Here is a 137,104-nt window from a genome sequence, read left to right as displayed (position 1 = left end):
CCGTTGACGATGCCCTTGCAGAGGGAGGCCTCAGTGTCGTCTCCCACGCTCACCCTGCGTTTGCTCTCTCCGAATCTGCCAGCGTCCGGGATAAAAAAACGTAAAGAGGGTGTTGGGACCAACGACGATATTTTCGCTTCGTTGGAGCGGCGGAGAGGCTTTTGGAGCCATCAGAGGCGATCGTAGCTCCTATCTTCCTGCACCAGAAGTCCAGAACTTAGGCTTAGGGTGGCTAGTTCATAGGGACAACCCGTCGGAATTACCTCCTTGCCGGGTGGAGGTTGATGTTGGTAAAAGAAAGGGGGGAGGTTTTCAGAAATGTGTTGATGTGTTACCGGACCGACGAGAGGCCGGAGCCATTTCGAGGAGGGATTCTTGCTGATGAAATTGGATTGGCAAAAACACCGATGTTGATCTCGTTGAGCGCAACGAACAGGCATGGAACAGCAGTTTGTGGGTGGCGAACGAAATGGAAAAGTGGACAAGAAAATCGTTACTTCGGGTAGGAAACGGAAATCTCGAAGCACAGCTTTGGGAAGTAAGGAAAAATTGGACGACCAAGTTCCCGGAGCGGGAGGCAATGATTTGAGTAATGGTGCACCGAAATTTCCACCGACTGTAAAAAGTCGCAGAATATTGATGGACCAAAGAGCATGCTGGTGGTATGCCCTCAAACTGTCATTTCGTCGTGGATAACACAGTGGGAAGAGCACACTAAGACTGGTAGTTTGAAGGTTTATTTGTATCATGGACAAAGAGCGAAGGCAGCAGAAAAGCTAAGGAAATTCGACGTCGTGTTCCCGACTTACACTGCGGAGTGCGGAGTTTGATAATCCAATGTCCCCAGTAAAGCAGATGGAGTAGTTGCGTCACTTGCGTGTAATTTTGGACGAGGCATGTCATAAGGAATGTGAATGCGAAGAAAACGAAGGCAGTGATGCTTTGAATTCTAAGAGAAGCGGGGCAGTAGTTCTATTGATTTGCATGCGTTCATGGCGTTCCATTTCAATCAAGAGCTACTGGAAAAGCCTCATACACAACCCGCGGGTTCAGAACTTCAGGGGAACAAGAGCGGTTTCATGCGCCCGCAGGTACTTCCGGATTATTATTATCATTTTGTCACCCATTTATAGTGCTTTTTAATCTGTATGACTTCTCTTTCAGTTTGTAAAACCAGTCTCAACATTTCTTTTCAAGTCTGGGGGCTTCTTGTTCGTCGCCTCACTCTTCTTCACGAAATCCCATTAACATTGGTTACTTGCCGAACCACCGCATATGAAAATGGGTGGGGAATATTTATTTAAACTGATTCTACTATTATTGATGCAATGCCAGCTACTTGACAAGCCCGTTACGTGTGGCGATCTTGATATCATAGGTTAGTTTGCATTTTTCCTATGGGCAGTCGATGTGTCGTTTTCATAACAATTATGTAGCAAGATAAAAAAAGCTCTGCATTTTGCAGATTATTGTTTCTCAATTCTTCAACAATATCCTTAATGCTCTTAATTATATTACTAGATCTCCGAGATAACCTAAATTTAAAGTTAAAACGAGGACTTCCAGAGATGTGACTGGATTCTACATTGCACACCTGCATAGTTCACGTCGTTAATGCGTGTTTAGCATGAAATACGAACATACAACACAGCTGTGAGAGTTCCCACAAGCACCATTGCCACTACAGATCAATTAACACCTAATCTTTCCCTGCACAACTCAACCTGCTGGACTTCCTGGGTTATCATCTCTCTCTCTCTCTCTCTGACAAATAATAAGCATGCAAATCTGGTCTCTGAGAACTTTGTGAGCCGACAATGCCAGCAACATCACATTCACTAGCAACTGTGATCGCTTCTCAATTAGTGACAATTGTGAGTTGGGTTCACAACACCGACCAAGCAAATGCTTCTCAATTTCTTCCCGGCAGAAGCTGGAACTAATAGATTACTCCCTTGGACGAGCTAGCCACAACGAACTGAGGGCACGTAGCCGCGAAAAATAATCACTGATGGCAAGCAGGGCGCGTGCAGATTGACGGGTCGTCAATATCCGGTGCATCTGCTGCAAGGTCTGCTGCCGGAGATGATCGGCCTGCAAATGAGTCAAAATGGTATCCCGTGAGTACCAAATGAACAACCTGATTTACTCAGGTGGGAAAATGAGAGCTAACAAGATCCAAGGTTTGCATTTTCCATGTTCGAGGTTTGCATTTTCCATGTTCGTGCTCACAAAATATTAAGGTCGTGTTTCTTTAGACATAGATGTCAGATCTGTGGATTTAAGGTCGAAACCACCTCCACAACAATCCAACCTTAAATCCACTGTTTTTAAATCTACATTACAGAGATCCTCGGTTCTAAAACACACCTTTTTAATGGCTATCAAATGCAACATAAAAGAAAAAAAAAGGAAAAGGTTGACAAAATATAAATATCAGGGCGCGAAAAAGAAGGTATTTCTGCAAAATATTCATGATACCTTCCGATAAAAGCATTTTTTCCTGATTCAATAAACAAAAGATTTGGATGTACTTCAAAGTTCAAAGTATTTATTATGATATTCTAGAATAAAAACAGGTTAGATAGAAGTACAGGACATGGAAACGTGAGCAATATCTTCAATTTAATGATTATGCATACCTGCCGGAGGAAATTCTCAAGCGTCCCGAGTTTACCCATGGCTGCAGCCATTTGGCCCATGTAGTTAGCAACATTGCCAGATGATGACGCAGGAGGGCCAAGAGACCCTGCAAGGGTCTCTGCAAGTGACTGTTGCAGAGCTTCCATCCCTTGGGATAGTGCATCCTCTGCTTGTTGTGATGATTGCTGTAGGTTGCAAATACCCACCAGTTGCTGTTCCGTTAGAGGCTCCAGGTGTGTCAAGAGTAGCTGCATAAACAAGTGCTATTTCACCAGGAAGTTGAAAAGTTCTTTTAAGCTTCTTCTGAAAACTAATTTTCGTACAAGTCTTAAAAAGAACCAGGAAGCTTAATGCTCACCTTGAGAAGTTCAGATGAACGAAATCCACCAAGCCACAAGAAACACCTTTCTGCTGGAGTCTTCCACATGCCTGATAGCACATGAAAGACATCAGCCTTAGCGGCGATGCCCTTGAGCCTGAAAATCTCATCGTAATGGGCCATGATGCCATCAACAATGCCTCGAAGATCATTATCACTCGCATGGGTATTTACAGCACCCCTTAGTTCGTTAATTTGGCGATTATGTTCGTCCAGCCATCGCGCATATTCGATGTCAAAGGCCAAGGCACCTGTATGATGTAGAATTCATAAATATATGGACAAATTTTTAGAAACATTTGCAGAAAAAAGAAAGGTCAAGCCCAATCTTTCTAGCCTGTATACAGAGAGGTTCTTCTGAATAAATCAAAAGGCAAACTATGCAGACAATACTGTAGCAACTTCCATAACAGCATCACATGTATGACAAAGTTCCGCTGTCACTGGTCTTTCCATCAAAAACACAGGCAAACAGTTACATTTTACCTTTGAAATTCTTTTCCACATGCACACACATACACACACACACACGCACGCACCATACAACAGCCAAAACAGGACGACCAGCTAACTGTAAGGGATCTTGTACCACGAATGCATAAAAAGCCTAAAACGCCAATATCAAAAAATTCCTCCAATGCCTAGTTTAAAAGAGAATCAGCACATAGTGTGATAGTGGTACCATTTCCACTCATCGAATGACTTTGATCGCCTGAGCTCGAAATGAATATCCCCTACAAAGTAGAATAAGAATTTCTCAGATGACAGGATTAGGAAGACAAAAATGAAAAGTCCATCTAATAAGAAAGTTAAAAACAATGATTAGGAAGACAAAAATGAAAAAGCCATCCAATAAGAAAGTTGACAACAATGTACTCAGCGAGGTGCAAAAAGCTCAATATCCACATTAAACTGTTTGAGATGAATACCATTTACTAATATAGTTTGGTCCAACACATTTCATTGACAAATTACGTATGGAGAATCCCAGGAAATAAACCTACCTGTTGACGAGCCTTTTGGAGCTCCTGCTCAAGCTGTGTGAGCTTCAGCCTGCTACTTTCCAGTTGTTGAACATATGCCTTCACGGCACAAAAAGGACAGTCATCAGCAAACCAACTACCTAAAATTCTGTTGCACTTGCTGAATTCATGCATTCACAGGATAAAAGGTAATTATTAGTAACCTAACTATCTAAAATTCTATAAACCCAGACTAGGAAGTCATGCAGCATTCTGGTTCCAATACTATCTACAACAGGGACAAACAAATGACACAAATAAAATGGAAGGGTCCAAAGTGAGATGGAAAAGGAAATGAACAGCTCCAAAGAAAACTTCACCAACAATGGAAAATGACCTTATCAAATGATTCAAGTCCCTATCTCTCCTTCACTTTCCAGATGAGAAAATGCCCATTAAAAATTTCTAAACCTTCTAGTTGTTCATTAAAAAATTACTGCATCTGAAGTGAAATAAACAACCTGTCCTAGTGTAAAATTTCAAATTTCAATCTACAAAAAATATGACAGACTTCGTAGGAGGTTCACACTTAACATGATTGGATTCAAATGAGTGGAACGTTAGCGTCCCAGAATATGCTTGCCAACGGATATTAATTTGTCTCTGTCAAATACTGAAACGGAAAAGGTAAGCCCCTCTCGTCGCCTCGCAACTCATGATGACTCGGGATATTTGTCCTACAACAATGTTCCATCACAATTCTGCTATGTCAAGAAAAAACTGCCCAGTCGGTCAAAGTTAGGCAGATCCTAACTCAAGAGATATTTTGGTGGCTACCAATGTAAACATTACTACGTGAATCCCTCAAAGTGATCAAGTATCCACAGTTCCAAAAGGTTTCAACAGTCAACCAACAGGAAGCACATCCCCCGGGATAGTCATTGCCATGAAGAGTATAAAATCAATAGCCCAGATACTGCTGATATAATGGGGACTGATAACCAACTATAGATTCACCTTTTTTCTTAACCGGCTTTTTCTTGCAGCTTCACGATTTTGAGCAAGTCTTCGAAGCGTCTGCAAAACTAATGCGGAATGTAAAACTTCAACAAAGTGAAAGGCAAAAAATATCCAACTGATGACATTGTAAAGTGAATCATGACCTTTTGATCCATTGATTTCTCCTTGGACCTATCACTGGAATCAGATGGCCCAGCAGCCCCCAATTGGCCACCATCAATCTGTTCCAAGACAAAGTTAATCAGCAACAAGCAAGTTTAAACACAAAGATGAGAAAAAGGAAAAGGGGAGAAAATATTTTGAAAACCTAGTTCATGCTACAGCACGCATGCAAATACTCCCTTTAAAATGCACAAACTAATTTGAGAGAGGATAGTAATGCACGTCCTGACTGCAAGGACAAGAATGCAAGCCATCTTATCTAGCTACTGCTCCTAAGAAATCTAACTTATAGCATAAAAAGGAAACCATTTATTATAGCATGAAGTATAATGTGCATATAACAAGATATAGTGATGTTGTTGTAGGTAGCATTTGGATGACACTATAAAAAAAATTGGTTTTATGAAAGCAAATTTTATAAATGTTTGGGTAATAGGACCAGAACACATCTTTTCGAGGTGACAGGTTATTCACTCCCTTTTGGAAAAACAGGTTTCACTAAAAATGAGTTTTGGCAAAAAAAAACTCATATTTTTGTATCACCAAACGAGCCTGAAACGGAGCAAAACCTTTTTTTACCTCCAAAATTAGTTTTGGGATGTCATCCAAAATGGCCCCGTGGTTTTTCCAATTTACAGGACCAGTTCTATCATTTGGCAGGCACAATGGTATGTGTCTTAATAGGCTACCTTTGTCAGAGGTAATGTAATCTTCAAGAAGATGTTTGAAAAAGTAAAACCGATGTTGTAAGAGACATAAAATGGTAGGGTCCAAAGCTAGATACATAATGTAACATAAAAAATCACAGATTATTTTTTAATATTAAAAAAACATAAAAATAAAAAAGTACAAAAAATGCACAATAATAAGAAAATAGGAAAATGTCTCTTCAAGAGAAAACATAAATTGCATAAACATAAAAAAAAAGTGACAAATATACAAACCCTACCCCATGCACGCTTTCAGAAAATGATCGAAATTGAGCACTTAAAGTTGATATTTAATGGGTATAAAAAAATAGGTTTTTATTATGTACGCCACTTACTCGATAGAGTTTTTAAACAACTTAATAGTCATAAGAACTCAAAATTTTTTATTTTGTATGAAAGACACAAGCTCTTATCCAAGAACGTGAAAATGCCAATTTTATTGAATAAAATCGTTCATAAAATATACCTTTTTCTTACTTCAAATGTGTAATAATGCGTTTCATAATGAACTTACTATTCAGCCTTAAGAAATTTATATAACCTTAAATCACAAAAGAACTTTTTTGGTGACCATTATATGTTTTCAATTTTTCATGTTAAAACCTCGTATTGCACCATAACATATGTAATGAGACCTATACCATAAACCATAGTAAAAAATAACGTCTCGGAGATTTAAACAGCCAAGTTTTTCTCGGGTATAAAATGGCGAGCCTGAAAAAAACAAGAAAAATTTAAAATACAGTAAATTTTTAAAAATTTAAAAAACTAAAAATAAGGAAAAAATAAAATAAGTGAAACTAATGACACAAACATCAAAAGATAAATAGATTTGCAGCAAATAAAAAATAGAAAATGAAAAAACTGAAAAAATTGCGTTAAAAACACGTTTTTTGTTTTTAACATTTAAAAAAAAACGCCTTTTTTTTTAGTTTTAAACGGCTAGTTTTTTGTGTTTTTTTTGGGTTTTTTTCGAAAAAAAAGCGTTGGCTGTGACTAGGCGGCATAAACTCAACCTAATACAGTATATTAAATGATAAAATATGCGACATAAAACACATTGTAAAACTACATAAGAGCAATATAGACAAGTACTCTCCTCCGTTGTTTCTCCTCCTATCATGATGTCCTTGTGGACAAGGTAAGAGGAACGACTAGCCTTAGGCATTCACAAAACTTCTCCAAACAGGATTATTTAATTACTAATCTTTTAAATCAGCCCTATATTTAGTAACTTAAATTTCTCCATTAGAACTTTGTGAGAATGTGGTTATAAACTTATAAGATAGAATAGTATTCCCCTCCATGACTAATGAGTCTCTTATACAAAATCACAGTTAAACAACCTGAAGTTTTCCAAGCTCCTAACTATTTTCACAGGCCATGAAACTAGGGTTCCTCGTGAAAGTGCATATTTTGACCTACCCATACCACTAAAAGAATGTAATTTTTTAACCAGAAAAGCTAAATAACCATAACCATAGCAAGAACAAGAAAGAAGAGGGAAAATTTTCACAAAGAAATTGATAAGAGCCTACAGCGTACACTTTGTAAATTCAGTTTGAGAAGTGAACAATTGCTAGAAGACATTTATTACATCATCAGCAAAATTATAAAGCATATATGGTCAAGATACAGATCAAGAAAACATCTTAATTTTTTTCCAGGTTGTGCAACCAGCTACTGATATTTTATATGAACAAAAAATCATTACTCCAATGTTTACGGAACTAGATAGAAGATACTAATCCCTTGTATGAAGAATTATGACCATGAAACCTGATTATATAGGACAAAAAGAACTTGTCAATGACAAGAAAAAGAAATACAAGAAACATCTTAACAGTGACACCAGACAAACTGAATGTAGCAACATCACCCGTTGATTCTTCTCATCAGGATCAATATCAGTTGACGTATCAGTGCGAGGACTGGTATCTGCCATTGTGGATTCTCCCCAACTGTCCAATTGTGCACTGGAGCTAGAACCAAGACTAGCCTGTCGTCCTCTTTGTGCAGATAAACAATGAGACCCAATGGCAGCTGTAGAAGGAGTGTTGCTTGAAGGAGATGTCTGATTGGTCAACATATCAAATTCAATAATGATACTCAAAAAATGTAAAAATAAATACACTTTTTTAATGCTTAAATGGACGACTCTGCACACCTTATTCGAACTTCCGAATTGATAAGAATCAGAGGTGATGCTAGGGCTCCCTGACTTTGGATTATAATAAGGGTCTGCAAAAGTGAAATTGGGGAATTAACAACAAAGAAACCAGATTCTATAAGTACTGCTCTCTGCCTTCTTTGGGCCACTAACTCCTACAAGTATTGGAGAAGATGGAACTCCAATTCTAGCCTGATTTCTGAATGATGTCTTCACAAAGGCCATTAACTGCTTCCATTTCCGTCACTTGCCCACATACTTATTCAAAGCACTTGCATGCACAAATGTGTAGAAAGAAAACACAAAATAACTTGATTTTTTGTGCTTCTTCCATGACACTTATTCTTTCCAAATATACATCTCAAAAAGATATTCGAGAAAATACAGTGAATGTAAAAACCAGAAAATGGCTTGAAGTGCGTACAAGCTACATCCTCTGAACGAAATCCATCTGGTTGCTCGAGAATCACAACATCAGCAGCTCGAGAATGGCCACGGTTCCCCTCTGCGCCACTGAGGAATGCAAATAAGATAAGCAAGCCAGCAAAAGGGGATCAAAGATGAAATTGACAGATGGAAGTGAGTAACTGACAGTAAACCTCTAAACTCTATGCAACGGGCAGTTGAAGCATATGAATCAAGACTTTTGGGAAAAATCAGTTGAATTAAGTCTGCATGAACTCTGCTGAAATGTTCTCTTAGATTAATCAAAACATGTATTACCGATGTATGATCATAACATGAAGTACCACAGATTCAGAACAAGACAAAAGTCGAAAACAGAAGAGGTGACTAGGAATTCAGCTTCGGATAGAAGTAGAAACGAGAAAAGATACAACAGCATTAAAAAAAATGGCAAAAGGAGCACAGAAGGTGGCAGGCTACGAAGGCTCTTGGTATGAAATACATAGAATTCGAGCATGACAAAAGAGGAGATGAGGGAGAAAAGCTCCATTTTACACGATTCTTTGCAAGCTCTTCTTCTGAGGCTACCATTACCCACAATGCAACAAGATGAAAAATTCTTAAAAAACTAATCATAGGCCAGTATGAGACAAGGTACCATTCCTCTTCAAAAAGAAACGAAAACTGAAAACTAAGAAGGTTGGTGGGAATGAAAAATTACAGAGAATATGCCGCCCCCAGAGAAGGAATGAAGCTCTGCATTCCGAATGCGTCCGTTTTACCATCTTCAACGCACACTACTACCCATCGGTCAATCCGCCACCATTATCATCTCACAACCACATACAACCCCAAAGAACACAGCCCCCAAAGCAAAACCCGACCAAAATTCACCAACAGAGAAAGAGCAAATGAAGGACGAAGTCCACAGACGACAAGCAGAAAACCCACCAACAAATCAATCAAAGCCTAATCTTTATTAGGCTAAACTCTCCAAGGAGGACCTCAAGGAAAAAGAGAAGCTCAATAAGATCTCAGCTCTCACCAAGACCCGAAGAACCCCAATACTCGTAAGGTAAATCTGACCGCATTAAATCCACCATCAGCAGCAGCATACTAAGCCCAAGCAATCATGCTGCCCAGAAAACTAAAAATCATGCTGCCCAGAAAACTAAAAAACAAGGATTCCACTACCACCAAAACACAAACTCCATCTCCCTCACACTAACACAAACAAAAAAAAAAAGAGAGAACTACTTCAGTACAGAACGGCCAAATCCACCTTCTGCTGCAGGAACAAGAGCCAAAGACGACCCAATTTCCCTACAGACAGAACCCTACCATCTAGAGGCTTCCAAAAACCCTGACAACGCCCCCAAAAGAAAAACCTCGCCTTTCCCCTACCACCACTGATACACATCCGATGAGAAAGAGAGAGAAACAAAGGAGCGCCTTTGACTCGTCCCCAAAAATTTTCCTTTTTCATTTTCCCGTTTATTATTTTATTTGCCTCCCCTCTCCGCAACATCATTTTCAAACTAAACCCAAATTTATTTATTTATCGAAATAAAAAATGAATATATTATTATACCGGGTGACGTATGGAGCCTTCCAACCTCTCTCATTGTTCTTTATTTGAACTCAATTATCATAACACCCTTGCACGTTGTCTTCTATTACAGCAATACCTTTTCGAACGCGGTGAGGAATGGATCGGATCCACTAAACTGGACCCGATACTCCGAACTTGTTTTTTCCCAGCTCGGACGCTGCTCATTGGGAAAGTTGGGTGGAGTCTGGTGTTGTGAGAAGTTAAAGTTTGGATTGGTTTCGGGTCGATCCGACCCGTTTCTGAAGTATTATTGGCCTTTTTCCTCTGTTTGACCATGACCGGAGAAGCGGTTTCTTCCAAAAATGTGGCGTTGATCGCTTTGCTCTTCAAACGCATTTCTTTAAATGGGACTTAATGGCAAGATGATTGAACACATAACCTCTCACTAAGTTGAGTAAAATCCCACTCTTTCGGGCAACGTGCAAACACATCTGAGACTCTTTTTCCCGCTATCAAGATGGGGAGGAACTGAAAGTAAATGATAGAAATGAAATGGGAAAAAACAAAGGAAAATGTGGGAAAATCATGAAGAGAAAATAAATGAAAAGCTTGTTTTAATTAGCAAGGAATCAAAATGAAAACATTTATTAAATATCATGTTTTTTCAATTATGTAAAGCAAATGAAAGTAAATATATTTTTCTCTCATCTAAAAGTAGCGCAACTGGTTGAGTTGAATTGGGTAGTGTGTTATAGTTAGGTTATTAGTTCAAATCTCGGATACTGCTATGCTATGTTGATCGTGGTGAGGATTGTTGAGTTTGAGATTAAATGTGTCATTATAGAAGCTAAGTTATATATATATATATATATATATATATATATATAAAAAAGAGAGAGTTGATGGAAAAATAATTTATGTTTTTTATAACATGTATTTATTACTTGTTGAAACACAAAAAAAAATCGAAATAGAAAAATTACCGAAGGCACGGCAGGACAAAGGAATGCAGGCTCAGCAATTTTGTTGAAGTGATTAATGAGTGTGACCAGGTTGATGGGATCTTGAAATTTTATAAGAATCACTGCCGCTGTTTAGGCGTATGCTATGTTGGGAAGATGCATGAACGGCAGTTATTGCTCGCTGTAACAAATTCAAAAAAAAAAAAAAAAAGGAAACTTGAATACAGGACATGGGAATATAAACGTTTGCTTTCAATCAGACCCCAAAAAGATCTTTTTTTTTTATGTTAAAAAAAGTTTTCCACAACCAAACAAATGGAAAATATTAAAATATAACTTCAAGATAAGAACGGAGTATCGGAAGGGGCTTTCTTATTGCAGTTGTTGCTTGGCCTTGTCTAGGCTCAGTGAGACGTCAAGAATCAAGCAAACCTCAAATTCAAAGCCACCTATATATATATTAAAAATTTTTAATTGGTTTTTATTTTATCCTAAAAATCTCATATTTGTTACTCTAAGTTATATATATATATATATATATATATATATATATATATATATATATATATAGTAATTCAACTTCGTGCTTTCGTATTGGAACTTTGCTACCCGTATCCTCTTTTTCGTATTAAACATGTGGAGTATACTTAAAGGCTAAAAATGACAAGTATCAAATGTTCCCCAAACTAAGCAAAGCAACCTGCCTTATAAGTACCATATGGAGTATTAGAAATGCGCATCACATTACACAAATAACTAAATCATTATCAAGAGACATAATTTTCATCTAGGTTTTGAATAAGTAGCTTACCATGCGTTCGGATATAATGTATTCAATATCCACATCGTACCAATTGAAATATTTGGATTTATTAACAATATTCACATCCGACAATTATCGGATGCACACGGATCTCGTATATGCCTTTTCTTTGAGCAAATCCAAAAGATATTTGATTTTAGGCTTTGACTGCGTCTAAAAATTAAGATACAATACAACCTGTATATTTGGTTACTTGAATCTGAATCAGAACCCATTTTTTTGGTCAAATTAAGCAACTGCAGAGCTGACGTATATGGTAATAGTTATATCTTAACTGTAAATTCAGAAACATATGAATATTAATGGTGAAATCAGACGTAAAACTTGTGAATAAATCATACGTGAAACTGAATATTTCTGTAAACGTATATATTAATTGCTTGTTGCAGATTTGCGTGTGTCTGACCCACTTGCTCCCCTGACCTTGTGCTTGAATCAACCAAAAATTCATTGAAAACTGAAATGGTTCTAAACAAATTACATGTTCCGGTTTGTCCTCCGGCCGTCCCGGCCGCTACCGGCCTACCCCAGACGCCCACCCCATGGAAACCGCCTCCCTCCGCCATTAATCAATTCCAGAATCGCTTAAATGTTTTTTTATTTTATTAAATATTAGATATTGCTAAGGTCTTCCTTATTTTAATGATTATTCTTTTTACACGGATCTCTGTTTTTTTATTAATTTTTTTAACAGATTCATAACGGATACAATGTATATTGGGGATTCGAGTATAATTCTTCTCAACTTTATTTCTAAAAGTTAAGAACGTCTCTATTTTTTCGCAAAACGTCGTCAGATTTATTCGGAATAACACCGAAATTTGCCGTCCTTGTTGCATTTTTATCAGTCATATTGCGTATGGGCATCTCTTCTTCTTGCAATTCTCAATGCGTTCTACTATCCATGTTGTTTTCTGTATTTGGTAATCTTGATTTACTTATTCCTGGTGTTGATCCGGTTGCGGTGGTCTCCTTGTAACCCTTTCTTTTCTTGAATTGACAAGATGTGAAGAAAAGAGATTATATATACATGAAACTACATCTGAGACTCCCGCACTGTTACCAAATTGCCCGTTTACATCCTTTCCTCTTTCCCCGTCATCGTCCTCTGTAGAATCACCCGTTCCACACAATTTCATCTGCCACGAAACTTGGTGTTCGATTGATCATCTGGAAGGCAGAGCAAGCCCTGATGATTGGACTTGTGCGCTCATTTCTTATCCATTCTGAGCATACCCATTGCCTTTGACCAGTCTGCCATGATGATGCCCTGACAAAGAAACTCCAGGAATCTCGAAGAAATCTCTGATCTTGATCTTCATGGCACTTATCGGAAGTCGTGGCGGCGCTTCTTAGGGGCTGTTTCTGGGTTTCCTTTCCTCATCATAGCCACAAATTCGTCATAATTGATCCTTCCATCCTGTTCCAAATTAAACAATATATCAACGCTATTGAGGCTCGCAGAAATCATGTTCCTCCTTGTTGGAGTTTTCTTTTCTTGTTGATCTCTTGTGAAACCTTGAGATGTTAACATGCTCGAGAGATGAGGAAATTAAAAGAGAACGTAGAAGGCAAAACAATATTGGGGAAGCCTCAATCTCATAATTTTTTTTTTTTTTTGGGTCTGAAGTTTTTGACAGTGGAAGTGAAGGGACTACATACAAACTATAAGCAAGTAAAAAAACTGTAATTGCAAATTTTGTCATACATTCACTTACATTATCATTATCAACTTCTGCTATGATGTCCTTGATGTCCCTCCCATCATGCATGTCGTACTCTTTTAGAGCTTGCTCCAACTCTTCTTTGGTGATGTATCTGTGAATAAAGATGCAAAATATGAGATTTCACAACATCCTATGACCCTCGTTATAAACCTTTTTCCCTCACAAAAAAAGTGCATTCATTCCCTACTGAATATTGGCTGCATACCCGCTGTTATCTTTGTCAAAGTATTGGAATGCTGTATATAGATGCTCTTCCCTGTCCATTCTGTTCATGTGCATCGTGGCTGTGATAAACTCTTCATAATCAATGGTTCCGTTGCCATCAGCATCTGCCTGTAATTGTTTGAATAGCACCATCAGTAGGACAGTTTCTAACAAGAATGAGTTGCCCATGCGAACCAGGCCCCGAAGAGTTCATGGTAAAGTATTTGATGATAGTAATATACTTACCGCTTCTATCAGTTGTTGGACTTCAATCTCTGAAAGCCTTGCACCTTGTTTGGCTAGACCCCGCCTCAATTCTTCTAAAGTGATGGTGCCACTGTTATCAGAATCCATGTTCTTGAACATCTCCTTCAACCCCATGATTTCCTCTTCCGATAAGCACCCAGCTATCACCTGAACTCAACGTAAGCCATTCCTTAGAGATACGTAGCTTCATTAATGACCTTGTTTGGAAGAAAAACTATTAATTTAGGTTTTCTTGTGTAAAAAATTTCCCCTAGTCTACATAATAGAAAAGGATCAAAACAATCAAATGGCCAGAACATGCTTGTTTGGGTCAAAAAAGAAAAGATGCGTCTTCATTTTTTTCACAATTACTGTAGCTAAAGGACATGAGAGTTCATTTCGTTGGCAACTTGTGGGGTATCATCCAATGAAGAACATCCTAACATGCTTCTGCATTTCATTATACCAGTCTCAGCAGGCAACATAGAATGAGAATCCATACAATAGAATTTGATACTGTAATAATAGTATTAGGAGATGCAAAAGAGAATACATGAGATTTGTTCACGTTTTACCTTGAGAGCAACTCTTTTGAACTTGTTCATTGCCATGAATTGCTTGAGTCTATTGAGTACTACATTGTCCAATGGCGTATTTGGCGCATTACCGTCCTCTTTTATCCATGGGTGATCTGTAAATGCATGAACTCTAAAATCAACCACCGAAAATTTTCTGCTCACCCTCCTAATGCTTTGCATTTATCTGATCCCTGCCCAAGAATATGTTTATCTGCTGTGAGATACTTACTAAGGACCTGGAATGCTGTAACTCTCTGTCTTGGATCAACATTTAGCATCTTGCTGACTAAGTCCTTCGCACCAGGTGATATTGATGGCCATGGCTTGCTTGTGAAGTCGATATGCCCTTTCAGAATCGCATTGAAAATCCCATGTTCTGTTTCTGCGTTGCCATTCACAATGTTGTCCTTTTCTCAGTCTTGTTTGAATGCACACCGCGCATGATAAACAAACATTTTGTCTATAAAAAAAAAACAGTTCTAAATATTGCATTCGAAAATACATTTCTAATCATTTCTTCTTGCTCAAATGCAAAAGAGATGAAGGTAAAAAAGTCATAACCATCGAACTTTCTTGATGACCAGCATATGCTGGTTTGACATCTTTAATCTATGTTGCGCATTCCACATGGATGAAAAGAATGATGATAAAAAGAGGCACTCTGTTTCAATTTTGGTTGAAGTTTACAAGTGCTGAGTACATTTTTATATTCAGACATGCATTTTTACGTATGTAATTTCACATTCTACAAAGATGAGGTAGACTGAATGAAATTTACTGCATTTATGTATAAAACTACCTGCGTGAAATGGAGGGGACCCGCTTAGAAGGATGAATAACATTACTCCGATGCTCCAAATATCGGCTTCGGGACCGTATCGCCGTCTTAAGACCTCCGGTGCTATGTAGTATGCAGTTCCTACAATGTCCTTGAAAATATCTCCTGTTCGAAAAAGCAACTGAGCACCATAAGGAACAGGTAGCAGTTCTTTTTTCCGTTTTCTTGTTCAGAGAAAACCAACTGCTCACCTTGCTTGAAGAAAACAGAGAGACCAAAGTCGGTAGCCTTGAGAGGTGCACGTTCATCCTTGCTCAACAACAAGAAGTTCTCAGGCTTTAGATCTCGATGCATGACCCCCATGGAGTGGCAAGTATGAACAATCTGCACAATGGTCCGGAGGAGGGCCGCTGCCGCTCTCTCCGTGTAGTGCCCTCGTGCAATTATCCGATCGAAGAGCTCGCCGCCGGCGCAAAGTTCCATCACCAAGTTAACGGAATGCTTATCTTCATAGGCGCCCTTCAATTCAACAACATTGGGCTGCCCGCTGAGGTGATGCATGATCTGAACTTCCCGGCGGACATCCTCGATGTCTTCCTTATTGACGAGCCTCCGCTTAGCGATCACCTTGCAGGCAAATTTCTGGCCTGTAACCTTGTGGGTGCACAAATGGGTCACACCAAATTGGCCTCGTCCCAGCTCCTTCCCGATCGTGTAGGTGTCACGGACATCTTCCATGGGCCGACCGAGAACGGGGCCTATAGGTCCCGGATTTGGAGGAGATGGCGCTGCATTTGGGGGTGAATTTGCAGGAGCAGAAGTTTCTGGGGGTGAAACGGCATCATCGACGTTGTCGACAGCCTTGCAGCCATCGGCGTCAGCATCTTGGGCGGATGCCGGAGGATTCTGGGCCTGCTTTCCATGGGAGAAACAACTCCCCATGGAGAAGAAGGGGGTGAATGTTGCAGAAGTCTTGGCGTGGAAAACGGGGGGAAATGTGAGACATGTATAAGAAACATGAATGAAGGGAAAGAAAAGAGTGTCTACAGAGTGGATTTGGAAGGAAAAAACTAAGAAGGGAAGAAGAGAGTGGCAGATAGGTTTTGAGGGGACGGAAGAGTTCGAAAAGTTGGTGGTTGAATCGACTCAAGGCAAGGAGGAAACATAGGTGGGTGTCCCTAAATTTGCGCGGCAACCAACGGCTAATGTTTAAAGTTTTAATAACGGCTCAATACGCCATATTTCACCTCCCACGGCATGTTGTTCCCGACACATGGAAGACCCTGTGTCGGCTTTGGGTCACAGAAGCTCACCGCCGGCCTTTCCCTAAATAAACGTTCCTCCAAAGATAATGTTGCGCCATCGCTCTCTTAGCTCCGTCTTTGAGGCAGACATTTCGTTGGGTCGACGAAGTCTGAATCATAGAGGAGACGCGCAGCAGCGATGTCCTCTCACTGAGAGGGAGAGGGGAGGGAGGGGGAGAGGGAGATTTATATCTTTTTATCTTTGAAGACCTTTTTGCGCTCAACCCTGCTGCCCTCGCGATTCACCATGGAGGAGAACCAGCCGCTCACCTTCCCCCTATCGTTCATTCATAAACTAAAATGGAGTTAACCATACGGGGACTTCAATTTCTACTAAGCAGCTCCTGTCCGTTTGTGCTGGGGAATGGCATCGGGAAGGCTCTCTATCATTGATAGTGAATGAGTTATTCAACATTGAAGACTAAACCCTAAAGCACAGGGCGGCTTTGAAGATGGATGATCGGTTTGCTTTAAGGTAAGCACGACTCTTTTTACAGTTTATTTGAGGTATTGTCTCGGTTGTACTTATGTAGGTTATGTGGTGAGGATTCGGCTGAAGGACAAAGAGTTGTTTACAGCTACTGGAGAACTTAAGCATGAAACCGACAAGATACGGTGTAGGGTAGCTATGGAATAGGCATATGTAGCACGATATGTATAACTTGGTTGATAAAACAGATGCATTCTCTACATTTGCATATGTTCATATTGTCATAGTATACGTGATGTTGACTATGTCATGCATGTTTCATGGCATCACTAGGTAATTCAAACATGTTCATGATAGACTCAGGCTGGATGGTCCTTCTTGTAATTTTGGCCTTGTAATCAATTGGAGGCCTGCAAATGTGCAGTCTGTTATAGGGGAGGAAAAAAAAATCATGCCACTTTTGTTCACCGTGCGATGCAACTCCATTTGAGATAGTTATGTTCTCCCCTTAAGGATGGGAAAGGATTTTTCTCTTATTTGTTGAACTCTAAACTTCAGTGGAATTTTTTATACTTAATCTCTTCTGAGATACCCAGATGGAGACCACCCAGATATGAGTTTCTATTATTAAAATTATAATTTTTTGCCTGCCAAATCTGGTTTCACTTTCATATGCAGTTCAACATTCAAAAGATACCATTTCAAGTTGGTCATGCAGTTGAAACTCTTGAGGAAGCCAAGGCTGCTCTTCAGTAATTGTTGGATAGGGCTGTGGATTGGATTTAATTTTACTGAAGCTAACTATTATTTTGATTCATAGACTGGTATAGTAGTTGCTTCAAAAATTAAATTGTTGGACAGTATTGTATTATTTGTTGGACATATACTTCATGCTGCATTGAACTCTTGTATTTAAAAATCATGCTTGCTGTTTAGTGAAACACCACCATCATATCCATTTTGAGGGTGAAAAGACATTTGTCACCATCAAAAAGCATGGAACATGAATGGGAAATTTGGTGGCCATCATTGTATAAAATCAAGTAGCCACTTCCACTACGAAGATGGGAGGTTCTCAAGAAACAGCAATTGAAATCCACCTGAATGAGAATTATAATGCAAGTAGTTTCTTTAGCTTTTGTCCTTCTCATATTTTGGTTTCTTTTACTCTGGTGCACATGTTCTTTTTATGCCTTTTTTTTTTCTTGGGGTCAGCTTCTTCACTTAATACTGATATTTATATGCCATTTTATAGAGTTGCAAATGGGCCAGATTTAGTACAATGGTTGTCACTTTTGGCTGCATCAAATTCAATTTGATATACTTGTGTGTCCTGGATTCCACATGTTTGCAGATCTAGTGTCCACCAATTTTGGCTAATGCATTGACATGATCAAACCCGATTCCTGTCTCCGGGGTCCTACTTTCGAATCTTTCAGGTGTTCCACCTACTGTTACAAATGGATTGGATATAGATCCCACTAAACATATAAAAAGCCAGAAGTCAATTGAAAGTAAGTAGGTTTATCTAGATACAAACTGTATTTTCTTGGACTTCTTTCATGCTGGCATTTCATTGAACTGGATACTTTCTTTCAATGTCTATGCAGGTCAAAGTTTTGTTCGAGAGAATCACCTTGTAATTGGGTTCAGATATTCGTTTATTTTGTGTATTGTGAGCTGTTATGGAGATTGCTTAGAATCGCTATTGATGGTCCAAAATGGTGGTTTTGTTAGATAAATTTCTGATGTTCGGGCAGACTGTTCTGATTAATTCCTGAATATAGAACTCACTAGCTTCAATCCATTTCCCGAAATATTATCTAATTTGGTATGTCTCTGAACTTCCTGTGTTACTGTTGTCCTTATCTCAGGAATGTGGGGGCAAAAAGATATATTTTTTTGGATTAAGTACTAAACCTTTTACCATTTTGTTCACCAATTAGTTTTGTTAAGATTTATGACAGGAAATCAAGATTTATACTTTTCGCCATTCAAACCTTACAGGTGTCCCACCTACTGTTGCAAATATATTGGATATAGATCAGCAAAACATATAAAGAATCAGAATTCAGTTGATTGTAAGTAAGTTTATTTAGATACAAAGTATATTTTCTGTTTATTTGGCTTTATTGGTACACTGCTTTTGTTGCACCTGCTGATATTCATTTAATCACTCTTGTGGAAGAAGGAGTTGTCAGCTCCATGTCAGGGTAAAACAGTCAACAGTAGAAGACGCTAATATTCTACATATCTCACTTGTTTCTTATAGCTAAAACGATGTCTCATGATTTTTTTTTTTAGTTGGTATCAACTAATGATCTATCAGAGGCATTATTGGATTATGCAACACAAATTTACCTGTATTGCTATCTTTCAGGTGCTAAAATACCATTGAAATTTCTTGCAGACTGCTAGAAAGAAAGCTTTAGCTTCCTTGATGTAAATGTCAAGTGGTATCGTGCTATATACTGATGTCAATCAAAGTGGGGTTTATTGAGGAATCTTCATTCTGTGCTTAAGCAGATGGAGAAAGCTATGGTCCATGGTGTCTCGTCACTCGTCAGCATATCGGACTTAGAGGTATCCTCTACAAACTTCTCTTAGTTTCAACACTTTTACATAAGTTCTAATAGCAACTGACAATATTGAGAAATGGTGGCTTTGGAAATGTCTACAACGGCTACTTGCAAGATGACATACTGGTGGCTATCAAAAGACTAAAAGATTGTGGTGTTATTGATTAGATTCAGTTGTTGCTTTTTTTTTTTATAGTTTTTTGATGTAGAAATGTCTTGTATAATTAGTAATGGAAAGATTGTGGTAGCATAGATCAGAGATTGCGTTATTTTCTTCTCTATAGATTTTTTTGATGTATAAATATGTGTATAATGAATCCAAATTTGGAAAACATTTTCTCTCTGATTTATAGATAGTATGTTCTGCAACAGGTGTGTATACGTATGGAGCAATACGTGTGAACTTTTCTTTTACCCTTTGCCGGCATTATAAAGTGCTGGCCATCGGCCCTCTGGTGCGGACGGATATCCCCACACAGGCAAGCCGAGCGTTGACTAAACGCCAGGAGCGACTTCTGCCGGCTTTGTCAAGTTTCACAGGAAAGGCCATTTCTGGTGAATGATCCCGGATCACCGAAAGCAACAAAATTTTTTGCTAGCCTCCACCTGGTACATGTCTCTTGGTGCGCTGTAAACGAAAAAGATGAAGGTTGGGTGCGGTGAATACGTCTATTTCAGAAGAATGTGCCCCTTATATCAAACACTAGGTTTATGTATTGTCAGACAATTTTTTTATGAATTTAATGAGAGGAAGGGTGGGGGGGGGCTGGTGAGTCATAAAGGAGGAGTCATTTATGGGAGACGGACCTCTCCCATTTCCTCCGTCAACTTGGGGGCGGGGGGCTGGCCCTCCACTCTGAATAAGGACAGATAGGGGACTGTACGGCTAGTCCGCTACGTAATCTCAAAGCTTCGAACTTCACATAACGGCGGGGGTGTAGCTCATATGGTAGAGCGCTCGCTTCGCATGCGAGAGGCACGGGGTTCGATTCCCCGCACCTCCATGTCACCTTCTCAGTTGACCGTATTTTTTCCCCCAAAATGCCGGGATTGTTAAGTACCTTGGATTATTGTTTTAGATTAAATTCTGTCTCCATCTTTTTCTCATTTTTGTCCCCAGCTCTTTTAATGAGAATTCTTCGGCTGTGGCTGTTGCAATATCTACACATTATTTAGCTAATTAAGTGCAAACAAAGGCGCCTGTACATGCAAGTTGAAACGTAGTTTACCGAAAGTAGGCCCTAAATGAGGGATTTAATGGGAATTTTGGCTCTCTTTTGAATGGTAAAATACTATTTCTACTCATTTAATTTGAGATCCAAATGGAATGCAAGTATTAGAAGGCAGGCAGTTTGGCCAGATGAAATTCGATACAAAACTAGATTTGTAGATATCAGAATCACGTATCCCCAAGAAGATGGGGACAGAATTCATCAACAAAAGCGCATGGCCTTAATAACCAAGACCCTTTTTTGCAATTAGCAATCGGTAGATCTCTTTCCTTCGCAATCTTAGCGCCATATTGCTAGCTTCTTGGAGAAAAAGATCTACTAACGATAAAGGCCTTAGGAACAGCTCTCTCTCTCTCTTTTTATTGAGATCAACTAAGTTACGATCAATTCATCTGAAGGAGGAACTCCCCTCAAATAACAAGGATTAAGAGGGAGCTTAGATCTCTTTAAAAAGCAAGCAAATCGTCGCTCTTTAATGAGATGGAAAGCAGACAATCAATTCATGAGGTATCAAGGAAGAGGAGCAGTAACTCTCCTTGAAAAAAGATTATGATAGGAGCAAGTCAGGGTACCAAACAATGACGGCGGATCTAGAAATTTGTGGCTTAGAGGCACTCCTACTTCAAGTTATCTTCAACTCTTAGTTTTGAGGGGCGCCAATATATGATAAAAGTAAATTATGTGAAGGAATGGGCATGTAAACAAAATAAATTATGTGGGTCAATGTAGGCAACTGCCTGCAGCTACTAGCACTAAGTGAACAATAAATAGACAAGAAATATGACCTTACTTAAAGGTCTGTTACAGCTGGGTTTTGTATTCCTCGACTTATGCCAAGGTTGAGCTCAGCTCTTAGAAAAGGCCAAAAGAGCCATAAGCCAAACCCTGGCTGCCTTATTTAGCTAAATTCCATTCTTCTTTTATTAAAACATGGGAGGTTTTCATTTTGGTTGCGTTTGATTCTCCACAGATCTAAGATTCCAGGGAATCTCAAATCCATGATAGATGAAATCCGTAGTGTTTCAAATTGCGGATTTCAGCATCTACCTCTAAATCCACACCTTCATGTAAAAAACATGGATTTGAAATCGGGGGTGGGGGCATCTCGGATCTACGGTCATCAAACACAACCTTAGGCTTCTTGCCGGGATTATCTTAGTTTAGCTAAATTTGGGAACAACATCCATGTGAAAATCTACCAGTTTGTTCTAAGTCAAAAACATACCTAAACTATTATATGGATGTAAATCACATGTTTATACTGGAGTACTGTGTCACTTTTATTCCAAGCAAGCGAATATAACCAGATCTAAAGAAAATAAATAAACTAGTTTGGTGGGTCATGGACCGGTAGAACAATTTAAGTCCAGCCCGACACAATCTGCCAGACAATATGTGGCAATGGAAAGACAGCCAGTCAGGATTGCTCAAAAATAATGGAAGACCTTGTTGGCACATTTTGAACCATATAAGAAACAACAATGAATGAAGTCACATTGAAAGCAACTGAGCAACGTCCGTATTAAGCACGTTGATGTGCCCTCAACTTGGGAACCCTGCAATATGAACCTTTCTACTCAAGTGAAAGTAGTGAAAGTAAGATGGAGATCGAAATATAACCGTTATGCCGCCGATCACTCGCAATCCGGTCGGATTGTCACATGAGGCTGCCTGGGCTCAACTTTTCTTTTTCTTTATTTAAGGGTGAGCGGTTCATTATACCACCTTTAAGAGAGGTCATTTGCCCCTTGTGTCCACCTCCTTAGGTTTTTACAGATCATGTTTTGGGATTTTTTACGGTCTAGAGGTAGAGTTTACTAGAACGTGATAGTGACCACTCCAAGGCTTGAACCTAAATACTTAAAAGAGTCGGACCACCTTGTGGCCCAGTACGCTACCACCCCTTAGGGAACTTGGGCTCAACTTGCTCATGACTATCAAAGTGAAAAAGGCTCTTACACCGGCTTGGGCTTTTTTTTTTTTTTTTTTGGTGCATCATGAGAAAAAGATGTCGCTATTGCTTCCCCAAGCATTTGCTTTCTCCATCCCCACCCATATTAATTTGAGCATGTTCAACATTGCTCAACTTGCAACTACTAACCTTTTTCCATATCCAATTGTTGGTTCTAGCTAGTAGTACATCCATTGCCAAATGAACCTATCTATAGGGTTTCATGTGGGTGAGGCAAACAAAGACCATTTATACGGCAAGTTGCGCCGCCTGGCTCATCTGCGGCTCCGCCACTAGGGCCGTCAAATTGGTTATGCATTTAATCAGCTGAAGATTAAGCTGGTAAACTAAGCCGGGACTAATCGCACCATCTGGAAAACTTTAAAAGTACTCAAAGTAATAAAAACAGTTAAAATCAACATCTCTAGGGAGTGAGAGGCTTACTATCTACCCCACCCGGAAAAGAGACTGAAAGCTCCGCCATGGAGGTTGTCAGAAGTTCTCTAGATGGAGGAGATGATGGTTGGGCTTAGAAAAGGGAATCATCCAATGGGAAAACAGAAGTCCACAGAAGTCCAGTTCTCCAAGACTTGAGATTCAAGCTTTTTCTTGTTCACACTGTCAAACAAACAAGGTGTGTGCTTGTCTGTAGCGAGGACAATCAAAGTCTTAATTGTACACCTAACCCAAGACCAGACTCTTTTTTTTTTTTTCTATCATAAGGATTGGTTATTTCAAGGGATGGAGTTTCCATCCAAGAAAGCCTTGGGAATGATTATGATGGAATTGACAGCCAAGATAAGCATTTTCCCGAAAAAATGCTTTTCATTGGTGGATTTGTAAGCAGTCATGTCAATGTTCTCAAGAAGGAAGTTCAAGGGTCGCTTTACTCTCCAAATGTTTTGAAATTTTCCATTATTACTATTTGTCTCGTGAGCTCAATAAATATTTTTCGGCCAAAGTTTTCACTCCACCCTTGTTCTCTTTTGGTGCTTCATAATGTCATTCCTGCCACACTTTAACTTACACATCAGTGTCTTCCTATTTACATTAAAAACGAATTTAACATCTCAAGTATTCAAAACGAAAACCGATTGACGACCAACCTCCATTAGGATTATGACCTGCCCTTATTACCATTTGAGACCACTAAAACATGAAAGGTTCATGGTTAAAGGGAAATAAATATTTAAAAAAATGATTATTATTAAGAGCGCCTTATTATGATTACCATTGTTGTTGCTGTAATTATTATTATTTACTGAAAATATGATTAAGGGCTCCTTGAAATTTGGGGGAAAAAAAAAAATCAACCGCAAAAGACGCGTTTGAAGGGACCATTTTATGGTGGAAAAGTAACACGCATAAATATTTGGGGGCCGTTTCCACAGGGAAATGGAAAAGACCGGGACGGGAACGGCCCCCACAAGATCGGGACGGAAGAGAACAAGGATGGACAACATATCTCAATCAAAAGAAGGGTGGAGCCGTCGAGGAAAGGGCTTGACCAAAGTGCGCTAGAAAGGGAATGAAATGTCCCAATGCATTGTTAGTAAACAATTGTCACGCCACAAACACTGACGAGAGAGAGAGAGAGAGAGAGTGAATGCGCAAGTGGGAGAAAGAAACCATAAAAAAGAGATGGATCCAAGCAGTCGATTGTCTGCAGATAAGCCAAGTAGCAAGACTTTGTCTGATTGATCAGCTTGACTTTATTAAATGTGCCTCCATTTTGTTCACCTAGTAAACTATATATATAATTGCATTGTTCTCAAATTAACACTATATATATATATATATATATATATATATATACATGCACGCGCGTGCATACACACACATATAAAAGTGCCGTCTCGACCTGATCTAAAGTTCCTAAAAGTGTTCCCCTCCTCTCCTAATTCTTCGGTATGGACACTGCCATTTATCGAAGCTGGTTATATGTTCCACCTCTTGCATGTTCGGGTGGTAGAACACCCTTAAAAGATGAATTAAAAGGAGATCATCCAACGGAGACAAAATCCGGAAAACTATATGAAGATATTTTTTGTACAACTGCAACCTAATCTTGTTGGTTAAGAGTGAATTTGTTCACATTTAAATGCATTTTCAACAGTATGAAAAAAATTAACGGCTCTTATGATATTAAAATTTCGATGGTAGGAAGTTAATGTTTTTCATGAATACACCTTTAACTTCAAAGCTTGTTCCATACTCATCTTTATCGGCAGGGGCGGTTGTTTTTTTTCCCAAAAAAAAAAAAATTGAAAGATTGCCTACCGTTTAATTTTGTTCATATAAAAATTTTAAAAAATATATAATGGGTCCCCACGATCATTTTTTAAAAGAGGTTTTAAAAATTTTGAAAAAAGAAATCCCGGACCGGTTGGCCTCTTAAAAAAATGTCGGCTCCACTTATACAAACAGATATAAATATGGAAAAGGATCTCCAGAATATTGGGTCTTCATCAACTTTTGCGACTTTTTTTCAAATTTTTGGAGATTTCAACTGTATGGTCTATCACTCAGACGGGGTACCGGTAGGTAAACATTGACTATTACCAACCTCTTATCATGTCGGTAATAATCTACTATTTCCAACATGTTAGTGGTCGTCTGTTATTATTTCCGACATGTTAGTGGTCGTCTGTAAAAACTTTACTGGCAGCGAGGCATGTCGTCGGTAAAATTTTTATCCATAAATAATTGGACATCGGTAAAATTTTAACTGACGTTTGACTTAATGCCGCTATTACTCTTTATCGACGCATATTTATGCCTCGGTGATAGCTTTTCAATCTTTTTTCTATCTTATGACATAATTTTTTCGAAATCAGAAATATATATACAACATACCTGCTTATATTTTTCATCTATCAAATAAAACAAAAAAAATAATTACATGTTCATGAACCAAACATATAGATACAACAAATGTTTGAACTTATATTACAATACAACTGATTCACTATAGTTAAATGTTACAAAACAGTTTTGAGGTGGAAATCGTATGAAGTTTAGTGTGTCTACAATGAACATTAAGAAAACATATTAGTTCTATGAGAAATGTTAACAATATAACTCGTTAGTCATTACAACAAATGAATTGGTACGAAACCTAGGTTCGTATCACCAACCTGTTGTGTCATAAACCTAGTAACTTAAGCTTAAAATTGAAGAAACTGAGGCTCAAGAGAAGAAACTTTATCATTCAATAAAGCATTTTGTTCCCATAGAATAAGCTAATATTACTAGAAAGTGTCAAGAGTTCGATGAAAAAATTCAAATTTATACCCTACAAGCATGTTTTAACTACAAATCATATTAAATTAAAAAAGGATAGAGAGAAGAGATTGACCAACCAACCTTTTCAAACTTCAAGCAGTCCAAAAACATGATGAAGAAAAAGAGTAACTTAAGCTTAAAATTGAAGAAACTGAGGCTCAATCAAGCGAAGAAACTTTATCATTCAATAAAGCATTTTCTTCCCACAGAATAAGTATTTCGCTCGATTTAAAGGATGAACCAAATTAAGAAGGACTAACATCAAGTCCTATCATCTGCATTCTACCATGTCTCTCTTGTCGCATCACTTTGGAGTAGACGTCCCATCACAATATAACATAATAAGCAATTGATAATGACACATGAATCCAAGAAGTTTAAGAAAAATATAACTTTTCACTTGTTTAAACAATTAGTCGAACACTTAGTGGGTATATAAAAATGCTAGGAACTAGAAACATTCAAACATCAAAAAAAAGAGTTCAAATGACACCAAATCAAAATAATGTTATGTGAATATATGTATGTGTACTTGAATTAGACATGGTCCAAATTTGATGCTGAAATTCTATCACAATGAGTCGGAATCCTGTGATGACAAAAACTAAGGTCATATTTAGGGTTTTGTGATTGTGTGAACATTTTATGTAATTAACATATCAAATCGACCTTATTAAGGTCAACTAATACTACTAGAAAGTGTCAAGCTTTCGATGAAAAAATTCAAATTTATACCCTACAAGCATGTTTTAACTACAAATCATATTAAATTAAAAAAGGAGAGAGAGAAGAGATTGACCAACCAACCTTCAAGCAGTCCAAAAACATGATGAAGAAAAAGAGTTTGCCAGAAAAATTGCCAGTGGAAAGAAAGCTGGAAGAAAAAATAAAAGAGGAAAGAAGGAGATGGGTTTGACTGGAAGAAATAAGTCGGGAAAGCTTTTACCAATGCATAGAAAACATCGGTAATGTTAATGCGGTAAACATTACCGACGCCGTCTATGAGAAGGCCATTGTGCGCAATATTCAGCAATGCAGAGAAATTCAAATGTCGATGATAATAAGTTTACATGTCGATGATAATAAGTTTTTATCGACGGGCAAAATTGGACGTCGCTAATAGTCAACATTGAAAGTTTCATCGATGCAAGAACCGTAATGCATCGGTAATATGAACAGGCTTTTCTTTTTTTTACTTTTACTGACGTCTTATGGTGAATGTGGATGAATTGAACTTCAACGACACAATAGCTCTACGCGTCGTGATGGTTAATAATTTTATCGACGTCCAACTATGGACATCACTAACTAACACTTACCAATGTTATATTTTCAACAAGTCGGTAAAGCCTTTTTCTTTTGTAGTAAAGGTTTCACCATTAATATTACCCCCACAGAATCTCAAGAACAACTTGTCTCCTTTGGTGATAAATGAAAATTAAAGAAGATTTAAGTCGTTATACTTAACTTTGAATAACCCATGAATCTATCAAAGAATATCTAAAACATAGGACGGCAACTTGAAAAAGGAGAAAATATGTGACTGCTCTTGCTTTTTTACCATAACCAGGTAAAATTGGAACGTTTTTCAAATATTTTTGTATTTTCCTTTTATTGGTGCATGCTCTCAGTTTAGCAGATCTTAAGACTTCAACCTAAAGAAGGTTGAGAATCAAGATAACCGATCACTTACATAATCCCTTTATAAATATATGTTCGGCTGTTACGTGTAGAGGGCTTTGTCTTTCTTTTTTCTTGCAGCATTTGTGTAATTTTGTGCGCTTAAATGCATGGAGCCCAAGCCTATAGCCAGCTTTTCGGGTGAGTGAGAGGATCATCCCACCGCCCGACGCGAGGCCAGAAGGCCCCCCATTCCTCCTGTCTTCGGGGTCCTGAGCTGTGTCGGTGACAGTGATAGGACGGTGCACCTTTCAACTTGGATGTCGCGCGCTACCACCTTAAGACATAAGAGCATATATCCACGGGAATCAAACTAGAGATCTGCTTTATACAGGCCCTTAAGTCGACCAACTACGCTGTGTCCCTTGAGGCAGACCTATAGCCAGCTTGATTTGAAGATCTTATGATTTACATTTTTTGTTCTTTTATTTGAGTTTTTGAAGCATCATTTGTTAAACCATGAGGTCCAACAAAATGAAGATTTCAGATATGAGATTCGATGGGAAACTGAGAAGACCTTGAAAATATCGTGAGAGAAAGAGAAAGAGAGGACACGAGCAGAAGCAAATACTATAAGCTCTTCTATGTTATGTATTGATTGGAATACAGCAAATATATAGAGTACATATGATGGGAGGTTACAACACAATATGGCAAGATATAAAATCTATCAGATCCACAATTATAGGGGATTGACGTTGCCAATTAGATCCACAATTATAGGCTCGTCAATCATTATCCAAAACCTTCCTTAACAGTCTCCCGCAATCTGAACGGCGGTTCTATGACGTTGAGATTGTTTCTAAAAGTCGTGAACGTTGTTCCTCCAAGAGCCTTTGTCATCCTATATGCTAGTTGCTCTTTGGTTCGAATGAAGTTCACTTGTATATCTCCCTTATTGATATGATCTCTAACGAAGTGAAAATCAATTTCAACATGTTTGGTACGAGCATGAAAGATTGGATTTGCTGCTAGGTATAAAGCACCTATATTATCGCACCATAGGACTGGTGTATCTTGTGAGGAGATCTTCAATTCCTTGAGAAGAGATTTTAACCATAATATTTCTGCAGAGGCACAGGCTAGAGATTTGTATTCAGCTTCAGTGCTGGATCGAGCTACAGTCCTTTGTTTTCTGGAGGCCCATGAGATGACATTATTTCCTAAGAGAGCAACAAAACCACCAGTCGACTTTCGGTCTTCCGGACTTCCAGCCCAGTCCGCGTCTGCATAGATGCTTAATTGCAATGAAGGCGATTGAGTCAAGCGAAGAACATAATGACTGGTGCCTTTTAAATACCGAAGTATTCTTTTAACCATTGTCCAATGAGCCACTTTGGGAGAGTGCATGAATTGATATGCACGATTTACTGCAAAAGTAATATCAGGTCGTGTCAGTGTAACATACTGTAATGCACCTATCACACTCCTATATAGTGTGGGATCCGAAAAGGAGGATTCTTCAACAACTGTGACATTTTTGGTAGTCACCATGGGAGACGTTGTGGGTTTGGCATTGTCCATCTTAGCTTTGCGAAGAATGTTATTAATGTAATTTTCTTGGCACAGGTATATCTCCCCGGGTTGTCGCTTGACTTCAATGCCTAGAAAATACGTGAGAGGGCCAAGATCTTTAACCGAAAATGTGGAACCAAGCTGGGTAATGATACGAGAAATGAGAGCTGGTGCTGATCCGGTAATGATCAAATCATCAACGTAAACAAGCAGATAAAGTTGATGCCCATCACAAGAGTAAATAAATAGGGATGCATCAGATTGAGACACAACAAAACCAAGATCAGTAAGAAAGCAACTCAGGCGATGATACCATGCGCGTGGAGCTTGCTTGAGCCCATAGAGTGCTTTATCTAATTTGCAGACATAATGAGGAAAGGTGCTATCTTGAAATCCCTCAGGTTGAGCCATATAGACATCTTCAGAAAGATACCCATTAAGAAATGCATTGTCAAAATCAAGTTGTCGTAAAGACCAACCAAAGTGGGCAGCAAGAGAGAGTAACACTCTGATAGTGGTGGGTTTGATAGTCGGACTAAAAGTTTCTTGATAGTCAATGCCAGCCGTTTGAAGAAAACCCCGAGCGACAAGTCGAGCTTTATGTCGTGCAATGGAACCATCAGGGTGACGTTTGATCTTGTAAACCCATTTGGAACTAATGACATGGAGATTCGGCTGTGGGGGTACAAGATGCCAGGTTTTGTTTTTCTGCAATGCTGAGAACTCATTTTGCATAACATTAAGCCAACACGATGATTGAATAGCTTCTTTAAAATTCCCTGGTTCCTCTTGTGCTGTGATGGCTGAAAAAACTTTTGGTTTTGAAGAACCTGTCATAGAACGGGTTAGCATTTGATGAGATCGAGTGGGAGGATCAAGACTGGTGGTGGCAGCAACAATAGCCAAATCGGACGTAGTTGGTGTATCCAGAACAGATGGTGTCTCTGATGTAGGACTTTCAGTCTCATTGAGCGATAGACCGAGTTGTTCACGAGGTGAAGTCGTGGCTGAGGCTGTAGCCATAGGAAGAGGTAACACAGTATAGGTGGAGGCTGGCGTGGACTGTATTGGATCACACATTGGATCAACTGGACTAGAAGGAGAGCCGTCGGTCATATTTGGCAGCCAACGAGAAACAAGTTCTTCTGTGAAATTCGCAGAAGAGTCAGATCCATCTGTTTGAGTTTCATCAAAGACAACATGTCGAGATATAAGAATGCGATGATGTCTCTTGTCATAGCATAAATATCCTTTATGATGACTAGCATAACCCAAGAAAATGCATGAAGTAGTCTTGGGCTGAAATTTGGAATCATTCATAGGCGTCAATAGTGGATAGCATGTGGCTCCAAAAACCTTCAAATGTGCATATTCTGGATCCTTGTGAAACAACATATACAAGGGCGATTTGCGCTGCAACTTCAAAGTTGGTAGACGATTGATAATATATATGGCAGTGCGAAAAGCGTCAACCCAGAAACTATATGATAATCCAGCATCATAAAGCATACTTAATCCTGTTTCGACGGTATGACGATTTTTTCGTTCAACAATTCCATTTTGTTCCGGATGTAAGGGCAAGAAAATTGATGCATAATTCCATGTTCATCACAGAATGCAGCTAAGATAGAGTTCACGAATTCTTTTCCATTGTCAGAATGAATGGAGCATATATGTGCATTTAACTGCTTTTCAATCAAGATCTTAAAATTCTTGAAACAAGGAACAACTTCAGACTTAGTTTTCAGAGGAAACAACCGTGAAAATCTAGAATAATCATCAACGATGAGTAGAAAAAACCTGAATCCCTCTCGAGAGGTGATCGGGGCAGGTCCCCATACATCCATGTGAAGCATTTCAAGAGGCCGTGAGGCTTGAAAATCAGAAGTTGGAAAAGGTTGCTTATGTGCCTTTCCCAAAAGACAAGACTGACATACTCCTTTTGGAATAGGAGAATTTATTGATATGAATCTACTGGAATTTAAAAAACCAATGATCTTCTTGTTGGCATGACCAAGACGCCGATGCCATAGTTCGAATGGTGCTGAAATTTTATTGACGCCTGCTGGAAACCAACAACTAAACGCTGCTCCCTTGGTTGAAGATGACTCCATGTTTGACTTCATCGCCTTAATGGGATAGAGCCCATTACGCATCTTTGGTCCTTGAAGTAGAACCTTGCCCGTCTGTCGATCCTTAATAACAAAATTATGTGGTGAGAATTGAAAAATACAATCATTTTCAGATGTAAATTTTCCCACTGATAAAAGATTGTGAGCCATTGTGGGCACATGCAAGGCATTGTTAAGATGAAACGAAGATCCTGAAGTATTAAGTAATAAATTCCCTATATGCTTAATAGAGAGACTTGAACCATTACCAATCATGATATTGTCCGATCCATCATATGTCGTCTTGTTGTGCATCATCTCATCATTGTTGACAATATGATTGGTTGCTCCCGAGTCGGGATACCAATATTCACCAGTGGATTCTTGTAGACTCATAGCAGAGAATGCACGCGGAATATCATAACATGTCCTTGCCGAGTGACCTTTCCGTCCACAATATTGACATGTGATGATGGTGCGAGGATGACTTCCATTTCCCGTATTGTTGTTGGAGTCTCCGTTTTGTGGTGGTTGAGTTTGAATATGTGGTCGATTTCCTCTTCCTTGGAATCGACCTCCTTGCCGACCTCTGAAGCCACCTCGTCCTCTTCCGCGCCCTCGAAAAGTGTTGAAAGCAATCTGGTTTTCAACCTGTGGCAATGCTTGGATAGATTTGTGAGGATCGACCCTAGCTGATTTGAACATAGTAAGTCTCTTCTCTTGAGTGAGCAGAAGATCAAACAATTCAGAAAACGTAATTGAGGCATTTGACGAATTAGCACTAATGAGAGTCACAAAACTTTCATATTCAATAGGCAAACCATTCATTGTGATCTGTACAAGATCGCCATCTGTTGTATCTAATCCGGCCGCGGATAGTGTATCAGCAAGAAATTTGATTCGCTCCAAGTAAGTTTGCATATCCATATTGCCTTTTTGAATGAAATGTAATTCCTTTCGCAGCAGCATTATTCTCAAAGGTGATTGAGAACTAAACGACTTTTTCAGCGTATTCCATGCCTCAAACGCTGATTTACTAGTCACGATTTGTCTAAGAACTGGTTCGGAGACGGTGGCCTTGATCCTTGCTCGACCCCAACCGTCGCTGGAGCTGATAACGCCGATGACCTGAAGTTGAGGCGGAACTCTGTTTAAACTCTAGAATATAGGATTCCGTCAGAACAGAGGCGGCCGGAAAAACGTTGATTCCGGTCGACGCCGTCGTCCGTTCCGGTTGAGCACCGGTCCGATGGAAGCGTAACTTCCAGACGAGGCTTCCTGTGCTACCTCAGATCGATTGAACGTCTGTGAAGATAGCGCCTGATTTTTGAAAACGGAAGACTGGTGGTGGGTCGGTTTGCCTCTTTCACTGAAGAAGAGGGAAAAACTTAGTTCTTCACCACCAAGTCACACTGGGTGACTTGTGTGTGAAAAACAAAGACACCAAGATATTTAGACTGGAAAAGAGGAGACGGCAAATAGAAACACATCAAGTGCAACTTGCTGGGTTGACAGACGATAACAGAGACCGGCTCTGATACCATGAGAAGACCTTGAGAATATCGTGAGAGAAAGAGAAAGAGAGGACACGAGCAGAAGCAAATACTATAAGCTCTTCTATGTTATGTATTGATTGGAATACAGCAAATATATAAAGTATATATGATGGGAGGTTACAACACAATATGGCAAGATATGAAATCTATCAGATCCACAATTATAGGGGATTGACGGAGCCAATTAGATCCACAATTATAGGCTCGTCAATCATTATCCAAAACCTTCCTTAACAGAAACAAACACAACCTAAGTTGAGGTAAAAAAAAAAAACGAAAAACTTGTTTTTGCGTCAAAATTGGTGAATATTCTATGCTATATTCTAGATCATTGAATCCATTCATGAACGTATTAAATGAGGAGTACGGAAAGGTTCTTTTTTTTTTTAGCGTTTATGATGAAGGTGAGTCTCAACCACCAAACTTGTGGAAGTAATATCGTGATAGCTCAAGCCACATGGTCAACTCCACCTTATGAGGTTGAGAATTTGATCATGCGTCGAATTTATAGAAACTTGTAAGTGAAGCACTTGTTCTTGAAAAAAAAAAGAATATTGCTAGCTTGGCCCTAGGTTGCTCTTCAAAAAGGAAAAAAGAAAAAAGAACACATTACCTATGAAATTAAAAAGAATATTAGGTTAATTAATTTCAATTATCTGGTTTAATGAGTGCCTCTAAATTATTAACCTAATGAACTAAAAGGCACCCAAAATTTTCTCAATTCAAAAAAATTGCCTTCGATGAGCTTCACCACCCAATCACGTCATTGAGTGATCGCTTTCGAAGACTTGACAAATTATTTATTACCTTCCCACTTGGATTTTATGGGAAGCCTCCAAACAAAGTTGTAGTTATCGGAATTTTTAATTTGAATGAATTTAAGTTCTTCTTTTTCTTCCATGAATTTCAATGATTTTAAGTTTTTTCTTCTCCCATGTGCATTTTCTCGAGTAGAGAGTCCTTTAAAGTTGAGGTAAAAAGCAATACACTTATCAATTAGAGTATGTCATTATCGACCACTTCCATCTTCCATGAGCAGTGCTTATAATAGACTTTTATTGGTCCATCAATTCAACCAGCTATACTACACAACTAAAAAGAATACAATTAAATATATGATAAATGTATAAATGATGAAAGCAGACTATGTGTTGACTAATGGGTGAAAATTTCTCCCTGTATAGGGGAGGTGTGATGGCATCCCTTCTGGGTGACACTTCCTCTGTTGCGTGTTGGTAGGGGGAACGAGCTTTTACACGTCCTTATGGGTGCATATACCTTTGTACACTACTACTTGTGTCATTTGATGTATTTACAACTTAAAAGTCTGAAAAGTACAAGTAACAGCTTTTATGAATGAAAAATATTAAAAATATACTTAGAAAAAATAATTTTTACTTACAATAAGTTGTTCAAAAAATAAAAAAAATAAAAACCATGTTTCCCACTCGCCCTCCTAGTATGTTTTTCCACTTTTACCCTTAAAGTAAAAGAATTTTTTCAAATAATTATTACGAACAAAATTTCCACAATTTCACATCTCTCTTTCGCACTCTTTCTTGCCTTTTTTCCGCGCAATGAAGAGACTAACAAAGAATTATGAATGGAAAACTCTTTTTAGACCTCAAATCTATTTGAATGTATTAATTTCTATTCATAAAGCGTGTACTTGTGAAACTTTTATAAAATCAAGCAGTTATTTATAGTTTCTCTGATATTGGTAAGTCATTTAGTACCTCAAAAGTTGAGCAGTTATCATATTTCTTATTTTCTATAAGCAACGTGAGTTAGCTAGGGCCACATGCTTGACTTTATATATATATATATATATATATATCTTGGTCGATGTCATACCCGTAGGTTACACGCAGCTAAGTGAATAGTGACATACATCTTTAAAATATCAACAAATGTCTTTTGGTATAAAATTAAAGTTAAGTTCACGTTGGTCGAACCGTTGTCAAAATTTTCAACGCTAGCATTTCTAGAAACCAATCTTCCCATGTTTCAAAAAAAGATTCCGGCGACAGCGACGGCGATAACGATGACAGAACGGCGGAACTTGGCCGGGTTTTTTTTTTTTTTTTTTTAACCTTAATCCATTCATTTTTATCCATCCATGACAAAGCGAACACCAAAATATCCCTCCTACCGTTCCCCCAGTCCATACGGTATGTCACAACTCTTACATCATCCTAGATATGTCATCCATGGGTACGAGCCACGTGTCGTCCTCTGAACGAATGGGGGCCCACACCATTAACTTTGATCCCCTATCCCACTCAAATAATGAAGCCCCTGCCCTCCCGCTTCATATTATAAAGGGAAGGGCAGCAAGATCCTCATCCAGGCAATATTGAATCTCCCTCACAGTTGCGCCTCAATCCAAGGAAGTCAATACCAGTTACAGGATCGAGGAGATGGGTCGGGCGGGAGTCCAGGACAAGACCACCATGAAAAGGGTGAGCCCCAAGCGCAGGGATCCCGTCAAGGTCGTCTACATAGGCGACCCCAAGATGTTTCAGGCAAGCGCCTCCGATTTCAGGGCGCTGGTGCAGTCGCTCACCGGCCGGAATGAGGCCTCCATGCCGCTCAGGCCGGAGCCCTTGGACTTGCCGTACCTCGACGACTCCCCCAAGGCTCATGTCGAAGCTCAGGATCCGGCCACTGTACCGCCCGATCACCTTGCAACTCCCGAGATGCAGACTAGCCCCGATCACGACCACTTTTTCATGGAGTACTCCGACTTCTCGTTCGAGTCGTTCAACGAGTGGATCTTGCAGCGGATGCTGGACGCCGCTTCCCCTGGCCTTGAGAGTTCCAGTGATTTGTATGGTCTCGGTTCTGAAACATGTTCTCCATGATTGTTTGTGGGGATCGCCTGTTTAATCTTTGCATTTCCCTTGGAAGCAAGTAAATATTAGTGCTTCAGACTGCTATATATGTATGTATATATCTCTGTATATATAAATATATGTATTATATATATATATATATACAGATTGACAGAGAGAGGGAGATATCCGGGGGAGATCGCGATAGGTATGTAGCCAGTTGACAATGAAATAAGAGCAAAAATGGAGGTTGGTTTGTAGCAGGAGTGCCGGGCTGCAGGCACCGGGAAAGGACAGTGATACAGCAACGATAAGGGAAAGTGTGTGAGGACAGAGAAGAACTTAAGGACTTGCATTTATCATGTTATGTGCGGTTGTGTAACACAGGTCCCAAAAGCCTCGACGTTATCGTGTGGTCCGTGGCAAATAATTCAGGACCGATTAGAACCGAATGGTTCGACATCAAAAGGAGGGATAAGTTGCCCTCCAACAAGGAACACGCCAAATTAACTTTGCATCAATCTTTAAATGGTTGAATCGGGATATACTTTTACGTTGCTACGGAAGAAGAATATTAAGAGAGCAAGAGAGGACAAGGTCACCTTTCTGCAATGAAAACTATTTATTTGGCTGTGAGCTACCAATATATCGACAGCAACAATGTCACAAGATGTTATTATAATATATATATGTATTCCATTATTCCAACCAATTATCTGAAACAGCTTGCTGATCTGATGAATCTTTTCTTCGTTTTTTTTTTTTTGGGTTCGGTTGGAGGATAAGTCTGGATTGGTGGCAATGACGGAGCACTGGTGTGTGGGCAACTGTCTTTTATTATTATTATTATTATTATTTTACCTATTTTTGAGACAGAAAGAAAAGAGTACTAATTTGCTCCAAGTCGGACGTATTAAGAGAAAAATGATAATTTTCTTATAAGAAAAAAGAAAACTCCATTTCCAAGAGATATTATATATATATTAGACATCTCCGTAGATATATATATCTGATAAGATAAGCAGGCAAAGTGCTAGTATGGCCACAAAAAATCGCCCTTTTCCAGAATGACGTTATCTAAATTATATAATAACCAATATAATGACGTCACCGACTGTGAGCTCTGTCATGGCTGTGGGGGAGAGATGGAAACGCAGGCCCCATAATGGTCCTGCACCGGATCTTGCGCACCTAAAGTCATAAACTTCTACCCACCCGTTTGGAAAAAGAGTCTCATACATTTTATATATATATATATGTATAGTATATTGTGGGTATCAGACCACTTAAGTAAAGAATAAAAACCATGCCTTATACTACCAAAATTTGATGTTATAAGAGCGGTTCACTTGTTTACTTTTAAAAAAAAATTATTTAAGTATTAGCTTAATATATGTTTCTCATCAAATCACTCTTAAAGATCATATATATATATATATATATATATATATATATATATATATATATATATATATATATATATATATAGAGAGAGAGAGAGAGAGAGAGAGATTAGATCCTAATAGCACATTATTAGGACACAATTTTCTGCTGTCCTTGATATTCAACATTTAACATGAAGAGAAATAAAAGAGTTGCATGGTTCGGAATCCTTGGGATAAGTCCCGAATAGCGTATTTAGCCAAATGGAAGCCAGGGAGCAAATTAAGACCTCTTGGATTTCCCGAACTTTGCGGAATACGTTGTATTGAAAAAAAAAAAGAAAACCTTCCTATTCACTTAAAATTTGTAAAAAACTTGATTAGGTTCTTCCTAAAGTTTGTGACACATGTAAATGTGCCTTCCATCAAACGCCCTCTGTGCATATTTATATTTATATAAATGTGGAAGATCCAAACCCTTACGGTTAATGATCTGGCCCTTGGTTTTGTCTACATTGACCTTGGAAAGAAAACGGATAAAAAATGTAGATTAATTCTAGGTGACTAAAATGCCTCCTCTGTTTTTTTTTTTCTTTAATTCAATAATCAATCGATTTTTCGTTCATATCCAATCTTCAAGAGAGAGAGAGAGAGAAGTCAAGATTAGGACTCAACTTTTCCAGGAGGCACTTGAAAATCAAATGCTAAGCTTTTGATTATATATATTAGATAGTGGGTGGTCAGCCTTATATATGCTTATGATGAGGAATCTCAAATAACGCGATCTTAGCGAACCAAAGAGGGACCAATATTAATTCTCGATGGGGGGTGAGGGCCACCTTATTTTATATCATATCAAGATGGGCTTCTGTTTTGGAGTGCAGAGATAAGAATATGCCAGAGAGAATATATATATATATATATATATATAAAAGAGAAGTTAAGCTTTCAAGTAGTCAGGGAACAAATTTTTTTTATAACATGCTCTCCTTGTGCCTTTTCTATGGTTGGATATCTTCGAATCTCATACCATAAGTTTGACTTGAGAAGATTACGATCTTGTCTTATTTAAACATTCAACTTGAAGATGGTCAATAAATGCAAATTCAAATATTCCCGTAAAGTTTGCCAAATATTTGACCTTGCTTGCCAATTAAAATTTATTGAACTGCTTGGCCTTTGCTGAAAGCGGGTCTCGTATCTTATTTTTTGTGCTGCAAAAGCAAGACCACCGACTTGGAACTTGAAACGTCGCTAGGTCTCATTGTTTCCGCTCATTTTTTCCTTTCCCAACAAGATGGTTTGATATCTATTTCAGTAAATAATAGCAAAGTTTCAATTATCTTCTTTGAACCAATGTATGCCCAAAATTCACTGTTTGTTTTTGTATCAGTCCAATATACCTAATTCACTGTTTGTCTCTTCAGCGAGTCATAAAGAGTGTGGATTTCTTGCCAGTCAGTCTACAGTGCCCAAAATTCAAACAGTAGTCTCACCGAGCGTGGCCTTCATGTCAGCTTCGAATCTGAAACCCAAAACTACCAAACATACACTTTTGATGACCGAGAAATTAAGATTTAATTTAAGCTATGTCGCACAGGTACGGGATGCAGATGCAAGTAGCGCATTTTATAAAAGAACATGGGTGCAGAGGAGCCGAAAATGACTTGGGTGCCGCAACCTTTTTGAGGAAGAGTCTATATTTATCAGGATTTAAGATTTTAGTCTCAAAGTCTCACATCCTAGATTTCTAATAAAGATATGAAATTTTAATGTGCGGGAAACACAATAAAATTTGTAATTTGTAGATTTTGAAGTTCATATTAGTCTTTCACCTAACGTTCGCGAATTTGGTACAAGTGAAAGATTTTAAATTCGTGGTTCTAAGTTAGAACTACGATTTTTTTTCTCAGATTAAAATCCGGATCTGGGAGTTTTTTATGCGAGCAGACCTTATCTAATTTGAATCACTCGCTTACTTCCTTCAGTTCGGACCCGGAGCGGCTCACGACTAGAAACGCATCCCTCCCTGAATCCGATCCATGGACCGACGAGGGGTATTTTGTAATTATGTGGCAGAGAAACAGATATATAAGTATTTGCTCGTCTTCCACACGCGACCAAGCGCACTGTAGGAGCAGCAGACCAGAAGGCCCGAATCCCGATGGCGGAGTAACGACAACGAAGCGGAGAGTCGGAGATTCCTTTAAAGTTAGAGTACGAGTTCTTGCAGGTCAACGATCTTTGCTCCTTTGATTTCTTCCTTTCCTTTCTAGCGACTCTGTTTCCTTCAGTCTTCCTCCTGGGCGCCCCCTCCTTCCACCGTCTTCGGCGCGTGAATGCCTTCTCCCATACAATTCTTAGGCTTGGGTTAGGGTTTTGATGTTGGAGGAACGATGTTTAGTCTGAGTGGGTTGCTTATCCTGGAAGGAGCTGAAGGAGGGATTGATGCCGAAAGTCGCTGTGTTTCGCCAGATACGCAGGTGGCCGGTGTCTAGAGCTGAGCGCTTTTTGGGGTAATTCTTGATCTGCGTTGCGTTTCTCTGATGTGAGATCCCGAATTGTGATTTTTCGCTTGTTCGATTTTGTGAATTCGCATTAAGTAGGTTTATGAGTAAACGAGGTCATAACTAGTCGGTTTTATTGGTTCTGGACAATTGGCGGCTTTGATTCTCTTTTCTTTGGTAGTCGTCACCTATTAGGTAACGGCTAGGGCATGCGTGAGCTAGTGTATGGGGCTTTATGTGTAACAGCTGAGAAAGGTAACTCTCATATGGGCTATGGCCGTAGACTTTGATTCTGAAGGCGAGGCCTGAGGCCTCTGTACTTTACATATGGACTTGAAGTCTGGAAAATTAAGGATTACGAGAAAAATGTTTTAACGTTTCGTAGCCAGAGAGAAACTATATAAGAAAATATTTATAGCTAAGATGTCAGACTCTGCAGTTCAACAGTGCGAGAAGTTTTGGCGCGTACTTTCTGTTATAGGCTCGCTATTGTATAAATGATGTTATGGTAAGCTAGTGTTTTTTTTAACTCCATGAATGATGTCACGATGAGTAACAAGCATTTTTTTTTAATGAAACAGCCGGAGAACTCTTGTATGTTACGCTCATTCCAGGGCAAAGGAGGAGTGGACATACCTAGTGTGTACATGTTTTAAGCGTGTATGTTGAGGTAGCTCTATGGAATCATAAAGAATAAAACCAAACAAGTGCATTAAGTTGTTCAGAAATGTTAGCTAAAAACAAAAAACATCCACAATTTTGCTTAGTTCATTGTGCAAGCAAATCAATGGTAAATGTAAGGTGGGATATTTGGAGCCGATATTGCAAATGAAAAGTATCAGACCTACTTGACTAAGGGCACATATTAGGTCCAAAAGATAAGGGTTAGAGAACGATGAGTCAGTAAGTCAAGTCCTATAGATAGGATAAACCGAGAAAGTATTTGCTATCTTGGCAAGGGAAAGCCTTGGGACCTCAGAGACATCTTGGTTAGTTTCAGTGGATTTTTGACAGTTAGAGAAAACAAATATCAAACAAAAAAAAATGGATTTTTTAGAATATATTTTTAAAATATAAAGAACTTACTAGAAGAAGAAAACTGTTTCTGAAGTTCAAAAGTTATACAAAGGAAAACTTAATCTTATTCCTGATATGCAGTAGAACTTCTAAGTGTTCTATGTTTTTTTTTTTTTATTGAAGGTTATCTGCCATTTACAACATTATTTTTATTTTTTCTTGTTACCCATTGTTTATGCGGCTGTGCTCATATGAAGCTTTCATAGGTTAAAAATGAGGAACAAGAGATTTTTGTTGCACGAAGTATTTGTTCTTGTATATTAGAAAGGGGCAGTTGTGTTTCTCATGATTTGGGTCTTCTGAAATCTGATGGGAGTTTAAGAAGATATTTCTTTATTTCCTTTTATTATTATTATTTTTTTGAATAAGACTTTGTTCCTTATCTTGCAGTACACTCAGCGAATGCACCACACAAGGAGGTTTCCAATCATGGGTTTGGTGCCCCATAAGCCTCAAGGAGCAGAGCCACTTGCCAGTATCGGAATTCTTGGAGAACCTACAGTAAATAATTCAGCCACCCAAGAAGAAGGTGCCAAGCAGAGATTAAGATGGACTTCAGATCTTCATGAACGTTTTGTTAATGCCATTACACAACTTGGTGGACCAGACAGTGGGTATTTTCTGTGCTAGTTTTATTTTCTTTGCTAGCCGTGCCTCGTATTTTAGATGTTTTTAAGTGGTTTACGCTTTTCATTTTGTTGGTCAAAAATGTCCTAAGAAACTGCAATGTTCTTTTCATCTTAAATTTTTTGCCCAATTGATCAGTAAATGTCAAAAACAATCTTTACATCCATGGGTAGCTTGTGGCTGCAGCTTCCGACTCTGGACGTGATAATTCTAGATGTAAGCTTTCCATGGTTCCCTCACTGTTATTTTTTGTATATTTCTTAATGATGATTTCAGGAGCAACACCAAAAGGTGTCTTGACAATGATGGGTGTGCCTGGGCTTACCATCTATCATGTCAAAAGTCATCTGCAGGTAATTCTTTGTTTCTTTGGTATTGGGATTGGCTAATCTGTACATGATAGTTTAAGTTGGTATATCTGATAGTTTTGGTTTTTCTTCTCTTTTCGTTGATTGCATAGAAGTATCGACTTGCAAAGTTTCTCCCAGAATCTTCAGCAGATGGTAATTATCTTCAATTGATTATTTTGTCTTCATTGACTCCTACATGTGCTTATCTTGGTCTTTGATTTTATTCTGGTAAACTTTATGTCTTGAATGGCTTCTAATTCTTTTGCTTAGACCTTAAAGTTAGATGCATGCACAAGTTTCAGGGTCAAAGGATGAAAAGGAAGGTTCTGCTGGTTCCATGTCTAATATGGAAAATTTACCGTAAGTGAATTCAGATTTCTACCCCTCCTTTCTTGGCAGTATTGTGGAAAATCTTTATTCTCTTCTAGTGAGGCATCTGAATCTCTGCAATTATGCTTTGCTGTTGCTGAAGTTCACAGATCAATGAGGCATTCAGAATCCAGATGGAGGTGCAAAAGAGACTGCAAGAACAACTTGAGGTATGTTATTCCCTGTGGAAAAGGAAATTGTTTTTTTGTGGGAACCTAAAAACATGTGGAACCGCATGTTTTTGCTGCTAGACTTAGCTGAAAACTTGAATTCCAGCAAAGTTAGCTGCCAAGCTTGTTGTAGCAGGCACCAGAAGCTTCTGGAAACTATTTTGCAATTGGCGAAGGGGTAGAGTCAGTTCCCTTCTAGATGCTTCTTCTTTAGATGACACGTCTTCTTCGACAACATGCCAAGCAATAAATGTACTGCAATGGACAAACTAGAGGAGTTGAGTTGTGGATCCTCTTTGGCTTAAAAGTGCTTGTATGGACTATCAGTGTTCCTTGTGTTTCACCAGCAAACATGGACCAAGACCGGTGGGGTGGAGATCCTCATCAGTCATCACTCTTAGCAAAAGGGCATGACCGCCTGAGACTGTCCTCAAGAGAAGCTATGAAGCAGAAGGTGAAAGGCACTGTGAAACCGTATTATATCTATTTGCTTGGCGTCGATCATCAATAATCCTATGAAATCTACCATGTCGAGTCCAAAGTCTTTTTGTCCTAATACTTGCCTTCTTGCCACCTTTGTCCTTGTCTGCAATTGAAGGAATATTTATCTGGTTAATGCACGTAGAAAAAAAAAGAAAAAAGAAAAAAAGAACACTTACTGGACACCTCTTTCTGAAAAGTAAGCCCAAGAAACTGTGACCCATTATGTAGCCAAATCCTCTAAAATTCTTCAGTAATTCGATCGCTTTCAGACAAATTTCATATTTCAACTGTTTGGGTATTCCTCAGGCCAACCAGTTGGTTTGATTTTGAGTGATCTGCGTTAAGTTGCAGTTGTGGTTACTGCCTTTGCTTTTCTTGCGGTGAATCTGTTGTGGAGTAATTATGTTCAGTTTTAATTTATTTCATGGTGAGAGAGAGAAAGAGAGAGAGCTTCATAAGTCTGTGATATATTAAAAGGACATTATGAAGCATTACCTGTTTGAGAAGGAAATGGGAAGGGGGCCTTCCTACCACCTCGAGGGCACACCTGAAAATGGAAAGCAGGAACAGGCTAAAAAAGGATGAACGTATTGTAGAGTAACAATATGAGCTAACATATGCTTACAACACAAAATTTAATAGCTTTGATACTTAATATGGCCTTTATCAGCTCATAAAATAAATAAAAAAATAAGTTTCATAAAGTAGTAAAACCAAAAGCGTAAAATATGTAGAAGAGTGACATAGGAATTTCTAAATAATTATCAGCCACGAGGAAACGAAAGAACTTCACGACAGAAGAATTAAATTACAAAGTACCTATTTAAACTAAAAAAGTTATGATTTATTATCGGTGAGTCTGTTTTCCCTGGGGACAGCCCTCCTAGGCGTCTGGATTGATGGTTCACAATCTGTTTTATGTTCATTGATATTTGATGTGCGGACGTGACAGCAACCGAGATACTAAGCTGAACTCTTATTATTAGTTGATTGTTGATTACTCTTATGACAGAATAGAGATATAATAAATACCTCTCAGTACATTATCATTGTAGCCTTTGCCAATTGGCAGTTGCATCTGCAACCTGGTATGGTCCGGAACGTTTCAAGTAGGGTTTGAGTTTAGGAGTTGGAGGGAACAATTGCATTTGCAACATGGTAAAATTCTAAAACACAGAATGTTTGACGTGGGGGGACCATGGCTTTTATCGACCTTTCAAGTTCCTTGCTGCATGTCATGTAACGCAGCCTTCTACGTTATTTTTTCTGTTTCTCGAGGCCCATGGTTTCATCATTTGGCTTCTGTTGCAGGTGCAGAGGCAATTGCAGTTGAGAATTGAAGCACAAGGAAAGTACCTGCAGAAAATCATTGAGGAGCAGCAGAAGCTTGGGGGGTCGCATAAAGGAAGCGAGTCTTTCGAATCACCTCCACCTAACAACTCTGCTCCACAATTTTTGGTCTCTTCTTCAGATTCAACTAAGAGACGTAGGGTGGAGTCCTCGTCAGATTTACCAGCCGAATTGGCTGGCAAGAAGATTAATTCCGACTCTTTTCCCGAATAATTTGTCTATCAAATGGATTAAAACACTTGTGCAGAAGTCATGAAGCAGCCAATTGCAACTTAGCAACAGATTCAGCGCAGAACAGGGGTTCTACTTCTACCTCACCATTGTTGTTTCTGTCCAGGTTGGTGTGAATAGATGATGAAGTCGACAAGCTGGCCTCCAGTTTCACCAGAAGCCGGGCATGTAAACACAGTGTACGGGTGGTTACATTCCATATACATGTTTTATGTAATGTTACGAATCAGCTGAAATTGAGGTTTCTTGTTTATGTTCCTTGCTCCTGGTTCTTGTTCATGTGTTTCCTTGTGTGAGGAAAAATCGACGTGTATGAATTAGACGACTCGGAGAATGCATGAGAGCTCATATGCGTAAACAAATGGAGCAACTTTGAGAGTAAGAAACTTTTTTGTGAAATTTTTACCAAAAAACGCGTTCACGCGTACGTCATTATGCAGTGTTGGTAGTGTATTCGTGAGTTTACACGTGCCTTGGCAAAGGTCACAGGGACGCGCCGCACAAGACGCCCTCCCCGCTTGTGGCCTAACCGCTTACGCCCGACGCCCCTAACATGTTATGCTATATATATATATATATATATAATATTATATTCCAATCGGTTGGAAGCCCTTTTGATCTTCTTGGAAAATGTCAGAGCATTAGCGGCTAAAAATAAGATGCTAATTAAAACAAAGGAAAAGGAAAGTTTCCTAAGTATTCAAGCCGATCTTGAACGCAATACAGAATATAGGGGGGATGTTGGAAACTCTGAGTTCTTCCGGGGGAATTTTCAGTATATCCGATATGGGTCTCGGCGGCTTGTTACTGGACCCGATCCAGTCCATGTGTCTCTCTTCCTCTTCCTCTCTCTCGCTCTCCCCGCTCTCTGTCTGGGAGGCGAGCGGAGAGCAGACCTCATACCCTTTGCTCTCGGCTTTCGCCTCTTTCTGCTCCCCTGCAAGACCCCTTTAAGGAGGCGGTGACGCTGACCTTCTGTAACGAAAAGAGGTTACAGAAAAGAGAACTCACAGAAGACAGAGAGAGAAAGAGATTTGGAGGAGAGCCCTAGAAGAAGAAAGGAAAGGCAATGGTGGATCTGTGGTGGGTGGTGGTAGGGGCAGCGGTACCTGCGCTAGCAGCTGCGCAGGCGGCGAGGATGAGGAAGAAGAAGGCGGACGAGGAGCAGATGATCAAGAAAAAGAGCTCCGATGACATCTTTGTGTGCGAGAGGGTCTGCACTTCTAAGCGGATGCTGAAGAAGGTTGGTTCCTTCTCCAAGGAGCCAACGCCGGACACATGCGTTACCGTCTGCGGCGTCTCCCAGATTGACGCCTGCGCCGATGCCTGCGCCCGCACTGTCTGCGTCCTTCCGCACCATGTCCCCAATTGGAACGACGTGTGCCTCCGCAGGTGCCAGAGCGAGTGCCTCAAGCTCTCTTCTTCCCGATACTGATGATTTGTTAATTCTGCTCCTTCTAGGTAGTTGATGTTTCTTCGCTATCTTTGGCTTTAGAGAAGGCATCGCAGTTTTATTATTGTTGGCGGTTCAGATTTTTATGTTCGATGGGGCATCTTGTACGTTCTTTAAAGTAGAGTAGGACTGAAGATGAACATTCCAGTTTGGATTACTTCACTTCCCTTTTTTTTTCTCCCCAGTTATGTGAAAATGGTAGATGTCATATGTTCTCCTGTGATTTTTCACAGTGACGATAGGTGAAGGTGAGTGTGTCCGATGTCAATAATCGTGATACAGTTGGTCGAATTGTTAGTCATTTTTGGGATTTCCCTTTCTATAGAAAAAAGGTTGGTGCTTTTGCGTTTCATTGGAGTGTTTCATATTTTTTTGAGGAACCAATGTGCTCTGTTGCGTTATTTTACTTTGGACCTGGTTAGATGGCCGGCTCCTTTGTTTCCTTGAGGAACCAATTTCTCGAAGATTCGAATGCTTCATTAGTTAACAGAGATGCCTTTTACCGTTCGTATGAATATTGTTCTCGTACTTCTGCAGCAACCAACAATGGCTTCACGAAGAGAATCTTACCCTTCCACCAGAACCAGGTCTGACATCAATTTACTAAAATTGTTCTCCAGGCAGGTGGACAGAAATTGAGATGGGGTTTGACACAATGCCCCGTCCTGTTAACTGTTGTTTGAGAGGTTTGAGATTTCTGATGTCTGAGCAATTTTCCTCCGTAGAGTTGTGACATACTTCCGATCCTCATTTTCAAAGGGCAGAAATTTACTCTTCAATTGATGTCTGCTTCTACTAATCATGTGATTCATTGTACTGATGCTTCAGTACCTGTATAATTGGTTCCTAGCTTTAGTTTCATTTGGTATGTAGCCATTCCCTGTGCATATGAGATCCTGGGATGAGATGTTGCTGTTTGAGGGTACTGAATACATTTAATGAGCACAACGAGGAACACTCTGCTCAATCTACAGAAAGACCACCAGCCTTGGTTTAGTGTCATTATTTTATCTATGTCCTATTCAAGCTCTCCAAATAGATCCTAGGTTTGATTTCTGCACCTGGGAGAGAGAAAATAGAGAGAGAGTCAGAGACGCTTCCTGTCTCTGTTAATGCAACCCGTTGCCTGCAAAACCATGAACGCTCCGGTTAATGTCTAGCGCGTAGAATTGGGCATGAGTGGTAAGCACAGACGCCAAAGCATATGCACAATTTTAATGCTTTGTTTTCTCGATGAGTTGAAAAAAATATCTAGTCCCGTGCTCTTGGGAGCGGTGTTAAGCTTCTTGAACAGTTGGTCCTATTCTGTTGACTTCAGCAGGCAAACCTACTTCAGTTTATGCGTTGAGCAATTCCCATGTGATCTGAACCTTGACTCCGATCAGACCGCCACAACCTATCCCACTGTACCCACCTCTTCTAGTCTATTGATTTATTACTGCCCGTTTCTTCAAAGGTTTGGATTGCCTATGTGTATCATCCTACTGGAGCTGAAAGAGGCTGCTTATGATAGTTATCCATTGCATTGGCTCCCCTCTGGCTATGCTATGCTAGAGCTATTGAATTTTCTTTTCCCTCTATTGCGCAGAACCCAGAGAGGTCCATGACATTCAGGATCCTCCCAGTCCCCCTCATTCTTTGCAGAGCACAGTTATTTGCTGTCCTCTATACATCCATTTGCATGCCTTGTGCATAGATCACTGTCCAGGATATTTCCTCCGTCTTTTCAGGTCCTTACAGATCAACAGAAGAAGCTGCTGCTTCTCTGCACATTCTGAAAGCAAGCTTGGAGAGTTGCAGGTTTGTTACCCAAAGGCTGCATTGGACGTGCGCCTCAAGCAAAGCTGCATCCCTCATTGTGCCATCATCAAACTGCTTGTGCAAACCGAACCGCCGAAAGCAGAGCACACAGCGGACACAGCTAGCTATTAGGGATCAGAGATGTGGAGATACAAGCAGCTGGGGATCCAGGACAGCTAAACCCATTGGAAGCCAGATAAGAGAATCTTCAGCCAGAATCCAACCCCTTTTGCAAGCCTAAGGAGCTATGACAAATAATGGGGGATGTGCGGCAGAGGAGATGTCGAACAATGGGATTTGCAGCAGTTGGGGAGATGCCCCTGTGAGGCCTTTGGACCTTACACTAGTACTCCATACTGCAGGACCTTTGAATGAGCCACAGGTAGCTGATGCCGAAACGTGAACCCCATGAAACTGTCCGCTCTGACCCTCAGTATCCCATCACCCTAGGGTCTAGCCAGTTGGGCAGAAATGCGTTGTAATATTTTGTTGGGAATTAAAGAGTTGGTTCCAATGAAATGGTCTATGGGAGGTCTCATGAGCGCATTCCCAGAGAGGATTCTAGGCCACTCAGTCCACAAAAGGTAGGAGCGCAGTGAGTGATCTTGGTAGGAAACACTGAAAAGGCATGTCTTACAGGTGGACCTAGTGGAGGCGGCTGCCCACACAGACATAGTCAGTTACAACAGTTGAGCGAATCCAAGCATATAGGGTCCTTCTTGGACCTAGCCAAAGTCTCTTATAACTGCCCGTCGGCTAAAAATCTGGCTTCGTTATCTTCATGGTCATTATTGGCAACCTGGCTATGGTTTCCGAGGGAGGATTGAAAACTTTGAGGACAAATCCAATAGTCAGTCACCTAATTTTCTGGCTTTGCAGCAGCAGCAGCAGCTGGCCCCAGGCTCAAAGCTTGATCCTTTACCATTGCACCAAAGCGACTGGCCACCTATAAAGATCAGCAGTCATCCATCTTAGGTTTATGATAGAAGTCTTTCTTTTTTCTGTAACTGCAACACCACCCTCCTGGCCCTGCTAATTTAGCCTGTTGTACTTCATGTTACCTCTCCAAGAATGTACAACTCCAAAGTAAAGACTCCAATTAACCCTATGTACAACTATCACTTGAAAAGAGCGATGAGTAGATGCAGAATGAAATCTTCCTTCCATTTTTACATGGCAAAAACACAAGTTGGGTTGACAGACATCGCCGCTGTTTGGCTTAGGTGCTTACATCCACATGGTTGCTGCCTCTGTCTGCAGGATAATAACCTGCTTTGGCTTATGCAGGGGTGAGAATCGATGGTGTTTTCGAACTTTTGACCACCCACTTGCAGGTTGTAGCCTGCCCAACTTTGTTGCAACCCCTAGGGGCCAATCAGGTTACATATATTTACTTTTCTTTTTTAAGGGCTAAGCTGAAGTTATAACTACTTAAACAGGGATCTGATATTGAAACCCTAGGCGCTGTTTGGCTACAAGAATCAGTTACTGTTCTATGAACCTACCCAAAAATTGGATCTGATTTAAAACACTTTGTTGCAATGTTTCATGGATCTGTTGCAATTTTTAGGCACGTTCATAAAACTGCAACAACTTGTTACTCATGTCAAGCAGACACTTAGGTTGTATGGTTGTGTTTTTTTTTTTTTTGTGTTGAATGACGCCCTTCAAAAGATTTGCTCTGTAAAAACATTGTGTATTTGAATAAAAAGACCAGAACAATGCTTTTTCCCGTGAAAATTTTTATATGGAGAGGCACCAGGAGGGATGGGATATTCACACCTTTTTGAAAATGTCATTTTCTCCCAGCCAGGTTTTTCACAAAACCAATCTCGATCATCACCTTCACACGCCTTAAATGCCGTTTTGGAGCCAAAACTAGATTTGGACTCCAAGGCAGCATTTAAGGCCATCACGAAAGTTTGGACGGAGATATTCACCTATATAGACACGTTGAAGGAAGAATATAGAAAATGGCTGAATGAGAAGATCACTCTTTTCCTTCATATGAATCATGTTGATGCAGGATCTCTAACTCGACAGCCTCAAGTCACACGATAGTTGTCACCTTTAACCATCTTCATGCGAGTTTCTACTTTATTACCAGGCCTCCACTTTAGTATGAGGGCCTCTTAAGACAGCGTCTTTTATTGTTGTTGTCATTTAAAGTGGTCTTTTCATATGAAACCCGAACCAATAGACATAAATTGGATGGATAGAGAGGGAGAGAGAGGGAGTTGATACCTTTAATTTTCTCTACATTCCATAGACTACCAAACTTGCTTTTGGTGCTTTACGATGACGTGCTTGTACTGTTTTAACTTGCATATTGGTGTTTTTTTCTTCTGTTAACTCTACATGAGCTCAAAACAGAAACTCCCCTGCTTACTAGCTCTCATCCCATCTGTTGTGCCTACCCATTGGAGACACAATCTACAAAATAAGATAAAAAGAAAGAAATGGACAAGAACCAGCCCATTTGTCTTCCATAATGGTACCATTGATCTTAAGATCAAAACTCCTTAATACCATAAGGTATCACTTTTCTTGATTGACAGAGAGCCGATAAAATGAGAATATATAACGAAATTTGGGAACAAGATAGCAAAATTTAGGAACAAGAAGTCCCCTAAATAAAAGAACAAATCGCAGAAAGAGAGAAAGAAAGAGAGAGAGATTTTCATTTGTTTAAAACAAAGTACCCAATAAAAAAGAAGAGAAGGCAGCAATATATGGATAATAGCGAAAGTGAGCGTAATGGTCAGAAGACCGATGCTGCACTTAATGCTCTGCTTTTATCATCCTCTTTTATTTTTCTCGTAGGCCGTTGAGAGCCTTCCATTAATGAATGGAATCGGTAAAAATCCAGCTGCCTCCACTCCGCAGATGGTCAACGAAACTACACCTTTAATATGAGAATATTAATTGGGCATCTTTATTTATTTCTTTAATATAAGAATATTAACTGGGCATCTTTATTTATTTCTCATGTGGTTCTGCTGCTTTTAGCTAGTTCTGGGGAACCCCATGAATCTGAATCGCATTTCGAGATCTTTCCGGAACTTGGAAAATCAAGAACTTGGCCCTGACATTGCTTTCTCCGTCCCTGAGAAAACCAAACAACACCAATGATAACAATAATGAGGAAGAGATGATGCACCTGACAGGCGCGGGCCACATCAACAAAACTCAGTTGACCCTTTAAGAAAAAAGTAAAGAAGATAAGCCAAAAGGGCAGTTGCAAATCCACGACTGCTAGCGTTTGTTTCGGAATCTATCTATCTTCTTCTTCTTCCACTCTGAATACCAGGCGCAATAGAGTTGACAGGCCTTGGCAATTGAGTTGGTATTCAATTTGATAGATAATAAGTCATGGTTCGAGTTTTATGGTACTCAATTTCCTACAAGAAATTTTACAACCATCGAACAACTAAATCTCTCGATTTAAGTGCAGTTGTTTTAAATAAATCAAAAAAAGAAATGAAACAACAACACGAGTCAATGAAAGTTTCCAAACTAATTACAAAAAAAAAAAGGTCATGAAATGACTACCTTGCTCACAAAACTCATTAAATGCATATGGTTGGAGTTGTTTCAAAAGGGGAACAGCCCAAAGTACAAACACAGAATGTGGGTTCAGATCTTGACCTGAGTTTCTTCAACCATGTTGTCCTCGCGAGCAATGGCGGTCGGTGCCTACTCTGAGTTTACCTCTTAGAAACAAACCCATTTAGTGCTGTGGTTCTTGGAAGATTCAGTGGTACAAAATAATTTAGTCTTTCTTTCTCTCCTTTCTAAAATGCACGTTCATAGCATATTGTGATGCAATAATTGATGCATCAAAGTTTAACTATTGCGATTCACAGTTATTGCAAGCAAAATATAGAATTCAAAGATCTGCTGGTGATGGGGACCATGTTGGTAGCTCCAGACCATTGGCTATCGGATATTCAGATATCCAAAACATAAGGCTTGGTGTCAGGAATATCCAGTAGGACCAAGTGCGTCTGCCAGTGGGAATGGATTATTGGATCAGTCCAATTCTCAACCAGAGTTTGAATCCAACTAATCTGAAATCCAAATCCAAATCTGAGATCCAGTAGGACCTCGTTCCTCCTAGTATGATGAAAGTGGATCATGTGGCATGGTGACCCGAACCTTTGGCGTAGGAAGCTCTGCAGATCTTACTTGAAAATTTGGTCGATATTTTTAATTTACTGCTGACTTGACTCCACCACTGACCTGACTTTATTCCGGCGTGGAAAGATCTGCAGGTTTCCATTTGCTTGGTTGCCTTGAAACCGCCGCAACTTGCTTCATGTGGAATCCTTTGTCATCTTCAACAAGAAAAAGGAAACCCAGAACATAATAAGATATATATATAACTCAATTATATAATACATATACATGCATATATATTTATTTATTTTAGCTTTTTATATAAAGCACTTATACCAGCTTATTTTTTATTTAACCAAATATTGAAGAAAGGTAACATGTGAATCCTCTTGGGTTTACCTTTTGCATTTAAAACTGGTACAGCTATCGAGTTTTTACCACGCAAGACGACTGAGGTCTAATCTTGCCAAATGCTGGAAACGATATGCACCGTACCAACCAATCAGAATAAGAATGAATCTGATTTTTTTTTACTCTTCTATATTTATTAAAAACAATTTAAAACTGTTTAAACTAATTAATAAAAAGGTTAGGGCCGATATAGAACAATTTAAAATTGTTTAAACTAATTAACAAAAAATTAGGCCCAATATGCACTGATGTTGATTGTAAAGGGGTATCTGACTACTCTGAATTTAAAATCTACAGATCTGATGTAGATATAATGTAACATGTTTTTGTTAATGTGGTAAAAGATTCATCATAAATTTTATTGTCCTTCAAATTAAGGATCTTACATCCGACCCAAGGTCCACATTTAAAACTCTCATTTTACCTTTTCTGTATAGAAAAAATGTTGAATATATATATATATATATATATATATATATATCAGTTTCACCCAAACCTTCCTTTCACCTGTCTGGTAGTTAGGTTTACGTGACTTCTGCCTTACGCTAAGAAGTGAAGATATTAATTTCTTGACGTCTTGAACAGCAGCATAGTCAACGATGTACAACTCTTGTCTTGTTCTTAATGCATTATTGCGTAGTCTGCTAAGTTACGACTTGTAGCAATTTTATTAGTATCGGTCCGAGTTGGAATCGGCTGATACGCATATACAATCGTTAGAAAAAAGCAAAGCGGCTTAACATGGTCCCTTCCAACTTTAGAAATATCCTGTTCATTCTCCCATTTTCTTTTCCGATTCCGATGACCGATCCTTATTCGATCATACCACTTAATGAGCCCGAGTCTTTCCTTGGAATAGATTTGAAATCCGTGCCACATAAAATTCAGAGCTCAAGCAACCAATGAATATCATAATCATTGATCTCGGATATGTTGGATTTACATATCTGTCAGTTTTAGGTTTTAGGATTTACATAATGAAACTTCTAGCTCGGCTCGAGCTTAAGAATATCTTGATAGAAGCAGCTCGAGCTCAACTCAGCAGTTACGTGTTGTTGAGCTTGACTCGATTAAGGCTTGACAAACTCGTTTGAATAGCATTGATATTCATCATTACGTGTTGAGCTCGAGCTCGACTCGATTAAGACTCGACAAACTCATTTGAATATATTTGATATTCATCGTTACATATTGAGCTCAAACTCAACTCGATTAAAGCTCGACAAACTCGTAAACTCATTTGAATATATCAACTTGGTTAAGGCTCGAGCTCGACTCAACAGTTACGTGTTGAGCTCGAACTCAACTCAATTATTTGAACGAGTCGACTCATGAACTCGACCTCGACTCCTTAGGTAAATGACTCGTCTCGAACTCGTTCAGGAGCCAAACTTTAAAGAGTCAAGCTGAGTAGCACGACTCGAGATCAAAGGCTATCAAACATACATAGTTTGAAACTAACTTGAACTGCCATGTCATGCTAAAAGAACACCGCTCAGTGCACAAAAGTTAAAGAGCACGATCAAAAGTCTTCATTCTCATCCCTGGTGACTCCACCCTCACCATATGTTCTTCAAATACGGTCCATTCATTTTTTTTTCTTTTGTTTTTCTAAAGATTAACAACAGCATGTAAGCTCGTCAACTACTTTGTGGGACACAGTTCACCAAATTCCACAAAAGAGGATTAAAAAATTTCTAAACCAAGACCAGCATTAAGAATAAAGCTGCTGCATTTGTCATTTTGCCTAGCTCTTTGGTAGTGGTTGCTTGGCTGTAAAGGGTCTCAAGGCATCTTGCAGTTTACATCTTAATGGAAGAGCTTCTAGTTTCTATCTCACAACCAAAAATAAATTAGTATAAGCGAGAGAACAGAATCATCATCTAGCATCGCTACATAATTAAATACGCCGTTCAAGGGAATGTTTCTGCAAAGCCTTCCATCGTGCTGAAGTAGATTCCTCGCCATTGAGTCATTTCATTGAACTTCCTCATAGATATAGTAGTTTGATGCATACAGACGTCCTGAGATCTTAATAACTATTCAGAAAACCATCTTTCCAAGGATTTGGTCTACAAAATCACAACCCTAATTCATACTAGATGTTTGAAGTCACCTATAAGACATGTCTCTAGTTCGGTTTTTGTGGAGTCTTAAGTGATAGATGTGCTACCCAGGTTGAATTGTATACACGCTGCTATTGTTGATACTTAAGAACTTAAGACTGTTGAGGTAAGGAGTATCGACGAGCCTTCGAACCTCTTTTTTCTGTGGATTGTTAACCTGATGCTGCTCGCCTTAAATTAAGGATTGAAAATAAATTATGCAAAGCATGAAAAAAAAAGAAGAAAGAAATCAACGAATGAGAACCGCGCCGGTCCTCACGCGCTTAAGTCAAGGTTGGTAAGCGCAAATTTTTCAGTTTGACCGAATTGGTGGGGAGCGACTGGGTCCAAGTCTGTCAGGGTTGACTAGAAGATGAGATAGTACACGCGCTAATCATGATGAATAACTTTGTCAAGGGAAAAGGAAAGGAAAAAAATACAGCAATTGTGGGGAAGATAAAGATTCATCATACCCAAGGGAGAGCCAATGGTCACAAACAAAGGCACAAGGTTTCTCTCTTAAAAGAGATCCTTTTCAAATGTTATTGCCCCACTGCAGGAGGGGATGTGAATTTCTTGCTCACCATGCAACCTCTCTCTCTTCTTTTTGCTTGCTTTTTCAAGATTTGAATATGGTTAGTGGTGGTGGGGACTGCCATTAACATGTCCCTCTCTTCCTTGGAAAGTTTAAACTCTTGAACTTGGGAGGTCAAAAATCACTTTAAAAAGTGAGTGCGTTTGCTACAGCTAGAGAGAGAGAGAGAGAGAGAGAGTTTGGAGACCGAAATTTGTTGTTCAAAGTTTCAAAGAAAAAAAAGAAGAAAAAGAAAAGTGAAAAACGATGTGGTCTCCTCACAGGCGCTGATGTTCCCCAAGCAACTCTCACTCTCTCTTTCTAACCCCTCGCCAAAAGAACAAGGAAAAAAAAAAAAAGAAATATTCAAGTGTGTATTCTCTCTCTCACTCTAGCTTCTCATCAAATATAAAATAACAACAAGAATTATAAATTGCCATACAAAAATAATAAATGTTCTGTTTACCCAATTCCTTTTAACCGGGCTCGCGGCTTCCCTATTGCTTCCCCTCTATCTTTCACCAACCCTCAACCCAACAGATCAGGACAGAACAAAGTCTTCAAATTTCCAGCTCCCCCCCATACTTGCCTCCTCGACCTGCCTCACCATTTCTCTCTCTCTCTCTCTCTCTCTCTCTCTCTCTCTCTCTCTCTCTCGCTCGCTCGCTCGTTCTCCGTAGCTCAAAATCCGACAGGCCCATATAGTTTGGCTTTCTTCCTCTTGGTAGGGAGGAAGAGTCATGGATAGGCTGGTCCTGTGCTGCACCGTCTTCCTGTTTCTCCTTCCGCTCGCCTGTTCGAATTCCGAAGGCGACGCCCTTTATGCTCTAAGGAGGAGCTTGACCGACCCCGACAACGTCTTGCAGAGTTGGGATCCGACGCTCGTGAACCCTTGCACCTGGTTCCACATCACCTGCAATCAGGACAACCGCGTCACTAGGGTGTATGCTTCCCTTCCACTTGACCCTCCTAGTTTTTATGCTTTTGGGTTTCTTTTCCTGATCAGTAATGCTTCATTTGGAGAATAGATATACCATTGATGGATTTCTACTGATTTTTTCTTTTTTTTGGGTGGTGGGTGTTTCAGAAATCCTGTTTTGTTTAATTGGTAGGCGTAAAATCTCTTCCCTGTTGTTCTCTTTTGGGCTTTCCTTTTTTTTTTCTTTTTTTTTTCTTTTGGGTTTGGGGGTGGGGTTGGAGGGAGAGAGCCGGAATTTAAGTAACTATTAGTTCGTAATATGCTTGCTTTTTCATGTAAGCCTTTGCTTTTTCCGACCTTTTGACGGTGAAAATCAATATGAAAAATGAAAAAAGTTTTATGTCCTTGCGGAGTATGGATTGGATGAGGAACATAAGCTTCCCTCTTCCAGAGTAGGATCTATGCCCCTTTTCCTTTGAAGTGCTGATAGGGTCATACAACTGGTATCCTTGGTTTGTTCCTGCTTTTTTTTCTTGGGAAGGTTGTGCGGTTATCTAGTTTGGTTCGAATCCTGCAGTATTTATTTGTATAATCTTTTGGATAATATTTGATTTTTTGTTATGGTCTTTTTTCCCTCTTGGTTGGTAGATGTGTTTAAATGACAATCTTTGGTTGTGGTCTTAAAGGATAGTGTCTGTTTCTTTCACTTTCTGTTGCTTGTAGCCTTCTTTACTCGTCTGAGCTGTTAGGAATTCCATCAACCAAAATACTTGTTAGGCGGGACTGTTCTGGGTGCCTGGCGTCGGGACCAGCGCTGGTTATATGTGAATATCTGCTACTACCTGGAGTTGTTTGCTCAACTCTGGTTCTTGTGACCATTATTTCCAGAGACATAAACGAGAGGAATGCCCAATAATTTTTTCAACCTATCTGGACATTATCATCCTAATGATTTAGCATGCTACTTCTAGAGAGCGCTTCCTCAAATTTTGACCATTTCACGGTCTTTAACATCATCTGGATGATACTTCATCAGTGGCCTGGGAATGCTTTCATATATCGCTAACCCCTTCATCATCTAAAATCTAGCTTTACGTATTTGGGTATCACAAGAATTATCGCTGATAGCCCTTATGTCTGTATGGTCTATCTGAGTTTAATTGTGTTAGGCCATCGCAACTATTTGAAGTTAACGATGTATGTAGTGTCTTTGAAGATGAGAAACTAATTTTGCTTCGACTGAGAACTTTTTATGACCCATTTTAGTTAATTCTTATTCTACACCTATATGTTTTTTAGTTTTGGGCAATAAATCAATGGGAAACCTGGAAAGGGGTTGGAATTTCTACTGATAAGTGATAACTGCTTTATGGTTTATTCATATTATGCTTGATGCACTGGGAACAAACTGTTCTGGTGAATAATGTTCCTTTTCTGATATCATGTGGGCATGTTTTCACCTGTTTGTGCATAAATTGTAAGAAGGGGCAGGGTGATAGTCTACCTGGTAGTGAAAATGCTTTTATGAAAGTTTGTGCTTTCTACATGCGTCCTGCTCTTCAGCTAGTGGTAGCAGCTCGATTTTTGTTGGTTTATGATTTTTATTGAAAAATTGTTGTAAAGCATGTTGGTTTTTACATGTTCAGTAGATCTAGTGCATTTGACCAAAAAAATGGAGAAAATTTCAATTTATGTGTTCCTATCATAGCCATGGTTGTTAATCCAATTCCTTGTCTCGAACGTGCATTTACTTGTATCACCTTCGCAATAAATCTTTTCACATTTGTAATATACATCTTATGTTATTTGGTGGCTTTTTTGTGGTTGATTGTTTGCTGAAATAGTGTACGAAATAGATGATTGGTCTTTATGTTTCAATTTCCTAGTGGTTATTGGTCTAATTTTCATTAACTTTTTTCTCCAGGGACTTGGGGAACTCAAACCTTTCTGGTCATCTGGTACCTGAGCTTGGAAAGCTCGAGCATCTGCAATATTTGTAAGTCTTTTCTCTGCTGCTTGATCCCCTTCAATTTTTGCTGTTCTTGTTTGGCGGACATTTTGTTCACCCGATTCAACATACCTTGAACTTTGTGCTTCTGTGGTTGGTTTTTGAATGTTGTATATTTGTTTCTAGCTCGTTTTTTACTGTGGAAGTTCTTGACATCCATCTTTCCGTAGTTTCTTGGAATGGTCTGTTTGTTGACTTGGTGGAATTGCTTACTTTGATTTGTCTTTCCATCAGTATTTACAAAAATCATAGAATTCTTTTCCTGCCAAACTAATAGTTTAACCTGCGTCGGATGTCCATCATGATTGATATTCATTTCTGGCATGTTACTCGATAAGAGCATTCTTTCTTGGATGACATGGTTAGACTTATGCTTACTACTTTTTTGGTTGCAGGGAACTTTATAAAAATAACATTCAAGGGACAATTCCTACAGAAGTGGGTGATTTGAAGAGCCTTGTGAGCTTGGACTTATACAACAACAACATTTCTGGAACTATTCCTCCCTCTCTGGGAAAATTGAAATCTCTTGTGTTCCTGTGAGTGCTAATGGCCTGTTTTTCCCAATTTGGTGGTCATGAGTAATGGCTTAGTTATTCGTCAGATAACTGTCTCATCTATTCTGATTAGCACTTCAGTCTGTCGGTTGTCTTTCGATGGGTCACATACTTATTTCGGAAATTTTTGCATAGGCGTCTTAACAACAACCAGCTGACTGGAAGAATCCCTAGGGAGCTTGCCAGTATTCGGAGCCTTAAAGTTGTGTAAGTTCCTGGCTGCTGCTATGAAGTCAAGTTTGTTGCTACTCGATGCTGGGACATGGGACTGATACCTTGACCATTTTTTTCAATTGCAGAGATGTTTCTAGCAATAACTTGTGTGGAACTATTCCCACAACTGGTCCTTTCGAGCACATACCCTTAAGCAAGTGAGTATTTTGCGTGTGATTTTGTTGTCAAACTTTTGGCTTTTCGTTTAAATGCTACAATCAATTTAGATGTACGTGTCCAATAAAAATAGACTTTCCATCTTTCTGATTTTTTTCATTTTCTTCTGCTCTTTTTAGGAAGGCATCGAGCTATTTCATGTAACTTAACATGCCATTCTTTGAATTTCTTTCAACTCCAAAATAAATAAATCATTTTAAATTGAAGAATTCGTTAAAGCTGATGCAGCTGAAATAAATTTTACAAATATGTCATCTGTCACGTTCATTTGACATTACTTCATGGTTACACACTGAGCACATAACTTCTTGTGTGTGTTGTTCATCTCCTAGATAAGAATAAGTAGGCTATCTATGATTGGTTCTCTTCCTAACAGCGGTAGGATTAAGGTCCGATACTTGACCTAGTAACCACCTTAGACTTAGTTTGAGAATTTCTTGGCCATCCGTCATGTTTCTTATTCAGGTAATTGATTCATTGAACTTCATCATAACCTTCTACTGATTTTTCTTTTCATGTTTTTGCAGCTTTGAGAACAACCCGCGCCTGGAGGGCCCAGAGTTGCAGGGTCTGGTTGTGTACGACACAAATTGCTGAAATGAGGAAGCTGGATGCTGATAGCATCTGCTGCCCACTGTTCGTCGATGCTGAGTGCTATAAAACTACATATGCAGGAAAACCCCTCTGCACATCACGGTGATAGCCAAGAATATCATCTATGTAAAGCTACTGAATCTACATGACTTGGGCTTGTAGAATTGGTGTTTGGTTCTGATTGTAGATAAAGGGGAAGGGTTTGAACTCAACTGGGTGTAGGCATGAGAACACTGCTTTAAATTCAATAAAATGGTGGGGGGAATTAGTAGAAGTCTCAAGTTTTCTTCTTTTTTTTTTTTTACTTTCGACATAATCTGCCTTTTCTCTTGCACAATGTTATGGCTAAATGAAGACTGAGTTTATTAAAATAAGGAAATGGGAGAACGCCCAAGGACCCTAATCACAAGATTTTATCACACTTCAGTTTTAAGATGAAGAGGTGGATTTACAATTTCAGCATTCACATTGCTGCTTGCTTCTATTGAGCTTTCACCTGGCAGTTTCTTGTTTGTTACTGGGTTGATCATGTTTCTTATTCTTTCGGCGTCAAACCACCTTCCAGCTTTGCAGTATATATTGGACATGAGGACATGATTCCCTACATGATCACAGTCTGACTCTTGAAGGGTTTTTGATACCATTTCTGCTAGTTTCGTGTCCCCATGTGCATTGCATGCACCTAACAAAGTGCGCCAGATGATGGCATTGGGTGGAATTGGCATGCTGTTGATGAATTCGTGTGCCTCAGGCAAAAGCCCCGCACGCCCAAGCATGTCTACCATGCAACCGTAGTGCTCAAGCTTTGGACTTACGCCATACTCACTCTTCATTAGGTCAAAATGTTTCCGGCCCTCAGAAACTAGGCCAGCATGACTGCAGGCTTGCAGTACACTTACCAGTGTAGCATCGTTTGGTTTTACTCCTGCGAACTTCATTTGAGCAAAGAGACTCAAAGCTTCCTCTCCGTGGCCGTGAACTGCAAACCCTCCGATCATGGTGCTCCAAGAGAGTACATCCTTTTGTTCAATCTCGTTGAAAACGTTAACTGCTTTGTCCAACGCACCACAGGCTGCGTACATGTAGACTAGAACATTTCCCAAGTGGGTGTCCCTCCTAATTTGAGGACTTCTTCCTATGTATGCATGTAGATGCTCCCCTAGAGTCAAGGCGCATGCTTGAGCACATGCCCTCAACAAGGGCACCATTGTGTACTCATTAGGTGTGATTTCTTTCCTCTTCATGTCCTCCAACAATGCCAGAGCCTCACGAACACGGCCAAGTCTTGCGTAAGCAGCCATCATAGTGCTCCATGAGATCAAGTCCTTCCGAGGCATTTCATCAAACACTTTGCTGCCATCATCGATGCTACCACAATCGGCGTACATTTGGATCAAGTTGGTTTTTAAAACAATGGATGTTTCGAAACCAAACTTGATCATCTGCCCATGCATTCCTTTTCCATTCCTAATCAATAATGCAGCAGTCACTGCTTCAAGAACAAATGCAATGGTGAAACTATCGGAAGCCATTGATCTTCTCCTCATTTGATAGTAGAACTGAAGTGCTTTCTGTGGGTCGAAATGCAGATTGTAGCCCTTTATCATCGTGTTGATTGAAAAGGTGTCTGGCTTTACCATCTGACAGAAGACCAACTCGGCAAAAGCCATGGTGTTCAAAGGAGAAGATGCGTAGAGTGCAAGAATTTTCGTTTGCTGAAACTTGTTGCTAGATTTTCCTGTCGCTAGAAGACAAGCATGGATCTCCTTTATTTGCCTGAGGGTGAACTTCTGCTTCACTAATCGAAACCCTTTTGGCATTTCCCCGAGCATCTCCTTCATTCGCCTGACAAGCTGATTTTTATCCAGAAAGAATCAAGAATGAGAAATTCATGACAACCAATCATAATGTTGCGAGTTTCCGAATCACCTTCAGCAAGGACCTGCATTTTTTATGTTAAGAGTTTCTTAACTATGCCTTTCCAGGGAGGAGGCAGGTGAGAATACCCTCTCCCTCTCTCTCATGCACAGGATTCCTACCTGACATAAGCCGCAGAACATTTTTTTCTCAATGATTCATACGCTTCTTTTTCATGTTTGGGAATGAGATCCTCCACTTGAAGCAACAAAAACTCTCTGTTTGGAAGCAGAAGGGCACGGTTATGCTCTTCTTCATCAAAGTCTACTCGCCACAAAGTCCTTTTGTAACTTTGTACTGCTCTCTTTGGATGACATCTTGCAACACAAACCTGCACACACCCAAGCATTCGAATTCTCAGAAAATTGAGCAAACTAAAACAGAAAATTTCTTCACATTCTCCAAGGAAAAGAAACCTTTTTCAGCAAATATTGCAAATGTAGTTGACCGACCCAATTTTGCTTCCCCAGCTCTGATAGCCAGAAGCGGCAATCATCTGAATCTTCCCCATCTACTTGGACACGTATATCATTCCAGTTGGTATGATGAAATTCCAATCTGCCAATGCTATATCCCAGTCCCACACCTATGGCTTTTGTGAATGCTTCCTTCAAACACCAATACCTAAAAAAACACGATTTAATGGTTCACAAACACATGCTCAACAAGAACAAACTAGATTCTTTACTGTGCCTTTTTTTTTCTGACGAGCAAATTGCTTACTTCGATTTTGCTCAACACAAAACATGATTTATACTGGAGCAGGACAGAACTTTTTTCTTAGTCAACAAGAAAGACTACCGAAGATAATGTTGTGAAAATGCAAGCATGAAAAAACAGAAAAAGAAAAAGAAAAAAAGATACAAACATATATTCAAGTGTTCAAGTAGGCATACGTAATACGTCCTGTGGTTTGATCAAACATTCACATCACAAAATTTCTGTTCAAATGATCAAGATAAGAAAGAATAAATCACGTATACAACTAGCTTCCACTAGTGTGCACAAAAAATTCGATGAAAAGCATATGCAGGAAATGGACATCCATTGTGTTATTCTTAAGCCAGTACCTATGAAACTCGACCAAGATATCAATCGAAGTGCCAGAACTGATGATATTGTTCCATTCTGAAGTTGCAAAGTACGATGAGAAATGCTTGATAAATTCTACGGCATTTTCCTTCTTAGGAACTTCCAGGGAGACTACATCCACACCCACAAGGCACTGTGGTTCAGAAGCAATGACAGCATAATCACCATGATGAGAGGTGTTGAAGTTAAAATTTGGAAAATCAAATTTCACTCCACTGTTTTCCTGCAACAAAGTAAAAAAGCGTGCATGTTCGTATGCTACTTAGCAAGAAATGGACCAATTTGTTAGAAGGATGTAGAAAGATTATTGTTCCTGATGCACAATGACCTATAAATTCAGAATTTGCAAACACTATAAATGGAGCTTCTATACACGGATAGAATCAAATATGCACCTTCAACTGGCAATCTGAGACACGAAGTTCTTGGTATACTTGCTAATTCACCCGACTCTATAACTACTGTCCAGAAATCCATTAAGAAGTTTGATGCACGCTAACAACTGCGAGAGGCCCATGTGCGTACGTGTGCGAGAAAGCACACTTCAGCATGTTTATATGTCACAAATTGCAGGCACATGCGTACAACATTAGAAAAGGCTTGTTATCTCGAATTTAAGTCTTATGGTCATCAATTTGTCCCGAAAACATTAAGTCGGAATTTGAAGAGTACAAGTTGATTGTTCTTTTTTCAATTGCTTCTTTTCCCCAAAAAAATTCAAAAGGCTCCCTGCCAGAACGCTTCGACATAACATCCACCCGATTGACACATTCAAAATTGACTAAAATATCCAATTTCTGGATTTCTGCTAAACCATCTAGAAAGGATCAAACCGCCAGCCTAATATAATGCATACGGAAAATACATAGGCATCCGACCAATAAACATAAGAACAAAAACGTTCACTACTTTTTATGTGAAGAACTTAAACATCATGGGAGCAATTATCTCAAACCTCTAGCTTATCATAAAGCCTTATTTGGCACAACAAATATGAAAATATCAACCATGAGTTCCATCTAAGACAAATAATCCAATACCAAATATGGTTTGCCTTCAATCGTCCTGCCGATGGTTATTTCCTTGAATGGAATTCCTAGCACTTCATGTACTAGCATGTATTGAAGCATTCGACTCACAACTGCCCTTTTCTTGTCTTCGACATTCAGAAACCTGCCAAATTCCAGAGAAAGACAAAGAACCCAAATGTTATAGGAGAGACTGTTGCAGGGATGACATGGAATTGGATGAAGGTAAGGAAGGAGGGGATTCTTGTGGACGATGTTTACTTGGTGATGGGAGGACGCTCGTGGGGAGGAAGAAGGAAGATGCAGAACAGGAGCTGAGCTTCCGATGGATCCCACCGGGCGATGTTCACCGCCCATCTCTGCACCCCTCTCTTCATTGCCGTCCGATCAGAAAAAATAGGAAATCTCTCTCTCTCTCTCTCTCTCTCTCTCTCAGGGTCGCGGGCGTCACTTTGTTCCTCCTGTGTATGGATCTGGACAGACTGGACTCTCCAGAACACGAACCTGGTCCAATCTGGGGGGAGGTAAACGGGAGAGATTGTGATCGGATCCTCTTGAGGACGTAAACGTGTCGGATTGGGTTCAAGTTTAAGCAAAAATGTGTGATCCAAACTTATTTTAGACTAACAGCGTTCTGAACCGAACTGGGATCCAGATGAAAATGCTTAAAAGTGAAACCTATCGAACTTGAGATGAACAACGAGAGGCATGTCCAAAGCCAAGCAGTCAGCAAGCATGGACGCTCGGTTGCTCACGACGGCCTTTTTCTTCATCTTAGCAGGTAGCCTGGTTAAATTATTTATGCTATCATCTTAGCTAACGCTCTCTTTGTCAACCTCGATGTCTTGAATTTAAGATACCATCATCTTACATTCTAGTTTGAATCTTGACCAACATGACTGTTGGCATGTGCAATATGTCCATGACGTGTTCTTTTTGCGATTCGAGAATATTCGCACCCGCAGCGAGAGACGTGATTGCTTGATCAGAGAAAATTTGCACCACTAGCCCCAACCAACTACATCAAACTCCTTGGAGCAACTCTATGATAAACGTTGATTCAATCACTGAAAAGACAAAAACACGAGTAACCTAGACTGAGCTACCAATGTCTATCTCTATTGCATATCATGCTGTGACTGATACAGATAGTGACCAAGATCCGATCCTTGGACCCATCATCTTAATATTCATTTCCCGCTCTCTTTCCGGCCGACCGTGTCCCGTAATGGCCAAATCAGGACTGGTTTCAGCGGAAATATATCAAAATCCGACAATGCATGGGAATAGCTATGCAGGACGCAACAAGAGGGTTTTTAGATCAGCTGTAGCAGTCTGCAGTACATGCCCAGGTTTATTAGCCCCATGCCATGTGAATAGGCCGATTTGGAATATATAAGATTACAGGAAGTCCTGAAAGAGTGTATACGTGCTTCTGTGTGTTTCTTCGTGCATAGTGCGTGCGTTTGTGTGTGCTTTTTCGTGCATGCGTTTGTGTGTGCTTTTTCGTGCATGTGTGCGCGCATTTGCGTGTATTAATTACATCTTGTTAAGAAATTCGAACACAATCAAAAGCTGGTTACATCTTGTTAAGAAATTCGAACACAATCAAAAGCTGGTTCTCCTCAGACGAAAGAAAGTGCCAATCCAATTGATATTCAATTCACAACCAACGAGACTTTTCAACAGCTACAGCCTACATACCGGCATAAGAAAATGTTTTAAATGGCAACAAGCAGGAAAAAGGAAAGCACATTTATTCTACCAAAATCAAGTACTTTTTGTCTGTCACAAAGACAGATTCATGATGCACAACACATGGAAAAACCATATACATGGATCCCCAAGCTAGGCTCTCTCCACAGTCGCCGTAGCTATCCTCAAGAATTTGATGAATTGAATGAAATAATCCACAGCCGATCAATGAAGCTAATCTCTTCGAAGAAACCTTGCTGTAACCCAACAATATTACTGAAAAAGAAGCCAATTATACAAGTGGAATCAATGAATGAATTGGGGCAAAACTGAATAGTACTGAAATATCTTCTGGGTTATTTCACATCAAGCCCATGCATGTGTAAAGACTATTAAAGAGTGTTTCAGCTCCGACGAATGAGATGTACACGTGTAACTATAAGCTTCTAAAAAGAAAGCCTTCGGCCACATAGATGCTTCCATGATACTGGCAACAAATTATTAGTAACTTCAGATATTTGCAAGACTGACCAGATTGATGCCATAAGCTCAGCCGTTCAATCGACAAAACAATCTCATTCCTGGTCAACAGATTTGAATCATCCTCATTCCAAATCATGACCTCAAGGAATTCAATGGTATTGAATTGGGTTTAGCTCTGCCTGTCATCCGTGTATGAAAAACATGGTGCAGAACTTCAATCGTCAGGATCCATCTCTTCATCCTGCTCCCAAATTCGAGCAACTTCGGGTTTGATGTCTTCCTCAGGTTCATGTTGGTCATCGAGTTCATCATTAGTTGAAGTTTCTCTCTCATCCGCTGCTTCCTCCATGCCACCATATGCACCTCGAACAGTCAACAGATCATGCAGCATCCTTGAAGGGCATTCATCCACTTGGCCATGTAACAGTTGGTCAACTGCAGCTCTAGTTTGATTTGAGTCTCCACTTAACTTAGCAGCACTGCACAAGCACTCTGGTAGGGGGTATGCTAGAAAATTTCTTGGCTTTGCCCTTAAGGATTCCCGCATCAATCCATCTGCCCCTACACTCTGGTTGAGAAGCTCTCGAACAGTAAGAGTCCAGTTCCACTTAGGAGTGTACAGGCGCTCCCTTATGCTGTCAATTAGATTGCCCATCACCTTCCTGTACGTGAGTTTGTGCATGAAAAGACAGGCAACAGCTCCTCAGTTTTGAACTCTAAGAACCAAAAACATAAAGGCAATTTTAAGCCAACTTGTGAAAAAGGACTGCATACAGTTTGAGGAAAATAGTCAGATCTACTTCCTCAGTTTCCCATGACCTTACTAATAAACTTGGAAGTCTCCGAGAAAATGAAGAAGGAAAAAAGGGGCTGCTCAGAGCACAACCCTGCTGTAGGTCTAGCCTATACTAGGCCTTGCGATAGGCAATCTTTCAGAACCTGACTATAGTTTGTGTCTTAAAAGAGACTAACTTAAAATAAAGGGTGTCTTCCATAGTCACAAATAGCGTCTCAGAGTTTTAATCGGCAAGGTTTTTCTCGGGTATAATATGGCGAGTTTGAAAAAAATGAAAAAATATGGTAAATTTTTAAAAATTAAAAAAAAAACTAAAAATTAGAGAAAAATAAAATAAGTGAGAAACTAATAACACAAACATCAAAAGATAAGTAGATTTGCAACAAATAAAAAATAGAAAATGAAAAGAAACCTGTTTGGCATTAAAAAAACTGAAAAAAGTGAAAAAAACGCATTAAAAATGGTTTTTTTCGTTTTTAACATTTTTTCAAAAAATGCGTTCTTTTTTTTTTTAAATGGCCATTTAATTTATCGCATTTTTTTCACATTTTTCTCGAAAAAAAAGCGTTTTATTAATTTTATCCAACTCCCAGGTCCCCACTCCATCACAAGCACCAAAACCCATATCAAACAAGATTATATTTACGGAAATTGAAGATGGTCTTTTAGGAAAAACTGAATAGCATTATTTGCCTAATCAAGAACGTGAGGGTGATAGTTACCATCAATCACATGTCTAGCAGTTATGATTTCATTGATATTCTAATAAACTGAGGGAGGATGGTCGGTTACCTGTCCGGCCGATATGTTTTAGCTGCTGCCAGTTCATACAGCCGATGGCCCATGACCAGACTTGCGAAGTCAGGCCAGTTGCTTCCATCATTATCAAATCCAGGAAAAAAGGCATCTGCTTCAACAGAAACTATATAATCAAGGGCATTCAAAAGTAACCGATGTGCTTGTTTTCTTAGATCTATTGGGGACGGTTCTGGTTCTGTTGGTCTCCTGGTAATCCAGCCATACCATCCTTCCATCTCATGTGCATATATTCTTCTTGCTGGAGGAGGAGGCAAAGGCCTGGGCCGAGGTCCTGCTTTATTCCATTCCTGTAGTTGTTTTTCTTTACTGACCTCAGGCACTGGTGGTGGCAAATCTAATGGAAGAGTTGTTTCAGGACCAAATAGGCCCAACAGTTCCTTCTTGCTCAAAAGAGTAGACCGATCAACAAGGTTGTTGAACATTGTCCGAAATGGAATGAGCACCCGTTGACCACCAAATACCTCTGCACCAGCTAGATATATTATTGTGTCAGAGGGATATCCTATTGCTCGCAGAAGAATACCAACCTGCCGATGGGAGCAACATAATCGTTATAACATGAAAAATTATGCTCATGGCATGATCAAAATGCAATTCTAGAAGAATTGAAAATGACCAAAGATGCCATACAGTTTTACTGCATGTGGAACAAAGAGAAAACAGGAGAGAACGAAAAAATTTTCACCTTGTCTTGGAAGGCAAGACTTATTCAATGTTGAGATACATACAATTTCTCAAATAGTACATAAGATGGCAGTATTTTTCAATGAGAAGCACAGTTGACCGTGTCTTAGTGTGTTCCTTTCTAAGTATATTAGGGTTAAAACCTTGTCAACAAGGTGATCTCTAAACTTGGTAGTCAACAATCAGGCACATGCTCAACATAATGAGTAACAATTATTTTGGAAGTTCTGGCTGTGCCTTCTTCACAAGAACTTTCAGGTTAATATTTCCATAAACAAGGAAATTCACCATCAGCAATTATTTTTCTATTCACCTGAAAATAGCAGACCTTTGAGAAAGCAACCAAAGCAACCAACATTAGGAAGAAAATTCAGGAAATGTTCAACATTGAAAAGGACAAAAAATAGAATGAAGAAAGGTCCACCTCGAGAAGGCAATATTACAGCAAGATGGTAATATGCAAATCCATCATCACCATGACACAAAAAGTACCAGCAATAAGATCTCATGACCAAAATCAAGTGAAGGCAGAACATTTTATACAGCTATCAAAGACGCAGTATAAAGCATGTTATTTTGAAAATTTCAAAAAAAATTCTAAACTCGATGGAACAGATCCCTTCTTATCAAAGGAGTGCTTTGGAGAAGTTCTTTTCCTACAATTTGATTCTGGCTAAGTGACTAGAGGCATGGTTACAGGTGGTGTGTTTTATGAAGGGTTGCAAAAATAAAGTATTAGCCATTAGGTGATGCTTCGTGGGGCAGTCCCCGGTGGCATCCGGGGGTAGCAACCACCTCCTGAGCAAAAAAAAAAAAAAAAAAAAGTTGCCCTGTGTAGTGGCTCACTTATTCTATATATACACCCCCTCCACCCACAACCATGTTTTCTTTTTTCTTTTTTTTTTTTTGGGGGGGGTGGGGTGAATGCAGCACTCACACCCGCAAACACCCTGCACCTGTGTTACACGGTTCAGAACCAGAACATGAATATGTTCAATCACATCTTTAAAAAAATTAGTAGAAATCTTGGTTTTTCCAACTGACTTAGGTTTCATCTGGTAAACAAGAGTGTACAAAGAATTTCAAGTAGCTACATACAAAACTTGGTGGAGTAAATAGCTTCTTTGTGTGCTAACTCTCAAACAGAAAAGAATAAGCTGCAAATGAAGCCCGTGCAAAACAAATGTCTAATAGAACTCACCTCCTCTGGCATGAGGGGACAAGAGCCATTTTTCCGTGGTACTTGTGAATCAATAGTTCGTTCCCCAAAAACGATCTTCTGTTTAATCATCTGAGCCCTTCGGTACTGTATGAGCTCAGTATGAACATCCTAAATTAACAAAACCAGGCAAAGAAAAACATCAACTAAGTATCATAACCTCGTGTCACAGAGTGACATGTAATGCGGAACCAAGCTAACCTACTGGGATGAATGCACATAAACGATCTTAACATTTAATCATCTGAGCAGTTGAATACTGTATGAGTTCAGTATGGACATCTTAAATTATAAAAGCCATATAAATAAAAACGTCAACTAAACATCACAACCCAGTTTTGCAGAATGACATGTAAAGCAGGGCTCAGTTAATCTAACCATACTAAAGGCACATATTAGCACTTACATAATACCAATTCAAAAAATTATATGATATATACTAAAGTTTCTACACCAACATCACACTACCACAGTACACCATCAGTCTAAGTCCTAACCATCATCACAAAAAACATGTACAGGTATTATACGGCGAGAAATTTCTTGAGTATAATACGGCAAAGTTATATATCTCGGGAATATCTCCGGAAAATCTCGGCAAATTTTTAAAAAATTTAAAACATTAAATAAATCCTGAACATTATAAAAAAAAATAAAAAATCATAAAAAATACGAAAAAAACGCGTATAATACACGCTTTTTTCACGTTTTTAAATTTTGGCATTTTTTCATGTTTTATACGGCTGACTGTGTTTTGGCGTATTATACGCGCCTTTTTCAAATAAGATGCATTTTCTGTGACAATGGACTCCTAACCCTCTCTTCAAGACCCACGCTTCCTCATGGACCACTCACCATATCCATACATGAAAATAGATATACAACATGGAGCAATTCTTTCACTAATGCTTATGCCATCGAAGTTTCATTATGACAAAAGAGAAAGAGAGAGAGAGAGAGAGAGAGATGTTTGTGTGTGAAAAACAAAAAAAAATGCTAATTAACCTGAAAAAGTTCAGCACAGCCATGGTATGCTAGTGTTTCCCTAATTAGACCACTATGGTAAGCCAGATAAGGTTGCCCTGAAGCTCGTAACCTGAAAAGAAAATGTAGTTTAACAGGTAAGCAACAAATAGAATAATAAAGGTACATAACCAATTCTTTGTCGAACCATAAATCACATACACTAGCCCTTCATTCACATAACCACAATCTTTATCAGCTTGATTAACAGAAAAGACTTCACAAATCCCAATACTAATATATGTACATTTTTAGATTATTACCTCTGCACCAACCGACGTCCAAGGTCTTCAATCTCAGAACGGAAACGAAGTGCATGGAATGCCACTCGGCATCTAAGCCTTTGATACTCTGCCATTCTTTCTGGAAGAATGGACTGCAAAAAATAATAAGCCATGACCAGTCAATATACCAAAATAATGGCTCATCAGACCATGCGACTACATGGCCCATGCACCAGAGATTGACCATTTTAAATTTCATCACAGAAGTCTATCACAGGACAATGATGCAGCTAAAATTTGCAACCAAAACCTGCAGAAGATCAGTAATCTTCCTAGTTCCAGCTCGCATAAACTCGTATCAGTAACGTGCATCATATTTACCCTATACCTAGATGAGATGGAATTCATAGTTTCATACCCATCAATACTGCGGTAGAATTTAAGGCATCAACCAAATGGGTTGATAGCATTCATATCGGTATTACTAAAAGATTAATAAATAATGGGTTTTTTATCCTTTAGAAGAAAATCTTTAAAAACATGAACAACTTGAACTGATTCTTAGGAAAACATCGGCATAAAATGAGTTCAATTTATGTGAATGAATGCCGTCATTAATAAGATGGATAATCACTATTTCACACACCTCCATCAATACACTAGACGTTGAAAAGCTCAGGTAGATTATACTATATCCAAATTAACTTTTCAAATTTCATGAATCTGACATATTTTGTGCGTGCATGTCTGTGTGTGTGTATATATAAAAATTGGCCACAAACAACAAAAAAATTAAAAATTAAAAAGCTTTAATTCTATCAGTCATTCAATAAAAAAGAAATCAAATTGATTGCCACACCTGTTTTGAAGAGTCTGAGTTACTTAGCTATCAAACATAAAACTTTGAGAGAGAACTCTAGTAGAACATTTCCAACTTTCCATGCATGGCTCCTGACAAAGACCAAGCACAGACGCATTTGATCTTTTAAGAGGACAATATACTTATTTTCAAGGTCAATCATCCTTGCAGATTCTGAATAAGAAATCTTTCCCCTCAAGGCTTTGACCTGTACTTCCATCTAATTCACCTACTACCGAGAGGCTTTATCAGGAGAAGTTAAAGGCCCAGCAAAGATGCTTTTTTACCTGAAGGCATCCTCCATCGTATATCACAAGCTTGACAACTTTCATTTCCTTCAATTTTGGCAAAACCTCATTCCTGTAAAAATTTGGACGAGCCGATCGTGGTGGTGAAATTGTGGGGTATTTCATTTTTTTCATTGCATCCTTCATGTCATTAGGTAGGCTTTTCACAACAACAACATCCTTTGCAAGTGCTGATGTGAAACGATCCTCATCGTAAATATATGAAAAGCTCTTGAACTTATAACTGCAAAAAGTTGAAAAGAAATGGGGGACCAATTTACAAAGCAGACAAGATCAGAAGAGAAAATAAACCAAAAACTATAGGCCACAAAACCTGATCCCTCTTGAACGGGTACTCTCTTGTATCTCTGGAATAACAAGTGTCGCATTTAGCATCCTTGCGACAACAACAACATCACAAATCTAGCACATTAAAAAGCAAATATCAGTCCACAATCTGCTTCACGGAACAATGGCCTTATAGATGCAAATCTTACCGAAGATCTTATCTTCTCAAATCCACCATATATCTTAACAAAAATGAAACCATTTTGCTTAGGAGGACCTGCCACAATCATTTCAAAAATAAGGACAAAATGGATGAACAATAAATTTTAAGCAAATATATCTCAACGAAGTGGCAGTGACAGCACACGTTCTAGTAAATCGACAAGTTTAATGGATGTAAAGAAGAATAACAAATACAGAAAACAGGGCTACCTTAACAAAAATATCAGTTGTTCCCACCGCTACTAGTAAACCATATCGCAAACTCAGAAATTAGCAACAAGTATTTCACTGCATTTAGTTTGTTTGATTCCTTGGTACCCTGAAAATATTATATTACATACACATATAATTAAGTGTGCACTTCCTGTTCCACTTCCCTTTCCCCACCTCCAGTTGTTTTCATTCAATGGATGAGAATAAATTGGAGAAAGGACCTTCTTCCTGAGCAACAAACAGGGGAATGGTTTCACTGCTATGTTTGGCGTCAAAGAAACACATGATTTGTTGACCAGTCCTCCCTTGGCTCCATTGGTAGGTACGGTATGCTCACTATGTCGAACTAGGGTGAGTGGCTCGTCCATCTGAAGAAAGAGATGAAGCAATTGAAGTAAAGAGCTTGCTTGGGGGTTAGGCCTCCTACCTTTATTTCAACAAAATAATTATATACAAGGGAAGGCCAGAAAAAGACCTTAACAATAAGCACAAAAGGATTGGCCCAACCCTTCACCAAAAAATTTTTTATAGAACATAGCCTACAAGCTATGTATTTACATATTCAAGTCAGCGAAATAGTCGTGAAGGTCATTGGCATGATCCTTGTCAACTGTAGCAGCACCCTGCTCCACATAAATTCTCACCTGAACTTGATCAAAACACCTGCTCCAACCTGCATTTGTCTAATTTTCTTTACCCAATCTTTGATAGGGGAAATGATAGCATAGTCGCCACCATGTTCCTTATGGAATCTGAGAATGCGCTCCAAAACTTCCATTTCTCCTTCGTGAATCTTTCCACGATCCTTAACAATCACCACACAACCCAGTTGCCCATTAACCGCATAGCTCAAGCCTGCAATTTTCGGTCCATGCCTGGTATTGGCTCTAGCAATGTTGATTAACCAGCCATTTCTAACCGAGCTGATGGTGTCTTCACAATAAAACCCAGTTTCCATCCAAATTCTCAGTTTAATTTCTGTCTCAGGAGGCCACTTGACAGAAGAAAAGCTATCCATGCAGCTCCTCCAAACCTCTTTCTTGAACTTAATGAGGTTTCAATACTGTCATGGAAGCATTTGTTCTTGAGACGCCACATGTTCTAGTAGACAATTAAGAAGGACATCCTCTAGCACTGATCCATCCACTTCCCCAAGATCTTTGCTTGCAGCCATCTCTTAAACTCATGTACAATCTCACCTTGGAGGAATTTAACTCTACCAAACTTTGCAGCAATATACCTCCAAACTTCCTTTGCTAACTTACATTTTATGAAGACATGGACATTTGTATCCTCAGCACATTGGCACAAAGAACAGTGGTTAGATAGCTGAACACCAGCCTTCTCGATCCTATCAAGGGTGGGGAGCGTACCTTCACAAGCAATGTAGGAATGCCAACATGGATGGGGCTTGGCTAGTCCATAGTTTCTTCTGCCACCATTCTCTAGTACCCTAGACTCTATACTTCTTGATAATCTCTCATGCCTTGAAGCTCTCATTGCCACCATCACTCCAAACCAACGTGTCCTCGGCATCACGTAGCCTAATGTTAGCAACGGACACTCCAAGATGCATAGCAATAGCAAGGGACTAGTTAACACAAAGTTGCTCTTGAATATTGTTTTTAAAATCACTACAAATCATCACGTATCCTATGTCACACGGACTCTTCAAAAAAGGGGTGGCACCCGTGTCGACACGACGTTGGTGCTGATGCTGGTACTGGTGTAGCACCAACACAGACCCCAATCGTTCTTTCTTATGCAAGTTCAAAATATTTTTCATTCTTTTTTTTTCTTCTCCATGCCCCTTTTTTCTTTATGTATAGTAATAAAAGTAAAAAGAAATGATAGATTAAGCTAAGAAACAAGCTAAAATTATATACATTACGAATACATACATTTATATATATATATATATAATAAATATATTGTATATATACACCCTCGCACCCAAATTTTTTGGGATACATCGCACCAGCACCTACACCCGCACTCACATCGCACCCGCACCATGCACTCATGTGACATAGCACGTATCCATTCCCATTGACCCTATGGAGGAGGACTTGCCGTAGCCATCGGTCAATCCAAAACCTGATCCATTCTCCATTTCCTACTTTCCACTCAACTTTGTTTTAAATCCAGCCCCATCCCCAATGCAATCCTTTCCAGCCCCAGCTTTGTTTAGGAGATCTTTTGAGTGTCCAAAGACTATGAGAGATCAAATATTTTTCCTTAAACATGTTCGCCCAAGGATCCTCACTGGTCAAAAGACGACTACAACTGCTGGCGAGCATCGCTCTGTTCACTTCCTCAAGCCTTCTTATCCCAACCCCTCTTTCCTCATTCCACAAGAACTTAATACAAGTTTGTTCGATTCTCCTTAATACGACCTTAGACAATCTAAAGGTCATCATCCAATAGTAAGGCAAAGTCATGAACACATACCGGATGAGGCATAGCCGGCCCGCGTAGGACAAGATCTAAGCTTTCCATCCATCCAACCTCTTCTCCACCTTAGTGAGGAGCGGCAAGCAAAGATCTTCTGTAAGACTCCCCAAGAACAGTGGTAACCCAAGATACTCTGAGGGAAGATCCCCAAATGACCATTGTAAAATACTCTGAATTTTCCACGTGGCAGTCGACTGTGGTTCTAGCAAAAATCTCAAACTTGTGCTTGTTCACCTTTATACCAGCAAAGCATTCAAAGTCCTGCAAAATAGCTTCTATTGTACTAATAGTTCTATTTGAGGCCTTAACCACCATTATCACATCATTGGCAAACAACATAATGCAACCATTAGGCCTCACGCGACAAATTTTAGGGACAAAGATATTTTTGATAATTGGTTCTTTAATGAGGCATCTATTGAACATTTCAATAAAAATGAGAAAAAGATAGGGGGACAAGGGATCACCTTGTCGCAGCCACGTCTCCCATCAAACTTCTCTCCCATCCTACCATTCACAAGAATCTCATAAGACAGTGAAGTTACACACTTCATGATTCTATCAATCCATCTAGAATGAAACCCCAAAAACTGCATATTATTGCTAAGAAAGCCCAGAAAACACTCTCATAAGCTTTCATCAAATTAAGCTTAAGACAACAGCCTCCTTTGTCCCAGAACTCCTCATAATTAATGATCTCATTAACCCACATGATGTTATCAAGGATATGTCTCCCTTTCGAAAAGGCTGCTTGGTTAACATTAATAATACGGCTCAAGGTGCCCTTCAACCTATTCACAATAACCTTCGCGATAATCTTAATATATATAGTGTTCCCTAAGGAAATGGGTCTGAAATCTTCAACGTTCTTGGAATTTTCTTCTTTAGGGATGAGACATATCATAGTTTCATTAATACTCTTAACCATTTTTCCAAACAAGAAAAATTCTTGCATAGCAATCACAACATCAGCCTTCACCATCGCCCAACACTCCTGATATAAGTAGTTAGGGAATCCATCCTGATCAACTGCAATGTCCTTATCTAAACTCCACACTGTTGTAGACACACCTCCTCCTCTGAGACAGGCTAAAGACGCTCCTCATTTTTAGATTTTGTGACCCTCACTCTGTTATCAATGTCTTCAAACAAACATTCTTGCACTTCATCCTTAGCTAGGACCTCCTTCAAATAAGCAGTGCACATTTCAAGGATCTGCACACTATGTACATACTATATGTCCACTATACTTCCTAGTCCATCTTTTCCTTTCATTTGAAATCTCCACTTGACTACCTTCAAAAACCGATACATAGTTAGCCCCTTTCTTCATAAGCATAGCGCCGGAGAATGAGTCTTCGGACCCAGCTGTGAACATGAACCCGGATGGGCCTTCCTGCTCACCAATGCTCTCTACAGCCGTCTCTTTAATATTGAAAAAAGATTACTCTGCCAATTCCCAGTATCATCAACCTTCTTTTCCTCTCCCTGGCCAAAACTAGCATTCTTCTCCCCCTTCATCCCTCTTTTATTGTACTTCTTACACTCATTATCACCAGCCTTCTTTCCATCCATCTGCTGTCTAGAGTTTGCACCCCTGTCTCCATCAGGGCGAGACGGACCAGCTTCTAGATGTTGAACAGGCTCGACTCTTCGCCCTTCAACCTTTTCAAGTTGGTGGCTAATCGCTGCAAATCTGTTAGCATGAAACTCCCCTCCACCAGACTCACTTCTTCGGAAACCTCCTCTGGCTTTCTTAACCACCAAAACCTTATGCCAAGGCTTGTCCTCTGCAGTTTTGCTTTCAAAGTTTCCCTTATTCTTACAAGCATCCTCATAGTGCGAGGTAGTGCCACACGCACGACAAAATCTAACCTTAGACTCATAGAGCACTTCCTGAAATAGCATCTTGGACTCCATGACTTCAAGCTTGATTTTGGCCACCGGTTTAAAGCTGAAAGGCACTTCTATGCACAACCGTGCTAATCTAAGCTTCTCCCCTGTGTAGAGTACATTCATCCGCCATAAAGGGACCAACTCTTCCTCATCTAGGCGTAGTTCATAACCTGGCTTCCATCGACTGGCAATAAGAAAACGGCCTCCAACAACCCATTTTATGCGTCGCAGGACCTCCGTGAGCTCTCCCTTAGAACCCACCCTCACCAAAAATCTCTCATTCCCAATGACAGAAAATTTAGGGCAATTGACATTCACCCAAAGCTTCCATAAAGCCTGAAAAAACATACCTATAATCCATGCCCGTATTTGATTTTCCACCATAGAACCTAGCCACCGCAGCAAAACATATGGCTCCTCCATTTTCTGATAAGCTTCAACAGGAAACACCACCTTTGGTTCATCACCAATCCGGTCTACACTCGCCACAAGCCAATCCTCAAGTTCTGGATCATCCCCACCAGCAACAACCCTCGCCCAGAGATGAAGCAGTCGATGCATGCATTTTCTTCCAACTGCTTTAACCCTACCCTAGCCCTTCATATCAGCATATACTCCATAAATTGGACAAATTTTCATGGGAATACCTTAAAGATAAAAAGATATTCCCATATGCTAATAATAATCTTAAAGCACCTAATGAGATGACCTCAAATATATCTTTATATGAATACCAAAATATGAGTGAGCTTAAAACAATAGCCATAAAATCCATCCCAAGCTCGATGTGAATATACAGCATACAGCATGCTAGATTTCAAATGCAAAAGTATAACAACAGATAGGTATAGATCTAAAGTAGGAAAATTCCCCCAAAACCTCAAAAACGGCATGAAGCTGTAGGAACAGCTATTCGTCATGATACAAAATCACAAGACCGTTAAGTAGATAAACAACATTCAAATGTAAAGAGCTTGAAGGATGCAAGCTTAAAGAGAAGCGTTACCTGGATACTTGACTCGTGGGCTTGCATATGGCAGCAAGGACTCCAAGGTTCTCGTAGTGCCCCATAACCTTCTGTATCGAGAACTCTGAAATGATGATAACCATTTACATGTTATGCCTGTATTGACTCTCAACCATCCAGTCAATAGTACAGCAAGAGAAGCAAGAATTATACTTCAACTATACCTGCCCCCTAAAGCTGAGGACGCGATCTCGTGTAAAAAAAATTGACGATTCACGATAATGAAATAGGTTCCCACCGGAATATTTAGCAAGAAGCAGGTGGACCAGTAGAGAAAATATTGATAATGTGAATCCGATGAGCGCTGCCCATTTGATCTTCGATTTGAATAACATCTCAACAGGTCAGGAGATACACGTTATTACAGCATGCATTTCCGAGAACAAAGAACGGGTACATATCCCCTGCATTACAAAACAGAAAGTGCACAAACGGAGCTCATCAAGTCACCACTGAGAAGCTGCACAAAGGGTTATCACAAGTTACAAAACATGTTGTCATGAGAAGATAAGTCATAAAAAACAACCACAAATTCTGAATAAAGTGCAACAAATAGTTTGAAGTTTGAACCCCCCAAAGACGAAAGATTCATTCCCCTCGCCCCTTCCCTACCCAATAAATGTAGGTCTCTACCAGCTCAACCTAAAAATCGTTAAACACGCTTTCCAACAACAAAAAAGTATAATTTTTATACGGCTTTTCACAAGCACATTATGCAATATACCATCCGTGAATTCACTTCAAAATTTACAAAGATAGTTTCCATGCACTATTTCATTCGAAATCAACTGGAAAATGTTCAGTTATTCAAACCCCCATCACACTGAGTCGGACCAAGAATAGCTTCAAACTCGGACATGTAAGGAACACCATCCAAAACCCACTAATGGACAGAATCGTTATTACATCACAGAACAACTATATAAAGGACACCACCATGCATATATTTGAGAACCATCAAAAAATGCATAACCTGGATGGATGGAACCAGGAAACTATGAGAAAGTACGGAAGAAGAGCGGGAAAGAATAGATGGGTAGAGCAATAACTCTCTTATCACTATAAAATTCACTGAGAAAATGCGACATCATGAAAGAAATTGCGGATAAGAGAGCCAAAAATATACACAAGCTAAAAGAAAAGCATACACATCTAACGATTCGCTTGCAGATAGAAGGTGAGGAACCATGGCATGCTCCGGTGATCGTCCTGCGCAAGAAACCGGAGATCCGGAAACCAATTTCGCCTGATTCTTTACTTTTCCTCAATCTCCCTCCAGTATAGCAGATCTTCGCGTTTGTGGGTGGCCAAGAAACCGGATGCTCGATCCGAAGGAGATAAAATAATGCCTCAGGACTGCTCCCAGCACTCGTTTTCTCGCCAGAGCGAAAGAGAGAGAGTCGGCGGGAGGAGAGAACGACCTTTCACCTTCCAGCAGAAGCGTAAGGAGCGATTTTTTGTTATTCAATTTTGTCCCTGAGATCTTGAGAAACGGAAGAGTGAAGACTAGTAAGGCTATGAATTTGCGTAAACAAAAGTTCGTGGTGTTTTCGTCCTACTCTGCGTTTTAACCGTTACGGGGTTAAAGTAAACGGCGATTAGGTTAAACGACGTTAAAATATTAAGAATAGTTACGGCAAGCCGAACTCCGTTGGCTCGGCTCGGCTCGGTTTAGTCTCTCCGGTCAAAGCCCAGATCGGATAGAAGACCTCGGACTATATCCCGTTATTTGTTATTATCAGCAGCTACGGAAATATCCCGTTATTTTCCATTTTTTATTGTAAGAAAAAATATACTTTTGCTTTTTTCTTAATCCTTTATATGCAGTCATTTAGGGGAGAATTTTCCTGAAAAACATATTCTTAATTACGTTGATGAAATATCTGAAGGTATTTAAATATTGACCTCATGGGGAACAAAAACTAAGCTTAAGTTGTGGGTGGTGCTTTTACAATCCGTATTTCACCAGACCCCATAAAATCCGTGTTTGATGGAAAACAGAAAATCCAAGTGAAGGATATTTATATATTTTGTGTGTTTAGATATCAGATGGAGGGATCTGGAATCCTGAGATCTTAAGTTGAAAGATTTTAGATCCATGAATTTCAACAACAAACCTACATCTATTGTTTGAATCAAATGTTTTTTTTTTTTTTTTCCCAAATCTAAGACAAAGAAGTCTTGGGACTTGTCCCTGAAACTCAGTGTTGATTAGTAACCCAATGTCTGTGCAATATCTTGATTCTTGTGCAGATAAAAGCTAGTAAACTCAGGAGTCAACAACTGGGGTCAACCCCATCTAGCTAACACATGGTCCAGTGAGACTCCAAAATTTTATATATGGAAAAATAAAATATTTGACAAAGTTTTTTACTATTGAAGCAACAGTGATGCTTTATATGACTTTATTCTTTATTTGATAAATTAATCTATTTTTTTTTTTCAAAAGCTGAGATTCGAACGAAGAAAAGCATAAAAATTCAAAATATGGATCAAATTCTTCAAGGGTTTAGAATTGGTAGTCCCGTGATCGTTGGTTCATGTAATTAGTGCTGCCCATAGAGAAACCTTAATTTAGGGCATTTTGTTGACTGCTACTGGTAGTACTGAAGAGTCAACAACTAGGGACATCTCCTTATCTTGCACATGGTTATCTAGGCTTATATGTAATCCAGTCAATATCATTATAAAATTTACTAAACTATAAAATGTTGATTAACTCAATATATATTTTTTGTGAAAACATTGTTAACATCTACAAGATTAGAGTTTGGTGAGAAAATATTTTAATAATTATGAACATTTTTGTTATATAGTATTAGTTTGCATTTTCTTGTTATTGTTTTTCTCTTAACCATCCATCATGATAAATCTGACGGCTCTAGTTAGTGAGTTAGGTGCCTCTGAATAAATAACTAATAGTCACCATTTATTCACTGACGCGATCTTATGTATAAGATAAAGGTTTTTGTTTATTTGGAAAAAAAAAAATAAATACATATAAATATCAGCCACTGGCTAGTGAGGTTCTTTCCGTGAGATGGGGATTCCAATGGGTCAATTAACTATATTAGTTCAGTCAGATTCGATAAATAAAATATGATATCAAACCTTATCTGGTTTGGATCTAGCTTGCACATAGTTTACTGGTGGTTTTGTTTAGCCACTTGTGGGTTTGCGTTCGCAATTACCCACATAGTACTATAAGTTTTAGTTATTTACATATTGGTTATTCCCAAATCACTTGTTTATTTATATATTGGTGCCCCCCAATCATTTTACTGTGTTTTTGAAAAGGATAAATTTTTTTGAATTGGTACCCTTCAATAAAAAAAAAAAAAAAAAAAAAAAAAAATCTCAGTTGGTAGAGGTTTCCCTTTTACATACCCAAGTGTGGGACCATAAATTTTCTAACCACAATGTCCGGCAATTGTAAGAAAATAACATGTGAAGAGAGCAATTTTTAAATAAGAGATTAGATCTTGACAGTCCAAAAAGTTTCATTTATTTATGTCTTCATCAAACAATCGAATGTAAATTTTTATTAGTTAAGATCCTTTCTTTTTGTGTCAGCTAATCCACGTACCAATATCAAACATCATAAAAAAAAAAAAGAAAAAGCAAAAGACAATCTGTTTGTTGGCAGAGGAAGGACTTGAGAATTTTGTAAATGAAAACTTTGGTACTTCCGCCAATCCCATGGTACATTTACCTTGTTTAAAGCGAGCTAAGCATTCACACACTATCTCTCATTTTTTAAACTAAGTGAATACAGGGACTTTATAGATTAATATAAGAATCATTGTTTGATATCATATATAAAATTACTTTACTCAGTATATATACATATATATATATATATATATATATATATCTTACGTCCGACCAGTGACGTGAGGGACAAGAATATACTATTTAAATTTAATTATCAAACATCATTTGGAATCCAAATTTTTTATGTAAAAGTTAGACTCGCATACTCGTGCAATTGATCGACGATCGGTTGGAAGAACCTAAACGGAATTCAGATGCGACTGTTGAATCCGGTTAATTTTGTTCTTGTCAGATAACGATTCACATTCAAAGCTCAGCAAACAGATTCTAATACAAGTATGATATCCGGGTGGGACGGAACCTGGTCCCTAGGACTAAGTGAAGCCAGTGAATGTAGACTCCAGTTCCGCTCCCGTGCGTCGGCCAAATTAATGGCCCATTTGTTTTCTCTGCTTCGATGGTACGTATGCTGCCCAGTTTTCCTGTCTTTCTCCATGTTTTTATCGTGTAAGACATATACATCTCTCTCTCTCTCTCTCTCTCGCTGCCCAGTTTTCCTGTCTTTCTCCATGTTTTTATCGTGTAAGACATATACATCTCTCTCTCTCCCTATATATATATATATATATATATATATATATATATATATATAGAAAGAGAGAGAGAGAGAGAAAGTTGGAAACTTTTCCATGATTTGTTCCATTTTGTTAGCAAAGAAAGTTGGAAAGAGCAGGGAGTTAAGAGGATAGTCTGCTTCTAACAGTGAAAGGCTTGTAAATGTGGAGCATTTATGAATGTATGAGAGGGAGTACAGATTTGACTACTATGTCAAAGTCTGAGCTCTGTCTCTCTCTCTCTCTCTCTCTTGGGTTAGATGTGTATTAATGGGAAATTGAATTTAAAGGGCACCCCATGTGCCCTACATCCCAACTGACAATAGGAGATGACTTTATGGCCATTAAAAAAAAAAAGGGGAGAGAGAGAGGGGAAGACTCAATGCAGAGAAAGGAGTTTGTGACTGAAGGAGTAAAGGCCAAGAGTCATAAATATCCACTATTACTCAACTGCTCAAGTGGACCCTTCTCTCTGATTTCATGATTGAAATTTAGTATACAGCTTCTCTCTCTCTCCCCTTTCAAAAATTGATAGAGTTTAAAGCCATGTATGGAAAAAGAGCTGACGTCTTAGATGATCGAATCGGATTCAGACTTAAAAAATGAGATTTATTCAGTTTCAGATTTAGTTTTGAACTCGAATCAGGATTTGTTTCCAATGTTTATATATTTTTTGAATTTTGCTTTTTAACATATCATAATGAACTTTAGATTCGGTTGTATATTTAAAATTCAAATTTGGGTTGGATGTGAAAACAAAGGGTGGGATTCATATCAAACTCATAATGCGTATTTAAAAATTGGATTCGAATAATGTTAATAGACTTTTCTTCATCCTCATTTTCCAAATTTCAATATGAATATGTGAACATCAGCTAAATTAGATACGGTACTCTCATTCGAATCCGGTCTGTTAACATCTCTAACTATGAGCCAACATACAAGATTTGTAGGAGCTGGACTTGACAATATTCGACCTACATCATGGTGCATTAATATGATGTCAAAGTTGCGAACGAACGACTGTAATGACTTGGGAACTTGTGCAAGCAGCACCTGCAAACTATTACTAAAAATTCAATGTTCTACATTCGTCTTGGTCAAATCTGATTATGCCGTTGTGATCTATACTGTTTAGACTCAAAATCCCACAGGGTAGCAAAATTCTGCGGCAACCCAAAAGATCTACCATGACAAATGTTTCAAAATTTAAATCTGATGGCAGTCCGGAAGTCTCTGCAGCAAAATCCGAAGTACAATTTTGGTGAACAAGAGACACATGAGAAGTTTTTCAAAGAGCACATTGGTCATTCCTATGTTAAAAACTGAACCTTCTGCCGGGTTGTTGAATATGATCGAATCAACTTAAGTACGAACCGATAAAGTTTCAACAGATTTTCTTTTAAACCAGGTGAGATAGCATCTTTTAACAATGACCATGCAACCATCAATTCAAGGGGTTAGCACAGCGTTCGTAAGTTCAAATATCATGTGACATCTTGACAGCATAGCCACATCACCCACCAGAAGAGTTGTTTTTCGTTATGTGAAGACAAAGAAACCATACCCACTTCGATTTACTGAAACCACCGTTCTAACGAAGCTGAAAGATCTAAAAGATAATTTGCAGCTCATGTTTTGACTCGGTTCTATTTCAGATCACGTATCGAATGCATCCCAAGATAAAAAAAAAAAAAAAAAAAAAAACAGGTGTTGCTCGGGTACAAACTGGAATATACCCATCTTCTCTTATATCTATGTAGATATGTACATTAAGGTATATCCGTGATTACACCTTTTTTCCTTCGATGAGTTCTCTACAAAGCTATGGGTCAACGAAATAAAATATAAAATCAAAGTAAACATTTTCTTGACATTGTAGTTCAATTGGTCAGAGCACTGCCCTGTCAAGGACTCAAGGCGGAAGCTGTAGGTCCCGAGCCACCGCGGTCCCGCACCAACCTGGGATCCTACGACTCGATTGCTTCATCTCTGATCTCTCTGCTTCTAAGGGGACCAGAGAGAGTAGTAACTTACTCCAAACCATTTTAATTCAAAAAACGGTGGAACGAACCAAAAGTTGTCCAACCATCTCATTTATGAGACGGTTAGATTTCAACTTTGTCCCCAAGCAGAAGACTTATCAACATCAATCCGAGTCAGGTCCAAATACATTAGAGACGCAGCTCGGGTAGACTTAAGGAGGCCCAGTTATGCCATTGATTCTACATAAGTTCTTAACCACATCGATCATCCATAAAAGGAAGTGAATTTCTCATTCCCATGAAAATTTCTCCAGAAATCCTTTACAACAAGGATACAGCTCATGAATGGGTCTCTCATCAGTCATTCCGAAAGTTGAAAAAAAGCATCGATTTACGTAAAAGTGCCTAGAAGAGAATTCCTTAAATGGCCTACCAAAAAATTTTCTTCTGACAATCAAGTGATATTTGTGACACATTTTTCAAAAACAAAGTACACTATGACGGACCTCCCGTTGAGTCTGATTGTTCTTTTAGTCGGTCCTTCCACTCCATCTAACGTTTCCTCTCCTTCCGCCATTTGTACACAGGTTGGTCTGTCGGGCAAACAAGCTCATCATCACGAAGCTTCCTTTTTCTTCCTTTCTTCTGATCAAAAGAAATCATAAAATCTTAGAAAGAACCGTGAAGTGTGGTGATTGCATGATGCTATATGTACAGGAGAAGAGAAGAACCTGCAACTCCCTCTGCAATGCCATGTTCATGTGCATCCTTTCTAAAGTATGCACTCTCTTCTTCCTGGCCTCCAATTCCTCATACGATGCAGCAGTTTTCCTGAATAGCATACACACAAGAATCTCACTAGAGGGCTTAGTAGCCAAAGGTGCTAGGCAGGCCTAAGCAGTGGACTTGCAAAAGGGTGAGCCTAACCGGCCCAAAAATGGTAAATGAAGGGGAAAAAAAGAGCAAGGAGGAGAACGAGAAGAAAAAGAAATGCAAGAATCAAAATCGAAAAAAGAAGAAAGGTAAAAATAGAATGAGGAAAAAGAAGAAAAGTTTTAAGACATTTTGATCACTTGGGAGCCTAGGTGGCCACCTAAGTCCCCGTGCTTTTGACTACTAAGCTAAAGAGAATGGACAGTCTTAATTACACTGTACACTGAAAATGAAGCAGAAGGAAAGGCTAACAGTTTGACAAATAAACTAGCCACAGGTGTTTATCAAGTTGTATGATTGGTTTTTCCTGAATTGAGCATTTAAAAGAGGACCACCTCTGGTACCCGGTTCAATGCAGAACTCACTAGCTGGAGTTTCTGAATCAGAAAACCAACAATCCAACTTTTTAATCCAAAGTAAAATGCATCTGGCTCCTAGATGATGATCATAGAGAAAATTTATTATTTCCTGATAATCTGATGAACCTGATTCTTCACAATTTGTAACTTTGCACTAATTTCAATTAGACTTTAAAAATTGAGGAAACATACAATGAAAAGTTCAGAATAAAAAGACAAAAAACAGATGATTGGCTATAATAGAGGAGAAAATGGTACTTTATTATTTCAGGCATATCTGCAGATCTAGAATGGGGAGACGCTTCTTTTTCAGATAAATGTGATCTTATCTCTTTAGCCTCCTCCCTAGGTCACACAGACAACAAACAAGAATTCTGTTAGCATCCAGCAAGATCAAAACCAATACAACAAGGGCCTAACTAGGGAACTGGCTGCCATCAGCAGGCACATATAGAAACCTGAGATTAAAGAGAACATGGATTTGACTTCCCCGTGAAGCTCATACCAGAAGTCAACTAGTAGTACCCTTGTCAAGCAAACAGAAACTTAAATTGGCAATTCTTTGTAACAAGCAGGAGGAAGAAAAGAAAGGAGGAGCGATTCTCTCCAAGGGTGTGGCACGCTAGGGTCATGAGACATCCATCTCAAATGTCTAATCATGATATGAGGTGTCACTTAAACTCCCTCTCCAGTCACAAGAGTAAGGGTCCAATGGTTTGACAAGTTGGGATGTACGAGACTCTCTCAAGAGACCCAATCATGTGTGCGATTAATGAGATATGCTTTTAAAAGCATGTTCATTAAGACGGCATCTATTCCCTGATGTGCAGTCATGACGTTTGGGATTTGGCCTTCATGCAATGCAAGTTTACTTCCAGATGAAAATATAATTTAGGGAACTAATCTGGAACCGGCCAAGGTAAGTAGAAGGTCCATCTCAAAGATTTTCCAGGCCATGCACAATGAGAACATGATCATCCACACAAGCATAAATTCATTTTTTTATTACCCTGTTACTCAAAAGTCCAAAAAATTCCCAGAGAAAATCTAAAACATTTAGAGAATGGGTTATACCCCTTCTAGTGAACCAGACTAATAAAGACAATGTCACCAAGACTGGACATTGATGACAGAACATAGAATACAGCCCAATCAGAGCCAGGCATATTGTGATGACATTAACCTGAATCAGGTGTACTGACTGATTGCTGACCTGAAAATAGCAACACCTAAGCAACCTAAACAATGCAAGAAAGATAGCAAAGGGATAAATAGTGGGCAGGTTGGAGAAGATGCTAACAGGCAACTGGAAAACCAGAATTCAACATGATGTCGAGCTCATTCTGCAGAGAGTCATAGTTTCATCGTTCAGGTAAAAGAACTACATTCAGAAGATTCAACACCAACCAAGACACACAACTCAGCCAGACAAAGAGACAGGTAAGAGGTATTCACCCAAACTGGATACAGCACATGGCAACCTCATCATAGCTCTTTTTCCATCAAGAAAGAAAAACAAATTACACTAAATCAATCAGGTAACATCAAACAGAGCTACCCGCGATAAACATCACCTTTTAACTACAATAAAGTCATAGAAAGAAACAGTACCTACTGACTACCAGCAGTTAGCTAGTGATTATTTAAAGTAAAGAATTCACAAGTTACTGCAATCTCCTGCCCCCAAAATTTTGAATTAATAACACGAGAAAGGAGTGTGGTGGACATTGCTGCATGACACATACTTGTTTCCAACTTCTATTGTCTAAGGGGCTGTATGCATCATCTCAAAAGAAAGGCTCCAAATTAGAAATCTGAAAAGCCGTTACCTATCATCAGCAAAATAAATGTGTTTACTTGCTGGACGATTGCCTAGATAATGCAATGTGGAGGACAATCTTTCAATTTTCTGGTAAAAGAAAATTAAAAAATCAGTTCAATTTCAAAAGTTGCATACGAGAAACACAAATATTTAACCAAAAAGAAAGACCTTCTTTTCACTCTGAGATTTCTGTAACACATAGCCCATGTCTTGAGTCTTCATCATCAAGAGTTCGTCAGCACTGTATTTGTTGGCTCGATTCCTGAGATACAGAGTCCCAAAAAATTAACTAAACATATCACTTAAAGGATCATTAGAAACAAAAACTATAATAGTTTTCATATTACTCAGATTTGTGTACTCCGTCAACAGTCCTTGTGTTGACCATCTTAAAATAAAATTCATCAGGGTTCTTGAATGCTGCTTTCTCTTTAAGTTTCTGCAAGCCAAGCAAGCACAACAATAAGCTAGACATACTTCACCAATGGCAACCACTAAGAGTGCTGTTTTGTTGTACAAAAAAAAAAAAAAAGACACCTGTAATGTGTCTTAGGGGTGAGTGGGTGTGTCCACGAGAGAGAGAGAGAGAGAGCCTACTCGGATTGTTTCCTCTTTTTTATGAAAGTCCCGAGCCCTTAGAACGTAGTCTTTATGTTTCTGAAGGAAACCAAACTTTTTCCTTGATTCTCTGCCGATAGTACACCAGCCAAACATTTTAGAACTATAACTATATAATAACAACAATCAGTAAGCAGATAAAGTGGTAATACTCACGGCTGATTCCGCTCCTTGTGAATGCGCCTGTGGATTACATTCTTCAAGGATGACATTTTGAAACTAAAAAGTGCAGGCCTCAGAGAGCTGACTTCTTAATTACTTCCGCTGTGCAAAACTACAGCATGATTAACCCAACCGTAACTGTTCAAAAATTTCTATAGAAAACAGAACTATAAGTTCACATATCTAACTAAAATGAATTGTTACGTACATGATGTGTGTATAATCCATCATGAACCGGGTTTAATAAAGCCCTGTAGTTTGGCCTGCCCAGGTAACAATCTCATCACATTCTGTAAAACTCAATAATTTAACCTGTTGAACTTCAGTCGAAAATCCCTCACGCTAAAGAAAATACAGTTGCTGTCTGATAGACATCTTGTATTTTTTACCTTCATACAATAAGCCAGATAAATTCTGATGTTATTCTGATGTTTGGCTCATCACATTCATAAAGTACACATGTGCATACTTGGGACATCTTTTATTGGGAGGCAGCCTAGCATGACAATAATTTCAAATACCAACAAGTTCCTAGCGCACATATGTTTTAAATCCGTATTTGGATTCAGGACCATACTTTGCATGTTTAGTGTTGCTATCTAGCACGATCTGACCAAGAGTTGTCCTCGGGCAAAATATTTCTATCAGACTCAGCTTGCTCAAACACATCCTATGTCTTAAATCTTCGCCATCAATAATTCCTCAGCGCTTTACTTGTTTGGTTGATTTCTAAGTCACATAGTATGTCCATCATGGCTAAAAAAAACAAAAACAAAAGCGTGCACTAGTTGTGGAAATACCTCGGTCCATCAGAGAGACAGAGAGAGACCTGAATCAAGGGGCGACAAACATTTCCTATAATATAACAACATATGATCAACAAATATTCTCTGTAGCACAAGAATCCATATAAACACTAACCCAATCCAAAATTTCTCACCAACAATCGTTAAAAGCAATTAATTAAACAATAAATTCTCAGTATAATACAAAATTGATAAAAAGGAATTTTCATTAATAAATCTCACCTTCTTGCCGCCCACTTTCTTCCTTTCAATCTCTCCCGTCGCCCCCCTTGTTCTCTCGTTCTCTCCTCTTTTTCCTCCACGCTCTCTTTCTCTCTCTCTCTCGTTCTCCCTTCCTCTGTAATTCTCTCAACACTCACTCGAAAAGAGGAGGGGAACGAGCACAATAAAACCCTTCCCTCCAAAATATTATATTTATATATAAATCCACCCATGAAAGGTACATAATTTTCCAAAAGCAATCTCAAGCTTTTAAAGTTCCCCAAGCAGCTCTTTTTCAGAATAGTATTTAAATAAATACCTGCATTCAGATTTAATTTTAAACAAATATTCTATGTTTAAAATATATTTGCTCTTAAAGTCAAATCTTAGTATTTTGTAATCTGGTTTGGGTTCGATTTAAATGTCAGGTTTAGGTATGTTAGTATTTATATTTGGACATGATATGTAACTTTTTTCAATTGGGTTTTGGATTTGGATATATGAACATCTCGTAAGCACGTATGGTAAAGAGTACATTTGATTCGAATCCTATTCACTGACATTTTTTTATTATGGGTCAAAACAAATATTTTAACATCAAATAATTTAATGGAACATATAAACATAAAGAATTTAACTGTGTCTAATATCATTTCATGTGTCATATAGTTGATTTTCTTAACGTCAGGTAGCCAACCCAAACAGTATCAATTCAGATAGAAATGATGTCGACATGCTTGACGCAGGGATGGGTCTAGGCCCGTAACTATGTTGACATTAGCAATGTCAGTTGTTTGGATTCAAATCAAACATTCGACTGAACTGCTCCACGAAGGTTGGATATGAAAAATATTTAATATCATCAAATTAAGAAGGCCATTCACACCTAAATGCAATAAATGACATCTGATCAAATCCAAACTTGCTTTGAATAAATATACAATCCGATTCAAATTCTATTCCAATAGTGTATCCAATGTATATACATTTTAAAAGTTGGTTCTGACGTATTATAATGCGGTTTGCAATTGATTGTTCGTCCAAATGCCAGAATCGAACATAGTTGTCAATTTAAAAGCAGGATTTGGATTTAATTCAAGGTGTGAATTTAAAGAACGCATTCAATTATTGTATAAATTAAATCCAATTTTCGATATAATTGGATTCGAATTTGATCGCAAGCTTTTTACCTAATAATAAGCCAGGACCGAGACTGAGCGATCATAACGAATTAAAAAAAAAAAAAAAAACACTTTTTTTGGCAAAAAAAAATCTTATTGCAGTAATTTAATTGAAATAATATATTTAATATAACAATCATAACAAGATGTGACAAGTCCAATATTTACTTAACTTGACAATGTCCAAAACATATATAGTCGGTCCGGTCCCTAAGAGCCAAGGCCCACCCAACAGGACCCACTAAGCCGAGCCTAGGTTTGAGTGGGCCCGAGCAGATAACCACCAAGTAGGCCGAGCGGGACCAGAAAGCGACCGACGAAGTAAGACAATATCCGCGCACCACGTGGTAAACATAGGACTTGTGGCCCCACCCCGCCACCTCAGAATGCCTATCCACTTGTACTTCCACATCAGCAGGGTCGGAGGTACTTGAATGCCCATCTCTTATCCAAAAACTCCTCATTTGGCCTCAACAGGACGGTCAAACTCAAACTAGACCGAGGCATTCAGCCTGGACTGGGCTCGCCGGGAAAGACTTCATATTTGAACGAGCCCATCTTCGTCGGTCTTGGGGCCTTGGGCGACCAACCTGGATTCAGCCTCGGCCAACATGGACCATCAATCTTCATTGTCGTGTTTAGATGGCAGTGAACCTACAAATGAACCCGGCCTCGGGCCTTGACTTGGAAGGGAACCGGATTTTGGATATTTTAGATCAGGGTCTGGCTCTTTGTAGATTTCAAAATCATGCTACCTCGCCCGATAGGGTGTACATTACATTTTAATTATTCAAAGTATCGACCCATTCTATGTCTAAATATATGCTAAGCTAAGTGTTTGGTGACATATTATTCCATCAATGTATCCCAAAGATTAGTATATATTTTATTAGAAGTAGATAGAACGACCAATGAAGCAAATGTTTGACCCGATCCACCAAAGAGATAAAAGGAATGATGTTCCAACTTGGTGCAGTCGGTCAGGGGCGAAATACTAAAAGTCATTATTTTGTTGGTTGAAGGCTTTTTTGTAATTCAAGATCACGCGGAAAACCACGACAAATAGTTCCCAATGGAGCCGGTCTCTGGGTTCCGAAAACTCTCCGCATTGCCGTCTCTCTCCCCCTCCCTCTGGTTTGACGCTCAACGGTAGCCGGAAAATCGCATCTCACGCCCGAGCGCCGTCATTCCTAATGGTCTAGCGCCTCCCCTAGAGTGAACGGAGTGGGGATGGGGAATGCGAACGTCGTCGAGGCCGGTGGCGAAAATGCCGCTCAGGATCGCGGAGCCAGGTTGGGTGGCCCCGGAGGGAACGTCCCGGGCGGTTTTAATTCCGAGATGTCGTCGGATTCTCGCCGTATTGCTCGACCGGCGTCCCTCGACTCGATCGGCAGTTCTGCTTTGCGGAACCCCAGGAGGTCGCGCCCTCCGATCCTCTCCATGCCTCCGGTAACGCGGATCTCAAATGCTGCAATAGTCCTTCATCCTTTGTTTTTGTTTTCCCCTGATTTTTTCTGTTTTCTTTATTCTCGCATTTTTTTCTTTACGATCTCTGGCATTCTCCTGTTGATCCTCTCCTTTGTTTCCTTTTTTGTTTTCTTTCGAGTATCTTTTGCCCTCTGCTCTCACACACGCACAGGCGCGCACACCTACTCAGCAATGCTCCTCAATGAATAATAAAATCGGATTTGATACGCAGTGTTGCTTCTTGCATGATTGGCGAATTGAGATTCGTGAAAAATAACATAGGAGACTGTTTCAGGAGAAATAAGGAGCCAGAACTTTTTTAGAGGAGCGCAAACATTCAACTAAATCACGAAGCGATCAAATTTAAATTTAAAGCACAACTTTTGTATTTGAATTACAACAAATAAAAACAATATATATATATATATATTTATATTTATATATTATCTAAGTAATATTCAGAACTATCACATTTTCTCAAATTTTTATACATTTTATTATATTTATTCTGCAGTTTTTATTATTTTTTTCATATTTATGTATTCTAAAGAGTATATTGTGAATATCTTTTCAAAAGTTTCTTAAAAAGGACATTAATGTCATGAGATATATTTTGGTGAATAATATTCTTCTTTAAGGTTTTTGAAATATTTTTTCATTTTATAAAAACATGTCATTTATGAGTTTATTAGGAATAGACTACAAAATGTAGCTTTTCTATTGTTCCTACTTGTAAAGCTAACTAAATAACACAATATAAATATTAACATTTGATGTTTACAGATAACTGTTTGTGTTTTTGTTAATGGGAAAACATTAACTTTATCCTTAAAAATATTAAACTCGTATAAAAAAGTGAAAAGCTGCTTCTGTATTACAGAAATTTTAAATGTAGATGTGTAGCTAACTTTATCTAACACAAAAATTCATACACGTCTAACGCTACCTTCCCTAAGGAAAAATAAATTGGCATGCGTGGACGTTTTTTTTCCACGTTTGACTTTATTTTTTATTTTCGAGGGAGGAAGCCAAAGGGCAAGAAAGATTTAGAATGGCACTTAATAAAATTATGATCAGTTGTAGTAATCTTGATAAACTATACCAGCTTGACCTGTATATTTCATTGCTAATGGCACGGTTTATTGGTTGTATGTCGTACATTCATTTGTAGATTGAATGGACACCAGGTTCTTTAGCTTGAATAACACAGTGATTGCCACAATACTGGAACTTTTAGTCTCCTAAAGGCCGATGCATTAGAAACCATGATCCTTTTGATTATGGATTGCCATGAGAATGCTGGTAAAAAGCTATTAAAATGACCATAAATACTCGGAAACAAGTTCTGCAGGTTCCATGAAAGACCAATATTAGTGTCTTGCATGTTTTGTTTTATAGATGTCGTAGTGGATAGCGTTAGGTGGATCAGCATATCAAGTTGTGCTTGAGTGAGTAGTTACACGATATGACCTGAATTCAACTGAACAAGGTGGATATCCTGGGGTAGGTTATTTTTTCTTCCTCGGTCCTGGTTTTTGTTTATTGTGAAATTCAAGGGTGTGTGTTTCAATGTATTGCACTTGGGAAATCAAAATTTAGCATGATCAATTAATTGTAGATTCAATTGGCAGGAGCCTGTGCCTCCACTAAACAGCTCTTCAGAACATCAATGTCCCAATCATCCATGGACGGACGACCCTTATGAATCTATGGATCTAATTCAAGATCAAGGAATCCCAGTTTTGATCACTTGGAGCTTTGGTGGCAATGAAGTCGTTGTACAAGGTTCATGGGACAACTGGACATCAAGGTATGCAGATCATTTAGTTGCATTACTGCAGTCAATGCAGATATCATATCTCTGTCGTTGCTTTATGTAGCCTTTTTCTTTATATCTCGATGTCATCTTTCCCTAGTTATAGTTGTATAGTGTATTAAAATGTTCGAATGTTATCTGACTTACATGTGTACTTTTATAGGAAGCCACTGATAAGTACAGGCAAGGATCATGTGATTCTGTTGGTTCTTCCTTCTGGGCTTTACCAGTACAAATTTATTGTCGATGGTGAATGGAGATACATACCTGATCTCCCTTGTGTACCAGATGACATGGGTTGTGTCAATAATCTTCTTGAGGTGCAGGTATATGTAAGTTTCTCCTAATGCGTGCAGTCAATGCTTCAAGTACATCAGGGAACTTGCCAAGGAATGAATAGTTTCTAAAATTAGCATATGACAATCACAACTCTCTGTATTTGGAAAATTTGTTTTAAAATTTCTATGGTAGGTTAGGAGCTTCATCATGTCGCACTTAAAAATTGGTGGCAATGTCGTCAGAGATTTCTTATTTGGTGCACTGAAAACTACCAAAAAACGGCAATTGTTATAACTTGCTTATTGCAGGTGATTTTTACAGACAGCATACTCTAAGAGCTATTATACCCTATCATCAGTGATAATCAATCCTTTCCAGTTTTTAGCCAAAAAGAAAGGCTGGAAAGGAGAGCAAGCTGACAAGCAGCACCTTTATCCATCACATCATCTTTATTCATTCACATGAAGAATCAATAACACCGACTATTGAAGTTTTCTGTTTTTTTTTTTTTTCCCTTACACAATTGATATCTGCAGCATCTTGGACACTCTCACATAATGTAATGCTTCTTATCCATGGCCTCATTTTTCATTTCATTTCTATGAAGGAATATGTTCCAGAGAGTATTGGGAATGTGAAAGAGTTTGAAGCTCCTCCTTCGCCAGATTCTAGCTACAACAGGCCTTTCCAGGTTGTGGAGGATTACACAAAGGAACCCCCACTGGAACCACCTCATATTGAGGTTACGGTGCTGGGAATGCAAGAAGCTCCAGGGGTACCTCTGAGACCTCATCATGTGATCCTGAACCATCTGTTCATTGAGAAGGACGTGGACACTCAGTCACTTGTAGCATTTGGCCTGACCCACAGGTTCCGGGAAAAATATGTCAACGTGGTTCTCTATAAGCCTGCAAGAAGGTGAAATACTGAAATTGTACATAGTCTTGCTCCTGTCTTTCATTCACATATTTTTGGTTCACCATTCTTGTTAAACCCAGACAATCTGTTGATCAAACTGTTACGTATATATTTTTTTACATTTTAAAAATTCAGTATAAGCTTGTCTACGTTTTTTTTGTTTGTTGGAGCTCAAGCGAATTCCTCAAGTTGGAAGCTGGTTTGTTCACACCCATTAGTGATTCTCAGCATCGAAGCCCTTTCGTTTTTTCCTCCTTTGAACACTTGACAAACTAGAGAGGCGACCCATAGCATTTGAGGCTTGGTACCCAGGATGCTGTGAACATCCATTGTGAACAATCTAGCTTATTTATATAATTTATCCTAGCCATTTGATAAAATGAGTTCATTTCTCCTGCCTCCTTTCTTTGAGAATTTTTTCTTTTCTCTGGCCAGCAAACTGGGGTTAGTTAGATTCTTGGGCAGTTTATTTCAAGAGATGCACCTTGGTATTTGAATTCTCAAACTCTGTCATGGTTTAAGCCCAACTCCTAGCCAGTTGGACGTAGCTGTCGACCTGCGTCTCGAGAAACTTTGAAGACGAATATTTACTACGTGAGAAGAAAAAGATAAAAGACATGGAGTTGGGATTTACAGCATGAGATTTAGCCCTATGTGGATCATAGTAAAGCATAGTTGAAAAAGGTAGCATGCGATTGTATCCATATCATGGGGTTTTATGAGCTCAGAGCCTCACTATGACTTGTGGATTATAGTGTAAAGTGAGATGCAACACTACCGGGAGTACGCACTACTTTGCTTGGTGCATCACTTGTTAGTATTTGGTACAACTGCTGATGATACCCAAAACAGGTTACCCTCTCCTGTTGGTACACTGCCCATTACAATATCATACTTCAACACGCGCAAACCACATTGACTAAAAGACATTTTGTACTCACTGTTTGCGGCATAAAACCCCGAAAGCTAGGACCCCAATCCCGGTGTATCCCCTTGGGGTGTCAGGTACATCTTTGGTTCACTGATACAGAAAAGCTTTATACTCCTGTTGACGTTGTGCGTTAACTAGGTCACTTAGCAATTAACTTGACCTGTCATCTTAATTTATCTTGTTGTTTTGATCCGCTCGTCTGGATATTAAATGGGAACTTGAACCTTTACAATGGATGTTTTGGTATGTTGTCCGCCTTCATTTGCTGCCATGCAGGATCTGCTACAATTTATCGTTTTGGAGGCAGATAGGGCAGAGCGAAGTAGTCTATTGTGAGCATCTTGATAAGGTGAAAAGTGTGAAAGCGAACTCTTGATCAGGTCCGGGCCTTTTAGATCTTTTATCTTTCTTCAGATGTAAATCAGCTAACCAGCTGGTAAGCATGAGGGACGTGCTCAAATTGATGTGTGTACCCTATGATTACTAAGGTTGTAGAGCAATCACGGACCCTGGAAGCAGAGGAAGGAAACCGGCTTTCATCCACCACCACCTAAGCTGGGCATCGGCTGGAGAAGGATTTGTGGTGTAACCAAACCATCCTTTTGCCAATCTTTTTGCTGTCTATAAAATCAAGAAAGTGCAAATGAAAAGGAATGTACAACTTCAAGATGCAAAAATAAACATTGGAAACGGGATTTTCCCCGCTTTTGCAGGAAGCAAATGTATTAAAGTGAAATCCTACGTTAAAACGGTAAACAAAAATAATGGCAGTTATCAAAACATAATATTTGTCGATGGAAGTTGAACCAATCCGAATTCATGATACAACGGATAGGGAGCGTACCATCTAAAGTTGATGGGTAATTGGATCAATCTGTATCGGACATATCTTGAATGAGTACACTGAAGCCGGATCCAAGCCTTCGTGGTGATTAGTCACGAGTTCCGAGTTTCGGTATCGGGGAAGATTTCAGGTGCAACAAAACATCATTTAAATTTTGTGTTGGTGCAGGCCTTCCAACCATCGGATCCGTGGCGCAATGGTAGCGCGTCTGACTCCAGATCAGAAGGTTGCGTGTTCGATTCACGTCGGGTTCAAAACCCCGATCCCAAGATCCGTTTTTTTACTTTGGTTTTCTTTTTTCAAATTATTGCAGCAAATATATGTGAGATTTTGTAAGGACTTCCCTTTTAACTCTCTCGCATTGAGCACTAGCAAGATGGTGGGTGGTCCGATTTTCTGTTTTGGCTGGGCTGCCGGTCCAATCTCGACGGGTCCCATTAACGGCTAGAACAACGGAGAGAACTATTCCTAAAAAAAAAAACACATTCAATCTACAAGATCCTGGTGCAGTATGGTTGAATCCACATCAAAAGTACGGGTCGTGAAAGAAACACTTGGTAAATGTTTTGCATGCAAAAAATACGCTCACATCAGCTTTTGATTTGAGTCCGGGTCAGATCCATCTTAAAATAGATATATGAATGTGAACTAGATATGTACCCTAATATAATTAACTTTGTCGGCCAATGAATTTCAGCGTCTTATACAGGAACTAGTTCTGGACTGTGTTTGCATTTGAGAAAAAAAAATGTCGAGAATATGAATTGAATTCCAATGTAGAACTGTAAGTTTTTCAAGTCATTTTACGATGTTTCTGAAAATGAAAACTAAATAAAAGCAGTTTGCGGTGAGCGTGGATCGAACACGCGACCTTCAGATCTTCAGTCTGACGCTCTCCCAACTGAGCTATCCCCGCGATGGATGACAAGGGGCCTCTGTAATATTAATGATCAATTTTAAGCGAGCTGTTGTATCGCATCAGTTTTCTGTTTTTTAACTTGATAACGAGAGGAGAGTCACATATCCTCTGAGACGTGCGAATTTTCCCCTTTATTTCTTTTTCACTTGTCATTCAAATTTATGGCGGTCGAAGGAAATCCGCTTTAGGGATTTTCCGGTGGCAGTTGGACCGTGGATCAGCTGATCAATCGTTTTCTTGTTGAGTTGCCATCTTAAATAATGAAGTGGAATCACCAATCAGGCGGAAGACCAGAGATGGGGAGTCGGTGAGAGAGAGGGAGAAAGATTCTTCAATGGCGAACCCCAGGAGGTCCTCCGTTTCCTTCTCCTCCGATCCGCCGTCGCCGGCCGTCGCCATCAACTTGTCGCTGCCGAGCCCTCCTCCCCAACAATACAACCAGTGGTCCTCGCTCCTTTTCCTCAAGAGGCCCCACGCCTTCCCGTTTCTCCTCCTCTGCTTCCTCCTCCTTACCTGGGTTTCCCTCAAGTTCCACCACCATTACCACCAGCAGCAGCAAGACTTTGACGACCCACAAGGCCAGCAGCACCAAGAAGGTCGGGTCTACCGGGGCCCGGACGAGCTCGCCAACCTAAAGAGATACGACCCCTCGCCATCTTCGAAAGATTTCACGGACGATCGCGGGTGGCTGCTCAACCCCATCGCTGCCGCACAGCGAGCAGGGCTTTCAGGTCTCTCTCTTTTTACATCCATTGCTCTTGGATGTGTTTCGTTGGAATGAATTCGTTTTCAGTTTTATCTCTCTTTCTCTCCCCACCCCGATTCGCATTGGGGGAGATTGGAGGCTTGCTTGCTTGCTTGTTTCCTGGTAAATTCGAGTTCATTATAATCTCATGTTTCTCCGTTGTTGTATTGGTCCTCTTTTCAAGCTCGTAGATTGAGCTTCTGATCTTTCCATTTCGAACCACCACCTCTATTCTCGTGATGGTTAGGTTGCTGAAGTTGGTAAATTTCTGTAAAATGTTGGACAGTGCAAGATTTGACAAGCTCTTATAGAAAATTGATGCAACAGGTATCAATAAGTCTTTAGTTGTTGTTTGGTCTCTCTCAATTCGTTGATACAATTCTTAGAGCATCTTTTGTATTCTTGGACTGAACATCGACCCATGTTCGTTTCTGTGATAAGTAAGCGTAATCTAAATTTCTGCTGTTTCATTCTTCTAGCCTTAGCTTTTTTTGTAGTCACCCTGAAGTTGCATTCAGCTCAGAATGATCCAGATGATTTAATTGTTGCACAAGAATCATTTGCCTGTTCCATTTTGATATAGGGGAACTCTTTTGAGAGGGAAAACAGGAAACGGTTACAGAATAGTCTTGGCTTAGAAAAAAAAGTACATTGGCATTGAGATTGTTATTGACTTTCTCCTGGAATCTGCTCCCTTTTAGGATAACATGAAACAGAAACTGTAAGGAGAGTCTGTTATGACAAGAAAGAGGGAAAGTGAAATTGTTGTTATGAGGAATAAGATCCTAGAGATAGCAGTTGTATCGTGAATAGACGGGATTTGACAATTTATGTAGTTGGCCACCGAAACAATTGGGACATCCATGTTTTTGTTGGGTCAGATTTACACAATAACATGCATTTAGAGCCATGACCGAACTTTTGAAGAAACACTTCATTTCATACCTCATGCGCCGGTTTGTTCATCTGCTTACTTAGAGTGTTATAGCCAGGATAGAAAGAGTTAGATATGCCTGCTCTATTAGGGAGAGAAAATGATATAGTAGGCCTTTCATAATGCTTTGCTGAAGAGCATTCTTTTTGTGGGTCTGGTGTCACTCTTCAATCAGCTATTCAACGTCTGAGTGAGGGGGTCTATCTGGTTTTTCCTTAAATTGAATAATTTCATCTTGAGAGTTACATGCTAGTTGCTACCTCAGAAACCATTCATCAAGTCAGGTTCAAGTGAGCTTGTTCTCTTGCCTGTAAGTGCAGAGCTTGCAAACCAAATCAAATATTTTAAAAGCTAAGAATTTTTGCAAGCGCTTCTAGAAATTGCTGAACAGCTCATAGCCTAAAAGAGAAATCTCGACCCTGCTGGCGAAATCTAGCCTCCTTATATGATTCAACGTTCTTAGATCTAAATATTTGTTACATTCAAAAGTTGTTGTCACTTTGAAACCTAGCTTTTAGTACTTCTTTCCCAGTGATATCAATAGGTCAGATTTTTCTTTTTGAAGACAGGTTTTAGTCTGAGTTCAGTTGGTAGGTTTATGTTTGGGGAAGGCTAGTCCCCTTGACTTTTTGCTTCGCCCAGCCAAGAGAATGGCATGAAATATTCAAGCTTACACACTCAGGTATTGCATGGAAAACATGTGAGAACAATAAGATGCCAAGTAAGCTGAGAAGTTTGCACTTACAATGTGCACCACTGTGATGCAAAGATGAAGCAGGGAATTGCTTAAGGCAACAAATCCCTAGCCAAGTATGGAGTGTTGGTAGGCCTTTTCCACATGTAGTGTTAGGCAGCACTCAAGGTTATACAAGGGGTAAGGCTAATTCTTCCAATAGACAGACCGGTTACAACCATGACCTGCAAGGCAAACCAAATCCAAGTATCTGGTTCAGAATCTTTTCCCAACTTTGATGGAGATCCAAATGAATCGTAAGGTAATTATTTTTACTTTGTAATAGCGTTCTTGTCCAAATCTCAAACTTCATATTGGATTAGCTAAAATCTGGTCAGAATTTGGTGGTGGTTACTTCTAATCCAAATCTGAGCTATTTGAATTTCTGTCGTTTTAGTCCTTAGACTGGTCATATTGATCGTTCATCTATTACTCTCGGTCCCGGAAAATGTATGTGCTTGTCCAAGTTCTCCTCTTCTGGGTGTTTCTTATAAAACAGAGGTTCAGTTGCTGTTTAACAATTCATTGATGTGTTTCTCACTTTAAAAATTAACATTCTTCTGATTTCATGCCCACATTCATGTAATTTGTATTGCAGCCTGTCTTTTTTCTCTTGGATAATCTTGCTTTTCAGTTGACAAAATATTCCAACATGTGTGTATTTGCCTGCAGGTGGGGCCCAATCTTGTGTTGCAGCACATGTGGGTCAGATCAGGCCAGGTGGTGTAAGGGGGAATCATAGGCACCATACTTGTAATGAGACCTTCATCATTTGGGGTGCTGCAACAACGTTCAGGGTACTTCTGTTATTATTTTATTTGTGACGTAGATAATAGGGAGATTCATTGCTCATCGGCTCCCTGTGGTAATTATATTTGAAAACACAAAAAAGAGTTCAACTATTTCATGATGAAGTGGTTCTGCACCCACTTAGAACAATAAATAATGCACTACCTCTCTTGGCTATTTTGTCACCAAGGGTTTAATGCTCCCTATGTGGGGAGATATTCAGAATAATTTCATGCGACAATCTTCTACATCTTAGCTCTTCTTATTCCATCATTTGGCTTATGTTTTTGATGTAGCACTCAGACAATAACTTTATGAAATTACATCAATACTTCCATTTCACATATTACGGGTAACATAGAAGACAACTGTACTTTCCCCTAAGATATCTTTAGAATTACCACAGCTTAGCTTTGAATTTGCCTATGACAATCAAATGTAATGGGAATAATTCATCATCCTTCCCTTTGAAACAAGGGGCACTTCCGATTCTATCCATGCTTCAAACAATTTTGCCTTCTCCATATTACCATATCTCTAGAATTAATAATTTAATAAAAATTTTGAGAAACCTGTAGGGGCTTGTGTGTCTGTAACTTGTGTTACTAAGTGCCATGGTTCTTAGCATCTCTAAGCACAAACATAGGCCAGCTGCAGGTGCGGATTGGGATCCTTTGCTTGAGCTTGTAGCCAGGCCCTTAACAAAATGTAGGGCACTTTTCTTATATGCATGGAGAGAGAGGGAGGGAGAGAGAGCTTGGAATACCATGGGTAAAGGAGAGAGAGCTTGGAATACCATGGGTAAAGGTCTGCTGCCTATGAATATGGGTATCTTAGTAATTTTTGTTTGCTGCAGCTGGAAAATGCACTTGCTACTGAGAAAGGTTATGCAGAAGTCACAATTGGTGCTGATGAAGTCGCGGTTGCTGCAAGCCCAAGTGGGACAGCTCATGCACTCATCAATGTTGATCGAGCACGGTCTACCTATTTTCTCGGTTGTCAGGATACTATCATAAGCTATAGTAACTCAGAAACAGACTTCAAGATTTGGAAAGATCTTTTAGTTATATGACTACTTCTCATCTTTGTTTTTAACTTCCTTCAGTCTAATCCAGTTGTGCCTGTAATTCTTTCTTTTGTTCCATACTTGTCTAACGTGACTGTAGATGGTGCTTGCTTCTAAGCCGTCTCCTGCTTAAGGGTGTACAACGTGTACATATTTCAGAAGAAGCAGTTGAGTTGGGACGCCTGCAAAATTTTATGATGCACCAAGGCTACGTTCCGGTATCTGTATCAAGTCACAGATTTTCAGCTGAAACACTTGCCGCACAAGCTTTTCCCTCAGAGATGTAAAAGTGCTAAAAGAGCGGGTTCAGTGAACTCTTCTGTCGGTGGAACTCAAGCATAACTGGAATGATCTGCTTTGGGTGTCTGTTTATCGTATTCGACTGAGGTGCTGCTTCCAATTTTATACCATTCAGCCAACAAGTTCCTGGACCTGAATAGTGGAGCTCAAAATAGAAATCTGCTGATTCTCTTACTTGCACTTGAAAACTGAAAAAGGAAAACTGTAGTCAGCTTGTGTGTTAGTGGTACATGCTTTGAATAATGGCTTCTGATATTCGCTAACAGATTCCCGTGAATCATAAATTATTAGGTGAACAATTATTTTTGGGAAGGAAAAACGATAGTAAATGGCATTTGTTAAAAAGCTCTCTTCCTTGTAGAAGTCATACCTATCGGTGCTTTTGGCTTGGTTTGCTCGTAGACGAGCATTTGTCTGGCTTGGTTTGCTCGTAGACGAGTATTTGTCTATTGAGTCAGTAATGTCGTCTTAGATTATGAAATTGGTCATCCCTGCATCTGTTGTTTCTCAAAGAGTAACTGCTCAAGCTAATCACGCGTTGGTCATAGAAATTTGATTTGCTCATCTCCCTTGACTTGGAAAAAGCTTTCTTCGTCGAAGCAGCCTGGATAAATTGGTCGCCTCTTAAATGTTGAGGGAAACCAGAGTCTGTCTTAGAAAGGGGGGCAAGCTTATCATGTCCTCTTGTGGATGTTCGTCGCTGAAACTTCGGGTTGGAAATTATGTTGAGCAAGGAATTTTTAAAAGATTTGGCAGCATTCTAATGTACATTACTTGAAAATGGAACTAAGTGGTTCGTGAACATGTGATGGTCATTGGAAAATGGTACCTAGTAGTTTATGAAAACGGGAAAGGGGATGGGATTCTGAGCACGTTTGTTTTTCTTGACACAATGCAGTATGTCGGCCTGTGTCTGGTGGTCACAGAGCAACACATTGATCTACAGTTTCAGGTTTAAGGTTTCCAAACTTTCATGGAACCGAAGACGGGCTGCATTTCTTTTTCAGATTTATGTAGCTTGTGGTGTGGAGCATCAGAGCATCCTGCAAAAGTGCAGGAATATCACATTGTTGTCTCCGGCCAATATTTCTGAAGCTTCAGTAAATATTGCAGTTGCCATGATTCCCAACTTATGAGTCTGCTCTTAGATGGATTTTTCTGGTCATGTTGGTGTAGTTTAAAACTTGTAATTTTCTAAAATTTTTATCATTATTTCTTACACAATTTCATAGAATCCAAGTAGAGCGCATCTGAGAGTGGATTCCTAGGTGTGAAGCTTTTTCCTTCCTCTCCCAAGAGCAATCACTTCTCCCGTTCTCCGGTGGAGAGATGGCCGCATTGGATTAACCTACCACACTTATGTTCGCCCCCCCAACAGTGTAAAACCATGATCAAGTGCAGGCCCTTTTAATTCTAAGAACCTTCACTTGGCAAACGCAGACTACACAGTGGATCTCAGAGTGCGAAGAGGCCGGAACAAAGTTCGAACGAATGGCCAACCACTTTTTTTCCAATCCCCTAAGAATGATTATTTTTTATAACCACTTGGTTTCTCCTGAAGCGCAAGTTTTATGTCATACGTCTGTATAGTTAAAATTTCGAAACGATAGACTTAGACTTTTGATCTTCCAAAATGTGATTGCACAGGATCTGTTGTCCAAGAGCTGCAATAATTTTTTGCTTTTGTATACATTTTAAATAAATCTTGGTCTTCTACTTTCTATCTTTTCATAAAAAAGAATCAAAGAAACGACTCACGTGAATGAGTTTGCCAACGTTAGGCTGTGACACGGAAAAGATCACTAAAATCCTTGACGAATTGAAAGAGATGTGAGTGGGGGAAAAAAGGCTGCATTGAGCGTGGCCTTCGCTTTGAGGACTGTTCTTCCGCTTCAAGGAGATACCGTAAAAAAAAGAGAGGCATCCTTTAAAGTTGAGGGCAGCATCTCCTTAGTGGACGAGAATGATGGCTCATCTGCAGCCTTACGAAAAGAAATACAACAAAAATAGAACCCCCCAAATCCCTAGAAATGAAAAAAGCTTGGTGGGACTGTCGCAAAAGTGAGGGCAAATCGCCAGCATCTCCTCTCCTATTAAATAACATTTACATTCCACAAGATGGGCACCCTTTAGTAGGTTCACTTTTTGTTGTGGCATCACTTGGGTTCTTTGATTCCTTCTGTTTTCACTTGGTTCATGTTCGTCAATGGCACCTTCAAAGTGGATGGCACACTGGGATTAGAAATATCAAGGAGAAAACACCGCGTCATCACATTAGGTTGTCTTGATTTCGTCGGGGGATTCATGTGTATAGCTAGGCTGGTAAAGTTAAGATGTTCAAGCCGAAGGATGTTGCAGGTGCCAAGATGAGCGTAATGTTCTTTGCTATAAGAAGGAACAAAGCAATGGGGGAACTTTCCTGATAGTTTGGAACAGTAACTCAATGAGACTTATGCTGGCCATGAAGTAAAAAGAATAGGGTGATGATCAAGGTGGCAAATCTAAGATGGTCATTATCCACACCAGTGGTTGTGGATTTTGGTAACCACAAAGACAGGGTGCGGTAAAGGAGTAAGGTTGAAACTCTTAGAACTTCATATTAAGAAGATCATAGTTCGGAGAAGTGATTAAGAAGTATTAATTTGAAAGGGATACATACATGGGGATATATATTGAAACATTGGGGGAAGCCAACGGAATAATAAATGCTTTGAGAAGGATTTGACAGTTATCACGTGCCTGCAAGGGGAAACCAAGTGCGTATTTGAAAAGAATAATCAGATACGGGCTCGGCTTTGGTGAGGATTTGAAAGTTGTCTCATCTTTTTAAAGGAAACCCAATACAGACATGGAAGGAATTTTCCTTCCTTTCTAGTTTCATTAATCGATTGTTTGATTATTTTAACAAATTCGCAGAAAGGTTTATGGCATATCCTCTTTTCATTAACAAATTGACCATGTAATATATGATCTAGACGGCTAGATTTATCCAAGGTAACTTAAAGGTACCGATTCTAAGGTTACTTATTAAAAGCTTAAACCTAAGGTTTTTCTGAATCTCAGTTGAAATCTGACATGGAGAACTTAGCCAGCCAAGTTCATCTCCTATTGACTGATTAAGCATGAATCATTAGTGGTCGATGCGGTGCATGTTATTGGCCAAGATCACCAGACCAAGATTCTTTTTAACAGCTGAAGAACACATTTGTACAGCAGTAGGAAAAAGCTAAAACTTTAATTGCGGCAGATACATAAGTGAAAAAGAAGTGGATAATAAATGAGACTACGTATATTGGAGTAAAATGCCATGTCTCATCGGGAAAAAAAGTAGGATATTTTGGGATATGACCATGTAGACGATATGAAGATATACTAAATTATTTATGCAGTTATGCTGCAAATTTACAAGAAAGTGAGTAAATCATAAGTTTCATGGGAGGCACTTTTGTCAGATTGACAGCGGAGGATGCCGGACTAACAGGAGCGACTGTGACTACTTAAAGAAAAGCCTGCCCTTTAGTAATAATAGTGTCACGCTTCTGCTTTTGTAAAAACTATCAGAGTCTCTGTTAAATAGAACAGTAGAAAATTAACCAAAGAAACCTAAAATTGGACCTGGGGAGAAGGCTTTGAAGCTTCTTTCCGAGATCCAGCTGCGATAATGACCTTAAATTTTTAGGCAGCGGAACATTTATTTAAAGCATTCAGCTACTGTACACCATTGAAAAAAGCCTGCAACGATTTCTTTTCCTTTTTTTTTTTTGTAATCTATACTGCTGATAAGAATAACAGGTGGCCAGCAGCTGGTAGGAGGAGACTTGTTAACAGTGCTAAGGTGAAGATTCTTGGACCAAGTCTCGATCTATCACTCTTCTCTGTCATCTTTTTCATGGTGTTATCCTGGTAAAACCTGCTTCGATGTGATTAAAACCACGTTCTGCCGTCATCAGTCCTTATAAACCGGTGTTTGAAAACGAAGCAAAACTTTTTAGTGTAATCCAAACATGTCAACAGTTTTAGTACTGTAATGATCAGTCCCCATACAGCCGTTGTTTTGGCACAAGAATAGAAACAACCGCCATGGCAATTATATATGAAGATAAAACCATTTAGAAAAGATGGTTTTAGCGTCAGGACTAGTACAAGGTTTTTAACTTGTTCTTGATATATGTCGCCATTTGGCCTATAAATGTGCACATTTCGGGCTGATAAGTTGCAGTAGGTTCAAGAATTTGGTTGTTTCCTTAATTTGAATGAGACAAAGATCACCATTGCAAAAGTAATTAGCATAGAATAAATTCAGATCTAACCAACCAAAGAAAGAATAAATAAACGATACTGACAAGGAAAAAAACGAGGTGGCCAATCCATGGTCATTTTCTTTCAAAGGCAGTGTTCCAAGGAGTAAGGACTCGGTCCCATTCTCCAATGGCTTTTTTTTTGTACAACGAATTCCCTCAAGCTTTTACCTGTTGATTGATACAGTAGTCCTACTACTCCATCCCAGTGTGAGGTCTATTTGGTTAATTTGTGCATTACAGCGCCAGTAAAAAGGCAAACCAGTACAGTACCAGGGCATTTGTAGGGGCACCCCAATGGAGGAGGAGAGTGCTTAAAGGCCTCTGGCTCTCTCCTTATTTCTTTCACATTCCTTCTCACTCAAGATTCAGTCTCACGTGCCATCCACTTTTACCACATCTAGCCATGTACCTCCACTCTGCTCACCATATGCTAGCCAAGAATTAGAAGCCAGGGAACTAAGTTCTCCAGCATGGAAAAGTAGAGACTACAAGGCAGAAAAAACAAAGAAAAGAAGAAGAAGAAGAAGAAGAAGAAGAAGAAGAAGAAGAAGAAGCAGAAGCAGAAGCAATGCCATCCTCGCGCGGCCGGAAAAAGTCGGAAGTCCAACATGGTGTCAAGAGCATTGGTTGCATGTCTGGGATTTTTTATCTGCTCCAAGGCCACAGACTTGACCAGAAAAGGCTCACGCAAGGTTGGTTCCTATCGAAATCTGCTTCTTCTCCTTTTCTGCGTTTTTTTTCCCTTCCCCGAATCGAGTTACCAGTTTCTTCGCTCCGTCGTTCGTTTTTCAAACTTCTTATCGGCTGATCTGCACGTTTACGATTATCTACTGTTCTAGATCATAATTAATATGGAGGTTACCATCTTGAAGCCTATTGACCCTGGATCTTGGTTAAACTATGATGTTAACCACTGGTTCTGAATCAAAATGGAACTAAAACTTTGGCCGGAACTTGATTCATCACCAAACTGCAACCTGGACTGGTCTGGTCTACTCTGTCTAGTTGAGCTAACACAGGCTAAAGAGGGGGCAGCGGAGATTTTGCAATCTAGATTTTATGCCTCATTTACACTTTTGTTTCCAAGTGCTCTAACTGAAACGGAGTTTCATTGATGTAGAGTATTCTGCATTTGATATTGAAAATTTTCTGTTCTCTAAAGTCGAGGCTGATTTATATATTTTCCAGCAGCAGCAAAACCCGACCGGATTCTGACTTCGAACACTTCACAATTCAAAGAGATCGTCACGACTCATTTCTCCAGCAATGCCGAGAAGCAGAAGAAGATCAGATCGAAGAAGCAAGAACCCAAGTCACCCGCAGCACCAGCCTCAGATCCCAGGCGGCTGTCTTGCAACAACCCCCGCAGCCCGACGCTGCCGGCGGAGATGAGGCGCCAGTCCTCGGAGATGTCCGGGAAGGAGAAGTTGCACCGGCAGCCGGGCGTGGTAGCGAGGCTGATGGGCCTCCAGGATTTCCCAGACGCAGTGGTACGTCGCCCGGACCCGCAGGAGACGACCTCGGAGAAGCGGCGAAGGATCTTGGGAGCGCTGGAGAAGTGCGAGGAGGACCTCCACACTCTGAAGAAGATAATTGAAGCGATTCATGTGGTGGAGAAGTGCGGCCGGAAGCCGGTGATGCCGGTGGCGGCTCCGCCTAAAGTGGTGGTGGAAATGAATCTTAAAGGTGGTGGTGGTGGTAGTTGGTTGAAGGCGGAGCACTGCAAGTTTCCGACGAGCCCAACGGCGAGGTCTCCATTGCATGGAAGGAGGTGCATAGAGCCCAACAGCGACCAGCCGAGCCCAGTGTCCGTGCTGGATGACTCGGCTTTCTTTAGTCATGATGAACTCACCCCCGTCAAGAACAAAGGTACTTGTTCATTCATCGACATTTTATTAACATCTTTCAAATTTTTAGTGCACAGTTGAAAATTAATGCATCGCATTATGGAAAATAATTTCATGATTTTATTGTTGGTGGTTCTCAAAATGCTGAAAAATAATAAGAAAAAGTGAAGCTGATGAAACAATTAAAACTTCTTACCCTATTTTGGGTTTGATTCTCACCAATGTTGTGACTTGCATTCTTCGTTTCTTACAGAAAACTCTGAAACTGATGGTATGAGTAATATACATCCGTATGTATCAACTTTAAGTTAATCTCTAAGAAATTCTTTTATTTATCTATCGGCCAATACGACTCAGATCAGTCAATATTCTTCCTTTTTCTTTTACTTTTTGAAAAGCACTCTTAGCGTACATGTTATTATTGCTTACGTTACGCAAGTTGGCTAGATTTGTCATATTCAGAATCACCAATTTCTGGTGATATTGTATATGAAGACAAGCACAACAGACTTCTTAAGAGTTCTTATAGACAGGCCCAGCGGGCCAGCGGCTCTATTTTCCCTCCATTAGGACTCTGTTTGGCGGAAAGCTTTTCTCACAAAAGAAAAGAAAAAAAAAGAAAAGAAAAAGAAGCTTTGCTCGTGTTCACTACTGAAATGATCAGGAACTCAGTATAGATGCCATGTTTGCAGGTCTCTGGAACCAGGTGTCCTTGTTTGGGTGCATAATGTGTCCTAGAGTTGCAAGTGGTCTGAATCTGGTGCCAAGAATTTGTCAACTTTAGTGTACCAAATTCGATTTTGTTCTGATCTGTAATGTATTTTATTGTCTCGAATCTATTATTCATTTCTGACCCTACTTTACCCCGGACAACTTTTTCCCAAGGTAAAAAAGTCACACCCTATTGGTTAGGTTAGACTTTTCTTTTTTACCTTCTTTTTGATACAGGAACAACCACTCACCGCTAACTTCCACTAGATGTAAAAAAGAGATGAGGTGAAGAATATCTGTGGATCAAACAAGCCCTGTGGGTGCAGCTCGGCCAGGTCTTATAGCAAGGTCTGTGTCATTTTTGGCTGTATCAGATCCGACACTGAGCTAGCCTTGAATGTTTTTAGCTGTCATTGATTGGATCTGGCCTTTTATGCATCATTCAGACTCTCTCAATTAATCAAATCAAATATGATGTTAATAATATCCTTTAGCCTTTAAGATGCATGAATTTAGGACCAAATTAATACTGTCCATGATCTTAGGTCCGATATTCTAACAATGAAAGATGAGACAGAGATATAAAGTATTCTTCTTTGGTTAATTTGATCCAAAATCGTTATTTTGTTAATTAAACCCTGTATTTTGGTGTAGATCTGTCACCAAACCAGCAAATCTATGTCAAATTTGATCCACAGATCTATAATCCTTTGGTTTCGATGACACCTAGATCATGTCTCAATGCATAGAGCCCAAAGAGCGCTTTGTTGCCTTCTGCATACAACCTTGAATCTGAGTAAATGTTCAAGGGGCAACTATTATTGAATGTACATGCAAAGGTAAGTTTGGTAAGAAGGATACATTATTTTTAGAATGCATGATTCAAAAACACCATATTCTTGTTGTCGGGAACATAGCATAATTATGTCTGAGTTTGATTATTAGATCCAGAAATAGTATCCACAACGACGCACACTGTTTCCTGGAACAGAAATATATTGTTGTTCTTCTTACCAAACGCCCTTCCATGGAAATGCATCCGGTTAAAGTTGAATATGTTAAATGGTCGCAATATTTGATCAGTTTCGATCTGCCATTGAACATGAATGGTACTAAGCTAGTGTGCAAAAGTTTATATTAACGATTGTTTACTATATACGATGCAGAAGTAAGCCAAGAAGCCAAGGAAACAGGGAGCAGCAACTTGTTTCCGATATTGAAGGAGTCGGACAAGTACCAGAGACTGGTGGCAGATGCCTATGCGAAGCCCTGTGAAGCTGCAGGTGCAGGGGACAGCAGCGGCGGCGCCCCAAGGAAGGCTCCTTATGTGACTGCCATTGAAGAGGAGGAACTGACGGAGGTGATGCAACAGAGCGCAAAGAAGGAAGGGGTGGAGTTAGAAAGGATTGGAATGATGTTAGAAGCTCACGTATTCGGTGCACTGTTGGAGGAGACGGTCAGTGAATTGGGGGTTTCTTGGAGGCCTGCTTCTTCCATGGCGTTCTTAAGGTGCAGAAAGAGACTCTACTTCTAGTTCTACCATCTGATACGAAAGAGTTTCTGTCTTGGTCTGATGGCGGAGGAATTTGGCGGAGTGGACCCGTGAATCGGGTGATGCGTTTCTTTATAACTAAAAAGTTGCTGAATTAAGGTGGTTTTCCAAATAATGGTTATACAAAATAAAAGTGCATAACAATTGTGTTCCCCTAATTGCAAAGCTTTGAAACAACATCGCTACTTTAGATCGTGAAATCGTCATGTTTCCAAAAGCATGTCACTAAAATTGAATCATCAAAACGTCAATATTTTCACAAAAATAACTTGAATCAAAGCATGTTTCCACCAAAGTAACTATCCCAAACAAGTTATGAGCATCTGATATTTTATTTAAAATATATATATATATTTTTAAAATTTTTGTCTATAATTAACCACAATTTCGTTAGTTTGAAAAGCAAACTGTCAACCGTGGAAATGTGTTGTGTGGGGCTAGCATTTACATTTTTCATGTGCTGCGAGAGAAGTTGGATTGGACTGGACGTTTCAAATGAATAACCCCAAGCATATGCCTTCCCCACTTCTTCTTTTATTCTTTCTTTCTTTTCATAACTCGACTACAAACTTCCTACTAACCCGCATCTGATTCATTTCAGAACTTTTAAGGCACGTTTGATAGGACGAATCAAGTTTGAACATAACTGGTTGAAAATTTTTCCCACTTCAGCAGAACTTGTCTTTTATTGTTAAATCGCAGCCTTTTTAACATTTTTTCAATTTAACCCATGTTTGAATTGAAGATCTTTGATAACCCAAATATCCGAATGTCACACATTTTTTACTTGATCATATGTAAAATAAAAATCATCTTCCAATCTTTAAAAGTTCATAATAGTCATTTAATTTTGAAAGAAATTCTCAAAGTGCCACATGCAGATAGAGAACGAATATCTACAAGGAATTATTTTTGTCATTTTATATCAAAAATTAATGTTTTATTTTAGCATGTAACTTTTAAAAGTTGAGTTCAGATTTGATAACCTTTTTTTTTTTTTTTCTTTTCTGTAATTTGCTCAAACAGCCCATCCCTTTCAATTGGGCCGTTTCATGGCATTTTGTTCCTCTTCCCTACATGACTTTTCAAACTAAGACTATGGAACTTGTTGAGGGCGACGTCATTATGGTCCCAATAAATTTTAAAACTCCTCATATTTCTTCCGGAACATAGGCAGGTGATCAAAGGGGTCAAGTTTGTATAAGATATGGGATCTTTATGATCTCCCAAACAGGAACTAGATCTGACCGAACCGGCAGATTTTGGGTAGGTAATGAGGCTTCTTCCTTGGAGACCGGTAGCCGACGTGCCACCCACAACTGACCAGGACTTGACTGATCTGACCTGAATGCATGGGCACCCATATTGCATACCAAACATTGTTCGGTCTTCCATCCAATTCCGCATTATCCGGTAGCTGAGATAGTATATCGTCATTTTCTGGATCTAGTCCGAATTTGTTTGGATCGATCGTCATCAGTTTCAGGTCTGATTGTAAATCAGCAGAAATTGCACTGAGTGCTTCCATTATCATCGTCCAAGCTGTGTTTTACTATCTGATCAAGCGAACTTCAATACTTGTAGATGCATTTATGTGGTAATAAACAAAGCAAGGAGAAGAAGAAGAAGAAGAAGAAGAAGAAGAGAAGCTGCATGTCAAAGGAACAATAGAAGCGGAAAAGGACACATAAAACAAAAGGCAAAGCGGCAACCAAGTGGTAGAAAGTGGGAAGCAAGAACTGATTGTGAAACGCCTGCAGAAGCGTGGAAGAAAGTAGAAGAGAAATATTTCTGAAAGTGACCATCAAGCTTCAAGTGGGAGGCGGCATAGGGACGTAATGCCAACATCTAATCCTCCTGCAATCTATGAAAAATGTGGAAGAGGATAACTAATAATATATGCACAAAAGCTTGTGAAGATGTCAGGGGTGTGCATGCAATTTGACATTCAAGTATTTAGATTTGAGAAGGAAATTTCCATCCGTTTATATATATATATATATATATGGTTCTAACTCTATATCAAATTAAGCAATCAAAGGATTAGATTCGAATTCGATACTACAATTTACCATATCTGATTTATCGGATGTTTAAATATATTCGGAATCGAGTTTGGATTTGAATGAATGAAGAAAAAGTATACACTATACCGTACTTTTAAACTTATAACTGAATCGAAATCTGGCTTTTAAATACACAACCAAATATCAACTACGTTCTTATATATATATATTAGAAATCAACTTTCAAAACACATGGACGTTGGGTATGTGATATTTTAGTTAAAACTAAGCTTCGATTTGAATCGAAATCCGACTTGCATATTTATTAAAAACCAAATATGTACTACAATCTTATACCCAATCCGAATCCCATTGCCAGTTGGATTTGGATTGTAATCGAGTCGGGTGTTGAACGATATCCGAACCATTGACATCTCCAATCCAGATCACAAATTCGAATCCGACCGAATATCCAGAAACCGCAAAGCCGCGGGCGGTAGTGGAACTCGGCAAATCCACGTTGGCCTGGGTGGTCAGAGCGGTGGCCCGACCCTGCGTCCCCGTCATTCGAGCTGTTGTTAGAGGGTTGTAACGTAAAAGTGCTTTGGGGTTTACCGCTGACGTGTCGGTCCGCGTTGGTGGCGAACCACACCGCGTGAGAACCGCGTAACGAATAAAAAATAATTCCAGCACCTGCCCTTCTCCCTCAGCAAAAGGACCAAAACATCCGGTCAAACCGTGGCCCAAGCCCCTCCTCTTCCTTTTCATTTTCCCCAAAATAAAAAATTTCAGAAAAACGCCAAGGGAAGCCCTTAAATGGCATCCCACCTCGGATTTAAAAAAAAAACCCCACAATTTTTGCTTTCTCACTTTTTCTGAAACATTTAATCACGTAACTGCCCCTGATCTCCCCACTGTATATCTAGTCTACCATCCCTCTTCGCCTGGAGCCCGAGGACTTTCCTGTCGTATTCTTTTTTCTTCTCTTTTCCCTCAGATCGCGTTTGAAACGGGAAAAGAACCTCTTCTATGATAAAAAGTTTTCCACCAATTTTAAGGTTTATGAGTTTAATTCAAATCCATTAAAAGAAGATTCTTTTTCCATATATCGTGGTTGCACCAATGAAAGGAAAGGAAGTTCAATTCAAGATTTTATAACTTGGCATTTTTTGGAGGAGAAGAGAACACGATGGGCTTGAAAAAAAAAGGGGTTCAGTTAAATACGCTTAAATTAACTCAGTTTTAAAAGGTTTTTATAATTTTGAATACGAGTATTTATGTATGCTTATAGTAAATGTTTAACAAAAGCCATGAAGTCAAAAAATAACAAATAGTTGTTAGTCGTCGATTAAGCATTTGACACTGCCACAGTTATGTTTGTACGTTCTCTCAAATACGTATTGCATAATTATCATGCATATTGCATCACATAAATAATATAATATTGTCTACAATATCAAACTTAACATGCAATCGAGAGAAGCTCATAGAGCTTGTTCGTCACGTTTGGTTTGGGTACTGGCTTATAGTCCACGATCCATAGACAAGGTTAATGGGGCGTGTTTGATAGGATCCATTTTTTTTTACCAAACAGTGGATTTTATATCCACATTAAGTGGAGAAAACCTCATACATGGGAAAGTGAGACTTTAGATACCATGCAGATTAACCTGTTTGGTTTGTTTAGTCGGTGGAATTTTTTAACTATAAATTGTTCTAATACCTCATTATCTGTATTATGTGTTGCCTACTTACATATTAGTTGCCCCTCAAACATTATAATTGCTAGTATTAGTGCCTCTCGGCCAAAAATTTCTTGCACGAAACATGAAACTTCGTTACCTAGAAGTGAGAAAAGAGCTTGGACAACCTATTTTACTATTAGTCTAAAAAGAATAAAATATAATAATAATTTTTTTTAAAGAAAATAACAAGTGCCCAAAACCTTTTCCAATTACTTTAACCAAAGGACGTCCATTCCTTATTGGTACTTCTAAATGATCTTCACATTTGTTTAATTCAATGAAGTTAGAAGATGAAGAAGGTTGAGAGTGTCAAAACACCCAATCTCATACGTGTTTGGCTCCATGTGCCAGTAGGACAGAATGTCTCAAACCCCACTCACCTATTCAAACACGTTCCAAGGACTATAGTTAGAAATTCCTCCTGCTTATTTAAAGAAATGGGTCCTACCAACTAACTAGGAAAACCTTGATTGCATAAATGTGTTATGAAGATTTCATAAGACACGTCCACAATAGCTCAGCTCACCTGCTTAACGTCACGAGAAGATTGAAAAGCCATTCTCGCTTGTCTTTTGCACCAAAGTCTAAACTTAGTTAGTTATACAACTAAAACCCTTTATTCTTTCACATTTATCAACTCCCGATTCGTCTTTCCGTTGCCCAAGTTTTTATTAGACGTTATTTTGGCATTCCTGACTTTGTTCGGGTTTTATCATGAATTTGGTGACCAAGTTCAAGGAAATGATATTGTAGCGGAGCGGAGAAGACTCATTTCATGAACTTGTTGGCATTTCCCGCGAGGCCCAAACGGGCATCCCAGCATTTATGAAAACGCGTGGCCGTTTTACGAGACAGTTGAAGCCGGGAGTGGTGGCAGAGGGTAATTTTTTGGAGTCTTGAGGTCGTTTACGAGGGTGCACATCGCCTTTAGTGCCTAAAATTAACCGCGGTTAGAAATGGGGCCAGGGAGGAGAAAGCAGTGCGCGGAGCCGCGTTCGTATAAAAGGCCAACGGCAGTCGGGCGTTTCGGCGAGGAAGAGGAAAAAACGAGAAAGAGAGGCTTTGAAGAGCCAGAGAGGGAAAGAAAGGATCCTCCGATCGCTCGCTCCCGTGAGATTTTGCTGATCTCCTTTCTTCTTCTTCTTCCCCTTGATCTTGCAGATCAGACATGGCGGATCAGCTTACCGACGATCAGATCTCCGAATTCAAGGAGGCCTTCAGCCTATTCGACAAGGATGGAGATGGTGATCTCTCTCTCTCTCTCTCTCTCTCTCTCTCTCTCTCTCCACTCGCTCTCTGCGGCTTTTCGTGATGTTTTTTGTCGAGGAATTTCTGGAACTTTGTGCTACTGCGGTTGATTCACGGTCTGCGTCATATTTTGGATGTTGAGGAGTTTCTTCTATGTGTGCTTTGATGCTTCCCTTGAATATTATTGCGTCGATTAGGCTTTGTTTGGCAGGTTATGATAAAATTGAGGATAGATGCGTGGATAACGGCGGATGTCAATTTTGTTAGTTTTCTTGGTTGATTACTTTATAAATAAAGCGAGTTTGATGATGTCCTTGACCTTTTTTAATGAAGTGTTTCGTTTTCCAAGGAGATCCGTGCAGATAACCGGAGTATGAGGTATCGCGGATAGTTCCTGTCGGGTGGTTCCTCGATACCTGAAATGAAAAAACGTTTGATTGTTTCTGTACATTCGAACTTACTGAGATCATTAGAAGTATTTGGAGAAGATGGTTTAGAGCGAACGTTCTTCATGTCTGTATTATTTAGAAATAGTTGGAGGTTTCAACCTATGATCTCTGAGTTGGATTTGTGCCTCGCATTTCCAAGTCATGTTCTGTTAAAGGGGAGGTATTTTGGAATACCCACCATATTATTGCTTCAATAATACGATATATTTTGTTATTCAAGCATCTGTCATGGTCCCTTCCATTGCTCACGAAGGGGGTGCTTGTGGCGCTTTTCTCGAATAGTAGAGGTTCCTTTCTAGAATTTCATCCGAAGTTGCTAAAATTTTAAACGTTCATGCGGATCACAAAATCGAAACTTGCCTCGATGATTGGTGTTCGATGAAAATAACCGTACTGCTTCTTTTATTTCGGTTATTATTAAACGGCTAATCTAAATGTGCTCATTGTATTGGATTAAATATTAAGAGATGTTAATATTTTCCTTTTTGATCACACAGTACTGCACTTTGCTGTTTGCAAAATCTGTGACGTCATTTCATTGGTAGCTGTTGACTCCTTGTTCGAAGTGTCGTCGGTACGAAGAAATCTGTAGATATTTCGTTTCACAGTCTTAATAGTTTAGACCCTAAGCACAGTCTTGATGTGGCTCTTTCTGCTCCGGTGTTCGCATTTATGGATCTGTGAATCCGTGGTGGTAATGACGTGCTGTGCTTTATCATTTTGCGTATTTATCGTGTTACTGGTTCACCTGCCTTCCCTTGTATTTTTGAGTTCTTTGTCCTTTGATATACCTTGTGGCTAAAATGAAAAGCTTTTCCTTGGACAAATTCTCATCGTTCAGAGAGATTATAGAAAACTTCTTGTCGGTCTTACTCGTGTCCAAGTATCTTCGTTACAGTTTTACTTGCAAAAATTCTCTTACCCATGTATTCTAAAATCTTGTCTAGTGCTTCTCATATCAAATGTGTTTTTCTTTTCCAAACAATTGGACCATTTAAAATGTCTTCTAATCCTTGTCCCACAGTCCCAGGTCTGTATGATGCACATAGTTCATAAACTGCAATCCCTGGATCACGTTTTAGGATTAATTGTTTAGTCATTTCCAATTTTTAAATCTCTGTCGTACAGACATGGGTATGTGTAGTCTGTTGCTGTGACAGAGTCGTCCATTGGGAAGTGCTGTGTTTACCTTTCAGCAGGCGTTCATCTTGAGAACCTAATGGAGCCAACAAGAAACTGTTTTCACCATCGCGAAAGAAACCGCTGAATCATTGGATGTATGTGACTTGGCACCTGAAGAGGTGCATGTTCGGAAAGATGAACGTCGATGTCCTTATGAATGTGAAGTCTTCTAAATGGTCCCATCGTCCCTGTAGGTGGTTTTGTGGCGTCTTTGAAGACTGTCTTGGTTTAATTTTCAAGAATGGTGCATCAAATATTTGAATTGTCTGGTAAGATCAACTCCGCTGATTTTTGCCTGTTCAAAATGGGCACAGGTTGCATCACGACCAAGGAGCTGGGAACTGTCATGCGGTCGCTGGGTCAGAACCCAACGGAGGCAGAGCTGCAAGACATGATCAACGAGGTCGATGCTGATGGAAACGGTACCATCGACTTCCCAGAGTTCCTCAACCTGATGGCCAGGAAGATGAAGGACACGGACTCCGAGGAGGAGCTCAAGGAGGCTTTCCGGGTCTTCGACAAGGACCAGAACGGCTTCATCTCTGCTGCGGAGCTGCGCCATGTGATGACCAACCTTGGTGAGAAGCTCACTGACGAGGAGGTGGACGAGATGATTCGCGAGGCCGATGTGGACGGTGATGGCCAGATCAACTACGAGGAGTTTGTCAAGGTCATGATGGCCAAGTGAGGAGGAAGCAGAGCAGCAGATGAAATTGTAATTTCATTATGCATAGTGGTTCAGTCTTGGTAGAGTCTCTTTCTCTGGTAGCCTTTTCTATTTCTCTTTGGTCCTGTGAGTGGTGTCATTTCTACGTACTTCTCTTTGTTCATGATAGTCTTTCGCTTTTTCATAATTTGAGGTGTGGGCATGGGGTTTTCTTTTTTTTTTTTTTTTTTTTTTTGGAAGTTTGCCATGTTCTGTAGGTTGGAAAAATGAATCAGAAGGGGTCTGTCCAAAACGGGGACGTTGATGCTTATTTTCGTGTTTTTCTTTTGTTCCTTCTCCTGTCCTTCTGAATTCTGACGACTGCTGAAATTTTTATTTGAACCCCTAATCCTATTTCTTTTGGCATGCGAAGCACGTCTGGACTTTGTGTACTAAATGTCAAAGATGCTGCGTGAGTTGGTTTTCCCCGTCTGGCGCCTAAAAGGGAGTGGTGCGTTTTGAGTTTTGATTATTTTAGGTCTGTGCTCCACTGGCACAGGCGATAAGCCAGACTCAGTAAGACAGAAGAGATTGTCTGTTTCAAGGTCTCCAGCATCTCGCACCCCAGCGGATGAGACTCGCTTCCTTCCCTGCATGATGTGTTGGATCGGGCTGTATCGTGGTTCATATTTCATTCTGTGTTTGTGTAGTTGTGTTGGCCTTGTTATTCTAAAACCAAAAGGTATTTAAATTATTAAAAAATCAAGAAATAAAAGGTATTCCATACAAGTTGGCAGCCTGCCATATTTGCCCCTTGCTGCGCGTCTAATTGTCATGTTTCTGGAGACTGAGACCCTGGGGATAATGCTGTAGCAAACGACAGCATATCCATTTATCATGCCTCCGCAATTTCCTTGGGCGATTCAGGATATAACGTATTTTAGTAGTTAGCTTGAACTCTACGCTTCTCGGATACACTGCTGATCGGGACGTTGAGCTCAATAACGGTCACCTGATTACCTCCTGCCGAGAAGTATGGTTCTCTTCAGTTCCTATATCCTAAAAAGTGTGGACTATAATTTAACTGTGAAATGCAGCACCTCGACGCCAACTTGCCATCTCGACGTAGAAGAGATATCATATGAAGTTAAAATTATAGACTACCTAGCATGTCCCATTTGCTCCATCTGTATATAGTCGACGTTCTTATATTAAAGAACGCACAGGGAAAAGCATTTGATTACGAGGTTCGTCAAAAGTTCCACGAAAATGTTCTACTGTAGATGAGGTAATCCATTTTTGGGTACCGTTGGGAACCAGATAGCATCCGCAGTACAGGAAACTGTGGTCATGCATATATGAGCAATTCCTTAATTTCACTAAATAATGGACGGAAAATAATTGGTCCGATAATTAAATGAATTGCATTAAATTTCTTCGTCTCCTTGCAACTTCCATATCTAACAGGCCAACTTTGCCGTTCGAAATATTGCCTTCCTTTATCTTCCCCATTTATTACAATCTCTTCAGACTCTTCTTTCTGGCGTCCATTTTCTTCTTGTCAGCCTGAACTTTAGACATCACTTCCTTCTTATTGAAGGCTGATGCCCCAATCGCTGCAGGTCCCGTGGCTGAACTCGGATTAATGTTTGGGTCTTGACCACAATTTCCTTTGGCACTCAAGCAGGGACCAAGTGGAGATGGAGTCGGCGCAGCATCAGCCACAACTGTGTTTGTTTGTGTAACATTAAGGGCGGTAGTAGATTCAGAGATTGCCGCAGCTTTGTTTGTTTGTGAAACATTAAGGGCGGTAGTAGATTCAGAGATTGCCGCAGCTTTTGGCTTGGGTCTGGGCCTCGCATGAATTCCCGTGTAGAGCCTACGAAGATTACCCATCAAATGATGATCAACGACAGCGGTGGCAGACAAACATCACAAATTTTTGAAATTTAGAAACCATGCCAAGAAAAGCTATGTTGCAAACAACTTCTACATGAAGAAGCCAAAAGGGAAAAAGTACCAATACTATAAACAGAAATCAGTGAAAGTTAAATCAATTACAGCTTTAACGAGGTAGGTGAATAAAGATCCAGCTTGAACCCTATGCCAAGAAAAGCTATGCTGCAAACAACTTCTACATGGAGAAGCAAAAGGAAAGAAGTACCAATACTATAACAGAAATCAGTGAAAGTTAAATCAATTAGAGCTTTAACGAGGTAGGTGAATAAAGATCCAGCTTGAACCAACTCATCAGCCACAACTGTGTAAATCAAAAGTTACGGAATCACACATTTCTTCCTTCTAAACGAGAAAACAGCACAATTTTTGCAAAGAAAAATAAATCAATAATGCCTTTTGGTAATAAAAAAATATAATTTTTTCTGTTCACAACAATGCAGGACAGAATGCAACAATAAATGAGACTAAAAAATGTTTTAAGTTTTAGTTCAACTATGTTGCATAGCTATAGCATGTTAAAGACAAACTTGCCATCAAGGGCGGAGAGGTTTAGTATATGAGTAGAAAATAAAAACTCAGTATTTTCAACAAAATAATAGGTCAAACTAAATCGCAGTGCTAGGCCATTTGCTTATTACCCAGATTATGATTATTCAGTTAAGCAAGGTTTCCTTAAACAGAATACTAAATCATGTGAAAATGTCCGAAGAGTTTTTGTATTACTGGCCTTTGTGTCAAAGAACTAGTACTAAACCAGTAAACAAAATTAAGCACAACTCAAATAAACACGTAACATAAAATCTTGTGAAAACATTACCTAAATCGTATAGGAGTCCGTATGGCGGTATGGATTTGGACAAGGCAATTTTAGAAAATGTGTACAGCAAGGTATACATATATAATCATGCATCATCCAAAAAAAATGAAGCAAAACAATTCGACTTCACAAATGATGCATCAACCAATTCAAATACAGTTGAAAACAATGGCAAAATAAGAATAAAAGTATAAAACAGCCACACTTTTCCCATAAAATATTATAAAGAACTGAGTCTGATCCAAATCTGATCCAAAAAGAACCAATATTGGCATGGTAGCCTTTATCAGATACCTATGTTGATAGTAATCTATTGAACAGGAAATGATGCTATCAAATTGTCCCACATAAAATGCATAACATGAAGCAGTTAGTAACACCAGGTGGAAAAGGAAACAGGTTAATTTCACCTAACAAAAACCAATTAAAGATCACTACACACCGTGCATGACGTGCATACTCCTCATAATCTTCAAGAAGCATCTTGCCAGCCTGTTCATTTAGAGCTGATTCTGGAAATGGCTCAATTAACAAGCACCTCACCACCTATATTTTACATCAAACCATAAGGTGAATTAGTTGAGGAAACTTATTTTTCACTAGAAGGGAAGCAACTCACTGCATCAACTAACAGAAGCCATAAAATTGTGCAGTGTCATTGATCCATGCCAACTAGAAGACACTTCAAAATTTTGGAGACAGAGGCACAAGAAAAACGTTTTAAAAATGAAGCTACTTACAATCAAAACATGACGAAGTCCAAGGCTTGGATTCCAGTCCTTCTTCAGTGTATTGACACAAATCTCCCCATTAGTTGCAATATTTGGATGAAATATTTTGGTAAGGAAATAACCTATATTATACAAAGAATAAGTCACTTTCATCAAAAGATAAAAGTAGGAAATAGAAAAGCTATACAATCCAAATTAATATTTGAACTAATTTGTGTGGGAAAAAAAAAAAGCCAAAGTAGATGAATACCAGCTCACCTTTTGGAGGTGAATGGGGAAATTCGTGGGATAGAACGAGTTTCATACGAAAAACACCATTTTCGTATGGAGTTCCAGCTGCACCATCAATCAATTCAGAAGGGGATTGGTTTGATTTCTCATTGAACAAGACACACTAGCAAACACACACACAAAAATAGGTGATAACATCCTTTCATCTAATTAAGTATACCTGGGCCTTCGATATCAGCAAATATTGTTGAAAAGTTATCATCATTCACTATCACTTTAATGCCTTCTGGTGGGCTCTCATCAAGATGTTTGAGCTCCTTTGCAAGTTCTTTTATTACATTAGGGGGGAGATTTTCATTAGTAGCCTAAAACAAGCCATATTTAATGTCAGAGCAGCTTTTAAAGACAGATAAAGCATCTGATATTTATATGTGTCACTTCGTGATAACAGATAATTTATACAGGCCAAAAGTGCACAGTGCAACAAGCAACCAAGACATTACCATGGGAAGGAAAAGCAGATGCTTGCAAGAAAATCTGGTTCAGGCAGATAGTGAAACTCGCTTCCGAAGAGACAACGTCCTTTTATAGTTCCAAGCAAATATCCAACCTGCATGCACAAACTAATTATTGAATGCACATAATACAATAAGTGGACATATGGAAGAACAAAAAAATGTCTGCCAAACAAATAAACAACAAAAACACTGATATTATTGCCCTCCTTAAACCAAAAGGGAATATATCAACAGTGAATGCAACCAGTTAGTCTTAGAACCTGCTAGAAAGACCAACACAACCTACTTTTACCTTTTTCCCCTACTTTTTTCTTCTACTACTTTTACCCTTTCTCATTGTTTTTCTTATGCGTTTTTTCCCTTTTGTTGTTTTTCTATTCTTCTTCTCCTTCTTCCTTCTAGTCCTTTCTTTTTTTTTAAAGTTTTATATATTGTTTTGAACCACATACGTGCGGCCTAGGCCCCTCTGAAGAGACACCTCCTAGGCCCGCCTAGCACACTTGACTACTAAAGATTCCTTTCAATGCACTTGTAGAAAGTGAAACAGAAAACAACCATGCTGATGGCCATCATTCAATGACACAAACGCTACTGCTTGCTTCAGGCAGAAGAACCCCCCATTCTTTTATGTCTATATGAATAGCTACCAATATAAGGAGAATACTTCCATCAACAACAAACGCCTAATAGATAGAAAGTGCAACTTAAAGTTAGTAAAACAATCAGCAGATTGATGATCAAAATAATTGAACAATTTTTTTCTCTTGAGGAGAAACATTTCTACCGACGAGAATGTGGTACAAATTACAATACAAACCAAGTACAGGAAGAAACTGATTTAACTTAATTAAACGCAAACAATAATAGCTACGTTCAAAAGAGAGATGCTTCAATCGAAACGGAAAAAGCTTTTTCTTAATGGGAAGTCATACTAAAGCAAAGACCAATCAATGAAGAAACATGACAGTAACTGTGGTAATCGTTCACCACCTACATCCAAACATTAGTACAAAGTACAAATGCAGATGGATGTACAGATTAAAACTCCCAATCAAGACGAGAAAGAATGTCCGACAAAAGTAAACACCCAGCCACAGACAACCACAAAAATGGAAGAAACTGAAGCACCCAAAAATATCGTGTTCCTTCATGCCAAGGAAAATTAAATTGTCAATATATCCATGAGAAAAGGAACCAAGAAAAATGCAGATCAAATTTCGATCTCCGAAGAAGAAAGTCCGACAGATTAAAAAGATCATCCATAAGCCAAATTAAACGAGTAAACCACATTAAGAAAGTGCCCACATCAAATCTTTTTAAAAGAAGGGCCAAGAGCAGCAGCATCTCGGGAGCAAGCAGAAACTCTACTCCAAGATTTTCGAGAAAAAGGGATAGACAAAATTTACATCAAAGCTCAGCTCAAGAAGAGCAGGGCAAATTCTTTGCAGACGAACCCTGTGAAGTTAACGAAAGATACAATGGCTAAAGAAAATTTTACAACTCTAAATCAAAATCCCAGTCTCGATGAAAGAGGAAAAACTAGGGAAGATCGACTTCATTTAAAAAAGAAATTATATTTAAAAAAAAACTCACTAATCCCTAAATATGAAAAGAAAGACCGACTTAGGAAACCAAAGGTCAAATCTGAAGCCCCAGTAAAAACCAAGGACCACCACAGATGCCCGTCACATAAGTGACAGAAGCATCCTTCCTCTGAAAAAAAAAACTCAGGATCCCAAAATAATTAAAAACTACATAATAAATTACGACAAAATCTGAAGAAAGGGGATGAAGAAGACTCACCAAGAAGGATCAGCGAAGAAAATCAGAGGGGAGAAATTTCGGACTCCCTGTCCTCCTTCAGTTCGATTGAAGAGATCTGGAGAGAGATATTAAGAAAGACCAAGGACAACCCGACGCGCTTCGGATTTATATCTTCCTTCGCTCCCCCTTTGGGCTTTTTTTCTCGCTTAACGGACGTGAAACTTCAATTTAATTGCGCTGCATTGTGTTAGGGCGAGTCCGGAAAAGGGCCGGTTTTGAAATTGATCACAATTACGAATATATCCTAAGACTTTAATCACATTTACTCCTCGGGAGCTGCACCCTCACAACGGCCGGACCCCTGCCAAGCGTCCCGCTGTCGTGGTGGATCCAGCACCCACCGACACGATACACGGTTCGGGTCGGTGGGACCAATCCGATTTGGAGCCGATTGGATCTGAGCCGGTAGTCGGGTCTCTTTATATATATATATATTCCAACCAACGGTCGTCTCAAGTTGGCATCGGGACCGTCCACTCTGATGATCAACGGTGGCAAAGTGTGCAGTGTGGACCTTACTGTGAAGGAGTGATGGTCACGTGACCACTTTATTGGTGGTCGCTAGGGACTCTTGTGAGATCCCTTGTGAAGCATATTTTGGTGAGTTTTGAATTCTTTTCAATATTTTGGTACATTTTGTTTAGCGATTTATGTTTATGAATACATGTAATGATTTTGTGTTTGTTCTCAACTTTTATATTGAACCGCAATTACATAATCATAAATGCAAACTTTAATGTACTTCTGTCCTACGCACGAAAGTTCAAAGCATTCTGTAATGATTCGTAAAATATTTGAAAAATTAATCTGTTTGTAGCATATAAACCAAGCGAAAACATTATAGCAGATATGAGAAAAACATATGAAAACTCAAAGTAGTTTATCAGCAACAAAAAGAGGAAATTGTGAGGAGTGTCCAGTTGAAGGCCTTGGCCAAATCTGAACTCGTTCGTTCCCCGTGAGAGTATGTCAACGTTGGAGGTGTTGTTGTCGAAGTTTGGTAGTCGGAACTCTCTTCATCATATGAAAAAACGGCCGGAATATCGTCTCCGGCAACCGATCGGCGCATTTGGTATGATGCCTGTGAAAAAAATTGGATACGCTATTTTAGAAAATTATTGGACAACCACAACAGTGAGAGCACGACGCGGAGAACGAATAATGGACCAATAATTTTCCTTTGGAGATGGTGTGAACTGTGAAGATGGATGGGATGGTGAGGTGAGGTGGGACATGAAATTATGAGTGTATCAGAAGCCCTGCCTGCCCCAGAATCTCTTCCTTTCTATCTTCTTTTTTTTTTCTTTGTTCTTTCTCAGCGAATATGATGAACGAAAGGCATGGTGAGGTGGGACATGAAATTATGGCTTTCTCTTCCAATTTGATAAGGAGATTGTCTAACTCGTCTTCTGAGAGGCAAGCCAGGGGAGATACTTTGGCACAAACATATATGTCTCAGGAAGAAATTATGGAAAATTTCATGTAGCTGCAATCCACAATGTTTTACGACTTTATATATATATATATATATATATATATATATGTGTGTGTGTGTGTGTGTGTGGTGTTGGATGGCAGGGGTCGGCCTAATTCTTGTCTGGTGAAAAGCATTTTCTTAAGATGCCCAAACGTAGTTGTATTTGATTGATTGCACTCAAAATGGTAGGAGAGATTCGTGCATTAATTCATATATTTGGTTTCTTCTTCTTCCACTTCAAAAAATGGGAGTTTGGTAAGAGCTTCCAACCGTTCTTCAAAAGATGTGTTTTGCGAAGCAAAGAAGATACACAAAAAATTGGACTCTTGTATTTTCTTCAAAAAAAGAAAAAGAAAAAAACCTTTTGATTAACTTATGTGATACCAAATCACAGGTTTTTTCGTATCTGAGAATTGCAGCAAGCTTATTTGGCACCAACACAGCCTTAGACTCTGAGGGCAAAGGTCAACCTCTCATTTAGACGATTGGATAAACTTCATGCTCAATTGAATAAGAATATAGATATTAGTGTAAAGCATTTAAAAAAAACTTATATATAAAAAAGCACAGCGTTTATATTTATGTGTGTTTGTTGTTGGCTTTTGATATGATGTCATAGCTTTGCCTTACTCCAGTCTCTTCTTCCTTCGGAGGATGTTTTTGACCTGCTTTATACCCTGCTATAATAAAGTTCCCCGCATGAACTATGATTGTAAATCCTATGCTTCATTTGATGAACATTTTGCCAACTATTAGGAAACCTTTTGGTTAAAGAACAATGTTTAATTTAGCATGTTTTCTCCTTAATATGTAGATAAGGAACTCTTTAAAGATCAGACTATTTTTTTTGGGTGAGAGGTAAAAAAGGGTTCAGTAAAGCAAAGTATAATATAATACGTCAGATTTTCCTAGGGATATTGCATCGTTAATAAAAAGTGAGACAGAGAATGAGAGAAAAGCAAATCTTTCTGTATGAACGAGAGGATTAGGACCTACCTTTCGAAAAAGAAAGCCAAAACAAGAAAACTTTGGACTCTAAAAGAAAAGAAAATTTGTTAAGTCATTAGGAATTTAGGAGCCTTAGAATATGTTAACATAAATAATATTAAATGTGTCATTAATGTTAAGCAGGGAAGCAAATACAGGAGATTTCGAGCGGATTTTATGTATGCCAAACCTATTCTCTCTCTGTGACATGTTTAAGCAAATTTGTTTGTACTTTTTGTATATAAAAGCCCAAAAACAGCAAGAAAAAGAAAAAAATAAAGCAATTGAAACATTTTCAATTGAGCGAATCCCAAGGCTGTTCAAAAAGGGTCCATATATTCTCATTTTGGCTGTATTCAATCCAATTTCGTGCTGTCTTGGATCCACCTCATGCGGCACCAACTTGCTTGCCAAACCAAGGTCAGAAGTTAACCAGAGTTAAACCAAAGTGGTTTCTGTTGCTCTCCAAGTAGCGGAGAGTCGGTGTGGGGGTCGAGATAGCCGTTACCGAGGCCGGCCCCACCCCAATCGGACGGCTGAGATGCACAAATTCATGAAAACGTTACATAGATGGACGGCTCCCGCTCGAAAGAAGAGCGCGACCCAAGGGGGATGACTTGTTGTACCTCACCTTCCCACATGGTTTCCTGAAGTTTTTCAGAATGGTGGTCGGATTTCGGTTACAGGCCAATTGGACCCCACAATTTACAGGTCCAGAATGCGATAAATCTGGACCGTCCAATGGTCGACATCGGACCCTCTTGATCTGACGCTTTCGCATATTGTATCAAACTTTTTGTCCTAGAAAGCAGAGAGAATTTGGGATATTTGGAATAACTTGGATGTTTTGGTGCAGCAACTTGTCTAAAGAAACCTAGACAAGCCAGGAAGGTTGCTTTTGACAGGGCCTTCTCATGCATCAACTTGTCCAAGAAAACATGGATGATTTTGTATGCATGGAAGAAATTGATATAAACAGGGTGGTTGAACGTTGAAGAAATTTATGATGAGTCTAGGTGGATATTTTTTGAAATGCAGTGAATTTAAAAGCTACCCACAATATGGTTATACCAAAATATGTTGCCGAGGTTTTGATCATCTTTGATATTCTGATTTCTCAATGTTCTTATCTTGAAATAATTAGCTGGATGTAAACAGACCCCCATAAATGGTAGACGATCTTCTTTAAAGTTTCTTGTGGGCGAACATCTCATGAAAAATGTTGGAAGTAACAAAGTTGGTAAACGAGATTCCCTATTACCAGTGAGGTTTGCCTCCGACCCTGTTCAAGCACGCAGGTATCCCGAAAAGTTCGAATTAATTTGTCCACTGCGGAAAAGCCGTAAAGCTTTATGCAGACGGGCATCCTGCCAATGAATGGGAAGAGAAATAAAATACAAAAATATACGACATTCTATCTTTTGGCTGATACTCAGTCAAAATGCGATCAAAAAAGTCAATTTTTTGCAAAGAAAAGGATAACTCTCATTCTGGACAGTCGTGAATTCTGCACCACATACGCACAGATCTCTACACGATTCAGTTACGGGAAGAGGAAAATTCTAGGGAGAAAATGAGATAAATAGAGGAAAACCAGTGGCAGAGACAAAATTGTAGAAAAAATGAGGAGGAGGATGCAGATGGTAGGATTAGGATTAGTTGTCATTTTCGTCTAATTCCACGTATGTGAAGGTGCGGGAGTAATCAAGGTAGACCAATCTTGCAAGATTCTGTCATGGGAGCATGGAAGCAAGAGCCATCTGGCCCATCTCTATCCTCTCGTGTCAATTCCAAGAGCTTCTTATGTCATTTGATCATCATCCGGTGTCATTATCAACATCCAGTCACAAGCAAATTATATTTTTCTGCACCATTTTTATATAATCTTTTTTTTTTATCTTTGTCATTATTAAATGCTCGACTCTGAGCTTCAGTAAAAGGAGAGAAGTCAGAATTGTTAAGATCTAGAAGTCCAGTCCGCATTCCGCATTACAGAAAGTTCCATCTTTATATACATATGTATATTTTTTTTCGCGGTCACATGAACAGTAAAAGGTCCAAGCTACATACACCAACAGGGATGGTGTTGGTGCCATCTCAAAAATTTGGGAAATAACTAACTTTAAAATTGACGCACGCTGCACGCTATGTACAACTCTACTGCTAGGAACCATGTAGTTTGTGGTTGCCATCACGATCATCGGGCTCGCTATTTTTCATGTCTTCCTCGGTTTTCCATACTACGTCTTTCAGGCGAACCGAAAGCTTCTTATAGAACTGCAGAAGAAAGCAAACACATTTATAAGAACTGCAGAGAGAGAAACTGCATCCAGTGTAGAGCATATACTGATTGGTACGTTTGAAACACGAGAGAGAGAGAGAGAGGGACCATACTCTGACAGCCGAAATTTGTTGAATTTCAGAACATTTTTTTCACAATCCAATACCCTAGATGCATTCATCCATTAGTTTGAACTTTGAAGTTTATGTCCTGTTTTCATTCTGTTATTATTTTTTAAACTTTTCAAGAACTCATGGTGTCTATGCTTTTCAAAACTTTGCTATCACATCCTGAAAATGTTTTCAGAACCACAAAATCATTATTGCAGATGAACAGCTCTGCAGATCCGTGTACCATTTCACATCAAACTGTAGGACTAGTCACATGAAAAGGTAAAAGTACAATCAGAAGATATTGAAGCAAATTATTGGTAGGCTAACATCATGAATCACTTACACTTGCCACCATAACAGATAGGAAGAAAAGAAGAAAAGACAGAGAGATCTACCTTGTGGAACTCCAAAGTATCTCCCTTAGCTTTCCGCACTTCGACCATGTGGAGAGAAGGGGCCACTTCAAACACCTAGTTATACACAGATGACGTGGTAAGAGAATGGTGATGGATACCATAGTAAACTATAGAATACTTGGAAGGAATGGTTTCCAACCTCTGTTGCAATGTTAAGTTTTCCTTTCCTCCCAGCTTTCAAATTTTCTAGCTTCATCTGAAAGAGAGCAAGTGAGAAAAGGATATCGGGTCACAGGATTATACTAGAAAAGAAAACCATAAACATCTATGAGTGTTTTCATCAGCTCCCAGTTGAGAGCTTTAACTTTTGAACCATGGTTAGCATTTTAAACGCACGGCAGGAGAGAGATAAAATAAATACATTGAGTTTCAACTTTACTTTGTAATTTTTCTTCTGAACATTGAATCCAAGAGGTTTTGCAGCTGCTTCAATTTTATTGATGATCTCATTAGCAGGGCACCTTGATGTAAACCGTGTTTCCCTCTTGAACTCCTACAATGAACACAACAGTAAAACGAATTGACTGGCTTTGCAATCAGAACGAATCAAACCAAACATTCAGCATCCGCAAGGACTGCACAAATATGATTCTTCGAACCACAGGGATCTCGACCATGGTCACTTTGCTATATTCATCAACCATATCACATACTACCACAAGATATTAGCAATGAGCAACAGATATTTCATTATTTCCATCTTTGACAAAATTCGAGAAGTTTGAAAATAGTAAAACTCTGAAAAAACGAGAAAGAAAACTGCTGAATAAAGAGGACCGAGAGGGTTTCAATTGCATTAATAGCATTGACAGTAAAAAGCATGAACATGCAGAAACTTTGGGATTAAAAATTCATACGATAAGAATACAAGATTTCATTTATTAAGCATCTCAAGCAAGGTGCTGATGCTGCAGACCTTTAAAAAATCACATGATTCAGACAATGTTTACTGAACCAAAATAAAGCTGCTCATGTATTTGCCTAAAGAGCAGGTACATACCACCTTCTGGATCATTGCTGCTATATTTATTTTCTAAGTAGCGAATCAGTTTAAATTACAAGAATGTTCCCAAAATTCTATAGCACAAATAAGAATCGTATGCAGAAAACAAAGAAAGATTGGTTGACCTTACCTGCTCTTCATCAAATAGATTTCCAAGATTAAGACCCTTCGACATTGAAATAAGGTCAAAGGCGTTCATTACTGATGGCTGAATTTCCTTCTTCTCCATGACAAGATGTGCCTGATAAGGAAAGGTGGTCATAAAAGCCACATAAGCTACCCAGACAAGAAGGAATTCAAGTATGTCATAAAAATGGTAACTTGTTGATTTGCAAGTTCATCTCTGACTTACTTCAGAGTCCTTAAAAGCAGCATGAATATCATCTAGATTTATGTTTTCTTCCTCTTGGAATACAGGTGGTTTATAACCTTCCTTGAACCATTTGTTCTGCAAAATCTCAGGAATAGTAATCCGCTGCCAATAACACATCAATGAAACTGTAAGCCCATTGCCATAGAGAAAATGTTATGTTATAGTAAAGCAAGTCAAGATCAAACTTCTGTTCTTCAAGTCATTAGCCTCATTTAGTTAATGTATTCCAATAAGCTGAGAAATCCTCACCGTCATAGGGTTTGGGTCCAAAATCTTAACGATCAGTTCCATTGCACCTAAAGAAAGCCAAGATGGACACGTATACTCTGCTAATGAAATCTGCAATAAAGATAGCATTTTTTAATAAGATGAAATAAACTAAAAATGCAAACACCACGCTCAGTAATTTGTACAATGCTCACTTTTTTATAAAGGTTCATAAGATTAGAGTCATCAAAAGGCAAGTAACCTGCAAGCAGCACAAATAGGATGACCCCGCATGACCAAAGATCAGCAGTTGCCCCATCATAACCTCTATCGTCTAGCACCTGACAGGAGACAACAAATTATATGGCCTCTTGAGGGAAAAAAAAATGTGAGATAATTGGCAATAACTTAAGCATTAACTACAGTCTATACCTCTGGAGCAACATAATTTGGAGTTCCACAAGTAGTATGAAGAAGGCCATCATCCTGCAGAAGGGACATGTAATTGTGAGAAAACATTTACAACTGCAAATTTTCCTCTAAAATTGGGAAATTTCTGAAATTTTAAGAACTACGACATTAGAGATTTCAGTTGCATATACCATGACAAAATTAGATATACCTGAATGTACAAGTAACTAGAAAAAACAGATAATTAGTTTGACACAGTTACATTACCCTGACTTGTTGGGAAAGCGCACTCAAGCCAAAATCAGATATTTTGAGGTTTCCCTGTGCATCAAGGAGTAAATTTTCTGGCTGCAAGAAACATGACCAGCCTTCAGATCCAATACTAAATTGAAATATTTTAACAGAAAGAGGGGAAATGGATTTATAATTTACCTTTAAGTCTCTGTGATATACACCCCTGCTGTGGCAGTAATCAACAGCATGAATAAGTTGCTGGAAATATCTCCGTGCTTCATCCTCGCTCATCCTTCCGAAGTTAACCTTTTAACAAGAAACTGTCAGAATACTTGATGAATAGAAACAATACAATCAGCTGAAGAACATAACATGTGGTCACCAAGACTCTCGAAGAGTTTACTGTCCCAGTTAGTGAGGCACTCTCAAAGTGATTAGACAACGTTGAAGAGCTTACAATTTTGTCAAACAGCTCTCCCCCAGTGACAAACTCAAGTACAATGAAGATCTTCGTCTTGCTTCCCATCACCTGAAAAAGGCAATGTGCATAATTAACTGAAGGTACAATTCAGGGACATATAAAAAAGGTATAACTGAATATTATTAATCCAGGCTCCAGGCTAGCTCACAAAGAAGAAACAAATGCTCTCTCTCTCTCTCTCTCTCTCTCTCTCTCTCTCTCTCTCTCTTAGAAGTTGACTCACCTCGTACAAACGGACGACATTTGGATGCTTTATTAACTTCATTGTAGAAATTTCCCGCTTGATCTGCATGATAGATCGCATATCAGAGCTTTAAAATCCCAACAAAGATCGTAATAAATTTTCAGGAAGCAAAAGATGCATGAGGGTCCACTCTTCACAATTTATCAAGACCAACTGACAAGATGGAATGTAGAAATTCAGATAGATCAAGGAAAATGTGGTTCCCAATCTAAAGCTCCTTCCACTTAGAAAGAATCTGAGTAATATTGGTTATCCTTAAACCATCTGATCAGTTATCACTCCTTTTGAATGACAAACAGAAGAATCAACTGACATAATCAACTGAGAAAACAGAATGGCGTGTATGAGGTTTTTCAAACATAAGGTTCAGACAAAAAAATAATGGTGTACATGCACAAAGGTCCATTCATATGGTATGACTAAGTCAAGATATAATTTTTACGACAGCTCCATTTCAAGATCAGGAAACATTATTAGACAGAAACATCGCATGCCCATGTTAAATAATGCAACACATAATCATTTTTCCAAGAGGCGCACCTGCTCTACTAGCTTGTGTTTGAGAACCTTTTCTTTGTCGAGGATCTTAAGAGCCACAGGCTCTCCTGTTTCCGTGTTCCTTGCGAACTTGACCTTTGCAAAAGTGCCCTCGCCTATCGTCCTCCCCAGCTCATATTTCCCCACTCTCCTCTTAACCTTAGGTGTGCTCATTCTACAGAAATCCCACGGTTATGCCTTGCTGTGAACAAACAGAAGAACTTCACAGGCTTGAGCTTCCGGCCTCTAAATCACCGGAAGTTGTAGCACCTGATGATATTAAAGTGCCCGACAAAATCACTGTTCAGATAGCTGAAGTTGGTTGTGTCAGCCACTGGAATGAAGACCCGCACCTGTAATAAAATTGCAGAGATAGATCTTTGCCCTGCAACCAGCTGCCTACCCAAATTAAAAAAAACCAATCCCCAACCTTTTCAAGCCTCAATGAAGAAGGAAAACACCATCCAACCCGACTGAACCCTCAAACTTTGTTCAACGGCAGTCTGACAGAAGGCCTATATGAAGGACCCATGCCCTCGAATTAACTACCATTCAAAAGTAGTCCTTTCACGTGATATTAACTACAAACCCAATATGGCCCCAGCTTGGTAAATCTCTTCTTAACTTGCCTGTTAAATATTTTAGAACAAATCCAGAGCGAAAACTTGCAACAGGAGAGGAAAAGAAAGAAAGGTTCCCCTGTATTGTGCCCAGCACCAGCTCACAAGAGATCTTAAGTTCTTAACGCAAACTTTCCAACTCCTCTGCCACCAAGCCTTGCTGAAAATGCATGCCCGAATGTTCTCCCCCACCTCCTCCACCCCCACCTTTTAACACCCCGGCTTCCTTTTTCTCTCTCTGAAAGCTGAAAAGGGTAAACGACGAGTTCCCTGTCAAACTTTGTGTCCATCTGTTAGTCTAATATGGACAGCCAGCAAGAAAGCCAAGAAGTACCCTCTGTACCTCCCGAAGAGATGTAAATCTTCCACCTACCGCTTTATCTTTAACATGCTAGGTACAGGCACCAACACTCAGGAAACCACTTTTCTCTGTAAATTTTCATGGTAAAAATTATAAACGACCAGACTCTGCTCTTTCACAATATCTTATCAGACAAAATAGCAGCTGCTCTGCTGCTAATTATATGACGATGGATGTATGGAGGGGAAGGGCCGGGCCGGGGCGTCCGACGGATGGTAAATTTTTTCGTGTCGTACTGCCGTCGAAAGTTTCCACTGTTTTCTAAAAATGTTCGGAATCCTCGAAGCCTGATAATTTTTTTCCCAAGAAACAGCTTTTCTGAGGTGACTAGTTGATTGTAGGACGAACCAACGGATGAAATTTCACCCGTTCAGGTTTGTAAACCATTTATTTCAAGGGATGGTTGATGTTTGACTGAACTGGTCCGGCTGTACTACTGAAAGAAATTGTCACTTTTTATTTGATTTTTATAGAAAATGTACTGTTTTTTTCTGAATTTCAACTCAAACTGAAAACACCGACTGTTAAAACATTCCCTGCCATCAAACACCTCTCAAACCGAAGAGGAACCCATTACCAACGTTGTCGAAAGTTGGTTTTCAAATGAAATTGATAGACAAAAACATTCCAAATCAGCCACATCATATTAGAGTTTCAATTATTAACAGATCATGCCAAGCTAAAATAACATTTTTTTAATTGAAAAACTAATAAACAAAAAACTAACAAATAAGGAAAAGTTGAAATTACAAAGAAAAATCAAGAAAGCATGAGACATGGGAATCGAACAAATCTGATTCTAGTTACTATTCACATTGATTTTAACAATTACCTGTTAGGAGATGGCTTACAAATAGTATGGACGGAACAATTACTGGGTATACCGTGAAATCCCGGTGCCGGACACTGGATTTAGGTTCCAGCTATGATCCATGTCAGTCAGACAGACAGCTGAGCAGCCGAGGGAATTGGATAAAAAAATCAAGCGACAGGAAAGAAACGTAGAAATGCTTCCTTCCCTAACAGTGGGCATTCACAAATCCCAACAGTCATTAGACTTAGAAAACACCATTTGCTTTTAGCAAGTGGTGATTCAATGCTGGTTGGTTCAACACAAGTTGCCTCAGCAGAAAAGAGAAGCGCTTGGAATCAATCTCGGTTTATTTAAAAAAATAATAATAATAATGCAGAAAAGCTTGTTGTTTGACAGGAAAACCATGTCTTTTCGACAAGTGAGATGAATTTAAAAGCTAAAAAAATATATCATAATTTTTATTAAATTATACGTGTACATTTAAAATATTCAAAAGATTCCTGTTATTTTAACAGAAGGATCGAGTAGTAAAAAATTGGGTGACAATTATGAAAAGTTAAAGGGCATGATAGAGTCTACAATGTTGATTTCAAATCTATGGTTTTCAAATATTTGCGACATTGAAACCACGGATTTGAGATCTGACTGAAAGGAGTGCATTCTCTTGTCAAGTCACAAATGAAAAAAAAATGTTCTCTTTCTTCTATTCTTGATCGAGAGAGAGAGAGAGAGAGAGAGAGAGAGCTGGTATTCTTGGGGTGGATCAGACTTGGTTCAACCAAATACATTGTGGCGTTTCAGATTTGACTTTGACTTGTTTGCAGTCCTACCCTCCTCTGCTGCCATCCTCAATAAACGAGTTCAATCGGCCTTCATTGGGATTGAGCATTTGATAGGCAGATCTATATACCAATAAGATGCAGATCTCTTATCAGCTACAATTTTATATATTTGTGCCTATGGATTATCAAATCTTTCTCTCTCACACACAGGCATCTTGATATATCCCTGACAACTTGTCACTTAAACTTTTTTGGTCAATTTATTTTTTCCATCTTGTCGGCTATTATGTATACGTGAAATGACATTTATGCCCTTATCAATTACAATTTTACATGTTCACACATCCCGACTTGGCCCTACCACCGACTCAAAACTATAGGATTTTGACCCGCACAGTCGTGGACCAAGTGAATCAAGAGCTATGTGTTCATCAGCACTAGCATTCATTGAAACACCGAAACACACTGGCTAATTCACAAGTTTTGATTGGAGGGACATTACTTTAATGTCTTTTAATTTTTTTTAAGAGTACTTATATATAAACAATCAAATATATCAAAGAATTAAAATAAAGTAAACAAATTCTGTGAAGACCACCACGTAGTTCCACCAGTGCTGAAACTTGAAAGTTCTTTATTCATAGTCAGAATAAGGAAAATTTGGACAAATTTAATTTCAGCAAGTTTTTACTTATTGGTAGTTTTTTTTTTTTGGGCACCCAAACCGATACAAGGACAATTGGTAATAATAGCATGTAAATATATAATTTTCTGATGACCATTTTGACATGTAAACATTTTTAAAGTGAGTTTTCAACACATGATGTGCCATGTGCCACCCCTTCAAGAAAGGAAAAACAAGGCAAATGTACACAAGTGTTAATGCTACGACGGACCTGCCTTATAAGACAGATGCCAATTTAATATATATCATCGATCAACCCAATTGATGATGACCCATGCAGTGTGCAGCCAGCTGTTTTCTCATTAAAGTATTTGTCTGCTTTTAAAGAGTCGAGGGGACGTCAGATCTGAATTCTTTTGGAAGCACACGGCACGGTAAAACCCCTCGTCCGACATGTTAGTTACGGGCTTCTTTCAATTTCCAAACAAAATAAACGGTATAAGCTAAAAAAAAAATGAGCGTATATATATATATATATTACTAACTAACTAAAGCAGCCTCCCCGTTGTTTAACGTTTTTCCTAAGGCAAGTTGAGATTTGTTAAAATCTTTTTGCAAAGAAAAGAGTCAGACATATTTGAAGCTTGAATCCTCATCCGATTAGATCTGACTTGGACCATATTTTCTTCGCATTAGCTGAGTATTTGAAACAATATACGTTCATAAAGAAACACAATGTATTTTCCTTGCCAGCCTAACTACGACTCTAAAGTGGATATCATGTCACCATTCTAATTTCCATGAGTAAGAGGAATATTTTATTTTACCATCTAAATGAAATACATTTCTTGACAAAAAATGACATTATTTTACATTATTTATGAAGCATGACTTTTGGGAGCAAAAACAAACACTTCAATGAAGCAAAAACATGGTTTGGAGTTTGATCAGAGAGACTTCCTTCATTAAGGATCCGACACAATACCATCCAATTGTTGAGAGATTAATATATTTGACCATTACTTAACTAGACATACAATATGTTATGCATGTATTAAGCTAATAACCATGACTACCACATTTACAAGCAGTGCTTTGTGTCATCTGCTACCTCAATAAATGCTCTGGTCATGGCATTATTATGAACAAAGAAAATAATATAAAGTTAAGTGCCTTTTGTTTTTGTGACTCAGATTGGACCACATGTCAACAAACACGAGGCTTTGTCACTGGCTATTGTATTTTTCTTGGGTCAGTGGAAAACACAATTCACACTCATCCACAGAGGCATAATATAGATCCATGGCAAACTTAGTGTGTGAGATAACATGGTTAAAATATTTATTACATGACTTGGGTTTCAATCAAATATCTACAAGCTGCAAATGTTTCACGAACGAACAAGACATATCAAACTTGATTGCCTAGTTGTGAGAGAAAAAATGCTTCAAGGGATAATACTAACATGTTACATTCAAAGTAAAGATCAAATAGCTGATTTATTTACTAATCATCTATTATGCAAATTAAGTGCCATAAATCTTCACACACCAATTTGAGGGAGTGTTAAAAATAGTGCTTCACCCTTGGCATTGCATTGGGTCGCATGTGCTTCAACGACCAACTCTTGCAAGAAACTTGTTTTACCGGTTGTAAATGATGTTATAAATTAACT

General features: G+C 39.2%; 16 protein-coding genes, 1 long non-coding RNA gene and 3 other non-coding genes across 62 annotated transcripts; 11 read left to right on the top strand and 9 right to left on the bottom strand.

Annotated features, from left to right (window-relative positions):
* Positions 1-1,524: 1,524 nt before the first annotated feature.
* Positions 1,525-9,930, bottom strand: LOC116261000 (transcription factor TGA2.2-like). Its single transcript, XM_031639572.2, has 11 exons — positions 9,173-9,930; positions 8,471-8,559; positions 8,044-8,117; positions 7,756-7,950; positions 5,148-5,225; positions 5,002-5,061; positions 4,027-4,104; positions 3,705-3,756; positions 3,002-3,273; positions 2,643-2,891; positions 1,525-2,094 (listed from the first exon to the last, which is right to left on the bottom strand). The coding sequence occupies exons 1-11, from the start codon at positions 9,211-9,213 to the stop codon at positions 1,948-1,950; spliced, it is 1,335 nt and encodes a 444-aa protein (XP_031495432.1). The 5' UTR covers positions 9,214-9,930; the 3' UTR covers positions 1,525-1,947.
* A 2,865-nt stretch (positions 9,931-12,795) lies between these two features.
* LOC116262393 (calcium-dependent protein kinase 2-like) lies at positions 12,796-17,090 on the bottom strand. The gene is made up of 8 exons (XM_031641726.2): positions 15,573-17,090; positions 15,343-15,486; positions 14,773-14,925; positions 14,541-14,656; positions 13,966-14,133; positions 13,721-13,848; positions 13,507-13,606; positions 12,796-13,208 (listed from the first exon to the last, which is right to left on the bottom strand). The coding sequence occupies exons 1-8, from the start codon at positions 16,261-16,263 to the stop codon at positions 13,116-13,118; spliced, it is 1,593 nt and encodes a 530-aa protein (XP_031497586.1). The 5' UTR covers positions 16,264-17,090; the 3' UTR covers positions 12,796-13,115.
* Positions 16,963-20,351, top strand: LOC116262397 (uncharacterized). 3 transcript variants are annotated; one of them, XR_007574569.1, is made up of 6 exons: positions 16,963-17,100; positions 18,410-18,569; positions 18,666-18,886; positions 19,063-19,136; positions 19,466-19,638; positions 20,007-20,351. It is a non-coding gene; the product is annotated as an uncharacterized LOC116262397 (long non-coding RNA). The 3 variants fall into 3 exon arrangements; XR_007574568.1 differs by lacking the exon at positions 20,007-20,351 and having other exon boundaries at positions 19,466-19,901; XR_007574570.1 differs by lacking the exon at positions 20,007-20,351 and having other exon boundaries at positions 19,063-19,140; positions 19,466-19,901.
* Positions 20,352-20,565: 214 nt separating this feature from the next.
* TRNAA-CGC (transfer RNA alanine (anticodon CGC)) lies at positions 20,566-20,638 on the top strand. Its single transcript has one exon. It is a non-coding gene; the product is annotated as a tRNA-Ala (tRNA).
* A 14,665-nt stretch (positions 20,639-35,303) lies between these two features.
* LOC116267826 (uncharacterized) lies at positions 35,304-35,903 on the top strand. The gene has a single exon (XM_031649753.2). It carries the CDS (start codon positions 35,385-35,387, stop codon positions 35,826-35,828), a length of 444 nt encoding a protein of 147 aa, XP_031505613.1. The 5' UTR covers positions 35,304-35,384; the 3' UTR covers positions 35,829-35,903.
* A 3,392-nt stretch (positions 35,904-39,295) lies between these two features.
* On the top strand, positions 39,296-44,597 carry LOC116265452 (myb family transcription factor PHL7-like). Of its 23 annotated transcripts, none has more exons than XR_007575126.1 (8): positions 39,305-39,696; positions 41,155-41,374; positions 41,668-41,744; positions 41,852-41,894; positions 42,044-42,101; positions 42,214-42,280; positions 42,628-42,734; positions 44,075-44,211. XR_007575126.1 is itself a non-coding variant. In XM_031646058.2 (7 exons), exons 2-7 carry the CDS (start codon positions 41,167-41,169, stop codon positions 44,324-44,326), a joined length of 711 nt encoding a protein of 236 aa, XP_031501918.1. In that variant the 5' UTR covers positions 39,296-39,413; positions 41,155-41,166; the 3' UTR covers positions 44,327-44,597. The 23 variants fall into 23 exon arrangements, 21 of the variants coding, with proteins under 21 accessions (XP_031501918.1, XP_031501939.1, XP_031501924.1 ...); XR_004175082.2 differs by having other exon boundaries at positions 42,038-42,101; XM_031646058.2 differs by lacking the exon at positions 42,628-42,734 and having other exon boundaries at positions 39,296-39,413; positions 42,038-42,101; positions 44,075-44,597.
* A 537-nt stretch (positions 44,598-45,134) lies between these two features.
* On the top strand, positions 45,135-46,149 carry LOC116253645 (uncharacterized protein At5g64816). The gene has a single exon (XM_031628580.2). The coding sequence runs from the start codon at positions 45,414-45,416 to the stop codon at positions 45,777-45,779; it is 366 nt and encodes a 121-aa protein (XP_031484440.1). The 5' UTR covers positions 45,135-45,413; the 3' UTR covers positions 45,780-46,149.
* A 9,166-nt stretch (positions 46,150-55,315) lies between these two features.
* Positions 55,316-59,548, top strand: LOC116253635 (leucine-rich repeat protein 1-like). The gene is made up of 6 exons (XM_031628570.2): positions 55,316-55,749; positions 57,650-57,721; positions 58,129-58,272; positions 58,426-58,497; positions 58,590-58,661; positions 59,208-59,548. The coding sequence occupies exons 1-6, from the start codon at positions 55,547-55,549 to the stop codon at positions 59,275-59,277; spliced, it is 633 nt and encodes a 210-aa protein (XP_031484430.1). The 5' UTR covers positions 55,316-55,546; the 3' UTR covers positions 59,278-59,548.
* Positions 59,549-59,690: 142 nt separating this feature from the next.
* LOC116246501 (pentatricopeptide repeat-containing protein At4g21065-like) lies at positions 59,691-61,094 on the bottom strand. The gene has a single exon (XM_031618413.1). It carries the CDS (start codon positions 61,092-61,094, stop codon positions 59,691-59,693), a length of 1,404 nt encoding a protein of 467 aa, XP_031474273.1.
* On the bottom strand, positions 59,702-63,843 carry LOC116253614 (uncharacterized). Of its 4 annotated transcripts, none has more exons than XM_031628559.2 (6): positions 63,573-63,843; positions 63,324-63,456; positions 62,262-62,416; positions 61,608-61,815; positions 61,314-61,522; positions 59,702-61,216 (listed from the first exon to the last, which is right to left on the bottom strand). In XM_031628559.2, exons 1-6 carry the CDS (start codon positions 63,686-63,688, stop codon positions 61,177-61,179), a joined length of 861 nt encoding a protein of 286 aa, XP_031484419.1. In that variant the 5' UTR covers positions 63,689-63,843; the 3' UTR covers positions 59,702-61,176. The 4 variants fall into 4 exon arrangements, with proteins under 4 accessions (XP_031484419.1, XP_031484396.1, XP_031484403.1 ...); XM_031628536.2 differs by having other exon boundaries at positions 62,262-62,506; positions 63,573-63,830; XM_031628543.2 differs by having other exon boundaries at positions 59,702-61,127; positions 62,262-62,506; positions 63,573-63,830.
* A 1,208-nt stretch (positions 63,844-65,051) lies between these two features.
* Positions 65,052-78,997, bottom strand: LOC116253604 (protein EMBRYO SAC DEVELOPMENT ARREST 30). Of its 2 annotated transcripts, XM_031628516.2 has the most exons (11): positions 78,649-78,997; positions 77,665-77,904; positions 77,480-77,564; positions 71,898-71,965; positions 71,735-71,823; positions 71,401-71,644; positions 70,294-70,406; positions 70,013-70,103; positions 68,990-69,118; positions 67,078-67,631; positions 65,052-66,151 (listed from the first exon to the last, which is right to left on the bottom strand). In XM_031628516.2, the coding sequence occupies exons 2-11, from the start codon at positions 77,833-77,835 to the stop codon at positions 65,704-65,706; spliced, it is 1,992 nt and encodes a 663-aa protein (XP_031484376.1). In that variant the 5' UTR covers positions 77,836-77,904; positions 78,649-78,997; the 3' UTR covers positions 65,052-65,703. The 2 variants fall into 2 exon arrangements, with proteins under 2 accessions (XP_031484376.1, XP_031484383.1); XM_031628523.1 differs by lacking the exons at positions 77,665-77,904; positions 78,649-78,997 and adding an exon at positions 72,121-72,491.
* A 5,144-nt stretch (positions 78,998-84,141) lies between these two features.
* On the bottom strand, positions 84,142-88,945 carry LOC116245273 (probable U3 small nucleolar RNA-associated protein 11). 12 transcript variants are annotated; one of them, XM_031616989.2, is made up of 11 exons: positions 88,796-88,945; positions 88,568-88,622; positions 87,976-88,057; positions 87,762-87,879; positions 87,585-87,675; positions 87,335-87,426; positions 87,156-87,249; positions 86,995-87,074; positions 85,424-85,510; positions 84,605-84,704; positions 84,142-84,518 (listed from the first exon to the last, which is right to left on the bottom strand). In XM_031616989.2, exons 4-11 carry the CDS (start codon positions 87,815-87,817, stop codon positions 84,426-84,428), a joined length of 693 nt encoding a protein of 230 aa, XP_031472849.1. In that variant the 5' UTR covers positions 87,818-87,879; positions 87,976-88,057; positions 88,568-88,622; positions 88,796-88,945; the 3' UTR covers positions 84,142-84,425. The 12 variants fall into 12 exon arrangements, with proteins under 12 accessions (XP_031472849.1, XP_031472870.1, XP_031472800.1 ...); XM_031617010.2 differs by having other exon boundaries at positions 87,762-87,869; XM_031616940.2 differs by having other exon boundaries at positions 87,976-88,030.
* Positions 88,946-91,052: 2,107 nt separating this feature from the next.
* Positions 91,053-95,963, top strand: LOC116264794 (SNF1-related protein kinase regulatory subunit beta-1-like). 3 transcript variants are annotated; one of them, XM_031645192.2, is made up of 6 exons: positions 91,053-91,404; positions 93,054-93,232; positions 93,402-93,570; positions 94,125-94,435; positions 95,643-95,746; positions 95,855-95,963. In XM_031645192.2, the coding sequence occupies exons 1-5, from the start codon at positions 91,186-91,188 to the stop codon at positions 95,740-95,742; spliced, it is 978 nt and encodes a 325-aa protein (XP_031501052.1). In that variant the 5' UTR covers positions 91,053-91,185; the 3' UTR covers positions 95,743-95,746; positions 95,855-95,963. The 3 variants fall into 3 exon arrangements, with proteins under 3 accessions (XP_031501052.1, XP_031501061.1, XP_031501069.1); XM_031645201.2 differs by lacking the exon at positions 95,855-95,963 and having other exon boundaries at positions 93,402-93,564; XM_031645209.2 differs by lacking the exons at positions 95,643-95,746; positions 95,855-95,963 and having other exon boundaries at positions 94,125-94,584.
* A 429-nt stretch (positions 95,964-96,392) lies between these two features.
* Positions 96,393-96,464, top strand: TRNAW-CCA (transfer RNA tryptophan (anticodon CCA)). The gene has a single exon. It is a non-coding gene; the product is annotated as a tRNA-Trp (tRNA).
* Positions 96,465-97,053: 589 nt separating this feature from the next.
* Positions 97,054-97,126, bottom strand: TRNAF-GAA (transfer RNA phenylalanine (anticodon GAA)). The gene has a single exon. It is a non-coding gene; the product is annotated as a tRNA-Phe (tRNA).
* Positions 97,127-97,234: 108 nt separating this feature from the next.
* Positions 97,235-101,939, top strand: LOC116246229 (uncharacterized). Its single transcript, XM_031617989.2, has 3 exons — positions 97,235-97,860; positions 100,214-100,338; positions 101,187-101,939. Exons 1-3 carry the CDS (start codon positions 97,464-97,466, stop codon positions 101,400-101,402), a joined length of 738 nt encoding a protein of 245 aa, XP_031473849.1. The 5' UTR covers positions 97,235-97,463; the 3' UTR covers positions 101,403-101,939.
* A 4,353-nt stretch (positions 101,940-106,292) lies between these two features.
* On the top strand, positions 106,293-110,297 carry LOC116265847 (uncharacterized). Of its 2 annotated transcripts, none has more exons than XM_031646809.2 (3): positions 106,293-106,689; positions 107,189-107,866; positions 109,722-110,297. In XM_031646809.2, exons 1-3 carry the CDS (start codon positions 106,566-106,568, stop codon positions 110,087-110,089), a joined length of 1,170 nt encoding a protein of 389 aa, XP_031502669.1. In that variant the 5' UTR covers positions 106,293-106,565; the 3' UTR covers positions 110,090-110,297. The 2 variants fall into 2 exon arrangements, with proteins under 2 accessions (XP_031502669.1, XP_031502663.1); XM_031646803.2 differs by having other exon boundaries at positions 107,186-107,866.
* A 4,574-nt stretch (positions 110,298-114,871) lies between these two features.
* LOC116260985 (calmodulin-7) lies at positions 114,872-117,714 on the top strand. Its single transcript, XM_031639548.2, has 2 exons — positions 114,872-115,102; positions 117,052-117,714. Exons 1-2 carry the CDS (start codon positions 115,027-115,029, stop codon positions 117,423-117,425), a joined length of 450 nt encoding a protein of 149 aa, XP_031495408.1. The 5' UTR covers positions 114,872-115,026; the 3' UTR covers positions 117,426-117,714.
* Positions 117,715-118,740: 1,026 nt separating this feature from the next.
* Positions 118,741-123,600, bottom strand: LOC116246221 (ubiquitin-conjugating enzyme E2 22). The gene is made up of 7 exons (XM_031617979.2): positions 123,443-123,600; positions 121,625-121,731; positions 121,342-121,486; positions 121,149-121,226; positions 120,900-121,012; positions 120,602-120,705; positions 118,741-119,262 (listed from the first exon to the last, which is right to left on the bottom strand). The coding sequence occupies exons 2-7, from the start codon at positions 121,625-121,627 to the stop codon at positions 118,899-118,901; spliced, it is 807 nt and encodes a 268-aa protein (XP_031473839.1). The 5' UTR covers positions 121,628-121,731; positions 123,443-123,600; the 3' UTR covers positions 118,741-118,898.
* A 4,281-nt stretch (positions 123,601-127,881) lies between these two features.
* LOC116254692 (CBL-interacting serine/threonine-protein kinase 3) lies at positions 127,882-133,047 on the bottom strand. Its single transcript, XM_031630237.2, has 14 exons — positions 132,231-133,047; positions 131,670-131,732; positions 131,423-131,494; positions 131,164-131,271; positions 130,999-131,079; positions 130,753-130,806; positions 130,536-130,661; positions 130,363-130,452; positions 130,093-130,215; positions 129,871-129,981; positions 129,117-129,230; positions 128,877-128,933; positions 128,717-128,791; positions 127,882-128,204 (listed from the first exon to the last, which is right to left on the bottom strand). Exons 1-14 carry the CDS (start codon positions 132,399-132,401, stop codon positions 128,091-128,093), a joined length of 1,359 nt encoding a protein of 452 aa, XP_031486097.1. The 5' UTR covers positions 132,402-133,047; the 3' UTR covers positions 127,882-128,090.
* Positions 133,048-137,104: the final 4,057 nt, after the last annotated feature.

This window comes from Nymphaea colorata, chromosome 1, assembly GCF_008831285.2.
Source record: "Nymphaea colorata isolate Beijing-Zhang1983 chromosome 1, ASM883128v2, whole genome shotgun sequence".
Taxonomy (NCBI): domain Eukaryota; kingdom Viridiplantae; phylum Streptophyta; class Magnoliopsida; order Nymphaeales; family Nymphaeaceae; genus Nymphaea; species Nymphaea colorata.
This window is presented reverse-complemented; position numbering and strand designations above follow the sequence as displayed.

Excerpts from the sequence above, each read along its gene's own strand:
- LOC116261000 (XM_031639572.2), bottom strand. The coding sequence starts at position 9,213 with ATGCAGAGCTTCATTCCTTCTCTGGGGGCGGCATATTCTCT. Across the intron at positions 8,560-9,172 it reads CTGGGGGCGGCATATTCTCT|TGGCGCAGAGGGGAACCGTG; the intron begins GTAATTTTTCAT and ends TGCATTCCTCAG. Across the intron at positions 2,892-3,001 it reads GTTCATCTGAACTTCTCAAG|CTACTCTTGACACACCTGGA; the intron begins GTGAGCATTAAG and ends TTGTTTATGCAG.
- LOC116262393 (XM_031641726.2), bottom strand. The coding sequence starts at position 16,263 with ATGGGGAGTTGTTTCTCCCATGGAAAGCAGGCCCAGAATCCTCCGGCA. Across the intron at positions 15,487-15,572 it reads CTCTGTTTTCTTCAAGCAAG|GAGATATTTTCAAGGACATT; the intron begins GTGAGCAGTTGG and ends TTTTTCGAACAG. Across the intron at positions 13,607-13,720 it reads TTTGACAAAGATAACAGCGG|ATACATCACCAAAGAAGAGT; the intron begins GTATGCAGCCAA and ends CTTTATTCACAG.
- LOC116267826 (XM_031649753.2), top strand. The coding sequence starts at position 35,385 with ATGGGTCGGGCGGGAGTCCAGGACAAGACCACCATGAAAAGGGTGAGC.
- LOC116265452 (XM_031646058.2), top strand. The coding sequence starts at position 41,167 with ATGCACCACACAAGGAGGTTTCCAATCATGGGTTTGGTGCCCCATAAG. Across the intron at positions 41,745-41,851 it reads ATGTCAAAAGTCATCTGCAG|AAGTATCGACTTGCAAAGTT; the intron begins GTAATTCTTTGT and ends TTGATTGCATAG. Across the intron at positions 42,281-44,074 it reads GACTGCAAGAACAACTTGAG|GTGCAGAGGCAATTGCAGTT; the intron begins GTATGTTATTCC and ends CTTCTGTTGCAG.
- LOC116253645 (XM_031628580.2), top strand. The coding sequence starts at position 45,414 with ATGGTGGATCTGTGGTGGGTGGTGGTAGGGGCAGCGGTACCTGCGCTA.
- LOC116253635 (XM_031628570.2), top strand. The coding sequence starts at position 55,547 with ATGGATAGGCTGGTCCTGTGCTGCACCGTCTTCCTGTTTCTCCTTCCG. Across the intron at positions 55,750-57,649 it reads GACAACCGCGTCACTAGGGT|GGACTTGGGGAACTCAAACC; the intron begins GTATGCTTCCCT and ends TTTTTTCTCCAG. Across the intron at positions 57,722-58,128 it reads CTCGAGCATCTGCAATATTT|GGAACTTTATAAAAATAACA; the intron begins GTAAGTCTTTTC and ends TTTTGGTTGCAG.
- LOC116246501 (XM_031618413.1), bottom strand. The coding sequence starts at position 61,094 with ATGCCAAAAGGGTTTCGATTAGTGAAGCAGAAGTTCACCCTCAGGCAA.
- LOC116253614 (XM_031628536.2), bottom strand. The coding sequence starts at position 63,688 with ATGAAGAGAGGGGTGCAGAGATGGGCGGTGAACATCGCCCGGTGGGAT. Across the intron at positions 62,507-63,323 it reads TTGAAGGCAAACCATATTTG|GAAAACAGTGGAGTGAAATT; the intron begins GTATTGGATTAT and ends ACTTTGTTGCAG. Across the intron at positions 61,523-61,607 it reads TGCAATATTTGCTGAAAAAG|GTTTGTGTTGCAAGATGTCA; the intron begins GTTTCTTTTCCT and ends GGGTGTGTGCAG.
- LOC116253604 (XM_031628516.2), bottom strand. The coding sequence starts at position 77,835 with ATGTTATTCAAATCGAAGATCAAATGGGCAGCGCTCATCGGATTCACA. Across the intron at positions 70,407-71,400 it reads ACGATGGAGGATGCCTTCAG|TCCATTCTTCCAGAAAGAAT; the intron begins GTAAAAAAGCAT and ends TATTTTTTGCAG. Across the intron at positions 69,119-70,012 it reads GCTGTGCTGAACTTTTTCAG|GATGTTCATACTGAGCTCAT; the intron begins GTTAATTAGCAT and ends TTGTTAATTTAG.
- LOC116245273 (XM_031616989.2), bottom strand. The coding sequence starts at position 87,817 with ATGTCATCCTTGAAGAATGTAATCCACAGGCGCATTCACAAGGAGCGG. Across the intron at positions 87,676-87,761 it reads CACAAGGAGCGGAATCAGCC|AGAATCAAGGAAAAAGTTTG; the intron begins GTGAGTATTACC and ends TACTATCGGCAG. Across the intron at positions 87,427-87,584 it reads AAAAAGAGGAAACAATCCGA|AAACTTAAAGAGAAAGCAGC; the intron begins GTAGGCTCTCTC and ends CTTGGCTTGCAG.
- LOC116264794 (XM_031645192.2), top strand. The coding sequence starts at position 91,186 with ATGGGGAATGCGAACGTCGTCGAGGCCGGTGGCGAAAATGCCGCTCAG. Across the intron at positions 91,405-93,053 it reads CGATCCTCTCCATGCCTCCG|GAGCCTGTGCCTCCACTAAA; the intron begins GTAACGCGGATC and ends TTCAATTGGCAG. Across the intron at positions 94,436-95,642 it reads CTCTATAAGCCTGCAAGAAG|GATCTGCTACAATTTATCGT; the intron begins GTGAAATACTGA and ends GCTGCCATGCAG.
- LOC116246229 (XM_031617989.2), top strand. The coding sequence starts at position 97,464 with ATGGCGAACCCCAGGAGGTCCTCCGTTTCCTTCTCCTCCGATCCGCCG. Across the intron at positions 97,861-100,213 it reads ACAGCGAGCAGGGCTTTCAG|GTGGGGCCCAATCTTGTGTT; the intron begins GTCTCTCTCTTT and ends ATTTGCCTGCAG. Across the intron at positions 100,339-101,186 it reads GTGCTGCAACAACGTTCAGG|CTGGAAAATGCACTTGCTAC; the intron begins GTACTTCTGTTA and ends TGTTTGCTGCAG.
- LOC116265847 (XM_031646803.2), top strand. The coding sequence starts at position 106,566 with ATGCCATCCTCGCGCGGCCGGAAAAAGTCGGAAGTCCAACATGGTGTC. Across the intron at positions 106,690-107,185 it reads CCAGAAAAGGCTCACGCAAG|CAGCAGCAAAACCCGACCGG; the intron begins GTTGGTTCCTAT and ends TATATTTTCCAG. Across the intron at positions 107,867-109,721 it reads CACCCCCGTCAAGAACAAAG|AAGTAAGCCAAGAAGCCAAG; the intron begins GTACTTGTTCAT and ends TATACGATGCAG.
- LOC116260985 (XM_031639548.2), top strand. The coding sequence starts at position 115,027 with ATGGCGGATCAGCTTACCGACGATCAGATCTCCGAATTCAAGGAGGCC. Across the intron at positions 115,103-117,051 it reads ATTCGACAAGGATGGAGATG|GTTGCATCACGACCAAGGAG; the intron begins GTGATCTCTCTC and ends AAATGGGCACAG.
- LOC116246221 (XM_031617979.2), bottom strand. Across the intron at positions 121,013-121,148 it reads TCCCCATTCACCTCCAAAAG|GTTATTTCCTTACCAAAATA; the intron begins GTGAGCTGGTAT and ends TGTATAATATAG. Across the intron at positions 119,263-120,601 it reads GAGTATGCACGTCATGCACG|GCTCTACACGGGAATTCATG; the intron begins GTGTGTAGTGAT and ends TAATCTTCGTAG.
- LOC116254692 (XM_031630237.2), bottom strand. The coding sequence starts at position 132,401 with ATGAGCACACCTAAGGTTAAGAGGAGAGTGGGGAAATATGAGCTGGGG. Across the intron at positions 130,807-130,998 it reads CGCTTTCCCAACAAGTCAGG|GATGATGGCCTTCTTCATAC; the intron begins GTAATGTAACTG and ends TCCCTTCTGCAG. Across the intron at positions 129,231-129,870 it reads ATCTATTTGATGAAGAGCAG|GAGTTCAAGAGGGAAACACG; the intron begins GTAAGGTCAACC and ends TGTTCATTGTAG.